The sequence below is a fragment of the Astatotilapia calliptera genome, chromosome 12 (genome assembly GCF_900246225.1).
Source record: "Astatotilapia calliptera chromosome 12, fAstCal1.2, whole genome shotgun sequence".
NCBI lineage: Eukaryota > Metazoa > Chordata > Actinopteri > Cichliformes > Cichlidae > Astatotilapia > Astatotilapia calliptera.
Window position 1 is genome coordinate 13,067,485 of NC_039313.1, and position 122,560 is coordinate 13,190,044.

The 122,560-nt window shown below is 38.9% G+C and overlaps 7 protein-coding genes across 8 annotated transcripts; 3 read left to right on the forward strand and 4 right to left on the reverse strand.

Annotated features, from left to right (window-relative positions):
* Nucleotides 1-3,015: 3,015 nt before the first annotated feature.
* fbxo4 (F-box protein 4) lies at nucleotides 3,016-7,413 on the reverse strand. Its single transcript, XM_026188041.1, has 7 exons — nucleotides 6,394-7,413; nucleotides 5,371-5,642; nucleotides 5,074-5,294; nucleotides 4,659-4,734; nucleotides 4,400-4,572; nucleotides 4,087-4,292; nucleotides 3,016-3,995 (listed from the first exon to the last, which is right to left on the reverse strand). Exons 1-7 carry the CDS (start codon nucleotides 6,547-6,549, stop codon nucleotides 3,909-3,911), a joined length of 1,191 nt encoding a protein of 396 aa, XP_026043826.1. The 5' UTR covers nucleotides 6,550-7,413; the 3' UTR covers nucleotides 3,016-3,908.
* Nucleotides 7,414-7,490: 77 nt separating this feature from the next.
* On the reverse strand, nucleotides 7,491-13,164 carry rimoc1 (rab7a interacting mon1-ccz1 complex subunit 1). 2 transcript variants are annotated; one of them, XM_026188042.1, is made up of 6 exons: nucleotides 12,794-13,162; nucleotides 11,980-12,089; nucleotides 9,418-9,564; nucleotides 8,884-9,015; nucleotides 8,641-8,755; nucleotides 7,491-7,820 (listed from the first exon to the last, which is right to left on the reverse strand). In XM_026188042.1, the coding sequence occupies exons 1-6, from the start codon at nucleotides 12,885-12,887 to the stop codon at nucleotides 7,585-7,587; spliced, it is 834 nt and encodes a 277-aa protein (XP_026043827.1). In that variant the 5' UTR covers nucleotides 12,888-13,162; the 3' UTR covers nucleotides 7,491-7,584. The 2 variants fall into 2 exon arrangements, with proteins under 2 accessions (XP_026043827.1, XP_026043828.1); XM_026188043.1 differs by lacking the exon at nucleotides 7,491-7,820 and adding an exon at nucleotides 8,460-8,539 and having other exon boundaries at nucleotides 12,794-13,164.
* Nucleotides 13,165-15,490: 2,326 nt separating this feature from the next.
* oxct1a (3-oxoacid CoA transferase 1a) lies at nucleotides 15,491-68,506 on the forward strand. Its single transcript, XM_026186773.1, has 17 exons — nucleotides 15,491-15,743; nucleotides 16,758-16,866; nucleotides 18,812-18,902; nucleotides 21,594-21,729; nucleotides 21,857-22,006; nucleotides 22,486-22,592; nucleotides 23,145-23,205; nucleotides 35,289-35,396; nucleotides 35,660-35,774; nucleotides 36,213-36,307; nucleotides 36,910-36,958; nucleotides 37,360-37,432; nucleotides 40,748-40,823; nucleotides 53,221-53,310; nucleotides 54,639-54,719; nucleotides 67,135-67,236; nucleotides 67,339-68,506. The coding sequence occupies exons 1-17, from the start codon at nucleotides 15,648-15,650 to the stop codon at nucleotides 67,372-67,374; spliced, it is 1,575 nt and encodes a 524-aa protein (XP_026042558.1). The 5' UTR covers nucleotides 15,491-15,647; the 3' UTR covers nucleotides 67,375-68,506.
* A 2,841-nt stretch (nucleotides 68,507-71,347) lies between these two features.
* On the forward strand, nucleotides 71,348-88,210 carry plcxd3 (phosphatidylinositol-specific phospholipase C, X domain containing 3). Its single transcript, XM_026188466.1, has 6 exons — nucleotides 71,348-71,814; nucleotides 82,877-83,133; nucleotides 83,391-83,564; nucleotides 85,067-85,242; nucleotides 85,708-85,809; nucleotides 86,798-88,210. Exons 1-6 carry the CDS (start codon nucleotides 71,712-71,714, stop codon nucleotides 86,952-86,954), a joined length of 969 nt encoding a protein of 322 aa, XP_026044251.1. The 5' UTR covers nucleotides 71,348-71,711; the 3' UTR covers nucleotides 86,955-88,210.
* Nucleotides 88,211-96,788: 8,578 nt separating this feature from the next.
* Nucleotides 96,789-103,482, forward strand: c7a (complement component 7a). The gene is made up of 18 exons (XM_026187339.1): nucleotides 96,789-96,852; nucleotides 97,054-97,115; nucleotides 97,225-97,303; nucleotides 97,530-97,671; nucleotides 97,754-97,898; nucleotides 97,980-98,118; nucleotides 98,781-98,924; nucleotides 99,013-99,256; nucleotides 99,972-100,085; nucleotides 100,189-100,355; nucleotides 100,488-100,716; nucleotides 101,091-101,262; nucleotides 101,443-101,530; nucleotides 102,052-102,184; nucleotides 102,267-102,455; nucleotides 102,615-102,714; nucleotides 102,818-103,002; nucleotides 103,092-103,482. The coding sequence occupies exons 1-18, from the start codon at nucleotides 96,847-96,849 to the stop codon at nucleotides 103,274-103,276; spliced, it is 2,523 nt and encodes an 840-aa protein (XP_026043124.1). The 5' UTR covers nucleotides 96,789-96,846; the 3' UTR covers nucleotides 103,277-103,482.
* Nucleotides 103,483-104,346: 864 nt separating this feature from the next.
* Nucleotides 104,347-111,633, reverse strand: rgs7bpa (regulator of G protein signaling 7 binding protein a). Its single transcript, XM_026188704.1, has 6 exons — nucleotides 110,644-111,633; nucleotides 109,544-109,710; nucleotides 106,644-106,774; nucleotides 106,259-106,403; nucleotides 105,537-105,607; nucleotides 104,347-105,392 (listed from the first exon to the last, which is right to left on the reverse strand). Exons 1-6 carry the CDS (start codon nucleotides 110,791-110,793, stop codon nucleotides 105,301-105,303), a joined length of 756 nt encoding a protein of 251 aa, XP_026044489.1. The 5' UTR covers nucleotides 110,794-111,633; the 3' UTR covers nucleotides 104,347-105,300.
* Nucleotides 111,634-114,076: 2,443 nt separating this feature from the next.
* Nucleotides 114,077-120,662, reverse strand: rnf180a (ring finger protein 180a). Its single transcript, XM_026187760.1, has 4 exons — nucleotides 119,496-120,662; nucleotides 115,952-116,189; nucleotides 114,926-115,051; nucleotides 114,077-114,535 (listed from the first exon to the last, which is right to left on the reverse strand). Exons 1-4 carry the CDS (start codon nucleotides 120,450-120,452, stop codon nucleotides 114,330-114,332), a joined length of 1,527 nt encoding a protein of 508 aa, XP_026043545.1. The 5' UTR covers nucleotides 120,453-120,662; the 3' UTR covers nucleotides 114,077-114,329.
* Between the last annotated feature and the right edge of the window lie 1,898 nt (nucleotides 120,663-122,560).

Sequence of the window (122,560 nt, forward strand, 5' to 3'; positions counted from 1 at the left end):
ACAAAATGCAAAATCCAAGCAAGTTTCGACAGTAGATCCAACACATCCTGGCAGCAAAAGCACACACATTACTAAAGTAATGGTTTACTTTCGCCTGCATTCACAGAAAAGTTGTTCATCACCAGAAAGAAGCTTCCCCCCCTACCCCCCCCCCCCCTTTGTTCATTCAGATTGCAGTGGCAAACTGAGTTATGAACACTGATAGATCTCTCCATAAGGCAACACCAGGATTACTAACAAAGGATTCTGGAAAGTTTTTTCCTGCATACCTGCCCTCAAAACAGATCCCCATGGTGTATGCACGATTTAGATTTAAATTGATGACTTCATTTATTAGAGAAAAAGTTATCGCCCCCTTGTTAAATTGCAAATTAATTGTGATTAACCGCATTTCTTGGAAAGATGAGTTCAATTTTATCAGCCACACCCAGGCTTGATTGCTGCCAGACCTGCTGAATCAAGAAATCACTAAAACAGAATTGTGAAAAAGCAACACATCATGCCATGATCTAAAGAAACACAAGATCAGATGAAAAACAAAGTCACTGACATATATCAATCTTGGAAGGGTTACAGAGTCATTTCTAAAGCTTTGGGAATCCAGCAAACCGCAGTGTTTTGGTGCTTCGGGACCTGGATGGCTTGCTGTAATTGATGGAACAGTGAATTCTGCACTCTACCAGAAAATCCTGAAGGAGAATATCCTGCCAGCATCTCATGTCCTAAAGCTCAACAACACTTGCAATATGCAGTAGCACAAAGATCTGAAACACACCAGCAAGTCCACTACTAAATAGCTTAAAAAATAAAAATAAAAAGGAAGGTTTTGGAGTGGTCTAGTCAAAGTCTGGACTTGAATCTGTTTGAGATGCTTTGGGCTGACATTAAACAGACTATACATGCTCAAAACCCTCAAATGTGGTTGAATGAAAACAATTCTGCAAAGAAAAGTGGTCCACAATTCTGCCACAGTTAACACAGAACACTAAATTGCACTAGGTTACATAAGCTAATTGTTAATTCATGAAATTAAATTACTTCCAACCATTTTTCCTTTTTAAGACTATGATATAATAAAACACTATAAAACTGACACACACTAAGACACACTTCTCTACTTGGCATTTGACCAAGCTTAAATCCCAACTGTGACTCCATTTCTACATGCATGACTTTTCCCCTTTCTCTGTGCACAGTATTTTCAAAACATTCAGCATCTATCTCTCTTCACATCTTACTCTTCACACGTGTAGTATGTCTCAACTGCCCTAGTAGTGTTGCAGAGTCTGTCTTGCATCTGTAAACTGTCTTGGGTCAGTCAATAGAGGCTTCTTCTTCATGACATGGAATCCCCGAGGCCACATGTGCTTGTAGAAGACAAGAGGCAGCTGGAGGTCTGGTACTCATTCACTCTTCCAAAACACTCCCCCACCAACCAACTATTATGCAGAGATGTGTACTAATGGTTCACAGTCTGCAGCTTGAGTAAACAAACCTTGAAAATATCCTTTCCAAGCAAGTTTCGACAGTAGATCCAACACATCTTGGCAGCAAAAGCACAGCAAACTAAAGCAATCGTTTACTTTCGCCTGCATTCACAGAAAAGTTGTTCATCACCAGAAAAAAGCTTCTTCGCCTCTTCGTTCATTCAGATTGCAACGGCAAACTGAGTCATGAACACTGATAGAGCCAGTCTGTGGTAGAGCTCTCCATAAGGCAACACAAGGATCACAGAGCAATAACAAAGGATTGTGGAAAGTTTTTCCCTGCATACCTGCCCTCAGATCCCCAGGGTTTATGCACTGTCCCCCCCCTTGTGCAGACTGTGCAAGCATGAGCACACATATACACAGAGAAGTACATAGACAGAGATGTAGGTAAATAAGTGTGGCATGAAGACCAGAACAGCAGAACAAGAGGTATATAAAGATAACATGTCAGGGGTCCGTCTATTACCACCAGAAACAGATGAATTACACGTTTATACAGTGGCTGACTCTTCCATCATCTCCCTAAAAATAGATATCAAAAGAAAAAGAAAAAATAAATAAATCTGCACTTCAACTGCGTTCAGCACGGGTTAATGCACCCAAATTGCACCAATCATAGCCTTATTCTAACACTGCAAGCCTATGAAAATGACTACTGAGACTTTTGACGGAAGGCCTGCAGAAAAGGGTAGGGGGGTGCACTTTTGTCCATGACTTAACTAGAACAAAAGAGCATCAGTGAAGCACATTATCTTGTCAGGCCTTACCTGACAGAAAAATGATCCTATTGTTGCCAGCAGAAGGTGTGAACGTCATCACCAGGTAGACGGAATATGACAGTAATGGTAATTTTCAGAGAAAATACACACACGCGCGCACAACTTAAGCACATTAATGGAGAGACGTGATGATTTAAGTGCTGCAATTCTAAAGGAATTCAGTTTTAGAAATTTCTGCTTAAACCTCAACATTGTCAATGCAGATTCTATTATATATGCATTTCATGTGTACCAGACACAAAATAAGCAAAATAAGCAATATGTGTGCTGCCATCGACATTGTAGGAGATGCCCATCTAAACTATTTGTCTGTAATAATACAAACTATCTCTGGGATTGAAAACTTTATGGTAAGAAAAAAAATTTGTCTTGTGTTCTGTATGTCACTAAAAACTGGATCCATTATTAGTTTGTCAGAAATCTTAAAAGTGGCATGATAGCAGGTAAAAGTCAAGATATTTAAAATTCTAACAAAATGAAAATCAAAAGTAGTAAGAAATGCTACAGTAGCACCTCCTAGCTTCCAAAGGGTATTCTGTCATGATTCAATTCAAGAAAGAAATTCAATTTTGCCATCACTTACATAATATTTAAGGACAAAATGTGACCTAGAGATTAATAAGAATTGTCCCAAAAAAGTTTATTTATCATTTGAAAAAGAAGGATTTTCATCACAACACCGGCAATTCTTATATGTAAAAGAAAAGCAAAATGTGCAATAATAACAAAAAAAGATGTAAACAATTAAAATAATAAATACAGCTTTTATGAAAAAAATATATTGCTGCATTGACAGAAATATTCTTATGAAGTAAGGCTATTGTTAGTGCTCCATTATTCACAAGGAGTCACTTCAAGTGATCTTTCACTAGTTAAGCGAATGTGTAAGCCATTACATTATGGAGAATTAACAAAATTTGAGTCTGAGTAGTAACAAAATAAATGGTATGCCAATATTTGCTGATGTAAATTGGGTGGCTAGAAACCTTTGATCAGTAGGCAAAATATTTTGTATGAAAGTTGCATAAGCAGATTTTCTATAGGACAATTCTATAGGAAGTTAACAGAAATTACCTTTACACCAAAGTCATTTTACTCCATTAAGATCACAAAAAAGCCTTAAAAATACCATTTATCAAATGTTAAAGCATTCAGCCACATGACTAAGTGGTAACTCACTATGCCACTCATGATATGCCTAAATTAAAGCAGCATTTATGGTTTTAAATGATTAAGTGGTAATTAATTTGATTTGAATGTTTTTCCCAATTTTGCAAATAAAGTCTGTCTGCCTGTACATTCCTGTTGCTTTGTTCCTTCATCCACCACAAAACCATTAATGCAACTTCATTTATGCATCGCTCTTAAAATAGTGTTAAATGAAAGTAGTTTGTCGAGTTAGTGCACAGCTCCTTCATATTGATCTTTCTGCAAATAATACCAAAGTGTCTTTTAGGTGTCCAAGATCACTATTTACCCAATATTTTCTTTTGCTTCTAGTCCATATAATTAAACTGCATTGGCAAACCTTCAGTCCTGAACCTGAAGGACTCAGGAAATGTCCTAGTGTGTATTGGTGTCAAAAAAAAGAAAAAAAGACCGATGTCTGCAGTTCTGATCCATCGTGCAACAGCAGGTGTTAGTAGAGTTTGACTCCAGAACATCTCAGCAGCCAGGAAATGCCATCCAAAAGCCCAGACAGGGATTCTGCCACTGTATCCTGTACCTGTTTATGAAAGAGAGAAACAGGCTGAAAAGCTCCACAAGCTGAACTCTGGATGGAAAAGCTTTCACCTGATCAAATATCAAGCAATTACCATCCAGGGGTTAGGCAGGTGGGGTAGGCCAAGTCTCTTTGCCATGTCAACACAGGGAGTTCGACACATGGATCTGGTGCTGGGAGTCCGAACTGTTTCTGGTTCCTCTCTTGAGATGCATGAGAGCACCAGCAGAGGTTTGGATGTGGAACCCCTACTGCAGTTTAGCACAGCTCGAATCTGGACTCCTTCAGACTTCTCACCACCTATTCACAACATGAACCATGAACCTACTGCAGATGTTCTGCATTGATCAGTCATTGAGTATGATGTGTCATTGTACTACACTACAAAAAAAGATGTGTTATTTTACCTCTCTCAACCTCTGCATTGGCAACATAGATGAACCCATCCACCACTTGGCACACCTGCTGAACCTGAGGAGCAGGAACGCACACTGGGTCCCCTGAGTCGTCATTTCCTTCAAAGGTAAAGAGTTTATTGCTGATGCTCTCCTGTTGCACTCTGGCTCTTTCTCGCTCTGCCCTACAGACACAAAAACACAAAGATTAATAACTGCAAAAAGGATGAGAAACAACTGTGACTCATTCAGCAACAAACAAAGTGCTCACCTGTTGGTTGAATACAGAGTGAGGATGTTAAATTTGTGTTGGTTATTGAACATGTAACTTATCCCCGAGCCAATACCTGAAATAAACAAAGGTTTACGTATGTTTGTTTGTATTCTTTGGGTAGATAAGCTGTGTGTATGTAGTGATCTAGTGCCATCTAGTGGTAGACAATACACATAGCAAGTAAACTTATCTGTTGATTAATTCTGTGATTAAAATGCACTGATGTAATTTCTGTAACACATCATTATTACACGTTACCTTTAAAATAATCACATTTTATCTAATTTTATCTTTTATCTAAAGGACAAACTATGATTTACAATTGATTAAAAGGGAAAATCAGCCACTATATTATGCATTATGATGAGAAAAATACCATGAGAAGCTTATCCTTAGATCAGTGTTATCTTACCATTTATCTGTCTGTGCGGAGTGCCTGACACAGGAAGTATATCTGGAGCATGCATAAGCCTTGTGACTAAAGAGACATCCAGCTGCTCCATGCCAGGACCAAACATGGCGTAACGCGGTTCAGACGAGGGTACCAGGGACTGAAAAAATGAGGTCACCACCTCATATGCTGGTCGTGTAGGAATCCACTGCTGTCTGGAGGATGGGCAACCTTTCAGGTATCTGTTGATACACAAGGTTTGCTCAGAAATTTTTCCAGGAAACTGACGGTAATGCAGGATAACAGGGGGATACTCACTCTGACATGTAGTCAAATTTTAGTTTTATTCCTTCATTTCCCTCTTCTCTATCATCCAGGCTCTCGTCTTCACTTATTAGCGGTGCATCCAGCAAGTCTGGATGGGGTATGGTCACATGATCAATGGAGGGCCAGTATGGCATATCCCGCAATAGGAAGTATCTCCACAGTAATGGATCTCTAACCATGGCCCTCCAGTAACGACTTGTGGCTCCAAGGTGGCAGAGATCCGCAGGAGACAGAAAGGTCATGATCAGAAACTGTACATCCACCTTCGGGAGGAATGGCGGAGCACAATTATTTTGATTTTCCTAGATCAACAATAAATATTTCTAGATTAACCTCCTAGACCAAAATACTCAATTGTGCTCTACAAGGGCCTGATATCCACTTAGGAGGACATTATACTGCTACTGTTCTATCAAAATTTTAAACAAATATCCTCATGTGGCTCTTATTTTTCTTAAAAACAAAAATAAGGTAAAAAGAAAAAAAAATCTGGTAATTCTTTGTTTTTACATTCATCGGGCCCCAATATCTGCCCAATATATGTCCAAATATCAAAGTGAAATTGCAAATGCATGCCGTGGAAGAGTTCGGGTCTTAGGAGGTTAAAATTCCTAGTTAAACCAATTATGTGTATTTGGTTAAGAAGTAGGAAAAATACAGATTGGAAGGGGATAATGGACAATCACTAATACAAGCAATTCTATAATCAGCTGATATACTTCAAAGATAAGTCAAAGGAATTCAAAGTATGGCAGTGTTCCTGCTCAGAATAGTGCAGTCGAGGCATGCCAAATCGGGGACGGGAGGCAATTACGACTACTTTGGAAGCCTACAAGTTGAACGCGACACTTAGACTGAGCATCTATCATTTTTTCTATAAACAGCTTTCAGACTGTGTGTGTAGAACCTGAAGAGAGCAACACTATCCTTTTAGGCTTGTCCTGTCTGAATGAGTGACATATAGGCTACATAGGTAGACGTACACAGAATTCTCCTATGAATGATTCGACTTACCGGTAAGGTATCCAAAGATCCATACTGTTGTTCTTCTTTTCCCGAGTCTCCAACTGTCAAATCGGCTTCAACAACTTTATCAGGGAAATAGCGGTCTCTAAACCGCCTGAGGCTGCGGATCACCAAAGACTCCAGCTGCTGGATCTTTTCAGCCATGTCTTAATTTGTGTCATATGCGAATATTTACTGTGTACAACTAAACACTATGAACCAAGGAAATGCCAACACCGATGTTTTCCTGTCACTTCCTCATAGCAGTGGAGCATTGTGGGTATTGTAGTGCAGTATCATCAAACAAAACAGGAATACGTAGTAAAAGAAAATCCGGAAGGCAAACTAGGAAATTTTTCTTAAAACAAAGCACGTTTATTGTCAACAAGGACATTAAAAAACAAAATGATAGATTTTTTTGCCCAAACAACACAGTTTCTCTATTAATAGTTACACTATCAATGTTATTCAAGTTGCAGAAAAATGGAAGTTGCAATAGATGAAAATACAAGTGGTGCATTACAAAGCTGGTATGAACAAACCTGAACATACTTTGAATTGGTCATTAATACGTCACTGACAAACAGTTCGAACACCTTTCTTTGCCTTCTGTGTGTATACTTTATACACAAATTCAAATAATGCATATGCTATTTTAATATATATTAAAAGCATAACAAAATGGCAACAAAACAATAAATAAATGTTAATGTGCAATGTCTCATTTCCAGCTGTATTATCTTTAAACTTGTTACAATCTTAAAATGAAAAGTCAATTTTTCTTTTTTATTATTCATAACCTCTTTAGTAATATTAATGCTATTGTGACACATTCTTAGAGCAAAACAAATGCCCCAATCAACAGTCTGGAATCAGAGTGGCCACTGCTTTTTCAGCAGGCCAGGGGCAAATAATTATTCAACAGCCTCTTGTGCAGCCCTTCTATTACAATGCTTGTCTTATACTCTAACTTCTCATTCATCTGCTTTGGCCTGGGCTGTTTGGCATAGGATTAGGTTGCCTGTAGACACTGTTCCAGCATCTCCTTTCTTCACATTCACTCTCTCCCTGTGCCTCCCCATAAACTTTCACAAGACTGCACCCCATCCGATGGGCTCCATTTTTATTTGGGATTGACACATTTGAATATTGAACTTTGATCTGTTCCTGAGGGCAATTGTAACAGAGAAGCTATATTTTTCACTGTAAAATACTGAGGATTTCCTTGGCATTCTCTGTGTTCCAGCCCTGCCCTTGGAGAGGGCCCTCACAGGCAAGCACATATTTGTTGAGGATCTGTGTGCCAATGTCCCGAAACTGGAGGCGATCTTCTTTGTGCTCCGTAGTGTCAGCGCTGCAGTCCTCGTACTTGACTGCCCAGAAACACATTTCGCCAATGTACATCATTGTCAACAGGTGTGTGTCTGAGAAAATGCCTGACCCAAAAGATAAACCGGTAGTTAGTAAGACCAGTTGGCGACAAAAGAACAGATTGTTAAAATAATTTCTGTGTCAGTTTTCAGTTATCCAGGTCATTGTAGTATTAGAAGAAGAAAAACAAAAAGTGATGGATTTCTTTAACTCTGTTGAAGACTTTTCACCTCTCATCCCAGAGGCTTCTTCAGTTTGGCTTCTGTATGTAGAGCCCCAGGTATTTAAACCCTAGTGGGGGTTGTCCCTTAGGAGGTGGTTGCTGACCACTATTAATCATGTGAATCATCAAACAAGCCAAGGTGAGCCATATCCAGTTTTTGGGGCAAGTTTTTTCCGAAGTGTCACCTGAAACTTCTGGTGGTAATGGTCCACGCCTTTTTTCACATCTATACACCTAATTCTGTACCTGTACCCATTATTACGTATGGGACTCTCCACCTTTTGGTTTTAGAATTGAAAAGCCTCTGGGATGAGAGAAAAAGCAGCTGACCTTCAATGAAGGTCAGCTGCTTTTTTTTTTTAAATTCTCCTAAGATTTTCAAAGATGGGTAACAAATTAGAAGTAAAAAACTCCTTTACTAAGGAGTTCAGCCCCCAAACCACATTTAATGATCCCTGCCAATGATTACTCTGGGATGTAATTCTCAGTAACTATATTTATTTGCCAAAACTCTTGTCTCCAAGGACAGAAGAGATTCCAGCGAAGCTGTCAGGTTTCTCCCTACCACAATATAACACAAACATCCGATCACATAACTGTGGAGGTTGTGGGTTCAAGTGTATTCCTTCATTTATCACGTCTATAATAAATAACACATTTACCTTCAGATAAGATGTTTGCTGTAGCAGTGTCATGTAGCACCACACCATCATTGAGCTTTACAGAGTTTCTCACCTGCAGCATCCGCATCAGGTATCGCACACCTTCCTGAATACACTGGGTCAAAAATGTTTTTAATGTTAAAAAAGAAACATAAAAAAGTGGTAAACTATTGGTTTTAATCAAAGTAAAGTTGTACAGCTAACAATGAATGAAACTCCTTAGATCTCTGCATTGTTTGTTACCTTAAGGAATGTTTCCTTGTTTTTCTTGATCCACTGCTTTCGCTGATGAAGGGTATGACAGTACATATACAGCAGAGCTCCACGTCTCCAGTAGAGACATTCTAACAGCTCTAAACCCAACACAGACTGCACCTAACATAAACCAAAAGACACGAATATCAATATCAGACACTCCATGATGCCTCATCCATATTTATTTCATAAGCACTTTAAAAGCATGTGTCCAAGTGTGAGTAGCGAAACCACAAATCAAAGGGAAAATTAAAGTTGAACTGACGTCCAACTGAAAGTAGGATAATTACTGGATAGTTAACCAGACCAAGAAAGAAACACATGGACACAAAAAAAAAAAAAAAAAAAGAGTGTCTGCTCCTCTTTTATATCCTTTGGGTTGTGGGTTTGTGTCCTAGTAACCTCTATAGTCTTATATTGTAATAACCAGACTACATGACAGTTTGTGATTTGATACAAAGTACACTATTCATAAAATGGAGTAGAAGACAACACCAAAATCGGTTTGAGACAAACACAAACCTCTTGTGCTGGTGCAAGCCGTGCGGCCAAAACTTCAGGTTCAGTCAGATCTTGAAGAAGCTGCTGAATTTTAAATGGTGAACAGTCCTCAGGGAACTCCTGGTCCACCAGTTTATTCTCTTCATAAAAAGTGATGTCTAGAATCACCTAAATGATGAAAAATAAAATAATTTACAAAAAAAAGTAAAACTGAATGATGTGTTAAAATTGTCTTAAACATTTTGCCTGCACCATGTATAACTTTGCAAAATAGGATAAAGGCCTATAATAAACCTGCCAGCTGTTGCTCCTTCTTTAAACCAATTAAGAAAACTATTTAGGGGGGGGGACAACAACAACAACGGTTAGAGATATCTGTATCTAATCTGGAGCTGTAATACAACATAAGCATGCACAACATAAATGAAACTGAATTGAATTTAGATCACGTAAAGCAATTTCCAATAATGCAGTCACTGATTTTACTGTCCCATCAGATCAGCTGCCTACTCAAAAATATTTTTTCTGTCTTTCAAAAAGCTTTAGTATGATGGTTCTTGAACCTCCTCAGAGATACATTTAGGGGAAAATATAGGCTAAAGGCTGAAGGATAGAGTGATGAGAATGGCAGGAAGTACAGTACGCAGAATGGAAAGCACCCCAAAATCACATTGATACAACTGTAACAAATGTAAAACAAAACCACCATCTTCAACATTTCTTCTTCCCTAACTGAACCATCTCTTGTGGGTTGGTATGGAGTTAGAGGTTTTGTTTTACAGTTTATGGCAAACATTTTACTCCTAAATTTTTAAAGCAATACGCTTCAGAATATCTTTAGTAAAGTTAATCTAGACCAGTTTGCATTAGACATTATTACAATGTCACACAGAGGCTGTAAATCGTTAAAGGAACAGAACTAAAACACTCATAATTAGAGGGTTTTCATTTCAGACAAAGTTTCCATGTTTTCCTGATATGAGCTCTGTAATTATGTCAAAATTTAGATAAGAGCTAAACAGAAGACAGCAGCAACTGCAAAGACGGCCCTTTCAATGAACTCATTATAGAAGACACTATGTTAGCAACATTAGTTGCTAAATAACAATTATTTTGATAGCAGACTAATGTGCCTCATTTTTCTTTGATTAGACAACGATTATTTCAGTAACTCTTATCTACACTTCCTGTAGGCAAACCTCTTATTCTAGGCTCCAGTACCTTACCTGCTCAAGTCTGCCCACCTATGAATACCCTGTTGTCTTGTCCCACAGCAAAAATAATGACATATGAATTTGAAAATAATCAAATGGTTCTTTTAACATTACTCAATAGAACCATCAGAATAAAAATGAAATAAATCAAAATGTTAGGTAATATAAATTAATTTGCTAGTAGCATTTAAACAAAGAAAAAATGTGCAAGTAGGAAACTAAAAATAGTTTCTATCCATAAGTTCAAATAAAGCTTTGAGATCTTTGAGATGATGTTCCCAGCTGTTAATAACCATGCTGAAGATGTTCTCTGTCCTGACTTTAGCCATTTGACAGGTGCATGAGCCTCTTTATTGGACAAAGTCACCCGTATGCCTGTGCTCAACAGTTAAGAAAATACAATTCTGCGTCAACAAATTTTTATAGTCAATGGCAATGATTATGGTGATGAATTGTTGCAGCCCTAAAATTCACAGGAAATTATTTTCAGAGAGTATAGAAAATTTCTTAGCGTTTATTACTGAATAGACGGTGAATTTTGTGATTATGTCTGTGACACAACATTTATGTTACACTACTTTACAAACTTAGCTACAATTCTTGACATGTAACTAGCCTTTGCCTGCTCTATGTTCACTTACTCAAGCCAGAGTCAATATAGATGTGCAGACAGATTTACTTTTTTTTATATAAACTCCCTTATAGTACAGCTGCATTTTATAACTTGCTTCTAGCTATACATGACAATTTAGTCTGTTACACAGACACTAAACCAACAAATATGGGTATTCAATCCCCTGGACATGTGTGTACAATGCTAAACTTAAATTGTAAAAGTAAAGAGACTGGAATGTGTTCAGTTTTTACTTTGTAGAGATGATCGTTTTTTAGTGGCTGCATAGTGTAGTGGTTTACACATCCATCTAACAAATAAAAGATCCCTGGTTTGATTTTGGGAGGAGACACAAATCCCCTTGGGGTTGCAAAAAAGTAAAAACTATATGTGTGAGCAACCAACTGTGGTGACCCCTTGTGAAAATGGGAACAACTGAAAGCATCTTTAAGATATGCAGGGTTTTTATTAAAATGTAGATACAACAGTAACCTACTGCAAACCTGTCACTTTCTGCTTCCACCTTCTAAGATGATTTAGACATTTTATATTTGCGTTTAATACTGCTAAGCAGTGTAAGTAAGAAAAATTTCCTTGTGTTCAGAGCACCTTAGTTGGGTATTTTATCCTGTTTTCTGTGGTTTTGGGGGACAAAAATCACTAGTAGTTTAAAAAAAACCCTCATGTTACTGACTACTTAATAAAATAACTTACTGAAACGCAAGAGAGTAAATACAATTTGATGGAAGGAAGTACCTGTGTGTAATCCTGCAGCAGCTTGGATAGGTTGCTACTCTCTCCTCCTTGTCTGTAAAAGCTTTTCAACTTGTCTAGTATGGCAGATGCATTCTGTAAATAGTCATCATCTACGGAAGAACCATATGTTAACATATTACCCAAGTACAAATCTAAACTCATGAAAAATCCCGAGTTATCGCGATTGTTGATCGGGACTTTATAATCATCCACAATTCGACTCATGACAGGAAAAAAAATATTTTAGCATAAAACATAAGCTGACTAGCCCATGCGAGCATTCACAGATAAACATAAGGCCAAAAATGCGCACTAACACGGTGGCGTTTGAGGTTCAGATACAAGTTAAAGTAAAAAAGTTAACGACACCATTTAACATGCAATAAGGACAAGGTAGATGCTTCGTTGCTTTATTGATGACAGTCGTTTAGCTAGCATTACCAGCCATCATGTGTCATACCTTCACATATGTCAACAATACTGCATTTTAGCTAACGTTAGCAGTTAACTCAAAAACCCTAGTGAAATACAAACATAACTCCGCGAGTTATGTACATTCTCCTGCAACGTTGCTAACCACTAATTATAATTAACTAACTGCATATGCACTGATGTGTTCAGAAAGGTTGTTTTGTTTTGTTTTTTGCCAAAATGCAATATTTCATTAGACAGCAGCTGTTGTCATGGTTGCAAGCTAACGTACGTTGGAAGTTAGCTTGATTGCTTGCTTGCTAGTCGATTCCTTAACCAAGACTGTTTGCCACGTACTAAATGAATTGCCGAAAGGCAAACAAATAAACAGTGTAATCGGTACCTTGCTTTTCAGCTCTGAGACTCGAACACTTGATGTCTAACTCAAATATTCTTCTCTCCAACTCGAAACCTTGTCGTCTGTAGTCGTCGGCCATGACTAAAAGTACCAGTCACGGGAGCTACGGATTTTACTCACGTGTTCAAAGAATTTTCAATTTCCGTTTCTGTGCATGCACGCGCACGGCCATAGGATTATATCAGTAAGTCGTCCCTGCGTTTGCAAAAACGTTAACTTTAACCTGTAAACATACGTGTACTTTTAGATAGTGTGGTGGTGCTGACAGCTGAAGGGAGCGTGCGTGCTGTAAAGTTAGACGTCAGTTGAGGCGACTTTGGAAAATAATAACTCAGACAGTAGGAAACAAACTGTTGGTAGCCGGTTAGAATAAAAAAAAAAAAAAAGGGGGGGGGGGGGGGGGGTTAGTGAGTTTTTAGTTATTTAGTCCAGTGCAATGAGTCCTATGCCAGAAACCGTTTCTACACAAAGTGGAAAGATAAATTTCAAAGGACGGATGAAAAAAATGATCTGTGGGTTTTTGCTTGAAATGTCAGGGATGCATGCAGAGGAAAGATATGAGAAATGTAGGGATGAGCTACAGATTTCTGTTTGTTGGAGGGGGCATATTGCTGGAACCTGTGGATACAAATTAAATGAGGAAAATAGAAGGGGAAATTCTGTGCAACATGAGGCAGACTGGGAAAAATTCAGGTATTGCAAGAAGTGTGTTGCAAACTGGTGTAGGACATCTGCCTTGTGCCTCCTCAACATTGTGTTTTCATGGGGCAGAAGGGGAAATAACTAATAACTTTTTTTAACTTGTTTTATCAGTTTTAATCTTTTAACTTTATGCATCAAGCAAAACATTTAATTATATGCAACATTCTCTGACTTGAATAAATTAGTTTAACATTTAAACCTATTTTCTACACATTCCAGCACATAAAATAAAATATTTTTTGTGTTTTCACTCACTCTTTTAAACAGATGCAAGTAAAACACAGCAGAAAATAAATAAAGTCAAAGACTCAGCGGTCCTTTTGCTCTATTTTCACCTGTAAAGCAGGAGCAGGGTAGGCGGAGGGTTACCCTGGTGTAGGTGTGCTGCGGTCAGTTGAAGAATCTGCGCGAGTGTCTCTGTGAGTTTCCCATCACGTCATAGCTACTCGGTGCTTGCTCGGAAGTTTAGGGGTTTTTTTTCGCTGTAAAAAGAAGTTTTCTTCCCACGCACGATGGACGCTAATGTTTTTGTCACTTTTTATGGAATCAAACTCAAAGTAAGGTCAGTACTTCCACGCTTTAAACGCTGATAAATTCTTTTTTGAGCTGGGTCACCACAGTGGATCTTCATCATCCATTTCAATCCCTATCTCCAATTCTCTGCTGTCACACCAACCCACTGCATGTCCTCTTTCACTACATCCATAAACCTTGTCTGTGGTCTTTCTCTTTTCTTCCTGTTTGACAGCTCCATAGTCAGAATCCTTTAGCCAGTATATCCACTATCCCTCCGCATGTGTCGAGACCATCTCATCTCACCTTTCCTCTCTAACTTTGTCTACAATTGGCTCCATCTCTTGTATATGCTTTTCTCTCATTCACACACGTATTCAGTCTTGCATCTACTGACTTTCATTACTCTTTCCTCTAGCACGCACCTCCACCTCTCCAGACTCCCCTTTACCTGATCATACAGATTTGATATTGATATTTGGTAGCAAATGATCAATAGGGTTGTTGAAAGCTTCAGAAAAAAAATTCTCCTGGTGGAAATGTAGGTAGCTGCAATTAGGTTGCTTTGTGCAAATTAAACACTAAAGTTTTATCAAATTAAAAGGCCTAGCCTTTTTGGCAGTTGAGTTCTGGAAGTTTCTAAAGAGTCGATATAGGCTTTCCAAATTCAGAAGAATTGGGTTTTAATGCATCATGATTTTTTTTTCTATGTCAAAATTCTAATGAAAAAAAAAAAGAGAATGCCTTCTCAACACCACTGTGCATTTAATTATGAGCTATTGTTAATCTCCGTCTCTCTTCCACAGCATGTCTTTTGTCTTGTCTCCTTCCCCTCACCCCCAACCCTGATGGCTGCCCCTCCCTGAGCCTGATTCTGCTGGAGGTTTCTTCCTGTTAAAAGGGAGTTTTTCCTTCCCAATGTCGCCAAAGTACTTGCTCATAGCACGTCGTCTTTTGTGAGTTGTTGGGGTTGTTCTGCATTATTGTAGGGTTTTTACCTTTCAATATTAAACACCAGGAGGCAATTCCTGTTTTGAAATATGGTTTCGATATAAATAAAATAAATTTAATCAAATGTGAAACTGTCTTTGTGTGCTAGCAGATGTTGGGATTGAAAGCACTGATGGCGTGGATAAGATTAGGTAGAAAATGTAGATTTGCATGTGCCATTTGGCAGGATGCTGTGCCACTGCATCCTTAGTGAGAGGCTGAATCATCAATGTGATAATGGGATGCAGTGGGGAAACAGAGATTGGAAATTGCTCTCATGCATTGCAAGCTGTGTCAGGGAAATTAATGTTTTCTTCGTGGACCTTTGAATACAGTATAGCCCTACTAAAAAAGAACAAGAGAACAAGGGTAGTATTGGGCTTTCTCAAACGCTATGACGCTACAACACCAACAGTAGGCGGCAATGCACTAAAACATGCCTAGCTTACCAGGTGGGGGAAAGATAACGAAGAAGAGCTTCTCCTTTCATCCTCTTTGAAAACAGCCAATAGCGTCGTGTCGCCGAGCTGGGCTTGCGTGTAGCCATATTTTGTGACCCTCAGCTAGCTCGGTTAAAGATCCAGTCAGCGCTCACCCTGCATCTCCGCCCACCCCAAGTTTGTAGCTCCAAATCATGGCGGCCCTCAAAGCTTTGTGCAGAGCGGAAAATATACTCTTGAAAACCCACCACAGAACCAAAATAAACTTCGCCATCCACCAATTGAGCAAGGTCAGTATAACAACAGCGACGTTACACCTGTTGTAGGAGTGTTGAGATGATGTTGCTGCAAAAAAAGAGACGACAGTAGTAAAATATAATAATTCAACTGTCATTAAAGTATTGGTTACATTTGGAATGAAACTATGAACCAAGCTTCGCGTCGTTTATACTGTTTCAGTTTGCGTTTATGTGTTATTGTGGGCTGACCTCAGCCTGCAGGGCGCACAACCTTGCGGATACGCGCAATACAACACATTTGCCAATCCTTTCAAAAACTGCTGCTAATATCTAGAAATGCATGAATAAAGCGAATCAGGTTATTTGATCTGACTAAGGTATGTGTAGTTGGATGATCACAAGTGCGCGTAACTCAACACCAAGTAATCATAGATTTAGGTCTAAACACCTGCCACACGTTTTATTCAGTGCGGAAAACTTTCAAAAACATGTTCCAATATTATAGAGTCGTTAAATGTGAAGCTCGTTTTGTTAACTAATAAAAAAGATTATTTGTAACAATGTATTTGTGTGTAATGACAAGAACATTGTGAACTTAAGCTTTCTCTTGAATGCTAGTTAATTATCACCCACACAGTGTGATTGCAGCAATCTGCGTGATAGCTTAGATTTTAACTGCCCTTCATGGTTGAACTTGCGTTTAACTACTGTCTGAGATATGAGAATTTACAAAAGACAGCAGCTCGCATTGGCCTGACACAGGGTTTTAAACACATGATTTTAAACCTGAATCCTCTGCTGACTGTTGGTTTTTGGCTCTTGGCTGTGCGCTATCATAATCTCGCCTGCATTTGTTGCAGGATTTGTTCAGCAGTTAGGTTTACTTTTCCTTTCTTCTACAGAATAAATTGGATTTGAACTGTGCAAGCAGGTCATTAGGTTTTAAGCCTTTATTTTTTTGTGCTTCTATTTAGAATTTACATGTTTGTTTGTTTTGGTGTTGCGGAAACAGCATTTTTTATGAATGCAAATTTGCTGTATTTCATGCTCTTGTGCTTTCTACAGACCTGTGGCTCTTACTTTTCCACATCAAGTCAGAAAAATTCAAAGTTCTACTCGGATCCTGTAGAAGCAGTTAAAGATATCCATAATGGAGCTACCATTCTTGTGGGAGGTAATGTATAGTACTTTCACAAACATGTTGTAACAATGTCAGATAGGACTTCTTGGTTTATGATGATTTTGTTCACCTAACAGTATGTTATGCTTTATATTTACATACACTCACTGGATGCTATGAGGTACACCTTGGTATTACTGTTTCTTATAGCTTCATTTTTCTTCATGGCATAGACTCATCAAGGTGCTGGAAACAAAAACATGCTCCACATCCGTGATGCAAATCTCTCATTCCATCACATCCCAAAAGTGCTCTACTAACTGTGGAGGCTATTTGGTTACAGTGATGAGTACTCATTGTCATGTTCAAGAACGCAGTTATAGGTCATTTGAACTTTGTGACATTGTTTGTTCTCATGCTGGAAGCAGCTATCAGAAGATCTGTGGTCGTAAAGGGGTGGACACAGTCAACAACAATAATATTCCTGTATCTTGTGGCATTTAAATGGTGCACTGTTGGTATACCAAGGGCCCTAAAATGTGACAAGATAATATTTTCCACAATATTATACCACCACCAGCCTGAGCTGTTAATACACAGGATAGATCCATGGTTATCTTTTTTTCTGACTCTACCATCCAATTGTTAGGAGACTCATCAGACTAGAGAATGTTTTTTCAGTCTTCTGTTATCCAGCTTTTGTTGAACCACTGGGCAACCAATGGATATTTTCTTTAAACCCTAGAGATGGTTGTGTGGAACAATACTGGTAGATGGTAGATCAGCCGTTTCTAAATTACTCAGATCAACCTGTCTGGCACCAACAACCATGCATTCAAAATCACTTAAATCACCGTTCTTACCCAGGCTGATTCTTGGTTTGAACTTCAGTGTGTCATCTTAAATGCACTTAGCAGCTGACATTTGATTGGCTGATTAGATATTTGTGTTAATGAGCGGTTGAACGCATGCACGTAAGAAAGTGGCAGGTGAATTCATTAGAATAAATGTAATGTCTAATTTGCAATGAAGTGATTCCAAACTGTCTGTAGAATGCTGGTTGAGTATCATCCACACACTGAGTGCAATCCACTGATCTTATTTATAGTCCTGTTCACAGTGACATTGTTAAATGTTTTCCATTGTGACGCACTTCTGTCTAAGAGAAAAGCAGATGAACCTTCCCTCAGTGCAATATAAGAATATTTCTAAACAAGTCTAGAAATACCTGGACTTGATCCAAGCTGATTGCACTTTGGTTTTTCTGTGTGGTTTGACATAGTTAACAAGATCATTGTTTTTGTATTAGTTTACGGTCCAAATCTGGCATGTCCCTAATCCTTAGATATAAATGTGTATTTAAGACATTTTAAGGTCCTTATATGATCTTAAAATGTCTTAAATATATGTTTGCGAATAAAATTCCTTCACACCATGTAGCTCAACTGTGTCATCAAAGGCCGGGGTATCTTTGGACTTTGATCCAAAGTCCATGAGGAGAGCACTGAATCACAGTTCAAATCACAACCTAATTCTCACATTGCTATGAACGAATTGGCCTAAAATATATGGTTAACACTTAACCACTTAAGCATACAGCACTTAATTGTAATTTTGTAACTGGTCTTAATCAATTGTTCTCCAGGCTTTCTGAAGGTCTTTTAAAGTTTTCTTTGGGCATCGGCTGCTTTTTCATTTGTTTTCATTTCTCTGAGCATTTTCAGAGAAATGTTTTTTATGCTTTAAGCCAATTAACTGGATTAGACATTTCTTATTGTTTCCTAGCAAAATATAAGGAAATTAGCGATGGCAGTAAATGCACAGACATCAGCTGAACAAGTGAAGATAAAACACAAAGTCATAACATTTACTTACAACGTAAATACACTGATACATACTTTTGGCAGTTTTATTTAAAGTAGTGTTTAAATGTGTATCGTTTTTCTTTTCTCACAGTGATTCTTGTTTGCAACGCTTACTTTTTTGTATTCCACCTCAGGCTTTGGATTATGCGGAATTCCGGAGAATCTCATCAACAGTTTACTGAAGACTGGCGTTAAGAGCATCACTGCAGTCAGTAACAATGCAGGGTATGTGTGGAAGTGTACATGATTTGTACGTGCTGTTTTAGAATAGTACCATTCATTGTTGTTGGGTTGTTTTGGTAGAATTAAATAAAAACAAAAACATTAGAATTATTACTTTGGTTTAAATCTTTTAACCAAACCACATCCTTGCATATGAACTTGAACGTTTTGCTTATTGTCTTGAATAGTAGTGTTTCTTTGTCTTGATTTGAGCCTGTGATGGTGTCTAATTGCAGCATTGGCAACCTTATGACTGTAACGCCAGACAGGCAGTGTTGTGCTAGCGAGATGCCCAGAGGCTAGTAGATAAGTCATTGGATAAGGTACAAGGAAGAGGTGTGTGTGGTCAGGTGATCTTGTGTGTGATGTTTGTATTTGGTCTCAGTGCAGATTCAGTGTACACATAACAGTCAGCTGATGACCTTAATTACCTTTTATTATACGTTTTGTCCTTTTGTACATTTTGTACAGTAGCAAGAACTAACTGAAGGTTGCGTTCAGTCTTTTAACTCAAATAAAATTCTAATACTGTTGATAGAAAAAAGGAAAAAGAAAATTGCAGCTTTCTTTTGTAATCAAAACCTGGCGTGTCACAATCCAGTAAACATTTAATTGTAGTGCTTATGCAGAAATAGTGAAACTTGAGTAATTCTTACCCTTTTGTGTCTTTGTATTTATGCCACATACAAAACTATTAAAGGGTAAGAATTACATGTGTATGTTTTCGTATGATCATTTTATAATAAAGCCTTCTTGGTGATCATATATCCCAGTCATGGGTGGGAAATCAATTTTCCCAAGGGGCCACATGAGAAACTGGATCTGGGCTGCACCAGGAAGCATATCAAGAGATAAAGTTAATATTGAACAGAATTGAGTTCAGCTTTTATGGTTCGGCCCTGCACAACAGTCCCAGTCTCTCATATTACCCCTTGGGAAAATTAATTATATCAGTGGCAGGCAATCAAGTACTGTAATAAAGACTCCTTTTTTTTAAAAATGACAGTACTGCATAAGTGTGTTTGCTTGTAAAGCAGTGTGAACAAACTATTTTTTGAATGAAAACTAGATTTACTATTTGACAACTAGGCATTGCTAACCTTATTTTGGCAGCAGTGGAAAGAAAGTGTAAGAAGTTAACATGCAGAAATATTGGTTGTGTTGTGTCACTTTATTCTTTAAAGTGATCCCTAATCAAGGATAAATCTTTAATCTTTTGACTTTTGTAGCAATATAGAACACATAAGTGTTTTGTCTCACTGCTTTTGGGTGAGAGGAACGAGACCCTCATATTTCACTTCTCATGAAACTGACACAGCTGGCCCTTTATGCCCTCGATGAGTTGAGAAGGATTCAGCTGTACAAAAGGAGATTATTAGGCTGTTACAGAACCGCCTTCCCTTGCAGCTTTATACGTACTGTGTAATCAGCTGCTTCAGAATTTGACACAAACCAAATAGATTCTGTATAAAAGGCAGTGACACTTGTGCTCAAGATCACTGCTGGAATCTGTTCTCATGAATGAGCACTGAGTATTTGCCTGAAGAGCTTATAGTCCTCAAACATCATTCCATACACACCAGCTTCACACACAAAACATTAACACGAGTTAATAGTGCCAAAACCTTTCTTTAGTGTTTCCATTGTGTGTTGCATCACCAGTGGTTTGTGTGCATGTGAAAGTGCACTTTGCAGTTATCTGTTTTTGCATTCTGATAAGGCATGGCCTTTATATACTTTAAGATAACCCGAGATTAGAGTTACAATTAGAGAACAAAGCAGTGGTAGTTAGAGATTAGAGCAGTGTAAGTGAGTTTTTAGTTGCCTGTGCATTAACATGAAGCACATGTTTAAAGTGTTTTGTGTTGCAAAAATACAGTTTGGACAGATTGAAACTAACTTGATTCGATTGCCATCTGTTTTTCTTGTTTGGTATGAAAGAGCTTTAAAGCCACAAAAAGCCAGTCCTCTCATAGCTGATCAAACAGTTGCTTGAGGGACTCTGCAATTTATGTTTGTCAAAGAAGGCTAGAAAAATGTATTCACAACTGTTGAGTCATGAGGATTTGTCCAGGTATGGTGGTCTAAATACGTGACACCCTATGTGCAGCAGGTGTAAGACACACTTCGGACCAGTGTGAGCTTCACAGCTTCTTTCAAGCACAATTATTCCGTGCGGTTTTGACAGACAATAAACAAAGACATGCTCAGAAAAATCTGACTCAGTGGCAACCCCAGGCTCAGCAGCTGTGTTTGATCAAATGTACTGTGATTATGGCTGTGAATAGGCCACAGCTGGACTGTGACTGTCTTTGCTTTGTCTTAAGATCAGAAAAGGGAGCCATATCCGTTTCAGCTTGACTGAGTTACAACCTTGAATAACCTCTCTAAGCGTTTACGTTAATAATAAGAAATGGTGGAAATTGCAGGAAGATAGGACGTTGATAGTTTCTTATGAGGAAAAAGAAGCATAGTTGCTAGAAATAAATGAGTATTGACAGAAAAGTGCTTTAATGTCAAATAAAAAATGAAAATGTATTCATTTGAAATATAATAACATGAAATGTAAAATAAAACACAACAAGACACTTGTGTGTACCCTTTAGATCAGCTTATATTTATAAAAAACTGCTTAAGTTAATTTAATAAACAAAACAAAGCTTAGTAAGTTAGTGCTGTGTGTGTTTTCCTTAGAGTGGATAACTTTGGCCTGGGCCTGCTGCTCCAGACTAAGCAGATCAAGAGGATGATCTCCTCATATGTTGGAGAGAATGCAGAATTTGAGCGACAGTATCTGTCAGGGGAGCTGGAAGTGGAACTAACGCCTCAGGTTGGTTTAAAAAAAAAAAAAAAAGTCAAGTGACAAGGCTTATACAGTTTTTAACAAACATGCTGTGGACATGTATCTGGATTTCTCTTGTACGCCTCTCATAATCTGTCACTTTTTCCCCCCACAGGGTACTCTTGCAGAGAGAATCAGGGCAGGGGGAGCTGGGGTTCCAGCCTTCTTCACTGCTACTGGCTATGGTACTCTTATCCAAGAGGGTGGCTCTCCTATCAAGTACAACAAAGATGGTAGCATTGCCATTGCCAGTGAAAAGAGAGAGGTGAGAGTGCTGTAATCCCTGTTGTAGTTTTGGAATTAAGTTCTGTAGCTGAACTTCGCGGGTTACATGATAGTAGCCTTGAATTGTCCTCATAATGCACAGATTCCCAAGAGCTCTGGTCTGATCTGTTGTAGTGCACAGCAGCACTGAAATCCAGTTTCTTTATACAGTAAATTACACAGTGAGTTGAATAAATCTCCATTAGGTACTGGCATGCGACACATGTCTTGTGACTGAGGAAAAGAGCCTCGTCAAAATTGATATTTTAAGTGTAAAAAATATTTTGGAGATTTCACACAGGTGGTGTAATGTGTAACCCTGAATAGTAGCCATTGCAGATTTATTTAAATGCCACAGAATCTATAGCATGACAAAGTTTAGACAACTACAAAGACCAAGTCTAAAATTAAAAACAGAACTTTAAAACAGCTCACTGTTTAGTTCATCCTGTAAGTAACTTCTCACCTGGTTGTACACAGGTGAGGGAGTTTGGTGGCAGGCACTACGTCATGGAGAAAGCCATCACTGGAGATTTTGCACTGATCAAAGCTTGGAAAGCTGACAAGGCCGGGAACATTGTTTTCAGGTAATTAATGACATGGATTGTTGTGTTAAAGTTGTGTTAAGTTTGAGATATTTGAACATATGAAACCATAGTGCATTTTAAGCCTTTATTAACTTTGTCAGCTCTTGTTTGCTCTCAGCCTGCAGATCTACTTTGGCGCATACGTCGTCTTTAATTATTCAGACAGAATATTTTTGAACTGCACTGGGATTATCATTCATTACTACTAATATAGCTCTGTTCAATTATATGCATTGATGCTGCAAAAGTTAGAAAAATCTAAATAATGCTCTCAATTTACTCTTGTGTTTAGATATTGTTTTTAGTTATAGCAAAGTTTAGGTTATGCATAGGTCCCTACATGAGTAACATTGAACCAATCCAGTGCATGTCCAAATTGAATGTAGTAAAATTCTTCACCACAAGAGAGCAGTGTCCTCTGGTACTCTGAGTCTAAACAGGATATAACATAATGGACACCACATTGAGAGATTTTGAAATCACTTTCTGGTTTATATATTATATTTGCTGCCACTACATTTTATTCAATATGTATGTCTTGGTTTGTGTTAGGAAAACAGCTAGGAACTTCAACCAGCCCATGTGCAAGGCAGCCAAAACCACAATAGTTGAGGTATGTAACTGCAACATCACAGTCACATGCTTTTTAAAGCATGTGCAAACTTCCTCTTCAAACATTTCCACTAGTGGATTGGATGTGAGTGGAATATACACATAAGTTTTACTTTATTGTTTTACTGCATCCATTGTTTAAGTTTTCATTTTCTAGGCCCACTAGCTGAAAAAGGTAAACTTGTAAATAAGTTGTACAAATCAACCATCAAACACAGTGATGAGTAAACACTGTCCAAATTAAGACTCTCAAACCCTTTTGGGCTATTCACAAATCAACAATAACAAATAAAATAAAATAAAAATAGATAAACAAAAACAACATTTAGAAAAGGAAAAAATTTGATATGGCATAAAATATTTCTGGTTCTCCCTTTCTCACTGTCCCTCTCGCTCACTGTCTTTCTCTGTGTGTGCTGTCAGTGTCAGAGGCACAATTCTTCAACGTGCTATTAATAGTATGCATGTCAGGAGCCTGGTCAGTAAAAACCAGAACTATAAGTTAATGGCAGTATTAACTCTTCACTAGAATCAACTTAGCAGGTTATTAGAAAATAGTTTGAAACTAGCCAAGTGCTCTTGAGGTACAAACGGGGCCGGGAAGAGTTAACCAGTAAGATGAGGGGAGGAGAGTGGGGAGGATAACAGCCAATATGAGAGAGAAGCCAGTTTAGATCAGATGTATTTAATTAAATTCTAAATCAGTTTAAGTGTTATGTAATCACAGTGTTATTAGTTTACAGTATATTGGTTATTTAAAATCTAGTGCTTAGGTCAATAATTTATTTAAAATCTAATGTTGCTGAAGACCACTGAAATAAGTTTCGCCAGCAGAAAATGCTTCATGTTGTGTTGGGTAGAAACAAAACAACTAAAAATGTATAATAGAGGTAAAAGGTTATGTGTGTATGTTTGTGAACTGAAATTGTCCACTTGAACAGGGGATATTCTTAGAGTCCTGGCATTAAAAATAAATGCAGTTTTTAGAGCTATGTGACGAGCATCAGAGTGTGTCCACCTATTTCTGGGTTGTCTGTGACATACGTAGTTTCCCTGTATAATATGGTACGGTCTTCAAGGTGCCCTGAGATGAATTTTGCTGTGAATAAAACTGAAGTGAAATTGAATTCTGTCTGGTTACCCACCTGTCTAGCATTTAACCGTTTAGAAAAATGTTATTGCGTATCTCTTCCCTCCATGTGTATGTGCGTTTGTCTCTTTCTCCGCCTATCTAACACACAGCTTCACACCTCGCATATAGACATGGCTTGCTTCAGAGAGCAGCAGGGAGAAAAACTGTGTGAAAAACCATGAAAAAACTGGCACTTTCTGAAAATAAATTGCTAGAAAAGGGTCTCTCATAAATCTGAGTGCATTTTCAATTATTCCATTGTTGCTGGACCGGAGATTTAATCTGCTGTTGATTAGAAATGTCTGAAAACATAGGGGTACATTTTTATCACTATGGAGCTGTTATGTGTTCTATTTACCATTGCAGACCAAATTTCAGTGACCAGCCAAACCTTTGAGTATTGATAATAAAGAACCCATTTCATTTGAACCATTTACTATCCATTTATGAGTAATGCTGTTCAGAAACACTCTGGCCGTTAAGCTTTCCTGCAACATCTGATGAAAAGCAGCCAACTACCTGCTCCAGGTTGGGAAGGAGTTGGGGAGTGAGGCTAGAGTGGAGCAGGAGATTGACAAGCGGGTTGTGTCTGCAGTAGTGTAGATGTTGTAATGGTTTGTTAAAGTAAAGAGAGAGCTGAGGGCGCAGGCACAGCTGACGTTTTACAGGTTTTACAGGTTTATCTCTGTTTCTGCTGTCACCTGTGGGCATGTGCTGCATGTAGTGACTGAAAGAATAGAATCACAAATATGAAAGGTAGAAATCCAGTGGTAGAGTTAAGATTGTTCATGCATCTCAAGATGTCATGCTTTAGGCATGTTCAATCCAATGCAGAGCCTGGCTTTGGGTGCCCTATTATTCACCCAGAAGAGTAGATGCGGTGACCAAAATCTGGATATATGATGGTAAATGAACTGATGGAATAATGACCTAATATTGTGTAAATATCAGTTAATTCTTGACAATTGGTATAATGCAGTAATTACCGATGTTCAGTTCAACTCAATTCAATTTTATTTATATAAAATTCCGAGCTGAAGCCCCCTGTTGGGCAACAGAAGTACTGCAGATGGGCCGCAGTAATAACAGATATTAAGTATGGTCTTTTCTTATTTATATACATTTTTTTAGTTATATAAAAAGTAGTTGGGTCAAACATTGGCCTTAACACTTTGGATATTACTGGGTAATATTAGCAATGTATAGCAAACAACTTTTATTGTTTGTTTTGGAAAGAAAAATCACTTTCTCTTGTATTTTGATTAGAGTGAAGAGTTTAGATTGAGTGTGACCCATGGGGATTTTCTGGTTTTTAAAGGGTCACACTCTTGCCTTACAGATTGACTGGTATGACTGGTTTACTTATTGAAACATGTTTGTGATGGCCTATTACCACTAAGAAATTTACTACAGCTATTGGATTTAATAATAATTTAAATAATAATAATCACAATGCTAAGATCTAAGTATAATTGGTTGAACCGAATATTGCGACTATCATTTTGAGCCTAGAATCACCCGAGTCATGTATGAAGCTGCTGTTGTTGGCAATTATAGGTCCAGGCTACAATAGAAGTGTTTTCCATAAGATACATTTGTGACATTTTTACCAACCTTTTTGCTTACCTATAGTGATGAGTAGCAGGCATTGGATGAAAGACAGGTTGATCAACGTGAAAAATTGAATGTGGGATTTGGATCACAACATAAGCTTGCAGGATGTACTTCACATTGCAAGATCTGAAAACAGTTATGAACATGAATGGCATCTGCTAATTGTCATGAATTGAGAAATTAAAAAAAAAAGTTTACTCTTAATGTTTAGAATGGGATTATTCTAAATTATTAATATTTTACTCTTCAGCAGAGTACTTGACATATATGGGTAAGCTAAAGAAATGTCATTTGAAGTGTTCTATTTAGGTAAAGAACTGATGTCAGTCAATTAACCTCTCCTAAAGTGCTTTCTCCAATCTGACACAAATAATTTTACTTTAGGACAGAAAACTGTGCATCTGCATCTGAACTTAATTAATCTTTTTTTTAAATGGAATTTGACGTTGCCTGCCAGTAGTACAACTAGACTGTGTCAAACAACTGCCAGTTTCAGACTAGTCTTTGAAGTTTTTTCCACTTTACTCCTTTTTCATATTGTGCTCTAATTACAAAACGAGTCATCCACATATCAACTTTTTTTTTTTAATCTAAGAGGCATTCATTGTAATTTGTGATGTGGTCTGATAAATGATATCAAATAGAATTTACATGTTTTGAATCTGAGTCTAGTCCTGCTTTGTTTAACCATTTGATTCACTTGATTTTCTTTCTTTTTTAAATTTTTTATAATATAATAATGACACTGACCTAAAGTGAGTCCCCTTCCTCATTTCTGCTCACCCACTTTAAAATGAGTGTGCAGAGTGATAAATAATAACAGGTTCCTTATGTTAAATAAATGTCTAACTTAAAATCCCATTATGGTTCTCTGACTGCTTCGTTCTATCACAGTAATTTGTCAGATGGCCAGTTTTATGGTCCATTTTTTATGGCAGTGGAGGTAACACATTAACATTATGACAATTTATTGAGGACTATAAAGTGATTGGCCTTATTAAGAGCCTTTTTGTCTTGCATAGTGCATATTGGCATAGAGACTAATTACTTGTCTTATGCCAATACATTTCTCCTCAGGATTCAGGACATATTTGATCATAAATCTGGTGATTTTTGGAATCAATATTGACCCTGTTGTCTTGGTGTAAGGAGCAGACAGAGTGAGGCGTTTCTCAAGCCATTCATTTAACTTGGTCAGCTTTTTAGCTCACGCCATTTCACCAAGCTTGTGTTGCACATCAACTACTGTATTTTTCCACTGAGCTACCTAATAATAAAACTACCAACCTAATACTGTGAAGGGCCTTGCCCCCATAGCTCTAAGCTCTGGTGCATGGACACAGGGGATCTAGGGGTGTATGACAGTGAAACTATGGGTTACGAGGTGGGACTTTTTGGGATTAGGCTTATTCTAGAAATTGCCACAGATGTTTGATCAGATATGTGCGTATGGAGGCTGTGTCAAAACTCTGAGCTCTCTGTAGTCTTCTTTCTGTATTTCCCAAGCAGTTTCTGTGGTGCATGGGAGTGTCTTGTCTGTATGGGGCCTCCTGCTGGCGCAGGGGGAGTGGGATTGTCATCATATTACACTGGTTATCAGTGTTATTTCTGTCATCTGTCAGTTGTTTTAATGTTGTGGCTTATTGGTGTATAGAAAGACCAAACTGTTAAGCAATTACTGATGAAAAAGGGCAAAAATGCAGTCAAGAGCTTGGCAAAACCCGGGGAACTTCAGGGAAATAATTTCCACACTCTGGCAGTTGTAGCTATACCTAAACAACTAGATTGTTTTATTAAATGAAAGCTAGATTATATTAGTTTAAGTCTTGAAAATACTTAATCATCTGTGAAATTAAGTCCAGTAATCATAGCCAGACTAAAACCCAAATCTTATTAATGTGATTCTGGTCATTGGCTTTAATTAGTTACTAGAACATCCACACAGTTAAGTGTTTCAAAATGAGTTTCATAAGCATAGGCGACTTTCTTCTTCAGCAAAAAGCTTATGTCCATTAAATTGTTGAATAAAGTTTTGTTTAGCTAACCCGTTCTTCTTTAATTTTCTTTCCTGTGCTTGAAAGGGATTGAACGGCGTTTAACTCGCAGACTAAAAGAAGAAACCTGAAGTATCTGGAATATCTATACTTAATATGCACATAAAATTATAGCTTTCATTAAAAGCATCTCTTTGAACTATTTACATACTGTCAGGAATCAAAGTCATCAAAGTCAAATTTACTGAGGCTCAATTTTTTTTATTTTTTAGAAATTAACGGCAGTTATGGAAAGCAAGTTCAAATGATCTCCTGGTATATATCAATAATCCCGCGGTGGTACCCGGCTGAGTTCATTTCACGCATCTTGGAGATAAATTGATTAACATCTTGTTATATTCTTTAATGGTTCACATTATTGTAACTCCGTCTCACACATAGCTAACATTAGTGCTCCACGCTGATCGTTGACCGACGATTGTAGTTTATGTGCCAGTTTATGCCGTCTACTTTTTTTAATGGAATTTATAATCCTGGAGATTGGAAGGGTGCCAGTAAACAAGATAACACAAAAGCAAATTACACACACAAAAAAGAAAAATTACCATTATCATCACTGGCTCCTTCCATGGTTGCTAGGCAACCAAACTCTGCTATTCAATTGTTCTGTGTTCCAGGGTGTCCAGCTGGTCCGGTTATTCCCTTATCACAGGTACAGTGAAAGGCCCCAGTGCATTGTGGGATTCAGTGCACCAGAGACTGAATCAAGCAGTGGTTTCTGCAGTTGTTCGATCATCAGTCACAGTAAATGACTCAGATGTTCTCTTGTAGCAGCGCAGTGTAGTTGTGTGGGTGTTATTATGCACGCACAGCAATCCAATCATGCATGAATTAAATTAAGGTATTTGGAAGTGTGTTTTGTTTTTTTGTTTTTTAGCCAGGCAAGAGGTCTAATTGGTAATAAATAACCCCCATGCTCAGATTTCCAGGTCAGCCTCCCACTGGATGTTTGCTGAAACAAAAATTGCAATAACTAAGGGTTTAAACATTGTTTGTGTATATTGTTTTACTCTTTGAAATTTACCTTTTAATTAAAAAAGGAATTTAGTTTCAATCATAGTTTGGGAACATGTTTTGTATTGGCTGGATAATTAGATTTTTTGTGATTATCCTTCCCTTTTTTTGTAAACACTATATCTGTTAAATTACTTGGCACAAATATTCCCTTGGAATGAAGATGAATTGGCGGTTAAAGGTCAGAGATTAAGGTCACTGTGACCTCATGTCTGGCTGTTGTTGTGAATACAATTAATTCAGGAAATCGTTCACTTGGATTCGAGGGTGATTGGTATAGAATTCGTTGGTTAAAGGTAAAAGTCACTGATTATAAAATGTCTTTGGCCATAACTCAAAAATATGCCTCATATTTGTGATATGATCAATATATCTTTTATAATTAAATGATAAAGTGATTTGTTTTATTTACTGGAGGCTCTAGACAAACATGGTTGTAAACTGCAGCTTTACTGTTTTTGGAGAGTTACAAAGCTGCAAGGTGTCAGTTTTAGTTTACTACTGTGTTTTTCCTTGAAATGATAGGGATTATTGCAATAGACTGGGGACTTGCTGGTGTAACTTGCCTTTTCGCCTAAATGACAACTAGGATAGGCTCCAGGTCCCCCTCTCTCACAACACTGAATTGGATAAGTGGAAAAAGATTGATCGATGGATGCATGATGGGTATTATCTTAAGCCGCTGCTGTGGTCTTCTGTAGATCAGAATGCCTTCTGTCTCCTTTAGTAACTGTTGAAATTTCGATTACTTGATACAGGCAACATTCCTTTTAGCTATTTTGCATAACTTCTAATGCCTTGTTGAGTTTTCTAGTCTTGTTCTTGACTTGTGCCCTCCACTGACATCATTACTCAAGCTACTGTTCTCTAGTAATTAGAAACCACTTGTTTTCTCCATCATTTCCTGCCTAAGGAGGTTCATGAATTGAATTTTATGTGCAAAGATGTGCAGTTTATTCTTTATATTCCCATTTTGCACAGCTTATGGGGATTTAGAATATACATTTGCCACAAGGTGAAATGTGTTATTTGAATGCTAATTGACTAAAAATCTTTAATGTAGATTGTTGTAGTCATACTTGTTTTGAACTGATATCTCAAAACATATTGCACACAGCTCAATAGCAGCTGGCCAGCAGTGTCTTTTGTTTAGTTTTTTGTTATTGTTCCAATTTTGAAGTTTTCTCCTGAACATAAGAGAATACATCATGCCTCATTTTAAAGGCTGGCATTGACATTTCTAGGAGTAGGTCTGCTTGACATAAACATTACTTCAAGAACATTGCTGACATTTTTCATGGCTTATATAAATGCATCAGAAAATGTCACTGACAGTCTATAATATACTTTACTGATTGACAGTCAATAGGGTCTGATGAACTGGTTGAATGTAAAAGCAGAGGGAGACACTGTGAAAGTGTGATAGAAGACAGATTTGCTGAACATATGCAGAAACCGAATGTCTGACTGTAAGTTTAAAGTTTCCTCGCAACTGCCCGTCATCTGAATCTGAAGCACATTGCAAGAAGGCTTATGTGTTAGTTGAAATGTAAACATTGCCATTTGAGCTGTGAGTGCAGAAATCCATTCCAAATGATACAAGGTGCTTTGGTGAGCAATGTGTGGCATCTGAAAAATGTATTTTTAGTTCTGTAATGTTGTCAAGGTTTACATTGGCTGGCTATCTGCCATTTCCTGGATAGCATAAAATCTGTCACAGGCAAGGCAAGCTTCCACGGAGGAGAAACAGATTGCTCGTGATGTCAGTGCACTAGGTCAGGGGATATAGCCGGAGCTTTGCCCTGAAAGTGGAAACCATGCGTGGCCAAGTGCACAATAGGAGGAAGATTGAGAGGCTATAAATAAACACAGTAATGAGAGTGTGGTGTCACTGTCATCATCATGCCCTGTTGCCGGTTGCCTGTAGCCACACCTTCTTTCCCTTGACCTTTTGACTGTCACGTTTCAGTTCTTGCATCCCTAAATAAAATAAAGAGATGTAACGAAATAAAAAAATTTAATGCCAAATTTGTTTTTAGTTGTTTTGATAAGCCATTTGATTGGGGAAGTTAGTTAGGTATACAGTAGCCTGTATGCTAACTAGTTAACAAACACATGCTACACCGAAATCTCTGATCTGTCTTTTTCTTAAAATAACATTAGACATTCAATTTTAGAATCTTCTCCCTCAAGGTCTCGCAGTGCATGAGAGCACTGTGGGTCACAGAGGGGTGCAGCTGCTCCCTGGTGCAGAAGGAGCATATACTGCAGAATTTTCTCCAGCTGCCACAAATCCCATGTTTAGAAAGTCTTGGTGACTTCTTTGAGTGTAATATTTAGAACTCTGGCTGAAATGACACTGATAATTCCAGTTTACTGTGTAACTATAGTGATTTATCTATAGTTTTGCTACATATATTAGCAAGTTCTGCCACAAAAAACTCCCCAAAACATAATAACACATTAAATCGAGTCATTATCTTTAAAATGGAAGTCAAGTTGAGGTTTAAGAAAGGATAACCATGCAATCAAAATTCACCTTTGGAACCAGTCTTAAGCTAGAGTCACACTGGAAGACCATAAAAAGTGAATGATATTCAGTGACTGCAGGGTGAATAACCACTGGCTAAGCAAAGTGGGTGTTACCCACCCAGATGAATTTCCCTCAACTTCCAGGTGACAACGCAGGATACTGTTGATTGATGTACGACCCGATAATAAAAACATTTAAGTGTTACCTAGGCAACAGGAGCCTGGAATGTCTGCAAGCGATCAGCCATCAGTACGAGCATTGCTTCCAGTTTGGACGCAGCTTTAAGACAATATTCACAAGGTGTGTTCAGTTGGCAAAAATACTGACTCCAAATGTAAGTTTTCACTATGTGGGGAACAACTAAACAACAGTATATCACTACACAGCGGAATTACTGTCTCTGCTGTAGATGTCTGTAGATGCTGTTGTTGTAACTCGTATATAAGAATTTGTATTTGCATAACAATTTCTATAAAAATGGCACAATATAAGGAATTTCCATTTATTTACAAGTTATTTCAGTAGTATAGGATATACGATAGTATCTGTTGTTTGTTTTTATTTATTTAATGATTTTTATTTCAGTAGTATAAAATTTCCACGATAGCAGCAACAGGTATCTGATGTGTTAAGTACAGAAGGGAGTGTTGTCTGCACTCTTATGGTATTCTAAATGGAGAAATTGGACCGTGCTGTGTGTGTACACTGAGGAGTGGTAATGCAGCTGTACTTGTGCACTCATCACTTAGGCTATTAAAAAGGGGCAATTACCAGTGCTCTTTGTTTATTCCACTCAGTGCCTTTGTAATCAAGGGTGTGATGAACATTGTAGCGTCTCGGACCTATTATTGTGTAACCTTTTTTTTAATACTGTGCACATATTTTCACTTGCTGCAACTATTGTAACCACTAAAACGATATAACGTAAAATCATTTCTGTTATATTTAGTTTATCTTGCAGTACTTTTTGTTCAATCAACTTAAAAATGTGATCCATCTATTTTATTTTTGTTATTCTTTTTAAATGTTTATCATATTTCATTAGCTTGGCATAGTATTTCAAGTGTCGTTTAGTGAATGAAGAGCGAGGGGTGTGCACCACATCACCGTTTATGGTTTATTCTAGGAATTTGATAGCACTGCACACTGATCAGTGTGAGATTAACGAGATTTGACAAAGCTCACAGCCTAAAAAAGCACAAACTCATGAAAAAACGCTTGCCACGTCCCCAGAGGGCACTTTGATTCCCTCTATCCTCCTGCCAGCTCACTTCATGCCTCGCTCCGCTCTCATTGATGTGAAAATCGTTCTACAGATACGGGAATATCAATGTCTGTCCATGTGTGCCTGCTTGCTAGTGTTACGCACCTGCTCATTGTGTGTGTGTTTGTGTCTGTGTGTGTGTGTGTATTATTTTATTTTAGTGCTTTATCCTTTCACATCCGTTGAACCTTCTGTCTGAACTACATCTGAGCAGTGGTGTAGCCGGGACACATCACATAGATGAAAAGAAGAGAGGCTTTTTTTTTTATGTACACAGCACATTTAAATTGTATGAGCTTGTTATTGTGCTTTGACTTAGCTTTGGGAGGGTAATTGAAAATGGAGCTGAATACATGGTTTGTTTGCATGTGTGAGACCAATGAAACAATATGAGGAAATCCAGCCTCTTGGGTGTGAATTCTGTGTTTGTTTGTTTTTCGTTTTTTGTTTTTCAGGGTCTTACAATTGTATATACTTTTCTAATTAAGGGATTGATGTTGTTTTCATATGCATCTTAAAATTCTTAGAAATTTACACCCCAGATATTTGTTGTAATCCTCCTCCCCCAGGTTTCCCTTGTCATAAGACTAAAACATTTTTTTTTAATAACATGACAAGCACAATCTTGCTTAATGAAGATGTCTAAGAAAATCATGCTTCTCACCAAGACAGATCAAGCCCCCAGAGAAAGATGTGGGTGAGTGTGTGGGACTGCTGCATCAGTCTCATCTTGCATGGCCTCGTTTCCACTCTGGAGCATCAGAGATTTACCATAAACCAGAGTAGAACCAGCAAAAGAGTCTAAAATCACTTTATGGTCCTGAGTGGCCCTAGCTCATGAGAGACCAAAGCCTGTGTATCCATGACAACGCTAAGATGGGATCCACTCTCAGCCATTGACTCCTCTCAGTCAGGGCTGAGTGCTGAGGGAGGAAATAGAGATAAGGAAAGATTCAATTCAATTTGCTCTGAACGGCTGCTTGCCCCTCATGTAAATAGAATGAGCAGGTTACACTCTGAACTACACAGGAGTAAAGCACTGAAAAGTAGAAATGAGGGCGAGAATTATGTTGTCACGGCTGAGTCGTCTTTGGTTCCCAGAGGTGTGGGAACACTTTTATTTTTTTCCATTTTTCATTTTAATTTTATTATTTCAACCACTTGAAGAATCTCCTGGAAGAAAGAAACAGCACATCCGTCCCATTGAAGTCTCATCTATTTGATAAAGGAAAATTGGTTCTCAAAAAAAGGCTTTTTGTCAGTCCCAGCTTTGTTTGAGTCCTTTATTTGAAATCTCTAGGACTGTAGTGTTTAATGCTACAGCCTACTGTAAATATGGATACTGCAAAAAGACCTAGAGAAGACCTGCATGGGCAGCAAGGCTTAATGGATCCCACACATGCCGTACAAGTCTCCCTGAACACCTGTGTAACTGCAGGCTCAGTTTATAGCAAGGAGGAGGAAGCAGGTTTGTTGTTAGGTTCCTATCCTAGTCATGATAACCCAACTCTTTTGAAATCAATAGCCATTTCCATCACTGTCTTGTTAGTCAGACAGAAAGAATCCCAGATGTATACTCCTCTTCTGCTGCTGTACACTTTCTAAATAACGGTGGTGCACTTTCTGTCACAGTCAGCAATATACTGCCTGCTACATGTACACGATTTTTATATTGCTGTCATGTTAAGTACGACAATGATCGAGATGGTTTATTCCATATTATCAGAATAAACTGATCTGAAATTTAACCCTTGGAAAAAAGTTTTTGGAACTAACCATTGTTTTCCACGTAATGGTGAAAAGGTTCCTTTTGACCTCTATTTTTAGTTTGGCCAGCATACCCACAGCATGAATACAATCTCCTCCATACACCCCTACTCTCGCTGCTTTTGATCTTAGGATCAAGCTGCATCCCCTGGGCTTGGTGTGTCAGACGATTCCTATTTTCTGTTAGCCAAGCTGACTTTGGGTACACAGACAGCTTTCACTGGGCTCAGTGGAGTTGCTAGAAGAATAAATGCAACTTTTCCACAAATATTTACTGTCTCTTCCCTGTGAAAGACATGATAGTAGAATAATTTCAAAACCTCTGAGGCCATATTAGGACAAATGTTTTCTTCAGCATTAACGCCACTGATGTTTGAAGCTCAATTATGAATTATATTAGTAACAAACTTAAATTGTCTCATTTGTTTTTACATTTATTTACAGTACTTGCATTTTTAAAGCCTTAAGAAATTGTATAGTAACCCAAAAATCAAGAAGAAATCTTCAGATTTGCCTGCAGAGTGCGAAAATATCTACTGGATTTTTATCATTTCACCTTTTGAATTTCATAGCTTGGTAGGCAAAGGTTATTTTCTGGTGGTGTAATTCCATCTGTGCATGGTTTCTTTATCCGAACTTTAATCTCAAGGATCATGGGACACCTTGCAAGTGAAGTCAGAGCTCATCACTCTGTGTCTCTGTGTAGGTGGAAGAGGTGGTGGATGTCGGGGCTTTTGCTGCAGAGGATATCCACATACCCAGCATCTATGTCCACAGGGTTGTCCAGGGCGCCAGTTGTGAAAAAAGGATTGAGGTACAAAATGATACATTAAAGAGTTCAGAGAAGTAGACACATTACATTTGGAAGGCATGCAAAGCATTCTGGATTATGAAATTGTAATGGAAAAAGAAAAAAGATCAATCCTGCAGTGATAGAACTGTAGAGATGAACCTTTCCCAAGCCTTTTCGCATTTCTTTCACTGTTCAGAAATAGCCTTTGTTGTTTTATTCATGTGTCGTGTTACTCAACCAGAATGAACTTTTCAAGATTATATTATATTTCCATATGTTTCCAGAAACGCACAGTAAGGAAAAGCCAAGAAGAGAAGCCCAAGCCAAAGAAGGAATCTGACATTGTTCGAGAGAGGATCATTCGCAGGGCTGCTCTGGAATTTGAGGATGGCATGTATGGTATCCTTTGATGGAAATGCAAGCAGTGAGAGGATAAAAAAATCATATACATTTGTGAAGCAGTGGCCTACTTTTAACGCCCACCAGGAAAACCAAACCAAAAAGTATCCAGCTGCCACAGAAGAATGCTTTACCTTGGCTTCCTTTATCATCAAGTTGCATAATAAATGATGCACATAATGTGCTATGCTTTTTTTTTTTTTTTTCTCCCTGTGGTCTTTAGTTACATTTTATCGTGACAGCTTCTGCCCTTCCTTGTGAAATCATCTTTAGTTTTTGATCGACTGATCTGTGATTAACCATTCAGTGTTTTTTGGACTTAACATGACTGTTTAGTGACTGTTTAAACAATGCATGCATTTGTTAATCTTAACACCTTTTTCCCCTGTCAGAAATACAAATATCGAAGCTACTGTCTTTAACAAAGAATAATACAAGCTAACCTTGGTATTGGTATCCCCATGCTGGCCAGCAACTTTATAAAACCAGACATCACTGTACACCTCCAGAGTGAAAATGGGATTCTGGGGCTGGTAAGACACCTACGTTTTAGTTTTTTTTGCCTTCCCTCAGGTTTCAGCGCTTTGAATCTTGACTAAACAAGCTAACGAGCTACATATTTCTTCATTCTTTGCAGAGACGTTTTTTTTGAAGTGGCAGTAAGCATGTTTCAAACTGAATAGCCATTTATTTAACCAGCATCATTCCTAGTTGGGGCCCTCATTTGAAATGTGTTTCGATTGTTACGTAAGAGATTGTAGCAATTTGACGCTTTTTTTCGTCCATTTTTCTTTCTCATTATTTGCCGGCTGAGCCTTTTAACAAAGGCTGCCGCTGCTATAGAGTGGCTCTCCAATCAGTTGTGTTGACAGAATGTAGGCGCCTATGGTAATTTCTTATTTGTCAATGTTATATTTATGACTGCCAGTTTCAAAAAGGTACCGATCTCTCCACCTCCTCAGTCTCAAAAGATTGCTCTCTTTGTTGAAAGCAGAGAAAATCGATGCCTCATCTAATCGGAGAAATGTGATTGTGCCTCTTTCTTCAAAGACCATGGCCAGTCAGGCTGAGTGACATGTGTCCTGCCTGCATGTGTGCATTTTTTTCTTTTTACCTTTTATTTCTTTTTTTATAGGGTCCCTACCCCACTGAGGATGCAGTAGACGCAGACCTGATTAATGCTGGTAAGGGTTATCCTAATGAACATCTAATTTCCCACGTCCTCTGACAAAATTAGGTAATTTATTTAAGAGAGTTAAGTATGAAAACTGGTCTGGTAAAATATTAGGGAAAATAAGAGCATTTTATTTTACCATTTTTTTCCCTGCCTGCTTCATGCTTGGCACAAACTTACTCAGATAATACTTGTTTGTTGACATTTGACAAGTGTCCAGTTATCCAGCATCGTTTTTCCCTCTCGAATTCAGCCTTCCATTAATTTTTTTTAATGCCATTGTTGTATGTTTTTCTTTGTTATTTACTGTCTTCATGTTCATCTCTAAAGTGCGTTGCTTTTTGATGTGTTGAGTGTTAAATTCACTGCTATGATAAATGAATTGCAATGCTTTGTGTTGCTTTTCTGCAGGGAAGGAGACTGTCACTGTGCTCCCTGGGGCAGCGTATTTTTCCAGTGATGACTCATTTGCTATGATCCGAGGGTAAGTCCATAACACACAAGCTTTTCAAAACTTATTTGTTGAATTCAAGTAAGATATGCCTAACAGTGGTGGACTTAAACGTAAGTCCCTTAAAAATTATTGAGTCACTTATAGCTTGGAGGTATACATAAAGTGAGACCTTTAAAAACATCATTTCTAATCTATTATTTACTGAATTTTAGAGTCGTCATAATTTCATATTTGCTTATCACCTGCACCAAACACCTGTAACTAGAGGCCAAAACCATGACTCACAATGCTGGACAACACTGTCATCAGTACAACTACACAGCAGCCTTCCAAATATTCCCAAGGTCTTCGGTTCTTATTGATTTGCCAGCTCACTGTGATTGCCCACCCAGACTCCCTGCAGTATCAATTCTTTTTGTCCTCCCAGCAAGAATTCAATATTGCTCATAAATAATACTGTCCTGTCACACTGGCAGGTACCGAATGGAACAACGCTAAATTTGTCCATGTGTGAGTGTGTCTGCTATTGTGCAGATATGCTGGGAAAGAATTACTCAACATATGGTGTGCTGTGAGCCACATTACCTCAGACACCACACTTATTATGTTACACTTGGGCATTTAGACTTTATCACTTCTTAGTCTGTATGTGTTTGTGTGTGGCCAACACCCACCATGAGCTGCTACATTCTTTTGCAGAAACAAAAAGGATTAAAGTGCTTTATGATTATACAGTAGGCAGCAGCACTAATCCGTGCAGCTGTAGACATCCTAGTGATACCCCTAACTGCCTGTTGCAGGACTTTACTTTGGACTTTAAACTCCTTATTCTGAAGCAGAGATTGCTTCTAGTGAAGAAAGTATCACACATAAAGAGACAAGTAAAACTTAATTTGCTAATATAGTGGATTATAGTGGTACCTCTAGCACAGGGGTCGGCAACCTTTCTGATGATGAGTGCCATCTAAAATTTCCTCAGAAGTCAGTGTGCCATATAATTGCATTAGCAATAAATTTAATAACGCTCTATACTAACAGTTACACACTATATAGACCAACTTTATAGAATTATATTTGTTCGCAGATGTTGGCAGCTATCAGCAAATAGTTATCAGCTATTTTGAAACAAAAAAAAGACACTTTTTATCCATAACAAGAACTCCATAACAGCAAATGAACTGTACAACAGAAAATGCAAATGCTATTTATGGTCTCCTCACAACAATGAATAGAAAAATAAACTGGGCCAATATGGCATGTCTGTTAATACAGAGATACACATTTTAATGTGATCTCTGGTCTCCCACTCAGAGATACAGGTCTCCGAGTGTCCAGCGTTCAGACGGCTACCTGAGGACACTCTTCGTGTGAGAGAAAATCTGCTCACACAGACATGTAGAGCCAAACACTGTCAATAAGGCCTCTGCAATATTCTGAAGAAAGTTAAACTTGTCAGGTAGTGATGTCCAGCAGGTGAAAATGCAAGCTCAGTGAACACTCACAGCTATGGATTCCAGCTGCATTCGTCGTTCTGCAAACTTTGATCCCCACAGAGTGTGAGTCTACGGATGTATCATTGTATTTCCGTGGTGCTGATGCTGCGCTGGGCAAACAGCTCCTGAAGAATTTAAAGTGTCGGAATGTAGAAATTTCAACGTTGCTTGAAAAAACTACCAGCTAGCAGTGTCCCTCTCACCGGTAAGCTAAATTATTTTTAGCCAATTACAAGTTGAATCTGATAGTTGGGGTTGTTAGCTAAGATACCGTCATTAAGAAGCAGCACAACTAATGTGTGTATGAAAGTTAATTTGCGATGTGCACCGCTGGCCCAGCCATTTATTTTTTTAATGCACCTTCTCAGATTAATTCACTGCGTGTCGTGCCCAGGGCTGGACTGGGACAAAAAATCAGCCCGGGCATTTTGACTAGAGACCGGCCCACCAGGTATTAAAGCCATAAAGCCTTTGAATGAAACCAAACACTGTTGTGACAGTTATGTACACTGTCTTGTTGGTATATGTATGATTTCTATACATTTTACGTCAGATAAAAACTTTGGTTCTAAGATTCAGATAATAATTTTTTAAAAGCTAGACATTTTAAATGAGAATAAGAAAGTATTTCTTTGTGCCCCCCTCTCCCAGTTAATGCCCTACCTGGCCCCCTGGCAAAACTTTGCTAGATCCGCCCCTGCACAGTTACCAGCTGTCAGCTGCTTGGAAAAGGATCCTGGTGTTATTTGTCTCTCAGAAACAGTTCATAACTTCCCTTCAACTCATTCATGTCACCTAAAGGTAAACCTGTTTCTCCATCACCTGTTCAGCTCTGATGATTCAGTAAGGACATCTCCTGGTTTCATCTTCATGTTTCCCTCTCACCACATATCCAAGCCGATATCATGACCAGCAGCTTTTACAGCTGTGGCTCCAGCAAACATCAGCTGATACTAGAAATTAATATTAAATAAATTCTAACAACAGCTGATCAAGCTTAAACGTGCTGCTGTTGTTTAACACAAATAACTAAAGCTTTGTGTCTTTTTTTTCATTCTAGCTGAAGTACGGGACAAATGCGAAGTACGAAACCCGTAATATTTTCTCTGAATACGAGACGATTCCGCTTTTTACGGGACAGTTGGCAACTCTACTAACTAACCTAAACTTGGCTTATATCTGACTCAGATAGACTGCAGGTCATAACTTCTTACCTGAAGTTCAGTTCACCTGACACTCGGACCGGCAGCCGCCTCGGATCTCTCCTCCTCCTGTCTCCCCTTTCCCTCATCCACCTGCTGGCTTCTGTAAAAGCTCCGCCACAGTCACCACCAAACAACTGAGTTATTTCTACACATCAACCAGCATCCGGCCAGTCCACCACCTTTCATTGTTTATACCGTTACAAAAACAACAACAAAAACAAAAACATCGGCCAATGAAAACAAAAAGTCACCATCACCGGTATGCCCGATGGCCAGTCCAGCTATGGTCGTGCCATCAGTTAACCCTTTGCGTGCCAGCTGTGGCACGCGTGTCCAGGTTTGCCGACCCCTGCTATAGCAGATAAGTGTTTGTTTAAAAAGATGTGAATAAAACATTGGAACAGACCTTTTATCTATGACAAGTACTGCTATCAAAAAAAGGCTGAGATGGGAAGATTATTATTGTGAAGGCATTTAATGTGAGAATCAGTCTGATACGCTTGTATGGTGTCTTGTCACAAAAATGGAGTCACTCTAGCAGTACTGTTGTGTTTTATTTTATATCTGATGGGCGGATTTGTGAGTTCATAAGTGGAAGTGATTCTGGAGTTGACAGCTGTCTTCTTCTGTTGTGTCATTCTCATCAGGGGTCACATCAACCTGACAATGCTGGGCGCCATGCAGGTGTCAAAACATGGAGATCTAGCCAACTGGATGATCCCAGTAAGTTTGCTTTTGATTGCCCACAGCTGTTAACTTTTTTCCACATTTGTTGTTTCTTCAGCACCTGCTGTGGTTCAGCACAGCAGTATAATGAGCGTGCTCCAAATGTTTAATTTGTTGAGGGTTTGCTGATAGGGTTTACTGATATTTTTGTAATTTTATTTAATTATTTTTATTTATTGAGTTTGTGTCAGGTGGGTGTTTGGTAATGTAAAAGTTGTGGTACGGTTTTATTGTTACATTATTCTAACTGTATACATACATCCTTCTGTCAGTATAGTACATATTCATACTCATTCTTTGTCTTTATCTGGCTTTCAAGATCTAAAACACTGAATAATCCATCACTATATAAATAATTACTTGTTGTAATATTAGTTCAAACATGTAACTACTACGAATTCTCTTTCAGAATACTTGCAACGATACTTGTATCAATATTGAACCGTTCGATATAGTGGTTTCAGTTCGGTACGCATATGTATCGAACAATACAAAATTTTTAATTTACTTTATCAACTGTTCTTCTGACGATACTGTCTGTGTTGAGAGCTCAGTGGATATGTGTTCGACTACTCCGCCTAGACTGCACTGTCGAGGAAATGCCTTTCACTCTCTTGTTTGTGAGTGCTGCAGCATAATGGGTGTACAACATTATTATTAGATATTACATCAGGTCAGTTGGTACTAAGACCACAGTGGCCTCAGACCTTGGGAATGATTACTAAGGTCAAGAACCCATTAAAAGCCTCTTTGCCATGTGGGAGTCCTCAACCAGAATGCCCCCTGGCCACAGAGTTTTTTTTTGTTTTGTTTTGTCTTTTTGCACTGAAGTGCTGACGTGTATGTGCAGAGTTGTTTCAGCATGTACATCATTTTATAGACACATCTCCTCTAAGCGACAAACTAGAAACGGGCACAGTCTTGGAGACATGCAATTTTACCATGCAATTTCTTGTGTTATTTCCTTTTTTAGTTTTTCCTCTTTAGTCTAGCCCTCAAAGGGTTGATGGCTTTGGTTTCCACTAACCATTGTTACATCATTTCAAACTAAAACAACGTATATCAGTAAAGATTTTGAGTTTCAATATTTCATTCATCAACAGCCGATGTCCATTTGAGTATTCCTTTAATTGTTTTGAACAGTGTAAATGACTGCATAACAGCTTGGTGAATAGAATACTGTTGTTAATGGTGATTTGTAAATTTTGCAACTTAATTTAATTTTTACCACTTCACTCATACTTGTTTGTCCATGGTAATTGCTAATTAACCAGTGCTTGATTAAGTATGCTATGCAGATTTTGAAGCCCTGCAGTGGAGCTGCTCATAGACAAAGAATTTATTTATTTTGTTCTCTTGTGTAATTCTGGACATTTTGAAAAGCGAAACAATGCGGAACATTGGCACACATACTTCTGTCCTCACCTACGCTTCAATCTTCATTATCCCCTCTTTAGAAAGGATGGATGATGAGAATTACATTTGCAACCCTTAGTGAATAATTTTCATTATTACAATCTAAAGATGGGTGCATAGCGTGAAATTGGAAATGTTTTACGTAGGAGTTGGGGATGCAGTACTCTCAGTGAGATTATGTTGATTTCAAATGCTTTTAATATGCAAAATGCAGATGAACATTTTCCAGTTGAGGGCTTTGAAACGCTTTTACATCTCCACTCAGGCTGAAACATCTGGAAAAACAATAGATGAAGTGAAAAGGGGTAATAGAATACAGGATTCGGACTTGTGCTATTTTATCTTTGGCTGCGAGAGCTTTATCAAGTTGTCCTACATGGAGAGGTCTTTCACAGGAGATACACAAAATACTTCTTGTTATATGCACATCCTTCCAGGTTTCAAAATGAGAATCAAGTTCAAGTTCAAATTTTATTCGCCACATGCAGTGGCAGGTTGCCCTGCAGTGGAATGAACCCGCCCCCCAACCTTACACACACGACACAGACATCACATGGGGTTACAAGTCAGAGAACGGTTGCATTACAGAAAAAACACTGAAATGTACACTACAATGGGAAAGTACAAGTGGAAAAAAAGAGACCTCTACTCATGCTGGGCTATAGGAGGACAGCATGAGAACAGGAAACAAAAAAACTCCTCTGCACAGAAAGCACATAAATGTCCACAGTACAACATTATAGAACACGTGACCAGCAACAGGGTTGGGTAGGGGATAAGGAGTAATCCCAGGCAACACAGCAGCCATCCTGCCACTGCGCCGACTCTCCGGCGCGGGCCCAGACCCGCCTCGTGTTCCCAGGAGGCAACAAGCATCAAAGGCATTGGAAGGGGAGGAGGGATGAGTGAGTGCTTATCAGTGTAAGTGTATGTGTGTGCGTGTCCATAGTTCAGCTGAGACAGTGTCCTTCGCCCTATCAGGCTAAGTAAAGTCTACCAGCCAACCCAGGTGGCCTTGCATAGAGTGGGAAGAACAGTCAAACACAGTCGTTATCAGGGAGTTTTCGTTCGGCTCCAGCCTTGAGCCCATAGCTGGCGCCGAGGGGATATCAGCATTATGATGTTGATGTTGTTGATTTTTCTTTTATGCGAGCAGCTCATGAGAATTTCAAAGCTGTTCTTTAACACTCCGACACTGGTCTCGCAATCTCCTGTTGGAGCACGGCGAGCTTCTCCATGATGTTATCAAACTTGCGCTCCGTGGTCTTATCATTCTTGTGCTCAGAGAGCCGATTCTGAGAACTCACGACTGCAGTGAGCTGTTCCACGATGTAATCCAGCTTTCGCGCAGAGGTGTTGCTCTGAGCAGACCTCTCCTTGATGTAACCCAATATACGCTCAGAGGTGTTATTCTGAGTATTCACGGCAGCTGTAAGCTTCTCCAAGGTCTTAACCATGCTGCACTCAGTGAGCCCATTCTGAGAATCATGTCTCTCTTTTATTTACTTAATTTTTCCAATGTTATTTTGACCAAACTCTGTCGTTAGTTTTACTCGTTCCTTTAAAACTGAAATGAATAAACAAGCACTTCAAGGCAATCGTATAAAGGTTAACGAAAGCATAAACATTTATCTGGTCAACAAAAACATTTTAAAGTTAAATCACTCACAAAAAAGCTGTTAGTATTTGCAGAAAGTTTTTTTCTGGGTTTTACTGCAGTGTGAAGATTAATTGGATTTTTTAAATTAAATAGTTTAATTGATATAGCTTTTAATTGATAAGGCAAGAGAAACAATTTTTTTTATTAGATTTTTTTTTTATTATGCACAACTTTGGCTGTTATTATTATTATTATAAGTATAGAGTTGAAGAAGAATTCTCACTCAAAGTGATAAATTGTATCTCTCTGAGTATGTGAATAAGTTCAAGAAAGAGTAATAAGGTTTAGAGTAAGTTACAGTTTCATGTTTATTGTGATGCTACATATGTTTATTTTACTAAAAACGTGCCCACTCAAGTGATGGTAGGTTATGTTGCGTCTTCATATTGAAAATAGGTGCTTTGGTAGAATGATAAATGTGTAATTTTGTTATTGTGATTTTGTCTGGAACACTACGATCTTGTTACAGTAACTAAGATGGTTGTTTGACAGAGATGTTTTTAAACTCTTTTTTTAATTTAAGGAACCAATGGCAGCGTAGGAAAAGAACCTTGTGTCAGAAGTGAAGTTTTAATTGTATTTATCTATTTTTTTTTAAAATATTCATTTTATTTATTACTAACTATGAGTCTATTAAAAGCCTATGATTATGATTTATCCTTTCCTTTGTTTGTTCATTGAAGTTTGTATTTTACAGAACAGAATTAGAATTGATCATTGTTGAGCTTAAATGGAGAAAACAGCCGCTGCCTCAGACATATATTCCAAAACCCCAGAGGCTCAGTATAAGTGCAGCTAAGTGCAGCAATATTACAAACTACTTACTATTAAAATGCAGTTACTCTCCTAAGTGCTCATAAGATCTGGTGGCAGCTTTAATGAAGCTGCTTAAGAAGATTTTTCTTTTTTATATATTTATAACAACAATTTAACTTAGACATATAAATGGCCTGCATTTGTATAGCGCTTTTTAGACATGACTGAAGGCTTATAAGTTAAAAATGTCCTAATGGATATTTGTAATCTCTCTGTGTCTTCTTGTGTATATATTTTTTAAGTTTTACTTTACTTGGGCTTCTCTGCTTAAAATTTCAGCTTTACAGTGAAATAAATTGCATTACTTATAGTGGATTGGAGCATATTTACCAATTATACACTGTAAACAGTTGTGTTTTTCGGTTGCTTTGAACACGCTGTGCATTGTCTTGCTGTCAGTTCCATCTCTCTGATTCTTGTCATTAGTTGTCTGGGTAACGAAGGCTTGTGGCAGTCTGTTGCTATGTTATTAAATAGAGAGCCGTTTGTATCAGACAGTGGAGATTGTCAGAGAACTGGAAGGGAGAGAAAGGAAGCCAGTTGGTAAGTGGGAACTCTTGGATTGTGAAGGGGGTCATTTTCTGTGGTGTTTCTGCCACTGACTAGAAAGCGAACACTCGCACAACAAATGAGAAAATTGTATGCTGTAGCCATGGCAACACAAAAAAATGCAAGCGTGCCTTAACCCTTAGATGATCCTGGGGTTTTTGTGTCATTGCGTTTTTTATTTTCATGCTATTTTGGCTTTGCTGAATTAGTATGGCTCATATTTGCCAGAGGATATTCATTTAAAAAAAATGTTATTATAAAATTGTCATCCCAGTTCCTTAAATTAGCTGAAAAATCCTAAGCGATGCAAAAACCTCCACATTTTATCCTAAGGCCAAAAAATGCCCCATTGAAAATCTTTGAAAATGCATTTTTTTTATCACACATTTATCATGACATCAACTAATTCATTCTTTTAAGATAACCTAACCCTCAGTTTTTAGTTTTTATATTTGTCTCCCAGGTGGCGCTTCTTTTTGTTATCCAAGGCATGTACCAAAATTTTACATTTTTCTGTTTTCTGCTAAAATGATAAATGCGCGAAGCTATTGATGTTGGATAATTGTGTGAGTGTGTGTGTGCATGTGTGTGATGTTCACCTTCAAGTCTTTTCCCTTAGAAGGCCACACTCTGTGTTATAAAGTAATTCAGTAATAATAAATGATGAGTAACCTTTCAGATCTTCAAAGATATCTCAGCAGCAAATAAAATAAAACAATAATTGGAATTTAATGTGGTTCTTCTTCAGGTAGACTATGCAGTTGCACTGCATTGTTAGAAGTACAGGCGTTTTGGAGATGCAAGACTTTACAGCACACAGGAGGCGATTTATGAGTGTAAAGATGGCGCCTCATCCTCCTCTGGGGAATCACCTGAAAGTGAGATAAGAGAGGAGATGGTTGAAGTCACAGGGTGAACTTCTCTATAGACTTGTAGTCAAGACCGCCTAATCCGAGACCAAGACGAGACCAAGACCGAGACAAAAAAGTCTTTAAACTGCAGCCAGATGCTGCTTCGTTTACGGGTGTCAGGTATATTTATGTGTCTTTGCTTTCGCACAGCCCTCCTCACTGCTGTCTACTGTCTCACTCACTTACTGAGAGGACAGACGCATGCTCCACTTGACTGTCGCGTTTCTCACCCTCTCGGTTTTTCACATAATGATATTATCCTATATCCTCGCATGTGATTGGCCACAATATGGAGGGATTGTAGCATAGCTGAGCCACTGTGTGACAGCTGAGCAGCGAAAGGAAATTAAGTGAGGGTAGAAATGACTGAAAGATTATTAGGCTCTGTTTTGAGTTTTGTTCAAAAAAGAATGACTTCATATAGAAAAAAATATATCGTTAGCTTCATAGCATAAGTGCCTAAGTCATTTGACTAAGTCAAATGACTTAGGCACTTATGCTATGAAGCTAACGATATATATCACATATGCAGGACACCTTAAACTACTTTTTTAATTAAGCAGCAAGGCAGAACAAAGTCAGGGCTGTATCAAGACACAGGGACTAAACCCCAATTCAACCAGACCAAGAACTGATCTGGAATTAAAACAGGACTACAACAGTTCAAAATCAGGAGTATTTGGGACTTAACCAAGACAGACTATAAAAACTAGATGATAGTAACACTAAAAATCATCATAGACCTGCACTACGCTTATTTTTTAATTCTACCAAAGTCCACTATTTAGATTCAGAAAAGTTTATGTAATTATTTAGCCTTGTTGTGCAAACAAACCTGCATAACTTAATAAATATAGAATTTGAAAAGTAACAAATGGTATCTAAAAAGTTACATTAGGCACTAGATACATGTTCTGATGAGTTTTGATCCCAGGACACACACACCCTGCCACTAGCTATGCACTGCTGCTGATGGATGAAATCTTGCAGCAAATTGTGGCCATCACAAACCTGCATGGGAAACACTTAGTGGCTTATGGACACAGAGGAACTGCAGGCTTATGTAGGGATGCTTGTCACAAACCGGATCACACAGCCATGGCAAAAACCCGGATTGTCCAAAATCTATTTATTTTAAATAAATAAAACCAAAAAAAGAAACCTTATACAAACCATGGCGTGTGTAGTCAGTACAATCAGTGGTGTAGATGAGTGCATGGTTGGAAGGATTGTGTATGCAAAGTTTGTTTGTTTGCAAAACCAAACCAAATGCAAGCAAAATCCAGAGGGATGTCTCAGGGGAAAACGGCACCCAGCAACTGAGCTCTGAAAGCTTTTATAGAGCACTGGCACACCGGGCCCAGGTGTTGCCAGTGTCATTAATTGGGAATGAACCACTCCATCCCTCCAATGCCTGCAAACGAGACATGCCACACAAAGAGGCCAAAAGGACGGCAGGGTGGAGTGGGTCATCACAGTGCTCATTTTGGACAGTTTTTGCAGGTCAAAAAATTAATTAATTAATTCAAATCTGTAGGGTGGTGCTATGATGAGCCCCTCTCATCAGCAAATGTAAGGGCAGTGATTTTTGCACGGACAAAAAAAGAAGAGCTGGCAGCACCATGTGGGAAGCTTAGATTCAAAGACCTCAGTCTGTACATTTGCAAACTGTGCTCTAGCTCAGCTGGAGTCCCTCTTCTTTATACAGCTATAATCCAAAGGCTATAATTAATATTTTATATTTATATTTCAAGCTGAAGCAGTTTTAAAAGACTGTCATTTAAAGTATTACTATGCAGTACTTTTACAGCCGTTGGTGTTGGGTTGAGTTTTTGTAAATATCGGACACTGTAGAAAAAAATAAGAATGCATTCAAATCAGTGTTGCTGCCAATCGTTGATGCCGGGCCTAATAAAAAGAATAAAATAATAGTCAAACACTCCTTGAAATAAAGTTTTTAGACATTATTTGTTGTTGTTTTTTTCTATAAAAAAACAGTGGAGATATCTAAACATAATGGCATTTAAAGAGTGAAAAAATAAGGAGTTAAAATAAAAAGAATTAAAATTAATTTTCAATTCATCATTCAAAGTTGAAAAATAATATTACGGTACTATGTAATATTTTTACACCTGTTTTGGGAAGAATCTAATGTCTTCACAGGACAGATGACATTAAGTACTAGGTTGTCCCATGCCCTGCTGTCCCATGTTCCTGGAGAGATGGACCAACAGTTTTGAATGTACAGCAAATCACAGTGTAAAAATGTTATAGAATACAATAGCCCTTTGTTGTCATTCTACATGTACAATTAAATTATATTTCGTTTTGTTTTTTATTTTGTTTTTTTTAGAATAGAATATATAGCCATTTCAAACTGTTCCATACTTGGTCTAAACAGCAATAGTCTTAGTCCTCTGGCACCTGGGGCTCACTTTGAACGGTGGTTTAGTGAGATAGACTGTCATTGTCTATGCTTTTACATATTGTGATAGGTGTCATCTTAGCAAAGCTTCAACTTAAGAGGTCTTATCAGGTTTCTGCACCAGTTATACTGCTCCCGGCAGCCCCACACCCTCCACCCCACCATTAATCACTCATTGTTATAGTTGTGAGATGGTTTTCGTGAGTCTGTGTGCTATCTCGTGTTAGAATATTTTTACCAGGTCTTTTGTTAAGTAAATTATTAAATGAATGAATGAATTAGCCCACCTACTCCCGTAAAGCCTGTTCCCACTGCACTGGGAAGAACAAGATAAATAACCTGCCATCTGTTGTTGGATTGAAGTTCTCAAACTTTTCATGCTGAATGTAACTTGAGAAACGCACAACAAACCTTTTGAGGGATGAAACAAATCAATATGTCGGGTTCAGCTACACTATACAGTAAATACTGCATGTGTGCTTACTGGTAGATTTGTAACTTACTTGCAAGTGAGTTGTCAGTTTGTTCATATAGGGCAAACAGTATTATGCAGCAATGGAAATGAATGGCAGGTTTTCTCCATGTTTCCTGTCTATTTTATTTTCTTACACATTTAGATTCAAACCAGTCTCTGGTTATCACCCTACATGTGACATTAGTTGTCAGTTTTGATTGGCTGTTTAATTTTTTATCAACCTCAATGACTGTACACATCCAATCAGGAAGATTCATGTTATTTAACATTCTGATCTTGTGTGTTATTTGGAACCAGGCTGACTGGCTGCTGTAGCTTTTATTTTGCCTGGATTTTATATGATGAATAACATCTACAGTTGAACTAGGCCATTAATGTAGAACTACTAAAAATCTCAAACCTAACACAGTCTGTTCCTTATGTTGTTCTCTTCTATATACAGTTGTACAGCTGTAGGGTTTTTGGGAGCTGAACATTGTTTAGAAGAGAGATGTTTCGTGTTTTTGTGTGTTTCTGCTACTGAATTGTTTCCTGACATACTTTTAAGTGTCCTAGAGGCCCTGTGGTGCTACGATTATAGCAGACAAATGGACACAGTAAGAGTGGTGAGGAAATTTAAAAGGAACCAGCCTCAGTCAGACCAACAAGGTTAATATCATTAAAGCTTTGTTAATTAAATGACTAAATTACTCTGCTCTTGTTGGCTGCTTAAAAAGAGGATATTTCCATGGGTGTTGTTCTGAAAGTATGCTTTACAGCATCTGCTGGTCAGAGGCTCAATGCTGTGTGTAGCTTTGTCATCTTCATAGCGTTGATTTTGCAAAACACAAGTCTTTAAGACGTCTAACATTGAGAGGCAAGTTATTGTGAGAGTTCAACATTCGAGTGCCACTCAAAGGTTAGGCAGTTTACCGGAACATAAGTCAACCTAACGCATATATATTAATGTAATGTCGAACTTCAGAGGCAAGTTTTAACTGAATTCTAAGGAAAACCTGTTCCAGACAAGGTTGGGCTGACCCCTGTTAACATGGTGAATGTGCTAAGTAAGTAAAAGAGCCAGCCTCATGACACAAGGTTCAACATGCCTTGATAATACAGCCTTCTGGGTGGAATAGATTTGCTTTTCCCATCATAACTCTCCATTAATTTGATTTTTTTTTTTACACTCTTACAGATCATGTTAATTTTGAGTTTTGCTGCATGCAGCAGTTTAGATCAAAGTAGGCTCAGATAACCTCGTGCAAAGCTGTGAATGAGAGGGAAGTAAATGCCAATCCTCCTAGTAACATAGGTCACTGACAAACAGAGCATCAACCTTTCTTTCATTTTCCACATCAAATCTTATTTTCTTGCACTATTTATATACAACAAGGTCACATTTTGCTATTTATCGTACTGTTTATTTTAATCTTTGTGTACAACGCTTTGCGACTACCTGTCTATGAAAAGCGCTTAATAAATAAACTTTACTTACTTACAATCATTTGTGACACATTTGACTACTTCCACAGAAAGCTGTTGATCCTCTGCTACATTTTTGGTTACAAGAAAATACATCAAATCATTTTCGCAGTTAGGGATAAATGTACTGCCCCATAGCAAAATAAAAAATTGATTTTTCCATTTTATAATTTCCTCCGGAGTCATTGTCTTGATTTTTACTAATCAAAACCATACTAGAATGTTAATACTTGTGTGGTTAACAGCCTATGTTGTTAAATGGAGTACATTAGCAGATGTCTAGTTCTGGATGGTAGCTGTAAATCACAACTTGCATTTAGCAGGTCAGACAGTCTTATCCCCTTAGGCCTGTGTACCCATCACCTAAGCCCACTGGCTGTCATAAAGTGCATTAACATTGATTATATGAAAAACAACACTGTTTAATCTCAAGTGTCTGTGTAATAAATAAAAACGCTGAAGGAAAAAAGCTGGTGAGACAGTTTGGAGATTAAAAGTCAAAATGGATACAGTTGTATTAAACCTGATATTGGTAGTTTATTTGGGGGTATTGATATGCTGTTACAGCAGGCACTTTCAATTGGACGACAAACAAGTAAATGAAATTAAATGCTGCCTCTTCAATATCCAATATTCTAACCCACCTCCTGTCTCCCAAACCTCCTTTCTGTTCTCAGTTAATATCTTCTCTCCCCAGCTGGCCTTTCCCACAGGCAAACAGTATCCTTACAATGTGTCACCCTTGGCATACATACCCTCCAGTTATTGAGCAAAAAGCAAACCACGCTCTACACATGATTGATGAGGAAATGGGATTCTAATTCAGTTATTGAGCCGTCACCCTGCGGCCATATGTGCACATCAACCTTCCTTATTCGGAAACCTTCCTTATTGTGGCCAATGTTTAACTTGAAGACAGTTTTTTTTTCCCCGGCTGGCGGATCTCAGATTCCTTTTTTTAGCATTTTTCTTTCCCACCTTTAAAAAAAAAAAAAAAAGAAAGAAAAGAAAACGGTTTTGGTTTTATTTGTTATTGAAGAAAATATCCATTGTGACATGACAAAGCTTCAGTACACTGGATTCCTGCACAGAATCATTCAGTTATGTTTAGTGCAGTTCTAATGCAGAATGCTTTTTCTTCCTGCTCTCTGCATTGCTTACATTCCTTGCAGTTGTCATTGTGTTTTTCTGTTGAAAATAACAGACCGGTCATGAGCAGTTATGGCTGAATTATTTTAACAGCACAAGTCTTTACCTGTACTACTAATGAGACATTCTGTCTTGAGAGAATCCTCCATTCACTGCACCAGAATAATTCTTATGCTGGTTCTGACTTCAGAACATTGTAATCCTGTTGTTGCTCTGTCTTTCAGTACATTACTACAGCACAACTAGCCCCTATATATCTTCAAAGGGTCACACTGGAATCCTTTATCTTGTGCAAAATCCTAAAATACTTAATCCCTTCTCTGCCCCTTAGTTCTCTGCGCGTGTCAGACCTCCAACTCTAAACCCAGGTATGGAATTTGCAGTCCTCAGGCAGAGGTTTGTTAGGTAACCTGCACACCAGCCTGTGACTAGAGGTTTCAGACCTTAGATTTTGGCGTGGTTCCCCAGCAGAGATCTGCACTGCATTATACCAAGAACTCATTGCGTCAGTAAATGGCAATGTGTGAATGAAACTGTTAGAAACATTAACATAAATGTGACCCGTGTCTGAATTTTAAAATGCTGTCACTTCAACAGATTGATACTGCTTTCAACGTTACTTATGCCGTGACTGAAAAGGCTTAAGAAATGGTCAATGTTTTCTTGTGGCACCTGTTTGGGTTTTCTCAATAAATGTGAAGCATCATTATTAAAGGTAGAATTATTTTTACTATGTGATTCAGTCTATACAAAATGGAGTTCTGGGGACACACATGCCGTAGGTGGGACTATCAGAAAAGGTGGCTTGGAGTACTCTGCTGGTGTTTCTTTTTCTTTTGTTTCTTTTTCTCTAATGCTGCATTACTTTTACGTTGGAAGTCAGGTATGCGTTCCAATAGTAGTAGTCAAGAACGCAAGAAAAGACAGGCTTTGTTTTGCGCCCTTGGAAGGTAGAGCCATTTATCCATCACTAGCAATATACTATAATGTTAGGGTTTTCGCACTTACAAACACCAATGCAGCACATTTATAGATGGAGCGTGTTAGTACTTTGTTTATGACTTATTTACAGAGTCACAAATACACAACAGTAGTAGTACAGATTGCAGGTTTTACTTCTCAGTTTCTGCCATCTTGAATTGTAAAGTCAGGGTTTGCGGGGCTTTTTTGAATTTGAAACTTCAAACTCAGAATCAAGGGTTTCTGGCTTCCCACTTCAAATGGAATGCAGCATAAAACACATTGGTGCCACTAACTGGTGTGATCCTATAGATAAATGTAGCTAAATGGTCTTTCTCTCTCTCCCTTTTTTTCTTTTTTTTTCAACGTATGTGTAGCTGTTTTATGGTCTATTGTCAATTAAGCTTAAATGTAAAATGTTTTGGTAATCCTAACTAGGGATTAGACCGACTATAATTTTGTACTATACTCTCTAGCTAATGTTGTGAAAAATCAGTCAAGTGAAAATATCATTCTGTCCAAGATTAGATGGAATAACTAAAGTCTGTTTGTTTCTCTTCTATTCTCAGGGTAAGATGGTGAAAGGAATGGGAGGAGCCATGGATTTGGTGGCAAGCGCTGGAACTAAGGTGGTGGTCACCATGGAGCATTCAGCTAAGGTGTGTAAACATGTAGTTGGGCCAATATGCTCGCTGTGTCACGCAGTGATTTTTAAGTCAAATCGCGTGTTGTGTGACACAATCTTTGTGGTTTGTCAGCCGCCTGTGCACCTCTAGATTTGTGTAACTTGGCGTGTTGCGTTTTGGCAGTAGGAGCTGGATTGAAGACACGAGTGTATGATCGTGACACTTTTTACCGCCAATTTAAGCTCAGCGATATACAGATATACAGAGGGAGAACAGTTTAACAGCTTAAAAACTTGCAACCCCCCCCCCTTGACTTCTGGTTTTGACTTATTTTCCTCCTATATCAGCGCTTATGTGGCGATATTGTCCGAGTGGCGACACCTATCATTCAGGAGAATACTGCAGTGGCTTAAAGTGACTGTGAGACGAGGTTGCGGAGGTGATAGAAGCGACCATTGAGGCCTTAAGGGTGTGTTAGCATGAACTCTTATTGTGGTTTTTCTAGCTAACATTGCCTTTACGAGTCACTCAAGAGACTTGTTTCCTTTCTGTGAGTGAAATTAAATTAACAGCGTCCTTTTCCCGTGTTTATATCTTCACCAGCGTTACTTGTATCTGCTTCCTACAGTAATGAATGTGAGTGCTAGGGCTGATTAAGGATAATTCTGCTAATGGATTGCTTAATATCCTTTTACTAGAGAGGGCTGGCTCATTCTAGTGAGGCACACAATCCACCTCCTGTTTGCTCATCTTCAGTTAATTTAAATACAAGTCTAGAATTGGGCTTAGTGTTTTGAGACGAGCTGATAGTTAGACCGGGACTGCAGCAAGAGATGACTAATCCCACAGGGGTTCTGACACTTGCAGTACGCAATCCAGCTGAATTGGTTTACTTTTAGAAAGTCCAAACCAATGTGATGCAAGGGCAATGTAACACTCTGCATTTACAAAAGCATGCTGTTTTTTGCTAATGGGACTCTGTCTGGCGCCCAGCTAAAGTCCAGATGGTGCAGCAGGTGAGCATAAATTTACTGCCCTGAAGGCTGCTTTCATTCATGATGGGGAAGGGGAGTGGGAGAGTGAGAGAGGGTGTGTGATGTATGCCTCTTAGACATCGTTGGAGGCTTCTCTCTCTCTTTCTCTCCCTCTCTCCTTCTTTCTTTCTCTCTCCCTCCTTTTCCTTGAAGATGTCTGATGGAGAAACTGAGGCACACACTGTATTTGTGCTGGATGTCCTTTAGGATCAATATACATACCCAGCTGAAACACTGAATATACACATATATGTACAACATAAAAGATCCCTTCCAAAAACATCCAGATACTAAACGAAGGCAATGATGTTGTCCTGTTCTTTTTAGGGAGGAAAACACAAGATACTGGACAAGTGCAGCCTGCCTTTGACAGGGAAACAATGTGTGGATCGGATCATCACAGAAAAGGTGCACTTTTATCTTTTTGTTTCTATATGTACATAATAGATGCAGATGTGCCTCCATGGATGCAAATGTGAATAGTGGATGGATAGATGAATGGATGATTGAGCTGTTCGTCATAAACTTCGACTGCTTACTAAGGTTTGCTACATAGACGGTGCAAGTGAGTAAGCTATGACTGAACAGGACTCCTGGCCTAGAAAGGATTTACATGGGGGACATGAGAGTGTTTTGTAGAACTAGTTTTTTAGTATATCTTCTAAAAATTGGGGTTTTGGAATATACTGCATTATATGAATTAGATACCTGTGATTTGAATTTATTTTAATGTTAATAGAATAATGTAAAATTCATTTTTTAATGCCACAGAATGGTCAACCCACAAAAATCCATCTAAATCCCCTGCTCGACTGCAGCTGAACACAGATTTATTTCAGAATCTATTTGTTAGATGATGTCATGAGGTACAACTGTAAACGCCACGCTTGTTACTCAGAGTAAAAAGAAGGTCCACCTCTACTGATGTCAAATACAATGTCTGACTGAACAGAAATGTACTATGTGTAAATAGTGTTGCAGACACAGGTTGGAATCACATTTTGTGTCATTAGCAATAATGAAAAAAATAATAATGCACAAAAGTCCACAAAGCACACGTAAACTAGAAGATCTTCTCCCAGGAGAAGCTGAGTGTTGATGAAATTTAACTATTCACCATTGATAAGTGATTATCATTTTGGCAGGCAGTGATTTCAATTCCTTTTCTACCACAGCTAATTAGTATTAGTAACAACGAGGGGTACACAGAAGTCCTTAACGAATAAAACACAAGTGCCTACACTGTGCATTACATCACACTAACACACACACACTAACTAACTAATACCAAAGGACTAAAGCTGTGCCGCAAAGCACAAGCTATATGCGTTGCATGATCTTGGAAAATGTGCTTAACATAAAAACAAGAAAACACAAATGTTACCCAAAACCTATTTTTAAAAAAAATTAAATTATACTATTATATATTAGGCCTATAAGAAACTGAATCCACATTTTATACCCAAAATTGAGCTGGCACACTAGACTCCAGTGAGAAGTCAAAAATGACTCAGATGTGAACTGATTTTAAATTGCGAGGTCAAAGGTTAAGTTAATTTCTCAATTAATATGCCAATTATGCCAAATTACACACAGTGTCTAATAGGATAAGATGATGTTGTCATGGAATTTCACATTCAAAAGATCAAAGGTTAACTTCATTGTGCCATTGTCATTTTCTGGAATATTTTCTTGGGTAGATTTCAAACTTCCATTAGAGCTGAGGTATAAGTCTCTGAGCTTGCTTTTGAGTGTGTTGGTTCTTACGTTATTATGTTAATTATAGTTTATGTTCTCTGGCGTGTGCGTGATGAAAGGATTTGAAAACGTTTGCTTATCTGATAGAGATATCACAGAATTTAGGAACGGATGACAGTTCAAAGGAATGTAAAAAGGAGAAAGGAAGTGGCATAAATGCTGAGTAGGAAAAAGGTCTGTGGCAGTTGAGGAAGAAAAGCACAGTGAGGGATTCCAGTAAGTAGAAGAGCTTGGTGTTGATGCAGTTTGTGTCCTCATGTACTCCGGTCAGTTCCGTGTTACCCTCTGGTGGTTACTGCCTTTAGAGGTTGTTCATTGAAAACATGACCTGTCAGGGGCAAAGTCAGACAGTGTGTCCGTGCTTCCACCCCCAGTTCTTTTCTGCTCGACTGGCTGCTGTTGTGATTGCACAACATTTCTCAGCAAGCAGATTTCTGTCAACATTTATAAAGGTTAAAGCTCTTTGTATTGACCCACTAGCCCTGGTACCACCTCCTTCTTTTCATCCTCCTCATTTTAACTTATGCCGCTCTCTCTTTCACTCTGTACATAAGTACTCTTGTATTATATTCTCAGAAATAGAATGAAAGAAAACAATATATGGTGGCATTCATCCATTCCTCTTAGCAAAATTGCAGCCAGTGCTCAACTTCCTTCCTATTTGACACACATATATCAGCACATTTATATACGTCATTGTCTTTTTTGAGACGGAAGAAAATAAAATCAGTCTGGCTTGTTTGAGTTCACATTGATAAGATCAGACTAGAGTAGATGAGGTGTGTAACTTCATGTTATAGATTTCTACAAGCCTCATCTCTAGATTTCTGGTGTTGGCCAGAGGGGCCGATGGCGCGATATGGCAGCCTCACTTCTGTCAGTCTGCCCCAGGGCAGCTGTGGCTACAACCGTAGCTTGCCTCCACCAGTGTGTGAATGCGAGAGTGAATGAATAGTGGTATTGTAAAGCGCTTTGGGTGCCTTGAAAAGCGCTATATAAATCCAATCCATTATTATTATTATTATTATTTCATGGAACATTTTGGCCATGCTGAAACCATGAAAGCAAAGTTTATATATAATTTTCCTTTTTTATGTTTTATGGACCAAATAATACCAAAGTAACTCAACTTTCCTTATGCCTACATGCTAACAGATTGTGAGAGGGTGAGATTAGTGATGATGTGAGGATGGAGGTGCTGCAACTACCAAATGAACATCAGTCTTAAGTGACCTTAAAATGTGTCCCACATTGCAAGGTGTGGTATTTGTACATCTTGAAGGATGTCTATACTAGAGATGGCACGATACCACTTTTTTATGTCCGATACCGATATCATAAATTTGGATATCAGCTGATACCGATAGGAATCCGATATAGTGTGTTTTTTAATCAATAAAACTGTTTTTTTAATATCTTGCTGCTTTTTGTATAAGTTCATACTCAAGTTAAAAATAAAAAATAAAAAAAAACCCCCAAAAAAACACTAAAGCTATTCTGTTATATCTGTATGAAAAAAAAATGCACTGCACCCAAAATATTTCATAGTTCAGCAATACTGATCAATCTAATAAACTTAAACCTACTCCATCCTCCCTATTCTGGTATTTTAAAGAGTAAGCAACCTAACTAATAGGGCTCTAAAACTCCCAGCAAAAAAAAAAAAAGAAAAAAAGAAAAAAGGGAACCACCCCCCCACCCACCACCTCATGATGCTTAATCGACGTGATCAACTTTAATTCGATGCAGTGTGGGGGAAAAAATGCACAGAAATAAATTATTTTTCAAGAATAATTAAATAGATTCAACATCTTTCTTCAACAGAACTGCAGACTGCACAGATGGTACCTTCCCAAAGGAAAAAGTACTATAACTTACTAGGGTATGTTAGACTTAATAGTTACTATAGAGAATAGAATAGAATAGAATAGAATAGAATAGAATAGAATAGAATAGAATAGAATAAAATAGAATAGAATAGAATTCAACTTTATTGTCATTGCACATGCACAGGTACAGGGCAACGAAATGCAGTTTGCATCCATCCAGAAGTGCTTTAGTGATATAGATATATTACAATATATATTAGCAATAGTATAGATATGTAAGTATATTACAGAAATGGGTCTATTATGGTATGTTATAATGTACACGGTATGAAGTATGTTGTGAATATTCTATAACTATAAGTATGTACAGGCTGTATACAGTAATGGACTTCTATTCATTTTACATCAGATTAAAACTTTGGGTGTAAGATTCAGATAAATATTTATTAAAAGCTAGACATTTTTAATGAGAATAAGAAAGAAAAGTATGCCTTTGTGCCCCCTTCTCCCTGTTCATGCCCTATCGGCCCCCCTGGCTAAACTTTGCTAGATCCGCCCCTGCACAGTTACCAGCCGTCAGCTGCGTAGAAAAGGATCCTGGTGTAGAAAGTAATATTTAATAAATTCTAACAACAGATTATCAAGGTTAAATGTGCTGCTGTTATTCAGCCGCTGGTTTCCTCTTTCTGGTGCAAAGTGGGAGATAAACAAACAAGAGCGATGGACTCGCGATAGAAAAGCCGATCAGCTGATCACTGATCAGTTTCATGATTGAAGTAGCAGCAGGAGACGGAGGGGGAGAGAAGAGGCAGTCGCTCCATATATCGGTTGTTCAGCTTAACGCGGGAATGCTTTATAAACATTCAGAGATGAACTTGCACACTTGCTTTGCTTCTCTCTGGGATAACTTCCTCGGAGATGAAATGCCGGATTGGTAGCGAGGCTACAAATACACACAGCCGCTCTATCACGTGAGCACACTGCTCCGACGTGCTACGGTTAGGAGGAGAGTTACGCCGTGTCGCAAGTTTTGTGAGGTGCTTTTTTGATATTTAATGGATGGGATTACATTTTTTTTATTTCTCTCCGATATCCGATCCAGTAATTTACGTCAGTATCGGACCGATACCGATACGTAATATCGGATCGGTCCATCTCTACAGCTACAAGCATTTCACCCCCATGTCATACTGTGTATGGTTGTGTGTGTGTGACAAATAAAATTTGAATTTGAATTTTGAATTTGAATTTGAACATGTGATTTGGTGTGACTTCAGTAAAAGGAACCCTTGGAATCAATGCATATTTTGGTCCATGTTGTGTGGTCAAGTTTGAGCAATATAACATTTGCGTACTCTGGGAATTATCTAGTATTCTGTGCCTGTCAACTGATGTTGGTGTCCTTCCTTAGCTACAAGTTAGAAGATGCTTGTGAAGGCTTCAGCATGTACTTGCATTACAAAGCAGGCGAGGAATTACAAACCCCTCATCATCAGTGGCACGCCAGTGGAGAGAGTGGACAGTTTCCGATACCTGGGTGTCCACATCACTCAGGACCTGTCATGGTCCTGTCACATCAACACCCTGGTTAAGAAAGCCCGTCAGCGTCTCTTCTTCCTCAGAAGACTTAGAGACTTCCATCTGCCACTGAAGGTGCTCAAGAACTTCTACTCCTGCACCATCGAGAGCGTCCTGACGTCAAACATCTGCACCTGGTTTGGGAACAGCACCAAGCAGGACAGACGAGATCTAATTTCACCAGCAATAGTTGTAAAAGTAGGTCAATAGTCTGCTCTGCTGCCATTGTTCTCCATAATAATAACAATGGTTAAATGGTTAACAGCAAACACCAATTGTATATGTAGTTCCTCATGTTTAGAGACTCAAAGATATTTCAAAAAATTAATATAATTATAAATATAAGGATTGTTTTTAATATAGTACTTGTATAAAAACTTTCACAGCTGACGACTTCCTGAAGTCTAGAACTTGTCAACTTCAACAAATTCTAGACCTTTACTGCCGCCTCTTTCTGTTGCTACTTGTTTGTGGGTCTCTCTATCCTCTTTTAGGTTCGGGTCATATTGCATTTACCCTGTGAACAGTGTTGGGAAGGTTACTTTTAAAATGTATTCCATTACAGATTACAGAATACATGCCCCAAAATGTATTCTGTAACGTATTCCGTTACGTTACTCAGTGAGTGTAACGTATTCTGAATACTTTGGATTACCTAATATATTATCATGCTTTTTACAACTACATATTTGTACTATTGTTGTGTGATTTATTACTATTACTGAAGGTCCACGGCTCCGAACCGTAGTAAAGGAACCTCTGACTAATACGGCGGGGTCCCCGTCGGCTCGTAGCCGAAAAATAGCTTTACTTTGTTGTCTGGGTCAGCTTTGCTTGCGAGAGGCAAAGAGAGGCGTTGAAAGGCTGCTCCAACGGAACTTATTGTTTCGGAGATAAACACGAACACAGCGTAAGTCGAGTCTTAATAGCTTACTTACAACTGGGCTCGTCAGGCACTCTTCTCGGCTGCAGTGGTTATTATTATATTTACATGCTTCCAGCTCCCGTTTCTGCTCGGTGACAGCTCCGACTTTTCCACTCGCCTTTTTCTCCCTCCTCGCGCTCACAGAAACATATAGAGTGTGGCAGTCCATTCTCCCTGCAGCACGGACTACACTGCCCATGAGGCTACATTCTTTAGAGCTATACCTGTAGCATTCTGCCTGTTAGCTTAGCACAACAACAACAACAACAACAAAAAGCTCTCTCTCACCCAGGAAACACAGAGAGAGAGAGAGCGTCACCCTGTAACCATGGCAACCGTAACGCTGCCGCCTGGAACAACAGAACGTAGCTGTCAAACAAAACCAAACAGTCCTGACCCGCCACAATATGAAACAGGAAAGTACCGCCGTGTAATCCATTTACAGTGGGGCAAAAAAGTATTTAGTCAGCCACCGATTGTGCAAGTTCCCCCACCTAAAATGATGACAGAGGTCAGTAATTTGCACCAGAGGTACACTTCAACTGTGAGAGACAGAATGTGAAAAAAAAATCCATGAATCCACATGGTAGGATTTGTCAAGAATTTATTCGTAAATCAGGGTGGAAAATAAGTATTTGGTCAATAACAAAAATACAACTCAATACTTTGTAACATAACCTTTGTTGGCAATAACAGAGGTCAAACGTTTACTATAGGTCTTTACCAGGTTTGCACACACAGTAGCTGGTATTTTGGCCCATTCCTCCATGCAGATCTTCTCGAGAGCAGTGATGTTTTGGGGCTGTCGCCGAGCAACACGGACTTTCAACTCCCGCCACAGATTTTCTATGGGGTTGAGGTCTGGAGACTGGCTAGGCCACTCCAGGACTTTCAAATGCTTCTTACGGAGCCACTCCTTTGTTGCCCGGGCGGTGTGTTTTGGATCATTGTCATGTTGGAAGACCCAGCCTTGTTTCATCTTCAAAGTTCTCACTGATGGAAGGAGGTTTTGGCTCAAAATCTCACGATACATGGCCCCATTCATTCTGTCCTTAACACGGATCAGTCGTCCTGTCCCCTTGGCAGAAAAACAGCCCCATAGCATGATCTTTCCACCCCCATGCTTCACAGTAGGTATGGTGTTCTTGGGATGCAACTCAGTATTCTTCTTCCTCCAAACACGACGAGTTGAGTTTATACCAAAAAGTTCTACTTTGGTTTCATCTGACCACATGACATTCTCCCAATCCTCTGCTGTATCATCCATGTGCTCTCTGGCAAACTTCAGACGGGCCTGGACATGCACTGGCTTCAGCAGCGGAACACGTCTGGCACTGCGGGATTTGATTCCCTGCCGTTGTAGTGTGTTACTGATGGTGACCTTTGTTACTTTGGTCCCAGCTCTCTGCAGGTCATTCACCGGGTCCCCCCGTGTGGTTCTGGGATCTTTGCTCACCGTTCTCATGATCATTTTGACCCCACGGGATGAGATCTTGCGTGGAGCCCCAGATCGAGGGAGATTATCAGTGGTCTTGTATGTCTTCCATTTTCTGATGATTGCTCCCACAGTTGATTTTTTTCACACCAAGCTGCTTGCCTATTGTAGATTCACTCTTCCCAGTCTGGTGCAGGTCTACAATACTTTTCCTGGTGTCCTTCGAAAGCTCTTTGGTCTTGGCCATGGCGGAGTTTGGAGTCTGACTGTTTGAGGCTGTGGACAGGTGTCTTTTATACAGATGAGTTCAAACAGGTGCCATTCATACAGGTAACGAGTGGGGGACAGAAAAGCTTCTTCCAGAAGACGTTACAGGTCTGTGAGAGCCAGAGATTTTCCTTGTTTGAGGTGACCAAATACTTATTTTCCACCCTAATTTACGAATAAATTCTTTACAAATCCTACCATGTGAATTCATGGATTTTTTTTTTCACATTCTGTCTCTCACAGTTGAAGTGTACCTCTGGTGCAAATTACTGACCTCTGTCATCATTTTAAGTGGGGGAACTTGCACAATCGGTGGCTGACTAAATACTTTTTTGCCCCACTGTATTTCAACAAAGTAACTGTATTCTAAATACCACCTTTTAAAACGGTAACTGTAACGGAATACAGTTACTCATATTTTGTATTTTAAATACGTAACGGCGGTACCTGTATTCCGTTACTCCCCAACACTGCCTGTGAATCACCAGGGCTATGGGTTATGGAGCATTTGGCTGAATGTGAGCAGAGAATATAGCCCTGTGCACTTCAGAATTCATCCCGCTACTTCTGTCAGCATTCACCTCACCAACTAACGCTTCCACTGGCAGCCATACATGCTCATGCCATAACATTGCCTCCACTATAATTGACAGATAATGTTTGACAGCTTCAGATCATGAGCTGTTCCTAACCCTCTGAATACTTTTCTCTTCCTACCAGAATGGTGTGAGATAATCTAAATTTAATCTCTTCAAAGATTTATTTGTTTTTTCAGAACTGTACAGACTCTCTTCGATATTTATTGGTAAAGTCTAATCTGGCCTTCCTGCTTGTGATTGTGCAACTTGTCATAAATCTTCTCTATTCATATTTATGGAAGCATTGCTTGAGAGAAAATGCATTAGAGTTTGCATTAGAGAAAATGATGCACCTACATCCTCAAGAGTGTTTATCTAAGGAGAGAACTGGCCATGAAACTGATTGTCACTCCAATGTCAGGAGGACTATTCCTAAATAGTTCATAAAATATTTTTTAAACCCTGTGAAGTAAATTCTGCAGTTTACTCAGAATTTGCAAAATTATATATTATATCACTGTCCAAATACTTACAGACCTGAATGTAAGCTGTAACCATTGGTTGGGTAAATTAAATACCGCATCCAACCAGTAAAAAGGTGGACTTTCTTTCTTTTCTTTTCTTTTTTTTTTTTAGCCCAGAAGATTTTATAATCCTGTTTGTGGACTGTAAGAAAATCTGACGATCACAAGAGGCGATAGAAGATATGGACATAAGTAATGCATAGTATCTTTAATAAAGCCGATAATGCTCATCTGTACTTTATTGTCCATTGATTTCTTTTCATGCATGATTCTGCTCCAAATTGTTTTTAAAATAAGAGCAGAAACTAAAACCTTTAAAACCAAATACACTCCGCGCACAGACACATGCTGACCTAGCACATATATTCACACAAACACAGCATCCTCCTTGGCTCAACATGTCCAGGAGGGATAGCAATTCAAGTGTTGTCCTAAATAGTGATGTTATGATTTAAAGCTAAGTGTGGTAGGAAATCGATTGCCTCAAGCTGTGTCTCTGCTGCTGGAATCATTTTTGTACCCCATGTTGCCACTTCTTCACTCTTTACTACTTTGCTTCATTTAACAGTTAGTTGACTTACAGGAGTTTATTGCAATGATTTTGTGTGAGTAATTCTTATCACCTCTGTTCCCACTGTTGCTTTACATGCTGCCATGACAAAGGTCTCCACACTAGCTTTGAGTATTTTTCTCATCTTATCAGTTAAATCCTTCTTTAAAAATGAGGAAGTAAAAAAACAATAATTGCCCATTCATTTACCAATGAAACACAATGACTCCTGAATTATTCAATCATTTAATGGGAGCATAAAATCATTACCTTTGGCATTACCTAATGACAGCAATACCAGTGATGGCAATTATTTTTCAGCAACCAAATTGAAATTCTTTTATGGTCCTCCTGTGAGCTTTTGTCTGAAAACATCTCAAAAGCTACTTCTTGTAATTGCTGCAGTATATTGACAGGATGCTGGATAAGCTGTTGTTTATTTGTTGGAAGGTCAGGTGCTAATTTCTCCTCCTTTTCTCTTGTATTTGTCTAAAACGTTAAGCTGACCGAGAGAGTGTGCCTTAGTGTTGTTGCATGACATTCAGCCCACGTCTCGCCAGACAGCACATGGGGAAGACTATCGGCTTCTTAATGACTAACTTGCATCAATCTGGTTAATGATGGTGCTGGCTTTGAAGACTGTGAAGAAAGGTGACTCAACATTTTTATAACAAAAGGCTGCTTTGCAAATGGAGGCACGGTTGGTTATTCATTAGTATAGTGTGGCTATTATAAATGAAATCAGCTCCTAGTTCATTTTAAAATGTGCTTACCCAAGCCATTATGTGGCAAGCTTTTTTGCATTGTAAAGCAAACAGGGAGTTTCACATTGACATAGCACAGCACCTATCATACGAGTACATTAGTGCTGCATCTTATATTATACCCTTTGGCACATTTTGACAATTTTTTAATTTGCCCTAATCACTAGCGACATGTGTCACAATTAGAGATACATGTCAGTGTCTGTGTTATCCATAGACCCCTGTTCCTTGTGACATTCCATCTGTCTTGCTAATACTGGAGTGAGATATCTTCCTCCTGCCCTGTTACTGTGTGTATAGTTCTAATGAGCTGAGAGTCCTGACAGGCTTAGCCTGAATGTGAATATGACTTAGTCTGTCAGGCCCTGCTTAGGGAAGTAACAGGGCCAGCCTCGAAGAGTGTGCGTGTCTATATAAAGTATTTTTGCGTTGTTTGCATAAATAGTGGCATAGGATAATGGCATTTTGCCCTGCATCAGTTTTTAATAGCTATCATATAAACGGTACAGTACGAACCCCTACTTAAGCTGTCATCTTAGACATGTGTTGAGAAGTTGCAGTCTGCTAACTGACGATAATGTCACATTCAATTTGAAAAGACAAATTTGACACATTTTATAAAATAGCTTGTAGTACACACAAAAGAATGCACAAGTATATGAAGTTAGCCTAAAAGCTTAAGAATAGAATAGCAAGAACAGTAATATGTTTTTGTTAGGTTGTTTAATTAAAAAAAATTTACTCATTAATATACATTGTTTAGTGTGTAATTATATCTTCCAACAAACCAATGCCTTCTCATAAACGAATAAATTAATCTATTAAAAATACACAGGAGTGGGCGCCAGATTGTGGAAGCCACCATGTTGCCTCACCATCTTAAAAACATGTAGATGGGCTACATACGGCCACATATGTGGTAGACCTTATAAATAGCTCTTTTTAACTGTACCATTTAGCATTTGTACATCTCTTTCTCTCTATTTATGTCTTTCTTCTCTTCTTAATTTGCCTCCTCCACCATTCTTTTCTCTCCGACCTCATTTCCACCTGTTCCTCCCAAACTCAAACCTCATGTCCAGAAACGAAGTCAGGTCTTTAACACAAACATAAATATGCTGATTTATTCCTGATTGTCATACTTTTGGTCAGCAGATTAGACATTCGACTTTTCCATCTCCAGATATCTGACAATGAACCTGCTAAGTAAAATTACTACCTGGTTAGAAGCTATTATTATGTAGGCTTGAGGGTCCTTAAAATCACACTTCACCTCTAGTAACCAGTTTGAATACATCCAAATATAGAATGAGAGTTTATGCACAAAGTGTCCAAGTCCAACTATGTTAGATCCACTTTCAATAACAACAAAAAAGTTCAGGATATCCTCAACAACTCACCTGAGTATCGCTCTTATAGGATATAAGTGATTTTTATTGACTCATAGACTTCTATCAGACTACTTTGACAAAGTTTAACATGTGTTTTAGACATGGACACATATTTGTCTGACAGATGAACAGGAGGGGTAAGAAAACAGAATTCACTTGACTACAATCTATTGATACCTAGTGGTGAGATCTTACACATCACAGTAATCCGACATCATCCAGACTTGTGCTTGCTGGAAGGTTAAAGACTGGCTAATGTCCACTCTCATTAGCTTTGTGGCATGCACCTGTTATGAGCAGTGTCTGGAAACTTGGCTACAGTGCATGTGTGAAAAGGGTTTTGGCTTATAAAAGAAGGAAAGCTATTAATGGGTCTTCTTTTGGCTACTTTTCGGTAGACAGAACATTAGTCAAATTTTCTTTAAATATTCACATTTACTGTATTTTTCCCTTCGGCATGTAAGTTTGATGGGATTTAACATGGTTATTTTCGGTTCTGTTTTGCAGGGCCAATGCCTTTGGCTGTTACTGTATTTCATTACAATCAGATATTGACATCTCCAAGGGCCTCATTTATGAGTGCACTGTGTGCGCAAATTGTGTTGGCTTGTTTCGAAGCCTGGAGTCTGTTTATCAATTTTTATGTGTCTATTCACAAATTCTCAAAGTGCACATTCACAAATTCCTAAATGTAGACAAGTGTGCATAAGTACAATGTAAAATCATCACAGCAACCACTATTTTGAACGTTATAGCAAAATTCATATTTTAATCAATAACACAGTAATCTGTTAAAAATGATGCACCAATTAAAATAAAACTGCTTACTGCTTTGTAGTAGTCCAGCTTCAGATAGCTGAGGACCGCTCTCTGAGGCCTTTCCTAGATGTGTCACCAATAATTGCAGCTATTTTGTCATCTGTTGAATGGATGACACTAAAGTGGTACTCTGGCCCTCTGCCTGTGGCACTGATGTGTTTTTCTGGAGGTTGTCTCTTCTGGGTCCTTTTTGATAAATGAGGACCCCACATCCTTGACTGTGACCCAGTGACCAGACGCCATAAGGCTCAAACCTGTCTATCACAGAAGTGCTCATTCTGCCTGTTTTGTGTTTGTCTCATCACCCTCTCTCATCTCTCTCCCTCTAAATGTCCCATCTTTTTCCCTTACCCCCCTTATTCCTCTCGCTCATTTCTATCCTCTTTCTCTCGTTTTTTTTGCCAGGCTGTGTTTGATGTCGATAAGACAAAAGGTCTGACCCTGGTAGAAATATGGGAGGGACTTACTCCCGAAGATATCAAGGGATGCACTGGCACAGATTTTGAGGTGAGTAATGTAACAGTTAGGCTACTAGCACTATGAAGTGTTTTTGGACTTGGGTTTATTAAACATGAAACTTCTACTTGTCCTCTGTCTAATTTTTTCTAGGTGTCTCCCAACCTGAAGCCTATGCAGCAAATTTAGAGGAGCTTCCACTGGCCTCAGAGATGTGTTTTTGGTTTGTCACTTCATTTCTCTGTGATAAACATCAGGTTATTTAACAGCCTGAAATGGGTCAAATAAGCTTTTAAAAAACATACCTGGTTCAGCCAAGGTTTTCTTGGCAATCAGCATGCAGCTGTCAAATATTTACCTCTGTATTATTAACTAAATTTGATTAACAGAAGTCCCTTTACACTGTTATTTTCGTGCTCTTAGAAGGAATGAAGAAAATTGCATTGTTACCTATTACACATTTAAGTTATTAATTTTTTTTTTTTTTACTTACGCGAGTCTTTTACGCAATCATCAGTTTGAAAATTGCTTTAAAAATATTGATATTATTTTGTTTTTTCCAACTTTACTATTATTTTTAAAAGAAATGATGCAAAAACTCTTTTGAATCAGATTTTCTGGGAAATAAATAAGAAAGGTCAAATATTTGAACCGTGAGACAATTTCCAGTGTTTTGGCTCTCGACACTATAACAGTAGATGTTAAAAGTAGCAATCGGTGTGCAGTTAAGTGGAAACAAGCAGTAATTCAAGAATCACAATATATAATATGAAACATTGCAACTTTTTATATCAGCTCCAGACCTCTCCCGCCTGCTTCATTGGTGAAGGAACAACAGTGGAATATGCGACACCATTTATTATTTGGTTGAACGACTACATATTATCCAACTGTAACTTGAATATGATTGATAAGCTGAAAGGCATGCCTGTGTCTCACTGAAATGTAATGAATGAAAACCAATGTCCTATAGGTCAAGTGAGTATTAATTTATCGTAGAACAAATATGTATGGAGTTGTTTTAAATTGTGCTGTGACATGAAACGGAAAAAAAAGTTCGTAGATGAGGCTTCCAGTGTTGAATATGTTTTGTCTTTTTTTTTTTTAATAATGAAGATGATGAGCCATTGTTTTACTATCAACCTCTGCCGTAATGTAGACTTGTCTATTTTTCCCAACTTCAGGTGTTTTGAAGCAGGTGGGCTTGTCAGATATTTCAACCAGAAAACATGAAGCCTTAATAATTTTTACAGAGACATTTGCTGTTCAGATGCAATTGTGTGTAAAATAAAATACAAGCTGGCGTGCAGAGTGAAGCAAACTACGTTTTTCTTTCTTTTTGAATAAGAATCTTGAAACCAGCAGATGTGTTTTCAAGTGATTTAGCTCATCGAGAGTTTTTGACGCACTACAGGTTAAAGCTTTGTGTGTATGGATGGTGGGCTTAATGTTTACATTCTCGATTTGATTTTTCCACTCGGGCAGAGAGGTGCTGGCATAACCAGAGGCCCGTTACATAACCTGCGAATTCAGCCAGTAGGCTTTTGGGTTCAAGGAGATCAACTGGGTTGGATCATCAAGCAGAAAAATGGAAGAAAGTGACAGGGGCTCCAGCCACCGGCTGTTGATGTTAATCCAGCACACTCCTTCATGAGTCAGACCAAAGCAATACTCCATAAGCCTACATTTTGTAACCTAGTTCTCATACTTGTACTTGAATTCACTGAAGAGGGAATTTGAAGAACGCAGCGGGTTTTAGTAGGAACATGTTTCTGAAAAATACAAATGGATGACCTTGCTTTTGAGGTTTTCAAAAGGGGATATTAAAATGGGCTTTCAAGATTTAGTTAAAGATAAGATAAGATAACCTTTATTAGTCCCACACGTGGGAAATTTGTTTTGTCACAGCAGGAAGTGGACAGTGCAAAAGTTATGAGGCAAAAATTAGAATACAATAAGAATAAATACAGTACACAACTGTACAGAATAGAATAAAATAAAATACTATATACAGTAGAATAAAATAAAATAAATATACAATAAGATAAAAATAGAATACAAATACAAATACTATATACAACTGAGTAAAAATACAACGATGACAGAAAGGATTATTGCACTTAGTATTATTGCATATGTATGGATGTGTGTGCTTGATCAGTTAAAGTCTTTATTATGGAGTCTGACAGCAGTGGGGAGGAAAGACCTGCGAAATCTCTCCGTCCCACACCGTGGGTGCCGCAGTCTCCCACTGAAGGAGCTGCTCAGTGCTGTCACAGTCTGCTGCATGGGGTGGGAGATGTTGTCCATCAGGGATGACAGCTTAGCTGCCGTTCTCCTGTCACTCACCACCTCCACTGGGTCCAGAGGGCATCCTAGAACAGAGCTGGCCCTTCGGATCACCCTGTTCAGTCTCTTCCTGTCCCCAGCAGAGATGCTGCCGCCCCAGCAGACCACGCCATAAAAGATAGCAGAAGCCACAACAGAGTCATAGAATTTCTTCAGGAGTGGGCCCTCCACTCCAAACGACCTGAGTCTCCGCAGCAGGTACAGCCTGCTCTGCCCTTTCCTGTAGAGGGCGTCTGAGTTATGAGTCCAGTCCAGTCTATTGTTCAGATGAACACCAAGGTACCTGTAGCTGTCCACAGCCTCAATGTCCATACCTTGGATGTTCAGTGGTTGCAGTGGAGAATGCTTGTGCCTGCGGAAGTCTACCACCAGTTCCTTGGTTTTACTGGCGTTGATCTGGAGGTAGTTCAGCTGGCACCAGTCCACAAAGTCTTGGGTCAGACCTCTGTACTCCTTGTCGTCCCCATCAGTGATGAGGCCGACTATTGCAGAGTCATCAGAGAACTTCTGCAGGAAGCACTGGGTGGAATTGTGGGAGAAGTCTGCAGTGTAGATGGTGAAGAGGAACGGAGCCAGAACCGTTCCCTGTGGGGCCCCCGTACTGCAGACGACCCTGTCCGACACACAGCCCTGAGTCCTCACATACTGTGGTCGGTCGGTGAGGTAGTCCAGGATCCAGGTAGTGAGGTGATGGTTCACTCCAGAGTTCACCAGCTTGTCCTTTAGAACCGAGGGAAGAATAGTGTTGAAGGCACTGGAGAAATCAAAGAACATGATTCTCACAGTGCTTCCAGCGGTCTCCAGGTGAGCGAGGGAACGATGTAGGAGGTGAATGACGGCATCATCATTAAAGGGACAGAAGTCCTTTTTTAAGGTTCAGGTTTGTGGCAACCAACCCGGTTTGTGGCAACCAACCCGAAATATTGTTGAAAGCTGACTCTGACATTAACAGCTGTCATGAATTAGACATTTTATTTTATATGATGGCAATTCAGATCCCTTTTTTTCTTTTTAAATATGTATATTGTTCATTTGAACACTGGGTTTAAGGTCAACCAAGGCAAAGCCTATTATTTGAGAGACCTATGTTTATATTGGGAGACATGGCAGTGATTAGTGATTATGCACAGTATTTATGACAATATTGATCTTTTTTCTGTGCTTTTGCTGGCAATGGTTTGATAAACCGTTCCTCTCGTGACACTCCTCCAAACACATAATTGTAGAAAACACAACCAGATGGGAAAACAAAACAACAAAAAAACCTGATTTTGGCAGAGAAGTCAGTCATCTACTTTGCTGTCATTTAGGTAATAAATTCCGTGGAGTGTCTGGACATGATACAGACCATGAAAGAAAAGGTTTTGTATATTCTCCATCTTTATACCATTACAACCTATTTTCTGAATGACTCGTGTTAAGCTGGCCAGCCAGCTGATTGTAATCACACTGATTATGCAGAATGGGTCATTTTCATATAGCTTTCAGTGATTCAAGTGCATGACCTTAGCTCAGACATAGGTTAACTAGGAATTAGAATTTAATCTGTGACCATCTTATGTTAAAACCCTACACTAACTGAACCTTTTTGGATAATGCACATATCCAGTCCTCTAAAAAGATGGCTTTAAATGTCCAAAATGTTCTAACCTCAGTAAAAGCATGTCTTGAATTATGGAATCAGCTTGGCAGACCTTTTTACATAGGCTATTCATATCCAACTATGTGGTTCCAAAATATTTAACATGCTGCTCTCATGTGGGGGTGTTCTGGCAACCTTATGGGTTTGTGTAGTCTAGCATTCATGCTCTGTGCATTAATGCTAAAAACATGAGATGATTATATGTTGCCTTTTATTTTGTAAGTGACTAGTACTGAAACATACCCATTGCGGCGTTTAGGCTATGTTACTATTGGGCGACTAACCACCGAATGTTGCCATATTTAGATCCATCCAACCGCATTTTCATAAATGTGCAACACGCCTATGTGTGCTGCTGGGGGGGCTGACTTCTCGGTCGCGCAGTTGTGTCTGTGTGTGTGCGTGAGATAGGGATGCTGAGAGAAAGTGAGGCAGGGCGCGAGTGTGTCTGTGTGTAGAGAGAAAGAGAGAGCGCGCGCTCCAGGTTGGCGCAGGCACCGGTCAGGGAGAACGGAGCGTTGTGCAAGGTGGAAGCATGGCTTCGTCTCACGGGAGAAGCGACCTGCGGTTCGCAGACTGGATGGCAAGTTTACCGCAGAGCATGCACACTATCCCGCTCACCAACCTGGCTATTCCCGGTAAGTGTTTTTTTTTTTTTTAAGACCATGTCCAAGTGTAATCGGATGAGGAGGATGCCCGTGTCTTTTTAACCTCGCGCATTGCGTACAGCTTTTCTAGTAGATTAGAAATGCACAAATTGACAGTTTCAGATTTGTGTTTTACCGCTTCCTAAACTTGAATTGTGCATTTAATACAACCGTCACTTTCGTTGCACCTCGTTGGAACAAAGGGTAAGACCTGTTGCGCAACCAAAGAAGTACTATGTATTTATAATAGTTCAGTTGCTTGTGTTGCGATCACCTGTCTAACGGTTATCAAAATACCCAGCTGTCGTGTTCGTTCTCCGGCCGAGTAAGTATGCACTTAGAAAATAATGATAATAAAGAAAAGGGTCATCTAGAACCACTCTATAGGTTCAGAATAGATGAGCCACGCTGCTCTGTTTGTGCTTTTATGCTGGGGTGGTGGCCACAGGGAGACGGAGTGGGATGGGTGCCGTCTGCACACTCAGATGATCACAGCGCATCCCATTGAAAATGTGCTGTCGGACCTTTATCCAATCAGTGTGCCGGTCTTTTTAACTCCATTCAAATGGGAAATGCTGGTTGTATAGCCCACCACTGATCTGACTGATAGAATGTCTTATTAGCAGCCAGTTAAATCCATATTCACTGCCTAGCGATTATCACACCTCCACACAAAGCGATTCGATTCTTCATTCTTGTGAATTTCTAATCCTTTGTGCTTCATTCCCTTTCCCCCTCCTTTCTGTCTCACTTTCACTCTTCCGCTCTCTGTCTTTTTCTTGCTGAACTCCCAATACCTGAGGTGTTTATTGGTTGCCATGTGCAACATTGCATTTCACATGCAGATGGATTAGTGGTTGATGTCCAGGGCACGGCATATGACCAAATATGATCACAGCTTTTAAGGATGCCAAGACACATGCAGTCAAATTAGATGTAATGGAATACAAATAAGGACTGGAACAACATAGTATGCATAATCTATGCTTGTAATTTTGCTGAATCATGTGCTGTGCGGAATCACAGTTCATCCATGCCAAGACAGCATGGGAACATGCTCTGTCCCTTTTAATTAGGCATTAATATCTCTCATTGGTTCTGTGGCCTGCAGCTCAGCTGAGGATAGCTCAGTTTATCCTTCATTTGGATACAGATTCTGTAAACATCCACCAAATCTTTGCACTTTCTTGTGTTTGCCTGCACATATTTGCCAAGAAACTCCAGAACACACAGGATTTCTATCCAAGCTCATTATAGCAACAACCATGTGTTCCTATTGGAGTGTACGTCCGAGTTCTTTCAAAAGTGTGCATCTCATATCACATTCTTTTGTCTCATCATTGAACGCAGCATTAAGCCTTTGTTCAAGCAGGAATAAAACTGGGACAGACAAGAAACAAAAAGGATGGGCGATTCATTTCCTCAAACAAGTCTCATAGCTCCACTTAATTGGAAGAATATTATTTCCAGGATGTTACTGGAAAATGCTGCTGTACAAAACTTATTATACAACCGCTGCTGCCTGTTTCTTAGTTTATTTTTCTGTGCTCACTTTTTCAAAATAGCAATTCACCTACCGCAGAGCTTGAAATATCCAGGGAAAAGTAGTACTTTACAGTGTAGGATAATGTGATGGCTGCTACTCCGCTGTTGCCAGAAAACTTCACAGTCTAGCTGTTAGCACACATAACCATCTGAATGATTGACAGTTTATTTTAGGGTACTGAGGTGGCAGATTCATTACTGTCGGATTTTTTTAATATATATATAATGTTTTAACAGCATTTGCTGTGCTTCAAGTAACTGGTTAATGAGCTAATGCTGCCAAATTATTTGTGCATATAGCACATTAAAGATACTCAAAGTAGCAGGTGTTTGATGGCTACAACAGCTGTATAACAGATGTGTAACAGATTGCATGTGCTTACCTGTTACATTTGAGTGGTTCAACCTGCAAAATCTTGTTATGAAAGCAGTTTATATGCTACAGTACATATGATGCTGACTGCGGTTGTTCACTCATTTTAAATTCCTGCTATTTCTTGTTACTTTGTGTGATTGATGGACAATTCAAAAAATTACAATGAGACTGATCCAGTGACGGTAAACTTAGCAATGTCACCTACCTCTGTCAAGTGAACTTAAATACAGGTTATTTACAGTATTTAAATATGAGAGATATTAACAGATAAAAATCTGTTTTCATTTAGAGACACTTAATGAGATTGCACGGCTAGATCCATAAAGTTTTGGACACAGACACAATTTTTGTTCTGTCCATCTGCACTGTAAAGTGTCATCCAATGAATTTTGCTGTGCAACGTATTCCCATGCGTAAGGAGCCTCCAACATATTTAATAAACGATGTTGTATACTATGAATCTTGGACAAAATATCAGGTGTATGTTCTCAGAGCAGCCAGAGTAAGAAATGAGGGTTGAAAAAAACACAGCATTTTTTTATCCTGAGAGATGGTTGCAAAGGAAAGTATTCCTTAACGTTTTGCTCTTCCAGGTAAGGGGCAAAACACTGCAAAGTCTGATCCTGAATGCCAACAACATGGTCGAGACAATCTGAAATAGAGGAATGATCGATTTTGTCAAACTTAGCAGGCCCAGCTGAATTGAAATTGCATGATTTACCGAGTTCAAAAACACATGTGAATCATTTGACACTTAAAGGAGAGCTGACTCAGTGTGGTTGTGAAACCTGGAGAAGATTTGTCCAGAAAAAAGAAATGAGCTGTGCACAGAGCTTTTTCTTTCATTCTAGAATTACAGTATATAACAATAGTACTGAGGAAGGGTGTTATCTGAGGGAGTCAGATTTAGATGTTTTTAACTGGATGACACTGGGACAGCTCTTGTCCAGTTTATTTGGAATAACTGCACATTTCTAATTTGTTTGTTTGTTTGTTTGTTTTATGCTATGACTCATGACTGAGCACAGTTGCGTTGTGGCTGTTTGATTAATTATGTGAGAATAATACATGCTCTCATTTTCTTAATCCTGCTAATCCACTGCAGACTACGTTGTTTGAGACCTAAGAACATGGTAGCACTTAGGCATGACTCAGCTTTCTGCATTGTCCCTACATGCCACTTTGGCCTCCGGCTGTGCCGACATATCGCATCTATAAAAGTCAAATGGCTTGTGCCTATACTAATTGGAACTAGGTTGAAGGGCTGTGCAGGAGAGGAAAGAAAGACGTAGTAGAATATTAAATATTTGGGTCATTGAAGGGAGAGATGGTGAGGGAGAGGGAGCAGCTACCTTTCTTGTTTTACCCAGGCTGATTAGTGTTTGACTCTTTTCCTGTGGCTACTGTTAAATCTGCCAGGTGAGGGCTGCAGACTGGCTGGCATTCCTCTCAGCAAGACGGTCAGCAGAAAGGTGTGCCACCAGAGATACTGTGAATTTCTTTCTCTGTCACCATGAAACGAGCTTAAGAGGGGGAAGGGAAGATCTGTCACGTTTTTACTACCATAGTAATTAAATGGATTTTCAGTACTTTGTGTGGTGGTAGGTGTATAATTTGAACTATGTGCTCACTGGCATGTACAATATCTGTGTCGTGCAGGTGTGCATGACAACTAAATGAATCAGCACTATAGTGGCAACACAGTATTAGTCACTTATTATGAAATGCTTTTTATGGGTTTATTTAAGCACCTAAAATATTCAAATGTATTGTCTTAATAAATTGAACTGGTGAGTGAAACCATATCGTTCTGGATCGTTAAAGCTACATTAATTAATATTCAGCGATTATGAATCAGAAGAACTGCAAAATAGACTGCTAGCATGCAATTTATATACATTATACATTTATTATTTATATTATTTTTGCCTTAAACAAAGACTTTAGAACTAGCAGCTGTAACCCGTTTACATAGACTTTCTCAGTTACTTTAGAAAGCGATGCAATCTCAACTTTTAGGTTTTTTTTACTGTTTATTTCTTATTTCAGAGTACAATGATTAAATGGTGCATCATTCTATTGTGATAATTTGGTCAACACACTTTTTAAGTACTTTATTTACTTCACACCCATGGCCGGTTTCAAATCACCAAGTAACCTAACGTCTTTGGACTGTGGGAGGCAGCCTGGAGAAAACCCACTCAAACACAGGGAGGACATGCAATCTTGTCCTCCCTGTGTCCTCCCTTGCTGTGAGGCAAAAGTACTAAGCACTATAACACCGTGCCGTCCCATTCCATTCCATGCAGATAATATTGATTATTTTAATACCGGGGAAGAAGGCTGATTTACACTTCTCTATACTACATTTTCAGGCTCAGGGGAGCCATTCTTCACCTCCTGAGTAACAGCTCAAGGCTTTAGGTAAGCAATGAATAGCATGAATTACCAAGGGGGATGGGTGAAGGCAGTGGTATTAGGTTAAGATAGTCTTGCGAGAAATAACAACCAATCCACTGTAAGAAGAGGCATCTTGAGTTTCAGTGGTTCCCTCTGGATAGAGAAAAAGGCTTGCCCTGGACTTTTAGCTGTAAAAGGCCATTAGTCCCCTGATTAGATCACTTTGACGCCACTTAAACCCCTATAGAGCAAGATGGATGAATGGTATTAGATGCCAAGATAAACACTGGTAGTGCGGATGTTTGAAGAGGGGGAGTCAGTCAACTCAAAGCCACTGAAAAACAGGATATAATGTGCAATACAAAAGCAAAAGGGGGGTCTTTGTTAGAGAGAGAGAGAGAGAGAGAGAGAGAGAGAGAATGCCCATCTTAGAGCTATTTCCTGCTATGGCTCTTTATCTGTGAATCAAGACCCTCCTTAATCTGAGTGAAATTTTGTTTTGCCAAAGATATTGTGTGCATCTTGCTTGTTTGGAGCTCATGAGGATTTTACAGTTAGCAGTTTTGCAAAAAATTCCCTCGTTTGCAGTATTGTATTATGCTGATGCATGATACTCATAATTAGCCACTCATTAGCCAACATCATATATTTGTGGAGATTTCACTTTTATAAGTTGCATAAAGAAAATTAAAAAAAATATTGTAGAATCCAAAAGAAATGGTTCAGTGTGGAATTCTCCACTGGCTCGTTTTCCCACCATTTGCAGTTAATTGCATTTCCAGCAGAGACACTTATCTTAATAGTCACATAGTCTCAAAGTCAAATAATTCAGCCTCATCAGAAATACAGTGTGCACACTAATGCTCAAACAAGATGGAGAAAATAAAGTGTTAAGACAGGAGAAAAGGAACTGGAGAGTTTGAAAAATAGATGCAAAGAGTAACACTTGCAGAATTACTGTAAAAAAAAAAAAGAAGTGTAAATGACAAAATTATGTAGAGTCAGAAGCCTATATCTATCTTGTAGTAACATTTAGCTCATCTCCATCCTGTCAGTTTTCATTCTCTTCTCATTTTTTTTCTTCTCTTCTCCTCTTTCCTCTACTCAGCATCCTAAAATAGATCTAAAAAGGGTGGAGAGTGGTAATGTTTTGTAATGAAAAAGGGCACAAACCACCAGTGGTTCTCTCTTAATGCTCTGCTCTCATTCAGTCAGAATGACTCAGGGGTGTGTTCTGAGCCCTCTGCTATACACTCTCTTCACCCATGACTGTATTTCCTCCTGCGCGTCCAATCTCATTGTTAAGTTTGCAGATGACACTACAGTGCTCGGACTTATATCCAACAATGATGAGACAAACTATAGGACAGAGGTGCAACAACTAGAGTCATGGTGCCACGACAATAACTTGGTCTTAAACACCAAAAAGACCAAGGAGATCATTGTAGATTTCCGGAAGAGGGGCCATAACAACCATCTGCCTCTCTTCATTGGCAGTGAGGCGGTGGAGAGGGTGAGCAGTTTTAAATTCTTGGGGGTAACTGTGACCGAGGACCTGTCCTGGGGCAACCATATCACCTCAGTTGTACGGAAGGCCCAACAGCGCCTCTACTACCTGAGGAGACTGCGGAGCGCACACATTCCCAGATCTCTGATGTTGAACTTCTACAACTGTGCCATCAGCAGCGTTCTGACGTATGGATTTCTAGTGTGGTTCCCCAGCTGCACCAAGGCCGATCAGCAAGCACTCCAGCGGGTGGTGAAAGAAGCTGGCAGAATTATTGGAACAAGTCTGCCAGAGATCAGTAATATCTTCCCCACTCGCTGTCTGAGGAGGGTGCACAGTATCCTGCGGGACCAACATCACCCTGCGCGCCACCTTTTCCATCTGCTGCCCTCAGGGAGAAGGTACAGGTCTATACAGGCCAGAACATCCAGACTGGCCAACAGCCTGTATCCACAGGCTGTGAGGCTCCTGAACTCTCTGCCCCCCTCTCACGGACAATAACCATATCCAACTTCTTAATAGCAATGAACTGGTCTGCATTGGTGCATCATATCTTTATTCTCTTCCCCCTCCTGCCCCCCCCTCTTTCTTAAATAGATAACTATCATATCTGATATCATATCTCACAGTACAATAATATTGAATGGGTTGCATTGTTGTATTTTGTCATGTTTCTCAGGTCTTTGTCTGAATTTCTACGAACATTATTGCTAAGGATTGTCTTATTGCATTGGAGTCACACTGGGTTAAATATGTACACTTGGGTTTTAAGGGGTATTTATTATTTTCTTCTTTTTTTGGGTTGTATGGAAGCCCCAAACGCAATTTCATTGTTCTTGACAATGACAATAAATAAATAAATAAATAAATAAATTAACAAAGGTCAATTCTCTAAGGTAACAGTAGCAGCACCCAGCACCACTGTCATCAACATTGTCATCATCATCACTCTGTTTCACCTTGTTTAAGTCTTTTTTGTTGTCTCTGTGGCACTCTAGTTCATCTTCTCTCTTTGCAGTTTGAGACTCTTCTTCTTGTGTGCGGCTGATATTTACATGTCGGAGAAAAGAGTTCCCTAAGTTTGCTTTCCAATGAAAGTGCTACACAAGTGACATCTACTTGTATTATTCTGGGATATGTTTTTTTTCAGGGTGCTTTAGTTTTTTCTGTGTACACATCTTCAATTTTATCAAAGTTAAAGTGATCAAACAGCTTGACAGTAGTTTGTTTGGATATTGTTTGCGGTAGGTAATTCATATCAAACACTGGACTCTATTCCCCATTAATGCCTTTCCCAGTAATTGCATATTTTAAATACAGAGAGGAATGTTCATTCTCATGGCAGTAGCATGAAGATTTTGCGCATTTGTATATTATTGTAATTTACTGTCTGCATTTGGTGACAAAGATTATCCGGTCAGTGGTCTTTTTATTGATTTACCTGCTGCTTTTTTTTCATTCATCATGACACTCGATAGAAGTATCACAGTCACCGCACATTTGCACTCTGGTAAAAGCTAAGAAACAGCTGTACTTCTTAAGCAAACTTAAGTGGGCTGAATTCCTGTGTCAAGTTCTTGATAACATTTACAGAGGATCAGTGTAAAGCCTGGTAACTGGAAAAATCAGGAACTGGCACGAAATGTGCACATCCCAAGACCTGGAAACTGCAGGTGATTAATACTGCTCCGAATGTCACCAGTACCAATCTATGGAACATAAATGATAAACTATATAAGACAATCCACCCCAGTCACAACCTGTTATGTTGTATTTGCTTCTAAAGCTAAAATGAGAAGTATAAGAAGTTTAAAATCTTACACTTTGAAAGGAGAAGTTTTTTTGTCTCTGTAGACAAGTTTGAAATGACTCAGTTCTGAGCTGCTGTTGTTTGTTTTTGTGAGAATGAAAACTAATTGTGTGGATTGTATGTTTCAAAAACTGAAATGCTTCCACACATTTCCAAATGAATGTTTTTCCCTTGAGAAATGGCAGACCATCAAGGTGGAGCATAAACAATAATTAATCACATTCAGGGCTCAGGCATCATAATAGTATTGGAGTGAAGTTCTCACATTTCTGCAAATTCTCACAGATGTTCTGCACATTTGGCAAAAGATTTGGCCCTCCAGGGTTGATACTGTCTCAGCTTTTCCTGTGAGATTGTTTCTCTCTGCAACATGGCATCAACCATGGGCTTTTTGTCATACATATTTATAGAAGTATTTGTTAGCAATGCAAAACAAACCTCATTAGTTTCCCTCAGGTGCTAGGCTTTCATTAAAAACTAATAAAATATAGTTTGTTGCTAGATCCTTGGGGACTGTTAGATTTAATTTATATCTTATAACTGTTCTTCTTTCCCCAAACAGAACAACGCGTATCTCAAGGAGAGTGGCCTATGCAGCTTGATGGGTGTGTAGCTATTAGAAGTGTGTGTTGCAAAACTGAAACAATTATTCAGGTTATTGGTTAAAGGGCAGCAGCCACTTCAAGTGTAAATTAATTGTTTCAGTGATTTTTTTTCTTTTTAATTAAAGAAGGCCAAACTTACCTTTTCAAACATCTCATATGTGAAGATTTGCTTACTTATTTTTACTTGTATACATTGTGAAGAGGTATTTGCCCCCTTTCCTAAATGTCTTCTTCTTCTGTTATTCATATTTATCAAACAGATGTTAATTAGACAAAATTAAGTTGTAATAGTTGTAAACTTTCCCAAGACTGGCCAGCCTAAATTACTCCAAGAGGTCATCAACAACTCATCCAGTGGTCACAAAGAACCCAGAACAGCATGTAAAGACTCAGTTATGGTCAGTGTTTATGCTCTTTGCCAGAAAAATCCAGAAGGAGAATGTCCAGCTTGGTTGTGGAGCAGGACAATTTATTATCGTTTTGTTTATTCGTATTGTTGCCCTTGCTGCTTAACTAATTTCTCCTTGCGGGACCATAAAGTATCGCATTGAATTGAACTGATCTGAAACACACCAGCAAGTCCACCTCTCAGGGCAGGGATAGCTCAGTAGGTAGAGTGGTTGCCCCATGATCGGAAGGTCGGGGGTTCGATTCCCCTTAACAGCTACCCTGAGGTACCCCTGAGCAAGGTACCGTCCCTACACACTGCTCCCCGGGCGCCCAATGGCTGCCCACTGCTTCACTGAGTGAATGGGTTAAATGCAGAGAGCAATTTCCCCACGGGGCTCAATAAAGTACAATAATGTACACACTTCTTTCAAAGGCTCAAAAACCAACTTTGGCCTAGTCAAAATCTGGATTTAAATCTAACTGATATGTTTGGCATGACCCTGGTTTCATGTTCAGAAACCAACCAAAGAGTCATTGTCTATTATCACAAGTGGCTGATCAAATTTCTTGCTACCAAGGGTGGCATCGCCAGTTATTACGTTTAGGGGGCAATTACTTTTTTCACATGGGGCCATGTAGGTAGGGGTTGCTTCTACCCCGTGATAGATGAAATCATTATTTAAAGACAGCTTATTGTATTAACTCAGGTTATTGTTGTGTAATATTACAATTATTTAATGATCTGAAACATGTAAGCATGACAAATATGCCAAAAAAAAATGTCAAGATGGGGGCTTAAATAAATTACTTAAATTGTTTGACTTTTTCACCACACTGCAAGGGTCATTTCAGTAACAAGCGCCCTAAAGGCATCAGCAGTAGCATAGTTTTCAACATTGACTGAATGACTGGATAATGAAAATAATTTTGCGATGATTATGATTTGTTGTTGCGCAACTTTGAGCCCTAAAAAGCAAAGATTTTCTGCAGAGGCAGCTGTTGGAGTCGGTTAAGGTCATGCTCTGCTACGCTGTGACCCTGGTGGTGCGGCTTAGCCAGTAGTGATGCGACTGCTGCCCTGCCCCAGGATTCAGCTGTCTACTCAGCTTATGGTCATTCGCTGTGCTGACTGTGAAGACCTAGCACCGCTATATAGATAGCTGAAGGTCAGTTCAGGCTCTGTGTCAGAGGGGTGGTGGTGGTAGAAGGTGAGGATGTGAAATGTAAAGGGGATAATGAAGAAGTCTCAGTGATTATGAGAGGAGCAGGAGATGTTAACTGCTCAAGCAGAACACACAACCTTCAGGTCTATTTTACAGCTGATCCTGAGTTTGTCTCAAGGAAATAGTTAAATGTCACAAAGGAATCACCATTCAGTGTACAGACTGGCTTACACAAATGTATTTTTTTCACCATTTCAATTTTAATACAACTAAGAAAACATCAACTGTATCACTGTTAATAACAAAATAAATATGCTTTTAGAGGTTTTTCACAGATTCCACTGCCTGTATTCATGTGACTTGTTTTATTTCCTGAGGCTTGTAGATGTCTGTATCTAAGATTTTTGCTGCCACTCCAAAATGATTGATCCCCAAGGCTCCAAAGATGACATTTGGAAAATTTCACAGCATGTATCTTTTCAGATACGGTTCCAGAGCTTGTCGGGAAAACTCTGACAGAAGACATAGACCTTTAAATTTTGATCATTCAGAGATATTGGTGAGAAGCGTAGTTGTGTGGAAGCAATTTAATGGCAGGTTCACTTGTTAAGCAAGTGTGTCTGAATTTAAGCAGGAATCCAAAACCAGGCATTTCACAGTTAGAGGTCTATCCTAGTTTAAAGCTTAGTTTAAAGTCTTCATATCCAGAGTGGATAAAATAGTTGTCATCCAGGTTGTAAATTTGTTAAGTCAAAGGCTGTAATTTTTCTTGATTCTTTATTTTGCCTTTAATTTACACCAAAACTCAGTTTTATCGGAAAAGGATAATATGTAAACGATAAAACTTTATTAGAGAATGATCATCAGGAATCTGATTTCCTTGGGATTCTGACAGGGACATAACTGGATTTAACTTTGAACTATTAGAGTATAAGTAAGATGGATGTGTGTATGTATATATATATATATATATGTATATACATACACATACATACACACACATCCATCTTACTTATACTCTAATAGTTCAAAGTTAAATCCAGTTATGTCCCTGTCAGAATCCCAAGGAAATATATTTTCTTCTTCAAGCTGTCCGAGTTCATGATTTGCAACCTTGGATGCTGTTTTTCGTGTAGTTAGTTTTGTTACCTTGGTTTTGGGCTATTTCTCAGTAATGACCTCAACTTTCAGTCGTCTCCCACCAGAAACGACACCTGCAGTAGTCAGTATGCAGACTCATGTTTGTGTTTCCCCCAGGATCCCACGATTCCTTCAGTTTTTACATCGATGAGGCGTCTCCAGTGGGCCCCGAGCAGCCAGAGACGGTGCAGAACTTCGTTTCTGTTTTTGGCACGGTGGCCAAGAAGCTAATGAGGAAGTGGTTGGCTACACAGACTATGAACTTCACGAGCCAACTGGAGGCTGGGATCCGGTTCTTTGACCTGCGCATCTCCACCAAGCCCCGTGACCCTGAAAATGAGCTGTACTTCGCCCACGGGCTCTTCAGTGCCACGGTTAGAAAAGAGTAGAGTTTTGATGGTTTTGGATGTGATGACTGTTTAGCAATGCTTGTGGTTGCTAAGTGATATCTAACCATCTCTGTGTGTGTGGCAACATATTTATATTTGAGTGTAGACTGAGAGCCTAATTATACAAGGTCCTTCAGAGATTTGAAGTACACAGTTCACAGTCTGTATGTCTACATTTAATATCATCACTAAAGATTTTAATAATGTGCATATTTTGTTTTTTTTGTTGTTGTTTTTTTTAGGTCAGAGAAGGCCTAGAGCAGATCAGCAGTTTTCTGTCAGCTCATGCCAGAGAGGTGGTCTTCCTGGATTTCAACCACTTCTACGGCATGCAGAACCTGCACCATGAAAAACTGGTGACCATGCTAAAGGAGGTGTTTGGAGAGAAGCTCTGCCCTGTTGTTTTTGCTCAGGAGGTATAAATACACTTAACTTTTAACAGGGAGGAGGAGGGGTACGTGAAGTAGGAGCAGCTGAACATTTTTCTGGTGCTTCTTTCGTCTTACCAAGAACATCTTATTTAGCTGAGTTCAAAAGACCTCAAGCAATTATTGTTTTCTCAGCACCGCACAACAGTGATTTTGTGTTTTGATCAGTACCGATGTAGAATTATGGTTATTACATCTCTAATCATAATTTTTTCACTCAGAATAATAATAATAATAATAATAATAATGGATTGGATTTATACAGCGCTTTTCAAGGCACCCAAAGCGCTTTACAATGCCACTATTCATTCACTCTCGCATTCACACACTGGTGGAGGCATGCTACGGTTGTAGCCACAGCTGCCCTGGGGCAGACTGACAGAAGCGAGGCTGCCATATCGCGCCATGCCCATTTGCTTAGGAGACAAGTAGAAAAGTCTCCCTAAGATGAGACTTTGCTCTTTGAAGGTTTTTCAGGGTTTTTTTTGTCTTTTTTCCCATCCAATTGTGGCCCATCTTCATCTCCCACCCTCCCCTGTAACTGAATAACCTAAAATAAGCAGTACCAGTTAGCCCTACAATTCATGAACTACCACAATCGCTGACACCACTCTAAGATGAGCACCTTCCTGTCAGGTGCAGCAGCTGAGTGAAAGAAAAAGAGGGCAAAAAGGCCAAGAGTGACTAGTAGGTTCTGAGAAAACAATGAGCTTCTCCTCAGTGTTTAATTTTGTAGACGGAGACCTGAGACTGTAAGTTTATCTGCCATTCCCTTGTCATCTCTATAGCCCACATTTGCTTTGCTATTCAAAGTTAATCCACTTCAGCACTGTTTTCCAGCACTTGTTTGGTCTATTTTAAGAACTAATATTCAGCTGCAAGCCCATTTTTCAAAAAAATAAATCAGCTCAAATAATCAGCTGGAAAAGAAGATGTGAAGTGTATGCGTCTTGGGATTCTGATGAAAAGGTGTATTTTTGCTGTAATTGACACTCCCTGAGGATCATCTAGCTCATTGCTGTTACCGGTTGCTTACGATTAATTAATATTGCTATCCAGCATTTCTTTCATCGGATGTAGCCAACAAAATGTGCTGCTGATGTCCAGCTATACACATAAGCATGTATTTGTAAGAATGCAACTTGTGGGAGACAGTCTCACTGTTTTTACGTCTGCAAAAATGCTTTCAGAAATGTATCATCACGTTAGAGTCAATGCAATTCACTTAAAATAGATTTTATATGTAGTTTGGTTCACTTACAGCTCTCTGTTGGTGTTTTATTGAGCCACTGACTTCAAAAATAACACATCTGACACCTTCTGTGATAAGTCAGTACTAAATATTGAAGATGCATCACTCTGAGAGAAATTCATTCATTCAGAATTAATTCAGAACTAAGCTGTCAATAAATCAGCTACCTGTTCAGGTTGTTTTATGTTCCTCAGTTTATAACCTCTTGCTACTATGAACACCTCCCTCCCTCACTCAGGTGAGTCTTCAGTATCTATGGGAGAAGGAGTACCAGGTGCTTGTCTTCTACCACCATCCCATGGCCCTGGAGGTGCCCTTCCTGTGGCCAGGCCAGATGATGCCTTCTCCCTGGGCCAACACCACTGACCCGGAGAAGCTGATTCAGTTTCTGCAGGCATCTATCACTGACCGCAGGTACATTTCATATTCATGAATCCAGTGTCTGCTACACAGAGGAAGAAATCAGATAAAATCTGTTGTGTTCCCCGCATAAATTTTTTTAATCACTTTAATTAATGATCCATGTTTCATTAACTTGGTTTTATGTTTTGTAACTTTGCAAATGAGCCATAAGGATTAAACACAATGGATCTTTTTTATCATGATGTAGATATATTGCAGTGCTTAGAGGTCTGTACAAATAATTTGACTTGCTTTTGGCTCCTTTGCTTAACTTACTGATTTCATCAGCATGCTGCTACAAGTAAGCAGGCTTTAAAAAGATTAATTGCAGTTAATGCAAAGTAATTACTTCAAAGGTAAAGCAGTGAATTATATAAGAAGTAGCACTTCTGTAAAGCAAATATATTATGGTGACTATTAAAAAGGAAGAAAGTTACAGCAAAGATAACATGTAAACCCTCAACGTTTCTCTTGCAGGAGGAAGGGGACATTCTTTGTCTCCCAGGTGGTTCTGACACCAAAAGCCAGCACTGTGATGAAGGGTGTGGCTAGTGGACTGAGAGAGACAATTACAGAAAGGTGTGCATGCTCATTTATGTGCATGTTTTTGTGCTCATGATCGCTATTATGCTAGGCCTAGCAAAAAATGCATTGTTACCACCAGTGGTGGCACACAGTCTTCTTCCACACATACACAGACGCTCAGTTTTGTGACCAGAGTTATGGAAACACCTCAGGCACCAGAGCCCACAGAAGTGATTTAGCCATAACAGCTCGCAACAAAAAAATCACAAGCGTGTGTACCCTGACAGATACACACTTTAGGAGTCAAATGTGAGTCATTGTGGCATTTTGTAACTACAACCAAAGGCATGGTGGTTTCTACAGGTATCCCCAGGCATTTGACACTGGCCTAATTCGAGTTATTGTTTTTCTTTCATCTTTTTTTTGTCTGGAACAACTGCCATAAACCAGAGGCAATTTTTCCTCACGTTATGTCTCCTCTTTTCAGTTATGGTACACAACTTTTTTTTAAATTATATTAATTTACCCTTAGCTTTGTCTGTGTTTCATTCCCTCTTAATGTCCCCAGTTTGTTAAAAGCATCAACAGCAAAAGCATCAATTTTCCTGGCATGAATTATTCATTTGATAATTCCACTATCAGCCTCTCTCACCAGGCATTTAGTTACTTTGATGTAGGCATCCTTCAGAATCCCATCCAAGCGTTTTGCACATAGACTGCCAGCGTTGGACTCAGCATAACAAGAAAGCAAACAACGAGGAGACAACGCGTAGATTTTATTTTTAATTTTTATGCAGAAAGCTGCTCTTCTTTGTTGCTCAGCTCACGTGAACATGTCCGGCATGTTCAGAGTGTCCTTCACGCAGCTGGTGTCTGGCTCGCAGACATCACATGCAGCATCACAGGGATCTTTTATCTCAGCACGCCCCTCTCTGTGTTTAACCAACTGTGAATCATCCCTTCCTCTCTTCCTTTTTTTGACATCATTTTTTTCCCCTTGCACTCTTTCCACTAACATGCTTTTTCTTTTCATTTCTCCCAGGGCTTTACCAGGTATGATGCAGTGGATCAGATCTCAAAGACCCGGGGAGAGCGGCATTAACATCATCACAGCTGATTTCGTGGAGCTTGGAGAATTCATCAGCGCCGTCATCACCCTCAATTATCACCTGGATGACGAAGACGACGATGCGACCTGAGAACCCGCAGCAGGCGTCAAGGAGTGCAGTCACCACCACTGATACTAGTGGTTGCGTCTGTGCTCTCACTCTTTTCTCTTTGGCATTTATTTCAGGAGGGGGAGCTAAACGGCTCCTTTCACTTTATTTAGGGCTATAGTGAGATGAGCGGTCAAATGGAAAAAGGAGATTGAGGAATTTCAAGTTGAGACTGGTAGACATAACGCTGATGTTCGGTTGGAGCACTTTGAGAGTGAGGTTTTGTTTTGTTTGTGTCCAGTTTTAGGGGATCCAAAAGATTTTTGATTATTTTGTTTGTTTGTTTTTTCAGGTAAAATGTTTATTTTCTTTACTCCCTGTGCTGTAAAAATCCCTGCTTTGTCCACTGATCAAATGCACTGTTTTCAGGCTTACCACTTCATCACGGGTAGGTTCCTCAGAGCATATCAACCGTCTGCTAAATGTATTGGTACATCAATCGTGGTATTCTAGTGACAGTGACAGTTTTTTCAGAGGCTGTTTATAATAAGTCTGTGTATCTCAAACTTTAGGCCAGTGTAAGTAGCTAGCAGTTGTATGTCTTGTTTGGCAAATCTGTCCAAGTGAATTCTCTCTCTTTTGTTTTTAACAATATGCATCTTTGGTCAGATCACTGCGGGTGTTTTTGAAAACGCCTCCAGCAGCTTGAATGCAGAGTGTGATTAAAAAGTGTTGTTCCAATGTGTTTATTCAATACATAGACAAAAACGAATCATTCCCATTTCTTTTTGAAACTGTATTCCCTCGTGGGATTTTCACCCAGTAAGTCTCCACTGAAGCCAGCTTGCAGCAATGGCGTTTATTAGACACCTGTGTACTCTAAAACTATTTATCGATAGATTAAAATGATTCATGCAGTAATTCAAAACCATATTGCAAGAGAGAGTGAGAGTGCAGCTTGGCTGGCCGACAAGTGTTCTAATCATGTAAGATGGATACACAGCGGTCTCTTGTGCATGAGCACTAAAACAGTAATTTTCACATTATCTGTTTGATTCATATTGCAAGACAAGCATCAGTTCTCACTGTTGGAAATGAAGTTGATGAAGCAAGACATTTCTAATGAGAAGGCATTCAGTGTGACTTTTTTTTTTTTTGCATTCTGTCGTGGGTGTTGAGTCGTGATAGCCAAGTATAAAAATACAGTATATCTGGGTGCCACCGTCTGCATTTCCTTTGCTCATTGCTTGCCCCCAGTCTGCATGTATCTGCAGATATATGTCTGCATATATATATATATATATATATATATATATATATATATATATATATATACATATATTAGGGGTGCAACGATACACAAAATTCACGGTTCAGTTCGATACTTTGGTGTCACGGTTCGATATTTTTTCGATACAAAAAAAAATGTTCATGCCTTTTTAATTTGTCATTGATTAAATTTTCACGGCACATTCCGCACCACATCTCTGTGCGTCCATCATTTGTTTGAAGCCAGCTCACCTCCTGCAAATACTTTTCCGCTTCTTTTGTGGTTCGGACTCCTGACATTTCTTTGGAGGTGGAGGAACATCACAGTAATTGCTTAAAGGAGCTTCTTCGACATCTTTAAGAGTTCTAAACAAATGTCTGTCCTCCTCCTGAAAATCTTATGTACGCAAACACGCGTTGCAACTTCTTATCTTGTGCACGTTTTTTATTTTGACAGCGAATGCGCACCTGCGGACCACTTATGTGCAGCCCTGGTTATTATTTAGCTCGTAATATTGCAGCCACAGAAATTCTTTTGTCCATGAAACCATAAAGCTGCACTTTATTTTTGCCTTATAGTCTGATTTGTCATAACTTTTCCGTTTTGTGGTAAGCTTTTCTTTGGCTGTCACTTCTTCACCCTGACCTGTCTTATTTGGTCGGGACGTTGTCGATTTTGCGAGCCCTGTATCTGATTGAGGAATTACTCATCTTTGGAAAAGAGAGTTTATTACAGAGAAATGGCTCTTTCCAAAATAAAAGCTATACTATCCGCTTCTTCTGGGCTATACTCTCAGCAGCATATTAAACATATCAGGTCCCCATAAGGAGAATCATGTGCTAACGGCTGTCTAAATGACTTGGGTAAAGTTTGTAGCATGCGTGCTTGTTGTTTTTGTCTGCTTCCACTTGTCTTTGCACTAGGATGATGTCGGCGTAAATGTGCAGTCATATTCGTTGTGTTCCCACTAGTGCTGTCAGCGTTAATCTCGTTGAAATGACGTTAACGCCACAACACGGCAAATCTCCGTTAACGAGCTACCGCGGATCGCCCCGTGCGTGGGGCTGGACGGCCAACACGTTAACGAGCTAACTGCGCTAACACACTAGCTCCCACCCATGTAATTGAGCATTGTGGCACATCCAACATACTGTTTTACTTTAGTCCATGACGCGCTTACCTTCAGGGTCATACGTCACATGAAAACCAAAATAGTTCCAAACGCCAGATCTGAATGAGGGTGGGGAAGGTTCACTTTGCCATGTTGCAAGGAGAGCTTAACTTCTGTCTCGCTAGCTTGCCCTGCGCTCAGTGAATCTGCGTTCGACTACTCCGCCTAGGCTGCACTGTCGAGCGCAGAGCCACTGAGTACTCAACACAGACAGCATCGTCAGAAGGAAAGTTGATAAAATAAATTACAAATTTTGTATTGTTCGATACAAATGCGTACCGAACCGAAAGCACCGTATCGAACGGTTCAATATCGATACGAGTATTGTTGCACCCCTAATATATATATATATATATATATATATATATATATATATATATATATATATATATATATATATATATATATATATATATATATATATATATATATATATATATGAATGAGTCACCCTGAGCTCCATCACTATATCATGTATTTCATAATACTAGGTGACTGCTTCACAGCCACTCAGAGACTTATTGTATTTAAAAAATAAAAAAAAAATCATAATTTAGAGTCAGGGGTCCTGATTTGGCAATGATGTTTTATCACTAGGAAAATAATACAAGAAATATTCAGTTGAGATATATGTGCAACTCTTTAGCATCTTCTTATCGCTCATGTTTATGAATCCCTCAATTTCTGCTGTATCAATGTTAGGGCAATACATTAATTTCTTATTTATATTTGGTGCATGTCATTCTTTCGCTTCCCGGGTTTAAATCAAGATGGAAAAGTACAAAGAAATGAGATTCAAAAAGACATCTTTTGTTGCAAGGTTTTATGCATGGAAAACACACACACACACACACACACACACACACACACACACACACACACACACACACACACACACACACACACACACTAGTCAAATATCCACACACCTCATGGTCTGTGTGGTATTTTCTGTAGAGAATGTATTCTGCCAGGACAGTGTTAAGAAGTTCAGTAATGTAAAGCCAAAAACAGAAAACTTTACTCTTTGGATTGGTGAATGTATGTGTCTCGTGCGTATCTGTGCCATTTCTAAAAGTTTCATGTGAGTGACTGAGTTTCAGCTAGAAAGTCATGTTTGTATTATTATGCTTCAATGTGAAAATGAGTTCAAGTTTTAGAGTTTAAAGATGTGGTTTCATGTTAAAATGTTTTATATCGTGGAGAGTTTCTACATACTGTAACTGCAAATAGTATACTGCCGATAAATTGTAAGATATTTAGATTATTATATCGTCACTAACAACATTTTCTTCGTTTTAGTGAACTACCACACCGCCCGCGTTTGTCATATTTATTTTACACTTTACTTTTTTTTGCATGAACTGAAATCTTCTACATACTATACTGTTTTCTGTACACCTAGAGGGTCCATGAGGTTTGTGCATAAATTTGATTATTTTCTGCATATTGTTGTTAGGAGCATGCGTGCATCTCAGCTGGAAATGTTCCTTCCCTTTAAGACAAATGTCTAAATTAATTTATTTTTTAAAGGTTGCACTCTTACTAGCCCATGCAGATCATGAATGAACCCACACAAATGAGCAGACTTTAAAATGCTTGCAAACCGTGTTGTAAGGACATTTGTGTCTCTCCTGGTCCAAACTGTTGTCACTGCCTTTATGTTCTGATGTGAAGAGTCCTTTGCTGTTGTAAAACTCGGAAACCTTTGTTCAAAGTGACTCTGTTCTAAGTGGAAAATGGCAGATCAAATAAAGCTTCTATGCCTATTAAGTGAAGTATCATTTCCTCAGGAGTGTCTGGCTTGTTGAGTGGTTAGTGGTTGCTTGGTTGCTTAATTGCTTGACTGAAAAACAAAATCATTATTATGGCCATTATAATAAAATTCTAATCTAATTCAATCACTAAATGGCGGTACTCTAGATCTAATGTAGATTTTCAGCTTTTAAGCCAGCATAGCTGCATTTTTTTACTCGATTTGTGCAGAGGAGCATCTTAAAATCATCCTGTTTCCAGGGTGATGTGGATGGAGGTGGGTGGGCAGCGGCACCCAGGGTGACCTTACTGAGACTGTGTTTTGTAATTCAGCATCTGCCATTCTGCAGTAAGGCGTTGCTCATGAAGAGGAAATAAAGATAACTCAGGTGGAGAGTAGCCCCCTGCATCTGTGCACCTTCGAGAGTATCTAATATCATGACTAATATGATGCACTTATTAGTTATTACAATCTTTTTTTGTTAGGTTAATGTTTTTAAGCATGTAGTTATTCGCTTAAAAAAGGTTAGTTTTGATGCAGTTCTCATGTTAATGCTGTTTTACTCTTATTAACAGAGGTTAATTGACTGAGTGCACTCACTGCTGTGAGCAGTCATCAACCTTCTTTGGAAGCTGCGGTGTGCAATAGCAGAGTGGTTTTGATAGCCACAGACTAGCTCAATGAATGGATATTAAGTGCTTTGATTGCACATTACAGTAGTTTTGGGAAGGAATGGCACAGCTACTTCCCTTTCTCTGTTTATATTCCTTTCTATGTGATATGAGGATTCTTTAAATGTTCTTGTAGTGTGCTTTTTATTTGTTTTCTAAACCATGTTAATGGACTGATGGATGACATGCCAAGAAAAAAAAATGAACGGAAATAGTCTTGGATGTTATTGCTGCAGTCATTTTCCCCCGAAGAAATGATAAAAATGCCAATGTGTTGTTGTGCTTAAAAATGTGTGCATGTTTGGGTCTGTCTGTCTTTTTTTTTTACTGTCACGCACGCACAAGCAAATAGACAGATGAAGAGGAGGTAGAGGTGTAGGAGGTAGAGATGATGGCATTCAGACAGTTTAAAGAGGGGCAGCAGTGAAATGCACAGTTTCAGAAAAGTTTGAAATGTGTGGAGGAGGAAGAATAATTTTACCAGCCACTCTTGTTTCTAGTTCTGAAGTCCTGATTGCTGTTTCTCTGAGGCATATGTATGTATGTATATATATATATATATATATATATATATATATATATATATGGTAATGTATAGTAAACCCTTTGAATGGAAACTGTTCTCTCAGGCATGAAGAGGAAATAAAGAATGAAGAAAAGTAATTGGAATGCTACAAACAAACTAAACACAATTTTTCCTTGTCCTAAAAACGCAAGGAATTAGGAATTGGAAGATATATTTCTAGCCTCAGAGATAAAAGCAGACATGTATCCTAACTCGGTTTTCACAGCTGAAAAAAGGAAACAGAATATGTGGTCAATCGTTTATGGGTGAGGCTGAGATGCACTTCACCCTACAGTGTAAAACATGCAACGGAGTAAAGAACAAGTTCAACACTGGGGCAATGGCGGGACGGTAATTAGTACTGTTGCCTCACAGCAAGGAGGCCCTGGGTTTGAATCCACTGGCCAGCCGGGGCCTGCTCCCTCTCACAGCCCAAAGGCAGGTATGTTAGGTTAACTGGTGGTTCTAAATTAGCTGTGCTGTAGATGAGAATGTAAGTCTGAATGACTGTGTGTCTCTTGGTGTTAGCCCTCTGATAGATGGTGACCTGTGGAGGGTGTGACCAAACTCTTCCCCAGACAGATGGTTGGATGGACAGATGAATAAATGTTCAACACAAATTTTCAGGTTTCAGAGAACTTAATGACCTTTGAAATGAGACAGAGGAAGCAAAGCTTTCTTAAAAGTCTTGTGACAACCAAGAGAGGGGGCATGAGAAAGAGAGAGAGAGTTGGTCCGTGGCCACTGGTGGTTTATGACCTTTTTAGTCACAACTCATTTTTAAACAGTCTGCATATAAATATGCCACATCAGCAGACAACCCATATACTATAGGGTGTTTGCCTTTTTCCTCCATCTTTATTTGTATTTAACAATTCTGGTTAACATTAGATGGATGGATGGATGGATGGATGGATGGATGGATGGATGGATGGATGGATGATGGATGGATGGATGGTGTTCAGTTTCTTATTACCGCACATGTCCTTGGATTTATCTGATGACCCCTTTAGTCACTAAAGCACCAGGCTAGGAAGCTCCAGCACATGTATAGTGGGCCTAATTCTTTTAAATAGAAATAATTATGGATGATTTGGGGTTTTTTGACCATTCAAAATCTTGTAGTATACTTAAATATGTTTGTAACACAATTTGGACATTCATCTGGAGATGAGTATGGATAAAAGCTGCATATTCATTGACTGATACACCCTGTGTGTGCAGCTTACTAACGTCTCTGGCAAGCCAAACTTCCAGGGCAGATGGCGGTCAAAGATGGCTCTCTGAACATCATGAAAACCACACAAGCAGAACTAATGAAGGAGGGCATGGTCTGGTGGCATATTGTCTGAGCCAAATGTTATTCTAGCCTGAGGTGCTGGGATTTGGCTTGCTGCTGTACAGTAGCTGAGTCATTTAGCATTAGGTGGTCATTTCAGAAATACTGGAAATTACTTTTACATCCATTATTGAAGTCCAGGGGAAAGATATGCATGACTTCAGTGTGATTGCCTTGAGTTTATATCATAAACTGAGGTGACACGCTCAGACTAAAGTATTCTCCTAATTATATATTTCCTTTAATGGTTATTACTACATAATTACCCAATATAATTTCACCTTCTTGTGCGTGAAAAATAAAAATCTTGGGTGGTCAGTTTAAATCCAGCCCACATCTGCAGTAACCTTCTATGCATAGAGTTGGCAAAATTCAGATAGTGAGGCTATAGCAGCATTTGTAATGGATGTTTCACCTTTGCTAGCCACAACCATCACCTTCATCTTAAAACTACATCCTAAGAATGACAAAAGCATGGACTAGTTTTTCAACATTACTCTTAGACTGGATGTTTCTTTTTTTCAATACCGATCAGATGAAATAAGGTAGTCCTATAGACTTGTTTCATAAATAAATATAAATTTCAAATGACAGGGAAAATATATAATAAAGATCAGTTCATCACATGTAATTAATAAAGCATTAATTGAGGGTAAGACATTTTGCATAGTTCTGTAGGTATGGTATTTGCATAGACATGCAGATTAAAAAAAACATTATTAGATTTTTAAATGAAATAATTACCAAGGTTGTATGAGGGTGTTTGTTTTTTTTTAAAACTGATGTAAACTCCTCCATAGCAACCAGTTTTAGGATCTAGAGGAAAAGTTCAAATATGTAGAGGAATACTTGTGACTTCTTGACTGACAAACACAAACAAAAACACACACTAGCTTCTTTGGATACTGACCAGGTGCAATCATAGAGACAAAATCTTAAATATCTCGGATACATTTGCAGAATGGATACTGGTGAGCTGCTGGAACAAATTGCTTTTGACATCAGACCGACATCACAAGTGATGTGGAAGAGGTTTGTGAATCTGCTGGGACCAGGTGTCAAACGGATCAGAAGAAATTTGATGTCTAAAGCAGAATTAGAACTGCTGCGGTATAAGATAATGTCCAGACAGTAGTACAACAAGAAACAAGTGGCTGAAATGAAACTGATGATGAAAGAGCAGATCACTCTGATCAAATAACAGTAAAATTGTGTTTCCCTGCCTGAACAGAGAATCGAGACTTATTCCAAAAAGGAAACTTAGTTTAAGTATCCCTTTACACACAAAGATCCCACAGTGTGTTTTAAATGACAACATTTCATCTGTAACAGTACCTAATGATCGGGCATTATTACACATGGCTAATAATCTGTAATGCTATTGCAGATAAAGTAATACAAGGCTCCGTAAAACATATCATCTGTGTCACCGCTGCCTGCTCTGCTTTGTCCTGTTGCTGCTGCTCTCCCTGCCTGTGGCTTTGCAGTATGCACGTGGAAATGCAGGGAGGCCTCACAACAGAGAAACAGCAATCAGGACTTAGTGGTCCTGACTTCAGTAGGTAAATATCACACAATTTCTACTTTGTTCTAAAATTGCTGCACCTGGAAAATGACTTCTAAATAAGGAGGTTACCTTGGGGGAGCTTTTGAGTGGATAAAGGGCTGAGATTTTGGGCACTAAGTGTTTGCTCAAGCTTTTTTTTTCTGCTTTATTCCTCTGCTATTGCTATATTCTCATCTCCAACATGTCTTTCCCTTTCCTGTCATTTTACCTCAGTTTCAATCACACTATGCGTTCATTTGACAACCTTAAATTGTAATGTGGGTTGGTTATTGCTAGAATTGATAGGCAGCAGGAATCAATGCACAGCAACACAACCTCGCCTGCCCCGCGACTGCTAAAAAGCATTTCGATGCAGCACTCAGTTTTTGCTATTGAGCTGCCACTATGTGATGAATATGAAGCCGTGATTGCCTGAGACAGCAAATATATATTCATCATTAGTGAGAACCTTGACACATATAGGAACAGCTTTTCATAAACAGCAGAAAATCTCAAGTTTGGCCGTGAGATATGTCTCCTTGAAGCTGCAGAGCTGACTGTGATGGACATCACCCAACCTCTCTCTGTCTCCCTTACCATGCATATATGCCAGGAATATTAAGATATGAAGATATAAGATATAATCGAGCTCAAGCAGAATGGCTGTGTTGCAGTTTTCCTCAAAGGTGATAAATACTGTGGAGATCAGAAACAGTCACAAATTTGCTTGAATCAAATTTAACCCAAGAGGAAACAGTTCTTAAATCTCTGTTGCCCTCCAGTGTTTGGTTGGATAAATCACATCTCAGTATGCATCACTACTGTATGTCTGTTTTTACTGTTTCAGAGCTGTAGATGCAAAAAAATCACTCATCTGAATAAGTTAAAAATGATAGTAGTCATTTAGATAACAGTTTACAAGGAGAAACACTGAAGCGTGGTTAGTAACTAAGGAACAGTTGATAAATAAATCAATAAGTCATTAATCAATGCTGCTGTAAATCGTAATACAACACAAAAGGGTGATGCTATATTATTGGGTGACTGGTCAATCAGTGTTTCATAAATATCAACGAATAAATCTAAATTCTCAGGCATTAATTAAACGATTAATGACTAAATAATTCTGAATGGCACAAAACTGTAATTCATCATTGTTTCATTAATTAATATGTGTTGCCTTAAGTAATGAAGCATTTTCTTAAAGGAAGACTAAGCAATGGTTAATTAATCTTGTGGTAATGTGGAACTATTATGTAACTTGGTGGTTTTCTGAAGACGGTTTGTATTAAACCCTTGTTTTTCCTCCACTGATGAGTAAAAGCATCTGTTGTGAGAAAGGTCATTCTTAGTAGAGGAAGCTTTGTTCAGTTTCAAAATGACTTCTCTGGAAGAACTTTTTGGCATGAACTTCCAACATATTATTTTCTTGCCTCTTTCACAATATGGACAGGAAGACATTCCTCTCTCTCTCTCTCAAACACACACATGCTCATAAATTTTCCCTTGAAACCTGATAAGCTCCATGTGTTGTATTTACAACAGCTGGACTCCCTAGGAAGAATGAAACATAGAAATCTTGCTCATTATCCATCTGTTGCTGTGCTTCTCTCAACATGAAGGCAAGTAGATTTTGCATGGATACATTTTTCAGTTTTCTGTAAAATATGTCACTGATGTGATTTCAGTAAGAGTAAGTTTGTATTGTCATTGCTGTGATATTTCCGTGGGTGACTGCTATTACCAAAGCTTTTCTTTTGTTTTGCTTTCTTTAACTTTCTTTTCTTTGCTGTGCTTTTTTGTGTTTTCATTTTCCTCCTCAGAAAGTTGCACAACTCTGTGCAAGAGTCTTACCATGGCTCCTCTTCCTGTTCACTGCCAAGGGGTAAATCTGGTTTTCGTTTTGTGCTTTAAAGCATAAATATATTGTGCTTGTTGAACTTTATACGTTGTCATTTATATCGTGTTATGTTGATTTAAACGTCATTTTCAAGAATGTGTAACCAGGAAGTTCATTGCCAGTGGGGTCCTTTTGGCAGTTGGTCAGAATGTGATAGCTGCACCAAATTACAGGTCAGGGAGATTCATTGGTAACTAATTTCTTACCCATACAAATTTGCATGCATTTTCACGTACTGTATACAGTACAGTACAAGAAAGTGTATTCATAATAAAGATTTTTCACCATCAGAAATACTCAAGATTATGTTATTTTTAAAACTTGTGAAGATATTTTGCCATTAATTAAATTATTATTACTTTATATAAATATTTCTTTGTCATCCTGTGGATGCTACAGACAAGAACCCGATCCATGGTTGTCTACGCTCAGTTCGGTGGAAACCGTTGCTATGGAGAGCGAAGCGAGACGAGGCCCTGTGAAACCACACAAGGCTGCCCTATAGAGGACGGATGTGGAAACAGGTTTCGCTGTCGATCGGGTAGGAATCGAAACTGCCCTCACTTCCTTAATCCTACTGAAGTGGTTAAACAATAACTATCTATCTGTCTTTTGACTTGCAGGGAAGTGTGTTAGCCAGTCTCTGGTGTGTAACGGAGATCAGGACTGTGAGGAAGATGGACTTGATGAGAGTAACTGCGACATTTCAGAATACATTGTTTGTTCAAACTCAGTTCCTCCGCCGAACATTGAGATCCTAGGACTCGGGTAAGAGAAAAGTCTTGATCTAGATGTTTATTTTTTATGATTCATTGAGACATTAATCTACAATCGCTGTTGTTTCTGTAGGGTTGACGCTGTGTCAGGAAAGAGCAGAGAAAGTGTCATCAATACTAAGAGCTTTGGTGGCCAGTGCCGCACCATCTTCAGCGGCGTTCACAATTCTGTTTATCGACTGCCCCTTAGTACTCTTCAGTACAGCTTTTTGGTTGGTACCTGTGGAAGAACTTGAACTGTAGTTCATACTGATACTTCTTTGGTCACAATTTCTTTTAAAGTACCCCTTGGATTTGTATTCTAGAGTTAAGGAGTGAATATAGCAATATTTTCTACCTATTCTACTTTTTTAATCTATTCAATCACACATTATTACCATTGGCTTGCTGCCTTTTGCTCTTTTTTTTGTTGCATTAGGCATTTGGCCATTGACTCACATTTGGTGCCCTCAACTTGACATACATTCACATCATCTGCAACATCTCATCATCTTCTCTTTATAAAGTTAATCAGCTCGTTAGAGTTTGTCTTGCTGCTGATGGTGTTTTCTGATTTGTGGATTGAAAAGAGATGTCCAAAGTCCTCTCTGGAAAAACAAACTAACAAAGTGTAAATATATATGTCAACACATTGAAACAATAATTTTAAACCTGTTTTTATTCAAAGTTCAGATTTATGCTCATTTTTAGACATACAGTGACTCATTTGTATGACTCATTTTAACATAAGATTTCTGTAAACACAAAAAATTCACCTGTTTCATCTTATTCACCTGTAGGGTCTTCCCCTAAATCTAGTTAAGTTGTCCAGGTGAGCATTTCATATCTCTAAACTAGAGGAAACCAGACATTGTAACCCCTGTCCCGATTCCAGGTTAAAGTCCAGAATGACTTCAGTGATGAGATGTACACCAGCAAATGGCACTATGCAAAGGATATTGTCAAGAGGCAGACAGTAACCGGGACTACCACGGGATATCGCAACTATGATTTTCATGAACAACACGACAAGACTCAAGTGAGTAGAAACCTAACACTTTAAATAAAAAATGCCTTTGACAAGTCATCTCATGTTGAAACGGAACCTTTTTTTCCTCTTCTTACAGACCAAAAAGCTTTTAGTTTTAAAGAATGACATCGAGGTAGCTCAGTTCCAGACTAACGCTCCTCGGTACATCCCGATATCCGAGGCGTTTTGGAAGGCACTGGTCAAACTGCCATCTGTCTATGACTACTCGGCCTACAGGAAGATTTTGGAAAGGTTTGGAACGCACTACCTGTCTGCTGGAAGCTTAGGAGGCTCCTTCAAAGTTATTGCCACAATTGATGAAGAAACTGAAAACAATATGGGTAAGGATTCATAAAACACTAGTGTAATGGAAGAATTTAAAAATATGGTCTTAGTGGTTAATTCTACCCAGTGTTTTAAGGTGCTAAACAACAAGCCACTGCATGTGTCTATTGCTTGTAATAGTTGTAATATACATTTTTTAAAAATGCATTTGACTAAAAATGCTCAAAAATTTCTAAAATGTGTTTTTAAATGTAATCAGTTTGTAATGTAATTAAATTATTTATAATATATATATATATAAATATAATTTACATATATATATATATATATATATATATATATATATATATATATAATACATATATATATGTAAATTATATATAATTTACATATATATATATATATATGTATATATAATTTACATATATATATATGTATATATATATAATTTACACACACACATATATATATATATATATATATATATATATATATATATATATATATATATATATATATATGTGTGTGTGTGTGTGTATGTATGTATGTATTAATATGTATTTTCCTTATAACATAAGGTGGTCCGATATTATTTTTAAAAAAATCCAAGTTGTAATTGCAGCTGGATTTAACTATATCACACAGCTGTAGTGGTAGTATTTTTCCAATGCCAAGTAAAACATCTGGCTGATAAAAATGCTGCCATAAAGCCCTGCTTTAGTCCTGCCTCACTTTTCTGACACTGACTTTACGTTTTCCTTTGTTTTCAAGTCAGCGAAAGTGAGCAGTATGACGAATGTTCAAGGACTAAACGTTGGATTCTCATATTCCCCATCACCACAGTGAAGTGTAAGCGAGGCCAGAGCACTCACTCATCAGGCACAGGTACAATTTGGATGATAATTTTACAGATACCAGTACCTATAAAAGCACTTTACCTCTATAAGTTTTTCTGCCATCCACTATCTCTTCAAACCTTTAAAAATAGGAACCAGGAGGAGCAATAATCTGAAAAAAGTGGATGTGGAGGGAGGAGGTGTCTCACATATTGCAGCGCTGAATATGATGAACCTAGATAATCCAGAGAGAAACTGGGAAATGTACTCAAACTGGGCAGAGTCTGTTAGGTCGTTTCCAAAGGTCATAAAACAAAAGGTAAAGAGAACGTAAAATAAGCTATTTGTATGTTAAAAAGCAAGATCATAATGTTTAATGAATCTTATATGGATTTCATCTTATCACTTAATGCAACCTTGCATCGCTTTTATTTTACTATTGTTTCTCCAGCTGCGGCCGCTGTCAGAGCTGGTGAAGGAGGTTCAGTGTCCTGGTTTGAAGAAGCTCTACCTTCGCAGGGCCATAGATCAGTACCTTGCTGAAAGTGCCCCCTGCCACTGCCGGCCATGCAGGAACAATGGAATGGTTGTCATGGATGGAGATGAATGTAAGTGCATCTGCAAGCCTAACACGTCAGGACCAGCCTGTGAGCAAGGAACTGAAGCAGAAGGGCAGCAGGGTGTGTATTGTCTTTCATACAGGATCTTTATTACTGTAGTTTTTTAAGCTCACCAATGTTACTTTTAAAGTCTAAAAGGGGCACATTGCAGTGAAAACCCCCTTTAAAAAACAAGTGTTCTTTTTCCTTTTAGCTTTTAGCTTTTGTGTTGTGATTATGCTTAGAAATGCCAAAATAGCCCTGTGGGGCTGGCAGATGTGAGATTGGTGTCAGGCTTACTTTCAGGATGAAAACAAGGAAATTAACAAACTGTTAAATTGGGTTAAGTCACTATCATGGGTGGGGGTAGGATTTAATCGAGGCTAATATCAGACAGACTTTATTATTGTCCTTAATTTCTTTCTATTTCTTATTTTCCATTTCTGGTCATTAAGGAGTGATCCATGGTAGCTGGACCTGTTGGTCTGCCTGGTCATCGTGCTCTGGGGGCCGAAGGTCTCGTAGTCGTTCCTGCTCTAACCCCTACCCTCAGAATGGGGGACAGCACTGTATCGGAGAACCAGCTGAGACGTCCGACTGCGAAGATGAAGAGCTGCAATACTTAAGGTGAGAGCTTAAGTTTGTTTTGTGGGTTTTATGAGTTTTTTGTTTGTTTGTTTGTGCTGCGTGAATTTAGTGACATATTTGTAACAAGCACTGTGTTCATTGCATTGAGTTTCCAGTAAGAGAAAGTGTCAAACTGATTTTCATCAATATGTAGTTATGCAACACATACTTTTTCTACAGAACTATGGAGCCTCAGTGCTTCGACTATACTCTCCCAGCAAGTCAGAAGTGTGGAACCCCACCTGCTCTGATCAATGGCTACATTCTGGTAAAAATAGAAATTTTCACCATGGTGTGGAACAAATGATTACAAACATTTAGTATTTATTAACCAGACTAACTGCTACTTTTGTAGTGCTTGAACAGTGTTTTGCACAAAGTCACAGTACAGTGTTAGAAAAAGAGTTACGGGAAGAGACTTGAAACTGAAGCTCTAGTATCTCCTATCTAAGTGAAAGAGAGTCTGCCTCAATGTTACTGAGTTTATTAGTTATCTTTAAATATTTTGCTGAATTTTATATCTTCTCTTCCCCATAATAGAGATGTGTTTTGTCCTTGTGTCTCTATGTTCTCCTCTGTGCTCATCCTCCAACCATTTTTGGCAAATGGCTGCTCTTCCTGCTGCCACTTGTTCCTCATAGGGGAACTACAAGTGGTACTGTCTTATAAAGTGCCTTGAGGCAACCCTTGTTGTGAACATAAATAAAACTGAACCGAGCTGAGTTACATACCCACATCAAAGCTAAGAAGTTGAACTTGATGATCTTATCTTTATTACATGTGTCACAGGATCCAAAGGACATTTATCTTGTGGGTAGTAAAGTTGAATACACCTGCACTGAAGGTTTTTATCTTGTTGGTCACAGCACCATAGAGTGCACTGCTGATCAAACCTGGTCTGCCCGGCCTGGATTGTGCACAGGTGAGTAAATAAAGTTTAACATTTAGTGTATCATAATAATGAATTGCTGTGTCACATTGTAAAATTACACATTTTCTTCAAGTTACAAGTTGCCAGATTGGACTCCTTGCAGATGGTGTCATAGCCTCTCCTTTAAAGGAGACCTATGGCATAGGAGAGTTAGTAACATTCTCCTGCCCAGCGGGTAAACGGCTAACAGGCGAAGCCACGGCTATTTGCAATCCCAGTCTGGATTTTTCACCAAACCCAGCAGACGTCAGGTGCATCCAAGGTAAATTTTACATCAAGCTTTATAATCCTTTAGCTCTCTGCTAAAGGACTGTCCTGGACTGCTATGTAACAAAATGAAATATGATGAGCTCTATATTTAGTCATTCAGTGTAGAGAATCAGTAGACAATGTGGAACAGTGATTTCTGTGTATTCCACAGACAGCGCACCAGAACCAAGCATTGCTCCTGGAGTGCAGTGTAAACTGTGGGAGAAGCCTTCCAGAGGAAAATGTGTTTGCAAAATGCCTATTGAGTGTGGGTATGTTTATTCTGCTAATAAATAATTTGGTCATGTCAGTTTTGGCAAACTGGCTAATGATACTGATTTACTGTGTTTTTTGTGCTTTGTGCCCACCGGCCAGTTCATCTTTGAAGTTGTGTGCCACAGCTGCTGTAGGTAGAAAATCGGTCCTTCTGGATGTGTGCAAAATGAATGCATTGCAATGTATGGGGAAGAAATATATGACAGCAGAGGACAGCACCTGCATTTGGCCACAGCGTGATACAACAGGTTGCACCGGCTGCCACATGTGGGAGAACTGCGATGGTATGAACATGTGAAGTGACAAATGATCTATTATAATGTACAGCAGTTTGTAGTAATTCATGCTGTTTGTCTTCACACGATTTTCTCAGATCAAGCCAATGACTGTCGCTGTAAGGACTCTGCAGATTGTGCGAACCCTGGGTATAACGTGTGTGTCCGTGTTGGAGAGGATGAGACTGCGGCCACACAGACCATGAGTGAATGTGAAGCAGGACTTCGGCGATGTAAGGGAGAAAAAGTGTTTGTTGTCAGTATCCAGCCCTGCACCTCCTGAGCATTCAGGGCAGGAGCTGATTGACTGACCTCTCTTATTGGTCTTCTTTTATTATCCCACTTTGAAATATTCCACAAATTTTTTTGTGTAGCCAATGTTTTTTGTTTTTTTTATGCTAAGATTTAGCACACTTTAAAGGCACATTTTTTGCATGCGTAAAAATAGAACAATACTGTATTAACAATAAATAAAAAGCACATCAGTCATGTTTGATCTTTCTTCTTTTGTATTACTAATATTGAGACCAAGAGATATGTAATATTCTCACAGACAAACATAGCATAATGGACTGTTGGTTGGGTTTGAGAGGTAATGTTTGGAAATCTGTTTTTCAGGCTCGAGAAAGTGTAGGGCTTCTCACAAAAGATGTCTTGTGCTTACTAAACCCGACAAAGCTCATCCTGCGAAGCAAACCCCTGCTGACAGTCTATTCCTGCCTCTGGCTTGCAGCCCTCGCACAGTGTGAATGCACGTCTGCATGTGTGTCTGAACCTGTCCGTGAATAGCTGTGAAGACACCAACTACTTAATGTTTTATCATCAATTCAAGAAATACTTATGGTCAGCAGAATGATTTTCTAGGTTTGAGATGTTGATCACAAAGACTGATAGTTGGGGGAAAGGTGTTAAAAGTGCATCTGAGCTGCCATTCTTGAAGGGATAATGCATACAAATTGATGGTTTTTGGGTGAGATGTGGTAAAAAAAAAAATTCCTATCTATCTATCTATCTATCTATCTATCTATCTATCTATCTATCTATCTATCTATCTATCTATCTATCTATCTATCTATCTATCTATCTATCTATCTATCTATCTATCTATCTATCTATCTATCTATGAAAGAAGGACAGAGAGAAAAAAAAGCACAAATAATGGCATACATGTTTGTTCTTTGAATGCAAACCACCTAATTTGCATTTAACACAGTCAATTTATCTAATTAATTCAGTGTAATTTTACTGTTTGAGCTTTACCAGAACGTGCTAGACAAGTTTGTCTCTGTTGATTGTTTGTCTCCACCCGGTGGACATTTCAGTTCATGCAAGACAATGACAAACACTGGTGGATGAGTTTCAATAACAAAAGTTTTATTAACAATGTAAAATGACCTATATCAGCTTTGACTACTGTACCTTCAGCTTGCCATAAACAGTGATCACTATATTTAATAAGCTGCGCTCTGTCTGCTTGACTGCCCAAGAGAGAGAGATGCTCTCTGCTTATACCAACAGCTTCTTTACTAACCACCTGCAACCTTGAAAATAATTCAGAGAGCATTGCGTAAAGAGTATGTGTATATACAAGTCTAATGTCTCGATTTATAGATAGATATTGTGTGCAAAGAAGTTTTCTTTTGACTATTGTATCTTCTATTCCATTTTGAAGCTGGAAAGTTTAAGTTGGGTACAGGTTCTTGTTTTATGGAAGACTAAATTAAGTACATTGAGAAGAAAAACAGCAAGGAACAGAAAACGGAGACTGTAATACACAAACGTATTCTTCACAAACCTGTCATTTCAGCTTAGACAAACGACAGTAAAACTTTGTCATTGCAAGAGCCGTCCTCAGATGTGTGAATGGCATCTGTTCATAAGTTATCACATTATTTCTGACAAAATGGACATTTAGATTCCCTTTTTTTTTTAAAAATAAAAACATAAATCCACATCATTCACTCAGGCTTGTGGAAGTAACAGAACATTGATATTATCATTTCAGACAAACTCTCATTCCCTTTTACATCAGACAAGCAGATATCGCACTTCGTTTACCAAAAAAGGGGAAAATCTGTTGCAAAATATCTTAAAATATATGTTCATGACTTTTGTTTTCATTACACTGCAGTTACAATTCTTCTTCGTATTACAAAATAAAATTATAAAATGGGCAGCCGTTAAAAAAAAGAGAAAGAGACAATTTATTTGAAAATGGCAGTAATAGATTGGTGGGAGACACAAGTGGTGAAGGACAGTGGGTAATGGTGTCTTTGTTGCCGCCTCCTACCCACAAAGGCGGGGCCCTTAGCTGGTTACCAGGCAACAGAGCCCAAAGAACCGCCTCTTCCTCTGTCGGACTAGTGGGTAGGGAGTCAGGTTCAGCAAACTGCTGTCATCTGGGCGAAAGAACACACAGACACCACAGCCAAGTCATGCATTTTTCCTCATTTGAGCTACGATGCAGTCCACTTAAACCAGTACCTCTGCTTCACAATGAATAATTCTGAAAGTGTTACTGCTTTTTGCATTTTCTTTCTCACCTTGGTTCTTCAGTGGTAAAGGCATTGTCTCCCTGAGTTTACTGAGAAGGTTCTTCATCTCCCTCATATCCCTGCAGTAAGGCAAATGGCTTTTTATGTTGTGTACATAAAGTATCCATAATATATGCAGTACATACTCGCATTCAGAAAAGCACAAAATCAGGTTTCCATTATTGGATTTTCTGGAGACTTTCCTCCCTAACTCGAACTCTTAACTTAATGTTAACCTAGGGACTGTATTTCAATTTATTTCATAATGTATTTCATAGCAGGAGTCGTAAACACACACGGTGTCTAGAAAAATAAGTAGTAGTAGTAAAATAAGTGTGTATACTTTTTGTTTTGAAATGTTGAAGCTTTGACACAAATATCTGATTATTTTTGGTATACTTCTATTGTTTTGTAAACTCAAATCTTAAATCCAACTGTGAGGTAAAACTATAGACCCACACAAACTACATAAATGTAATTTCAAGAAAGCCTTAGCTGATAAAAAAATATAAACATCCCAATGAATCTTATAATACAACATGTATTCCCAGTGTATTAAAATGCAATTTAATGTGATACGATACTTTGCATTATGTTCTTATAGGAAATGTAACAGATTACCCACCAAAATATATGTGAAATATTTGTTAAATCATAATAAAAACGCAAGTGCAGACACAGCACCTACGTACATCCCGAAGGACACAACAGAACACACTTTGTTTACCTACTTTTCTATGTTTTCTATGTCAGTGGCCACCAGCCAGCAGAGCTGAGGACAGTCAGTGGGGGAGGAAGAGGTGTCCTCCAGAATGGGGATGTCTGAGCTTTCCTCCGTTTTACCATCTAAGCCGGGAGGGCCACACGAGTCGTTACCTAAAGCACACAGAGAAATGCCTTAATCGTGTTTCCTCACTAGATACTGACCTAAATTATTTATGTCATTTGTACACAGTTATTTGAGTTTACTGATCGGTTTAGTGATGGCATTACTGGAATGACGGTGACGTTAGAGATACAAAATCCCATTTGTCCACATGTTTCTTTAAAAAAAATTAAAAACAAAACAAAGCATACTATCTATAAACTATCCATGAGGCTTGTCTGTGTATTAACCTTTCCTGTGGAGCTGCAGCGATCCCAGCAAGCACACAGATTTGAGCATCTCTGTGATGTACATCTCCAGACAGCACTGCAGCTGGATGAAGAGCCTACAGATCTCAGGGTGGATTTCCCCGTCCTCTGGCCTGAAATGGCACATGAAGAGAACAAAGCTTACCAGCCAGGTGGAACTTGGTAGACAAAATAGTCTCTGCAAGTCTCTATGAGCATTACAGTAGTTGTTAATTCATCCGTGTATGTGCTAATCTTGAGTCTGAAACCAGCAGCAGCTTAAATAAATATTAGTACTAAACCAAAAAGTTAAAACGAAGAAAAATATATTCCACTCTAAGGATGTGTTACTGACATGTCTAATTTGTTTGACTCATTTAAACTGTAAATGCAATATCTGTTGAAGAAATATGATCACCTACATTGGTAACTTATGCACTGCCTGTTCTTGTAATTTGAGGGTGCACATCTGTGTCACATCTGTGACAAATGCGAGTCACATGCTTTTACTTGGAAATATCTTTACTTAAGTGAATAAATGAGGGCTGGACCTGGTGATACTCGTGGTATTTTCTGTGCGTGATTACAGAAAATCTGTAACCTGAAGAATAACAGCAAATTCTTAATACCAGGTTTTAAGGCCAGAGAGGTTTATGAACTCAAATATGCATTAAAATGTTTGAGCAGAGTGTTTCCTAATCAAAGCTTAAAGTAAGCCTATAGAGTCTGCAATGATAATAAACATACTGTGCTTCTTATCCATGTTTTTTACAGCAAAGTTCAAATTGCTGCTGTCTCTGTGATTGTGCAAGCGTCTATATGTAGTGCTTACTTAACTCCCTGAGAATATATAAATAAAATGCACTGAAGAGATTCAAGCAACACAAAAGCCCGTCACAATATTTTTCATTCAACCGGAGCTGATCATTAGCTTTTATGAGACATCGCAGTAGCTTCACAACTATATTAATCGGGTTTTCAAAGGGAAACAGCAGGTGATATCCAGTGGGTGTAATATCACATGGGAAAGTGACAGCGATAAAAGGCGTGAAACTTGGTACAAATCTTTCTCACACAAATCATGCTCTAGAATTCACCTCTTCCAACAGCAAGCTTCTCCTTGCCATCACCGTTTTGTCACAGTGCCGCTTTACTGTTGCTCAAGCACAGCTGTCACCAGTGCTATCCCTCTAATCAGCTTTCCCCCTGCACATCGGAGGGACCGCGCATCATTCAAACCATTCTGACACACTGGGTTTATTTTATTAAAGGGGAATGAACTGGTTTAATTCAAGCTCTGTCTCTAGTAGCGGAGACAGACACTTAGATGGCCGAGAGAGCTTTTAGGGAAGGAGTTTTTAGAATATGTGCTGGTGATAATAATGGCAATGATGCAGATGCTGTTATCAGTGAGAATTTAAGAGTTCTCTCTAAAGCTACTGCACCATCTCCATTTAGCAGCAGAAGCTGGAACATTTAAGAGCACAGTTTCAATGGCTAATAGTCTTTTTTCTGCAGATACAGGTATAACTGTATTTAGGTGTATAATTATGAGCCATGCAGTTGAAAAACAACAGTGAAATGGTTCATTTTCCACCACTGCCCTGCTGCATTAAGGTATATTATTATTTAAAGCAACTAAATGCTCCTATTCAAATAAAGTTACATTCATGATTCATGCATGTGCACGATGGGAGATGTGCACTGAACATATTCAGTGTCACGCATCAAACATGTAGTTTTAAAACCTCACTAGAGTGAATTAAAATAGAAAAGAATTCAGCTTAACACTTTTTAAAACTGGACCTTGTAAAAAATATGGTGACAAATAATTTCTAATAGAAAAGGATCTCTCGTGGTTTAAATATACAGTATGTCCAGTGGTAGGAATTTGCCCCTTCTGCAAGATAAATCATGATGCTGTTATTGTTCCAGCAGCACCCAGGCTTTGGCAAGCAGCTGGCACTGCAGACGTCCTCCAAATCTCTCTCACCACTGGCTTCAGTCTGTCCGATTGTTATTTAAGTAAGTTTGAGTGTGCCAAGTTGGCTGGCATCTTAGCCTCACTGAGGATGTTAAAATCCCAAGCCTCCCTTTGCCCTTCTTCTACTGGCGCTATTGTAGAGGAGATATTGTGGGCCAAAACAGCAGTCCTTTCAGGCTCCTAAAACAGCTGTTTTCCTGTATCTTGAATCAAAGCTTTCATCACAAACAAACCACTTGAAATCTAATTTAACATGAAAATCTACTCAGAATCACTAAACAGTGAACAAACTTTGGATCCAACCACTTTAATTTACTGTTTCATTGTGATATCATTTGTTTTTGATGAGCAAAAGAAAAAAAAACTCCCAAGGATTCCGATTCTTAAAAAAAATCTGTACTGAAGAAGCCACTCTCTCAATAAATTACAAGAAAAAGAAGAAAAAAAAACGTCATTGGCTCCACATTATTGATACTATTATCTCAGATATTAGTCCCGGGAAGCATTCCACTTTCCCTCCACTTTGTGCATTAACGTTTTAGGTCAGCTAATGGGAAGTGATCAGTTACAGTATGTTGTTGTGATTGCTTCCTGGTAAAGCTCTCCTTCTAACAAATTAGAAATGTCATGATTTTTAAAAGCTGATCTCATGTTCTGTTTTCCCACATACTTTGCCCACCACGAAAAAAAAAAAATCAGTCCTTTAATGGGACAAGCATTAGATGGCCTATCGAAAGAACATTCTTATAAAAACACACACAAAAAAAATATTCAGCAGCTCAAATGTTGATACTTGTGCAGGTTTACTTTGGTAAAATTAGCTACTTTTTTTAACTTCCGGCGCTGCAGTGTTGCAGAGCGTTCAGCCACTGATGGCTCTTCATTTTCAGGACCACGGACAGCGTCTGTGCCAACTCACCCCGATATCAAGGAGAGACTATGGTGTGCCGTTCGCGCCATTTCGCAGCCTTTGGTTCGGGTCCTCAGCATTTCGGCCCGTAACGAAGGACAGTCGACAGTGATCTCGCCAATTGAGATGACAAGCTCACGGTACAGAGCCACAAGTGTATTGAATTCTTGGACGATCTGCATTACAGTGAGATAATAAGTCACACAGACACAAAAAGTTATTACCTAACGAACCAGACAAGTAAGCATCACACAAATAAATTGCAGGATAGTCTTTATCCTCAGTCCGACCTGTCAACATGAAAACGCGTCAGCCAAGAAGGAAATGCTGAGCAGCATTTTACAGCCCCCCCCCCCCCCCCCCCCAAAAAAAGACTAATGGGGACAAATAATGCTCCATGTGCAGTTAGACTGTCATGTGCTTCATTTCGAAAATTGCAGCCTTGCACATGTGCAGTCACCGATCCTTGCGAAAAACGCGGAAAGTGAAGCACAGCCCGCAAAGTAAGACTGCACGATAAACCAGCTGATTGTTGAATTGGTTGGTTTTCCATCATGCTAAATTTGGTTGTCTGCACAACCACGAAATTTGAGCTTGGGGCACAAGTATTCTGCTCTTTTTGTGCACCTCCTGCATAGCATCCTGCTGTAGTCCTGTAAACGAACAGCGAGGCTCCATGACGATCACTGATGTATGAAAGGGTGAAGTAGGCTTTATCATTCCTGTCAGCTTCTGTCAAAGCACATATGTGCCAAGATCATGCACTCCACCATGGGTAATCTTGTCATTCGGGCAATGCTGAAATCATTCCAAATCACCAGCAGCTTTCCACACTTTAAATGCAAATCACACAGTCAATCTGCACGCCGAGGTGTTCTGTTTGGCTTCACTGCCGACAAAGCAATGCAAATGCATAAAGCTATTTTTAGGCTGCTAGACCGGGTTAGAATCTTTTTTTTTTCTTTTTTTTTGCAGCTATTAAGAGCTGTCGCCTGTGCGGCGTGCATGCACGGGGTATTGGAACATCCTTAAACAAAGAAAGGTTGCGATAATAGCACAGCACTCCTTATCAGAGGCACCATGCAGGCACTAACGTGCCGCAAACCTACCATTCTGCAGTCGGCCACGGCGCGCTGGGCTTTGCGGGTACTTTCGGTGCTCTCCCTCCTTTGTGAGTCTCGATAAGGAGGCTTGCCGATCTGGAAGATGTTCCCGGCGGATCTGGGGCGATTTTTGCGCCCATTCGATGCAGAACTCATGCATACACATCCACTATTAAAACAGCCCTAAGACAGAACGATTTGGTCTTATCCCCCCAAACTCCACCACTTTCTCTCTTCCTGCCTTACCACCCTGCACCTTACTGTTCACCTTATTCTCTCCTCGATTTACGCTCAGCTCACCTTCGCCAGCTATTGGCTGTGTTGAAACTCGAACGCTATTATTGCTCTATGTCTTACGTTCTTTCCCCCTAATGTGGGAAAGGTAGCAATTTTTTCCCAAGAAGAGCCCTAGAGCGCAGGTAAAGTACCGGATGAGAGCCCGTGACTCCTCTCCGCATTGCCTTGACTGCGACGGGGCGCAAGTCACCTTCACTCCAGCAGCACACGGTGCACAGTGAAGACTTCACACCCAACCCGGACTCCAGCTAGCTGAGGTGTCTTTTCTGACGCACCGATGTCAAGAGGGAACGATCGCATTCACGGATATTCTCCAAATGCAACCATTTTTTATGATTGCGCGTTTCCATTAAGCACCAATAAGACGGACGGTAACAGTCTTTTCTTAGCTATACAACCTCCTATTAAGACGAAATAACACGGCCAGTGTCCACGGCGACAATTTCACAGCGTACAACTGTGCCGGAAAACGTCGAAAAACTTAATTCCTGCTCTCGCGGTCTCAAGTCGGCTCCCAGTCTGTTTCCTTGAGTGTTTCCAGCTATTAGGAAGGGCCTATATCTAACCTTGGAGAGGCAGTAGAAGAACAGTTGCTACAGGCCTGACGTGGCTGGCAACACTGCGCACCCAAAGGACGCGAATACTAATAGGGCCCATCAACTCAACCCCCCTCCTCCCCCATGCTGACATATCAACTCCTGTACGTATGAAATTGAGGTCACTGGCCACTTTACCTCCACCACAAGTACCGAGTGGAGACAAAAAAGAATGAATTGAACACTTCCGTTAAAAATGAGCCTAAAGTGATTCTCTTTAGTTTTTAATATCACAAATTATTACTGCGTTTATACTCACATGCAGGTTAACTTAACAAGTGCTTAAGTTTCTGTTGTTACATGTGTGTCCGTCTACCTTTACAAGAATATAATTAACATAAAGAATGAAAAGGGTGGGCTATAGCTATATTACCGTTACTTAACTGGAAAAAAGTGCACGTTCAGCTTGTAGATAGTGTATCGTTTATTTTACATTTTGGATAGTTCAAGATTTAGCTTCGTTTCGACTAATAAAAATGCAGTTTTATCATCAGACCCTAAAACACAGTTGGGGTTGAGATATACATTAAAGTTAAAAATGCACAAAGACAAACTATTTTTTACTATATATATTATGAGTATATAGATGTGTAACTGATCAATAAACGTTTTGTGTGTGTGTGTGTGTCTGATTACACCACAAAAGATCATCCAGGAAATACGTTATTTCAGCATGGGCACCGCTTTACTATAAGAGTGCCAGAATCAATTACTGGCTGTTGATGAGTGCTTTTCTCTCCTTGCTTTTCACAACCACAAATAGAAAAGTTTGCAGCAGATATTGTGAATAAATCAGTGAATGTGTATGGAGTGCTCTTCCTGACATGCATTACCATGAACACAAAGGAAGACTTGCGTGTGGAGTTGAAGACGCAATCACATATATTAGTGGCACAAAAAAGGCAAGGCAGAGAATTAGTTTGTGATATTTACTGTATAGTGACAATTAGTTTAAAGTAAGTTTTTGTGATCAATGTTTTCGGACAAACAAAAACCCATAAACATATCAGTAGTATGAACAACTACAGTAAAAGTTCAGCAAAAAACAAACAACCAAAGAGAACCATAACAGCCACACACAAAAAATGTAAAAAAAAAAAAAAAAAACTTGTCCAAAAGGAGGCAAGACAAAAAATGGGAGATGAACGGCTAGAGAGCAGAGACCAATGAAGCAATCAGTTCAGTAAAGATTTAAGATTCTCCACAGCTTGGGCCCAAAGTTTAACTACACCTTCTTTAGCTCCACAGATTTAGGCTATGGAGAGTTTAAGATAAGCACATCCATGAAAGTGAGCAGCCATTGCTGCCAAATGAGCATTTGAAGTTTCCATCTTGTGGCAATCAACTTCTTAGCAGCTCTGAAACCAGCTAAAAACACTTGTCTCTGAGCCTTATGCAATGTAAGTTGATCTAAATAATTTAAAATTGAAATGTATGGGGAAAGTGGACCAGAAGTATGTAATAAACACAGATTTTCTTAAACCATCATTTACAGCAAGCTAAGCGGCACTGACTAATGTCTAGTTTTAGAGCTGTGAGCAATGCATCCACACTGAGATTAAAAGCCTGGTGCATACTTTATATGAAGCTGCTATAGAAATAATGGAAACTTGTAGAAAAAGTTCAAATAAAGGAGTTTTTTATATCCCAAACTAAAAGTTTGAAATGTGTAAGATGTGTGAGATGTGTGAATTCTTTGGCAAAAAATAGAAATGACCTAAAATGTCTTAAATAAAAATTTGTTGCATCTACAAACCTGTATGAAGTTTAAATGTTATTTCATATAAATTGTAATAAGTTAAACTAAACATGCATGTAGCCAATATAGACTCACCAGTAACCTAACATCCAAATCTGTGGAAGGAAAACCAGAGAGAAGGGAGGGAGCATGAAGGGAAACAGGAAGAACATGCAAACTAAACAGAAAGTCCTCACCTGACCAGACCATTTAAAACCAGAACCAGCAGTACTCAGCACTGCACCACCATCATGGTGCCCCCATCAGGTATAAGCATTATTAGCATTAGTAATATGTTGGGGAAAGCATTCATGAAACCACAAATGAATGTTCCCATACCTTAAAGCACATTTTTTTGTGTGTTTTTCTAACGTTTCGTTTCGTTTTTCTTATTGCGATATCCAACCTCTACAGTCTTATTAGACCCTCATCAGTCTGTTTTCTTTTAACTAAGATCTGCTCATTATTTTGGTTAATTCCACTTACAGGAATACAACAAGGATGCAATTTAAACTTATTTTGCATTGAGTGTTTGCTGCATTACAATATGTTTAATCAACAGTAACACATCTTAAAAATGAAGTGTCTGCAGTGGATGGAAGTTGGTAATTAAAAATTTCACATTGAAATTAATATGTCCTTGGACATTAGAAAAGTAATCACACTGGGAACAGTTCAAGTGGCTGTGCTGTTAAACAAAAGTTTAGGCATTGAAAAGTGTAATGGGATCATGTTGAAACACTGCAGCCTAACATGTTATATTAACATGCTGTTCGTGTTGTTGAGACACAAAACTGAGAACACTGGATTTTCCTTATTTCAGTGATTTATTAGAGATGTGAAGCTAGCACACTGATGGTTTTCCTCTACTACACCTCCTCACCTGCTTGAAATTCACTCACTGCGTTTTCATTAAACCTTACAGCTTAAGTTGACCCCCCTTTGCATGCTCGCTGCATCATGTTTATGTTATGTCCTCACTCCCCTTTACCCCCACCCACCCCAAATTTATCTTCAGCCTTACCTTATTTCTATGTTACCCCAAAATTGCTGCCAGGGCATCAAAAAGAGGGGAAGAAGAAATAGCAAAGAAAGCAGAATATGAAGAACCCAATAACCCAGTTCACTGAGTAGATGTAGATGATGACCATGTCCATGTCAAATCGCCAGCCACGAGTGTCATCCTCGAAATCCATGGTGTCCAGAGGGTAGCCTTCTCCGTGGGGGAACTGGCGTCTAGCAATAGGACTCGACTGCCTCTGGAAGCCTGGTTTAAATGAGAAATAAGTCATTTTGTGTAGTTAAAAAAGCAACAATTTCCTCTGGGGTAATTAACACACATAACCTCAGTGTTTTGATAAATGTTAGACGACAGATTTTGATACAACTAGAGCTGCTATTGAAGACATTTACAAATTCATACAAATGAAAAGTGCACAGGATTATTTTTAGTCTTCTGTGAGGCCTTGAGGTACAATTACGATAAATAGGTAGCACAGCATACACGCGTCATATTGTCAAAAGTCACAAAACAACAGCGCTCTTTAAGTGCAGCTTCATAAAATACTAGCTATGCTTTATCTTTATATAGTTTTGCTGTTGTTGCAGATGACGTTGCTTAAATATGACCCCACTTTAGAGGGAATTAAAAACTTGCCTCCAAAGATGCGGAAGAGTTTTCTGCAGCTCGGGAGAGGCCACTTTGCACAGCTTGCTTTCTGAAAGTTCTGTTTCCGGGAAAGGTATTCCTTTGGAAAGAATGTTCTTGCTGTTTGGTTTAGCTCTATATAAATACATATTTTAAAAAAGACACAAAGTTAATGCAATAAAAAAACCCCGACCATTTTAATCACTTCTTCATAGCTTGGCTAGATATGTTTGATTTACTCAACACATTCACTAACAGCACATATAGCGTCACTTGCTTCTCTGATTATCTCCTTGTTCTGTGACCTTGGCTCTGGTAATCAACACGACAGTCTAATCTTGTCATCTAATCATTAACAAGAGCCCTCAGTGTTTCTACAGTCCTCCTCACCATCTAATCCATGCTACTATATACATCTAGAAATAGGTGGGATGAATAATAAAAGTTTTTCAGTGATTCATAAATTTGACCAAAATCAAACCAAAATTGTATCTAATAAATTATCCCAAGGTGACAAAATACATTTGTTAGCACACACCACAGAAATATACACAATACATATATTATTACAGTAATAACTACTATTATACTGCTTAACATTGTGGTGAAAAGGTTTCCCTACAGCTTTAGGGTTCCACTTTTTACTGGTTTAAAGAAACCCTAAAACATCTGCTCCTATTATTACAGTTCATTTCCACCCATGGGGAATACTACTTCTTATTTCCATTAGAAAGCACGGAATCAAAGTGCTCAGACTGTGTTTGATTTTGTCTTCTCAGTCTAAGTGACTCATCTGGTCAAAGCTGAACTTAGGTCTACTCTGCTCCCTGTGGGACATCTGCAGCTGGGCCCTCTGAACAATCTGCAGCTTAGATGTTGTGTAGCAGCCAACACAGGAATAAAAATATAGCTGAAATCGTTTGTCCTTAATGCCAGATTTTTACATGAAGTTGTTTTTTGCTTTATTCAGTCTTTAGTGCTGAGGAAGTTTGATTAAGTGATTATACAGTAAGTGGTCCTTGCTCATCATCTCACCTTTTTGGAAGAAAACATGTGTGATGATTGTTCTGCACAGGGGGCAGGGGGTATTAGTGGGGCTGTTCTTAGCCAGCGTCCTAAGACAGGGCTCACAGAAGATGTGATTGCACGGGTGGCACATGTAAGGACTGAAGTACACATCCAAGCAGACAGCGCAGATGTAGCCCTCTCTGTCCCCGGTAGTCAGGGCCTCATCGTCCTCACTGCTGCTGCTGGATGGGTTTCCTGTTGAACTCTGGGAAAAAACAGAAGTAGAAAAGAACATTTTAATTGTTAAAAATATCTTTTCTTGTGTGACCACAAACCTGCTTATGTTTGCATGTGTGCATATTTAAAGCTCCAATATTAGAATGATAAAACCCATTTTTGCACAGTTTTGGCTATATGGACTAACCTCTGAGACAGTTATATTAGTATCTTGCCTAGGATTGGATAACAGCAATAAGAGAGAGCAATCCAGAGATTTGACCCTTCACGTATGAGATGTTAAGTATAAATTATCACTACAAGATGCTACCAGTTAGCATTAAATATAAGTGAAAATGTCCTCTTTCACAGTTCTCTTCTATTTGAATTTCTTTTCTCTTTTGATGAATGTAACCCTCTTTGACACCCATCCAAACAGCATAATAATATGTGTGAGGACATGAGGGTGTCAGGTGTGAGTTCAGTCAAGTGAAATGTCTGCCTACCTACATTTTCACACATCTTACTGTAAAGCATAAACATTGTTTGTTAGAGAGAGCATTCTGACCCATCATAGGCATTAGTTCAAACTCCTATTACTTCATGGAAAACCAATAGAGGTGCATCTTAGGATGTGTCACTTTATATCTGTTGCAGTTTGTCAGTTAAGCCCTACTATGAGCCCTCTTAACCTCTATTGGATAAAAACAGAAGGTGGGTTTTGGATCTGGTTAGTATTCTCTTTCATCATGCAGAGCATCTGCTACACTCTTTCCTTACTTCCTCTTTTCTCCTCAACAGTTAATTTATCCTCATCACTCACTTTTTATGGTTCCAAATTCCAGCTATAACTCCATGATGTAACAAAAGCTCTTTTTTTAAAATAGTAGCTAGGGCTTTCCAAGTCACCCACCGCCTCCTCAAACACGTGTTGTGTTGGCAGACCCCTGAGAATTGAAGCTTCACTGTTTAAAAAGAATCCTGGGGGTGTTTCCAAAGTAATTACTATTTTCTCACCCTGGGGGAGCTCCAGGGACTTCCCAGTCACATCAGCCCATCCTCCCAAGGTGTGTCATTAAAGAGAGGAGAGAACACAGAGCACAGGGTGTCTAAGTAAGCATAGATGCTGAGGCTCTCCTGGCAACATGTATGGTGACATGCCAGTTTTGTCTAGGTTACAATCATATACTGGTATATAAATGAATAAGAGTGTGCTCTATGACATACAGAACCAAAGTTTAGACTAAAAAAAACTGCTAATTTATAGATAAACCTATAACTGAGTGAAGCTCTATTTGATAGCGCTGCTGCACCACAAACAATTTGCATTTCCTTCACAAAATGTGTTTCTGCAGAACAGCAGCTAAAACCACATTTTAGCTTTTTTCCAGCAGCTGGAAACAAGCCAACACTAAACGTCTCTGCATTACTCAGGATGAAATCACATCCTGTGGTTTGTTTTTATACAACAGCATCTCCTCTAGCTTTGTCCTACGACACTTTTCTCACAAACAAATTCAAACAAGCCAGCACAAACCAAGAAGGCAGCCACATGAATGCAGTAAGTTAAGACAGTTTAAAAAGGGGATTAAAAAAATGTAAAACATTCTGTAGTGTACAAAATATTGATAAAACTTATTGTGAAAATCCAAAATCTAAACCAGGGTATTTGACCAGTGTGCCCAATAGCAGCGTGTGTTCTAGGTTTTTATATTCTCCCAATCGAGAATAAGTGCAAAATTTCTGAAATTCAATTTTCACAGAGCTGATAAATGGAAATAAAGATTCAACATGATAAATGAGCAAGAAATGGGTACTGGGTAGCAAAAGTAATTGTTTAAAAACATATTGAATATATGTTGGGTTTTCAATGTCTTTATCAGTCTAAGGAAAAAATGCCTTTTTCCTGAAAGTTAGCTGAGAACATCAATATATAAGGGTGTGCTAGGTGTGGAGCAGGAGCAAGGTGATGATTGGCTTAGCTTAGGATAAATGGAAGCAGAAGGAAGAAGCTAGCTGGCTTCATCCAGTGTACACCAAAATGCACCCGCCTTCAAACCTATTTGAAAATCCGTTATTTTTTTTTATTATTAGGACATAATAAAAAAAAAAGAAGAAATCATTTGGTTTTTGCTAGAGTCTATCAGCTTCAGATGAACGACAACACATTATATGCTACAGTATCGTTATCTATTTATCAAGCCTATACAGCAATGGAGACACAGCGTATGAAAAACCAAGCATACCCTATCATTCAGTAGTTTGCAGAACTATTATTAGCGGCAGTAAGTTTAAATAATGGCTTTCTGTATGATTTTATCAGTCTCTCAGATCATTGTGGGGGAAATCTGAGCCATTCTTTTTTACAGCGTTGCTACAGTTCACTCAGATTTGCAGGCATTTGTTCATGCACAGGTCCCACGACAGCATTTTATTTGGGAGTAGGTCTGGACTTTCTTCCTTTCTTTTTCAGCCATGCTAGCAGATTTGCTGGTGTGCTAAGGTCCTGTTGCATGACCCAGTTTATTTACACACCAAGTCCAATGAATAACAGATAGGAATATCTTAACTAAAAACAGCACAGTCTGTAGGAGGACAAAGGATTAGGAAATCGATCATACGAAAGTGTCGAAGAAACTAATTTGACTTTTGGTAACAGAGCAGTCAGAGTAATTTCAGTCTGCCAACGTGACTGCAGCTCTGCAGCAGCCAATCAAAATGGAATCTGCTCTTTTGTCTGGTCGGTTTTGAAGGGCTCTCTGCCCAAGCCTCATCATGCAACTAATTCAGATGTAACCCCACTTTAAACCACGCACACAATGGCTATTGAAATGAGCTGGTTGCTGATATAGCTTTCGAGAGCCAGAGTCTAGATGAAACAAACAGACACACACACACACGTGTATGCTGTAATATAAAGTACCATGAGTAAAAACAGTGAAAAATAGATGCAGTGCAAAAAAACCAAACAAACAAAGCCCCAACAACAACAAAACAGAAACAGGCCTAATGTTTGTACCTGTTGTTTTGTACCACGTGATTATGTGCATGCAGCCTCTGTTTCTTTCTTTCTTTACTACATATACCTGCCATGTTGTGCTATAAATACTTATTTAGTAAGAGTAAGTCCTGAGTATAAATCTCAGGACTTACTCAGTTAAAAACATTTGTTATTTGGTGTGTCTTTAATCCTTAAAGTCCATAAAGACTACATATTAAAAAAAATAAATTATCCTGGGTATTAATTACTGGATCTAGTAATTACTAAATCATTTAGTGATCTAATAACTGCCTCTGTGACTCATCTCGTGGTGATACTTAAACCTCTGTGATGTCAGTGTGCAGTGCCAGTCACCTGTCTGCTCTCTTGCTGTTGATTTTGTCTCCATTTCTCCCTTCTTCGCTGTCTCCTCCTCAGACTTTTAATCCTGTTCCTCTCCCTTTTACTCATCCTCCTCTCACAAGGAACACAAGGTTGTGCCACTGCTGAGGTCACGCTTTGACTCATCACCCTTACCACCCCGCTGCCTCCTTCATCACCATCCTCCACGTTCTCTTCATCACCCTCATCCTCTCCCTCCCCTCTTAGCTCATAGAAGGTCAAAGATCGCCCAGGTGCTGACCCTGGTCTCACCTCCACCCAGAATGGATCTGGCTCCCTGAATGAACTTAGTGAGTAGAGGTGCAAGTCTCCTGCTGCTGGTCTGGATAAAGGTCTCTGAGGTGACCGGGGTATGGACCTGGTATGAGCAGCAGGCCGACGGGACAGTGCGTTTGAACTGGAAGTGAAGGTCCAGTTGCAGCCAGTGCTCTGGAGTCGAGAGCAGGTGTGTCCTCTCTGCAAGTTGCTCGATCCTTCTCCAAGTTCCAAAATGTTGTTTAACTGATGATCAGAATTATTACTTGACAAACTTCCAATGCTTTCTCTTCTCTGTCTATACTGTGCTTCATCTCCATGTGTTTCATCTCTTTCCGCCATTCTTCTTTCCATACTTTTCCCTCTTTCTCTGCCTTCCAAATCTCCAGCAGTTATTGTCTCCTCGCCCCTGTCTTGGTTTTGCTCTCTCCAGCTTCCTTTGTTGTCCTCACTGCAGGTCTTTTTGCGTGCTTTTCCACCTGACAGCGCAGGTCTCACCAGCACATTGCTTGACCTTCCCTCGCCTGCTGGATTTACACTCCTTTGCCTAGATCTCTCCACTTTTGGTGTGTGAGTCTCATTAGTACTGGTTTCCTCACCAGCATCCTCAGCTTCGCTACATCCAACTCTGTTCGAGACATTTACACTAGAAGCTCCCACATGGGAGCTCATCATGGCTCATTCGAAGCACCTCGCCCACCAGTGGAAGACATCTGAAGCAACTTCACCCAGTTAGCCTGGTTTTTCCCCTGTCATCCTTTTCCTGCTCTTCTTTCCCACTTCTTCTGGATGTATAGATTGAAGCTCTTTTTAAGAGCTACAGGGACTGTTCGAGTGCAGAGGCGGTGAGCAGTGGTGCTCTCTATCCTGCCCCTGTTAGCCCACTGGGGCATTCCACTCTGTTAACAAAGACAAAGTCCCCATAGTGTGCCCCACTGCAATAGGTGCACTGTTAACAGCCTTGCTATTGTCCTTCATGACCTATAGAAAGCACACCACTATGGAACCAGCAGACTCACAAAAACCAAGTGAAATAGCCAGAGCCACCTTTTTTCCCCTCATGCCCACAACCGTGGTGTCAGCTTTTTTCACTTACTGGTTGATAAGCACAGCACAGTGTGTGTGTGTGTGTGTGTGTGTGTGTGTGTGTGTGTGTGTGTGTGTGTGTGTGTGTGTGTGTGTGTGTGTGTGTGTGTGTTGCTGCTGCTGCTTCCTTGTTAAAGCATTTCAGTGGTCTAGCATAGCAGAATTTATTTTTCCTGAATTCAAAAAAGATCTGCATGAAAAACATTCAATTAAATGCATTTTTATTTATATAGGCAAAAATCACAACAACAGTTGCCTGAAGGTGCTTTATACTGTAGGGTAAAGATGTGACAATAATACAGAGGAAAATCCAACAATCAGACAAAATCCCAACAATTTATCAGTTCTTGGTTACTGGAATTTAAAGAGCCTGCTTTATAACTGAGGTTCTATTAAAAAGGTTATTACATGAAGTTTTATATTAGTATTTATCAAAATAATCATCCTTTCCACCCTTTCCCATTGTGAAGGTGGCTCTTCACACCTCCCTCACCTGTTTTCTATTCCTTCATTCTCATTGTATTCTTGACATTTCCTCTCATCTTTTGCCAAGTTGTTTTGTCAGTTTGTTGCGTCAGTCTAGTGTCTTGTCTCTTTAATGTATTTATCATTTCCTGGCAATCTGATCTTTTATCCATCACTTATAGAGCAATTAAATGAAAGCACTAAATTTATCCTCGTTTTTTTTCAGCACTTAGCTTTTATTACATGCTTTTATCATTTTTGCAGTGACTGTCATGTCTAATTGTTTCAAAGACAAATGACAAGAAAGGGTGATTTGTATCCCTTTAAAGGTGTCTGTCTGTGATAAAATTGTCATTTTAATAAGTACTTCTGTTACTTAGATTTTGGTTTCGCTGACATTCTGAGAAAATTGAGTGGCTCCCTCAATGCCAAGCAGTCAATCTGGAATTACATCAAGAGACAAATAAAAGTCAGATGTTATACAAAAGAACAGCGGCAAGCACTCAAAGATGCTTTGTACAACCTACCTGCCAAGTACCTTGAAAAAGGAAGAGAACAAGTGCCATTTATGGCACAGTGACAACCCCAAATTTTAGTTTGATTTACTTTTTTGTTCTTTCTGATTCATCACTCTTTGGTTGAAAGTGGTAATATGTTTTAAAACATCCTTGCATACCCTCCCCCTTCAAATTTAACACAAGGCTATATTTACCTGTGTCGTGTCAGCTGATTTCCACACACACTGGAAGTACTATACAGAAAGAGCATGAGACTTTCTAATCTAATCATTGTACTGGTATTTCAGAAGCTTCAGAGGGATGGGAAAACAATACATCCATTTTGATTTTAAACTCCAGTATAACCAACACAGCAGATTCTCGCAGTTAAAGTCAAAGTTAAGTGTCTAAAAACTGAAACCATCCAACAAAAAGAATGCAGAACAAGGTTTTTTTTAAAACAGAACTTTGGAGTTTTTTCAAACATGTTGAGTATTATCTTTGGTGGGGAGGAGGGGGGCACCTGGAGGCACAGGCTGGGATGTTGGATGAGTCTTATCCCAAATTAGGATTGTAATTGTAATTTGTAGGAAAAAACGTATTTCAACAAATAGAGAAAATATAAATTGCCCACTATGTGCTCTGTTTGTACACATTTTGTTGTCCATTTAAGCTTTTGTCATTTCTAGCTTTTGCAATTTTCACTTCATGGCCCTTTTCCTAAATTGACATTTT

What these genes read in the sequence shown, in the direction of transcription:
- fbxo4 (XM_026188041.1), bottom strand. Translation starts at nt 6,549, where the DNA reads ATGGCTGAAAAGATCCAGCAGCTGGAGTCTTTGGTGATCCGCAGCCTC. An exon ending in AAATTTGACTACATGTCAGA is followed by an intron (nt 5,295 to 5,370) that starts GTGAGTATCCCC and finishes GTGTATCAACAG; the next exon opens with ATACCTGAAAGGTTGCCCAT. An exon ending in CAATGCAGAGGTTGAGAGAG is followed by an intron (nt 4,293 to 4,399) that starts GTAAAATAACAC and finishes TGTTGTGAATAG; the next exon opens with GTGGTGAGAAGTCTGAAGGA.
- rimoc1 (XM_026188042.1), bottom strand. Translation starts at nt 12,887, where the DNA reads ATGGCCGACGACTACAGACGACAAGGTTTCGAGTTGGAGAGAAGAATA. An exon ending in TCTCAGAGCTGAAAAGCAAG is followed by an intron (nt 12,090 to 12,793) that starts GTACCGATTACA and finishes GTTCTTCCGTAG; the next exon opens with ATGATGACTATTTACAGAAT. An exon ending in AGCAAACATCTTATCTGAAG is followed by an intron (nt 7,821 to 8,640) that starts GTAAATGTGTTA and finishes CTTTTGGGTCAG; the next exon opens with GCATTTTCTCAGACACACAC.
- oxct1a (XM_026186773.1), top strand. Translation starts at nt 15,648, where the DNA reads ATGGCGGCCCTCAAAGCTTTGTGCAGAGCGGAAAATATACTCTTGAAA. An exon ending in TTGCCAGTGAAAAGAGAGAG is followed by an intron (nt 22,007 to 22,485) that starts GTGAGAGTGCTG and finishes GGTTGTACACAG; the next exon opens with GTGAGGGAGTTTGGTGGCAG. An exon ending in TAGCCAACTGGATGATCCCA is followed by an intron (nt 40,824 to 53,220) that starts GTAAGTTTGCTT and finishes TTCTATTCTCAG; the next exon opens with GGTAAGATGGTGAAAGGAAT.
- plcxd3 (XM_026188466.1), top strand. Translation starts at nt 71,712, where the DNA reads ATGGCTTCGTCTCACGGGAGAAGCGACCTGCGGTTCGCAGACTGGATG. An exon ending in ACGGGCTCTTCAGTGCCACG is followed by an intron (nt 83,134 to 83,390) that starts GTTAGAAAAGAG and finishes TGTTTTTTTTAG; the next exon opens with GTCAGAGAAGGCCTAGAGCA. An exon ending in CTGTTGTTTTTGCTCAGGAG is followed by an intron (nt 83,565 to 85,066) that starts GTATAAATACAC and finishes TCCCTCACTCAG; the next exon opens with GTGAGTCTTCAGTATCTATG.
- c7a (XM_026187339.1), top strand. An exon ending in AACAACACGACAAGACTCAA is followed by an intron (nt 98,925 to 99,012) that starts GTGAGTAGAAAC and finishes CTCTTCTTACAG; the next exon opens with ACCAAAAAGCTTTTAGTTTT. An exon ending in CAAAGGTCATAAAACAAAAG is followed by an intron (nt 100,356 to 100,487) that starts GTAAAGAGAACG and finishes TTGTTTCTCCAG; the next exon opens with CTGCGGCCGCTGTCAGAGCT.
- rgs7bpa (XM_026188704.1), bottom strand. Translation starts at nt 110,793, where the DNA reads ATGAGTTCTGCATCGAATGGGCGCAAAAATCGCCCCAGATCCGCCGGG. An exon ending in CCGTGGCCGACTGCAGAATG is followed by an intron (nt 109,711 to 110,643) that starts GTAGGTTTGCGG and finishes ACTGTAATGCAG; the next exon opens with ATCGTCCAAGAATTCAATAC. An exon ending in GACATAGAAAACATAGAAAA is followed by an intron (nt 105,608 to 106,258) that starts GTAGGTAAACAA and finishes GCCTTACTGCAG; the next exon opens with GGATATGAGGGAGATGAAGA.
- rnf180a (XM_026187760.1), bottom strand. Translation starts at nt 120,452, where the DNA reads ATGATGAGCTCCCATGTGGGAGCTTCTAGTGTAAATGTCTCGAACAGA. An exon ending in AACAGCAAGAGAGCAGACAG is followed by an intron (nt 116,190 to 119,495) that starts GTGACTGGCACT and finishes GTTTTTTCCCAG; the next exon opens with AGTTCAACAGGAAACCCATC. An exon ending in ACATGTTTTCTTCCAAAAAG is followed by an intron (nt 115,052 to 115,951) that starts GTGAGATGATGA and finishes GTATTTATATAG; the next exon opens with AGCTAAACCAAACAGCAAGA.